Consider the following 142927-nt stretch of genomic DNA (forward strand, 5'->3'; position numbering starts at 1 on the left):
GAAAAGTTCCAAATGCTATACATAAAAGGCACTGTGGTGGCTACTTCTTGCAAATCTGTGTTTCTGGTGGGCTGCCGACAGTGGTGCTGGGCACTAATGCTGGGAAGGCTGACTTATAATAAAATCGGGGCAGGAGGGAAATGGGGAAAACCTGTAGAAGGGCCCCAGTCTGCTTTGGACATAAGCCGAATGTCCTGGTTGCTGAGTGTCATTTATTCGGACCTGCTTTCTGGGATCAGGAGAGGTGCAGCGCTGGCAAAGATGTGTTGCCAGACCCAGCCTGCTGAAAGCTCTCGAAAAGACTGGTCCAGGGAGGTGTAAGTAATTAAGTGATACAGGGCGCACAGCACTGAAGGAGTTAATGCAGCCCTGGTCGCAGACAGCATGGAATGTTCTGGGGCAGGCCCTGCCTAAAGAGCACGCAGTGTGGTTAGCCATGAAGTTGTCAGGCGCAGAAGTGCCTTGCTCAGCAGGGACAAAACCAGCACATGCCTGCAACAACAGAAACAATGAATAATACATGATATTGTTCAATCCCATGCCTTCAGGAGTCTCGGGGGGCCTATCTCATTACGGCTTCGAGGGGATTCATATGAACATCCCAGGAGACTCAAGGACGTCCCTTTTCAGAGGGTGGGCAGTGGAGCCTGGAGACCAGACAGGAGGTCTTATCTTCTGTGTCTCGCTCTTTATATGTCGGGGCTACAGGGCAACAAAGCTGGAATCCAAAGACGCATGATTAAATTCTGTTTTCCTTCCATCAGCCGAGCAGAGATTACTGCCACAGCAACGCTTTGGCGCCGTCTGAGGACTCAGCTGAGGGCAGGCATCTGTGCTGCTTATGTCCTGCTGTTATGGCGGCTGGAGTAGGGCGTGGGGAGCTCTGTGAGGCTGTGAAGTGGGCGAGAGACAGGAAGGGTCATTGGAACTCCTGCCTGCTGTCCTTAAAGCAGATGGACCCTTCTTAGCTAAACAGTAGCTTTTTCTCTCCCCTTCCATGTCGGTAAGCAAGCTAAAGCTTCGCTCCCTTGCTAATAAGTCGTTGCTCAAGAGATGACTATAGACAGACACACAAATTCAGTCAAAATGGTCCAAGAGCTTAAAAGTCGAAAGCGGTTACAGAGCGAAAATACTTGTTTTCCGTCTTCTTTGGGGATAGGGTTCGGTCACCATCGTACCAAATAATGACTCTGCCCCAGCTTGGTTCCTTACATCTTTTGTGACATCCTCCAGACCCCACCACGGGGACCCCCGGTCTTCCTGTGCTTGTGACTTGTCAGCAGTGTGTTTGGTCAAAGGATGAAATTTATAGCAACCCCCAGTGAATACACAAGACTCTATCTCTGACGGAGGCCCCAGTGCAGCCACTGGGCTCTGTGTGAGGTCAGGACACCTCCGGTAAGGCAGGAGGGTGACCAGCTGTCCCAGTTTGACAGGGATGGAGGGTCTTCCAGGGACAAAGGTCTTCTTTGCTAACCCCAGAACAGCCCCCAGGAGAGTCAGTCAGTCAACAGAAAGTCAAACTTTCTGTGAGATACCACTAACATCTCAGCCGATTCAAGACTGACAGAGAAGCCGCACACTTGAAGAAAGGCTCAGGTGTGCCGTCATTTTCATTTCTTACGCTGGGGCATGAAGGGGAGCTCGGGAGGTAGTGTTCCATGGAGCCGGAAGCCTGAATCTCATATAATTCTAGTCAGCCTCCAAAACGCTGAACACTCTCCTCCTGTCTCCTTATAATCAATTCATTGTCATCAGAAATGTGTGACACCTCGAAGGGTGGGGAGGACATGTCTTGAAAACTGATCAGAGAAATTGTCCTGAAAATGATGCTGTAAAATGGAAATGAGACCTTTAGAAAGAGAGATGCTGAACATGAGAAATCAGTAAGCCTCAGGAAGGAAACCAGAGGAAACGGAGAGAGAGAGAGGGAGTCAGGCCCTCGGGGGATACCGCAGGTCAGTGTCCCGGGACCAGACATGGAAATGTTCCTCTGGGAAGGAACAGCCCCACCGACGCAGGCCCCTGTAGGCGAGTCTCTTCTCCCCAGAGTTAAAGGGGAAGACGTCTGTGAGCCTCAGATCTCCCCCTGGGGTTTTTGTAAAGGCCTCCACTGCAGTGCTAATATGGGTTCCGGTGGCTCCGGAAAGCTGACATTTGGGAAAGGGACCATCTTGACTGTCCATCCAAGTAAGTGTAACAGCACACAGCAGCATGCTGGACATTCTGGAATTTCACCCCTGGTATCAGGTTTGAGAGACCTGTATGTTGCCTGGTAACCAGATCTTGCTTGAGGTCAACTAGCAGCCTCCAAGGTCCTGTCCCTTCTTTAATCTCAGTATTAGCAAATTCCCTTTTGGACCCTGAGCTATCACGTCTGTCTGATCCCTGCTGTTGAGTGAAGTTGACCTTGACCCAGAAGAGGTAGAAAAGAATCTTCACTGCTTTCAGAGGCTTCTCTGGAGATGATGCCCAAATTTGGGGGCATGGGGGGTGGTCACGATTTCCAGTCAACTCCCCCAGGTAACCCAGTCTACCATTTAGTACCATTTCCTGTCAGGAAGTTCTTCCTTGTATCAATCTTAAATTCTTCTTAGTGCAGCTGAAGCCATTCCCACTGGCATCTTCCACAGTGGAGAGGGATAATTGAGAGCAGAGTTTGAATAGGTATGTGGCATTCTGTTTAGAATGGATTTTAAATGAAAGCAGAGAGAGAAAAAATGAAAACTGAATGGGAATCTGAGGTGTTATTTCAAATCCCTCTATGTTCTTGGAATGTCTCCCACTGCTTCTGCAGATGCAAAACTACAAAAAGAGAGAGGGGGGGAACCACAGAATGCAAAGAATTGCACAGCCACTGTGTCCATTCCTATCGCTGAAACCACCAGGCAAAGGATTACAATTAATCCCAAAGAGTTTCAGATACAAGGCTTAATACCTTTTTCCTTGTGGTGACTTGTATCCTTGCTGATAATTAGAGCAGATATAGGAAGATTTGGCTTTGGTGTGTTGGCTGCCGCACCCCGCTGGGACGAGAGGAAAAACCCTGACTGGTTGGGGGGGTTTTTGTTGTTGGTGGTGGTGGTGGTTTGTTTTCTGGGGATTTTTTGTTTGTTTGCTTGTTTGTTTGGATTCATAAAGTTCCTTCTGTCAGTTGTTGTGAAACTCCCTGCTGCAGGGAGAAGCATGACAGCTCTGAGAAGCCGGTACGTAGGAGGGAGATGAGACGAACCGTGAAGCCAAGCAAGCTGGAAAGACCCACACTCGGTGTTCCCCGTGCATTTTTGCACTTTTGGGTCTTTCTTGCAGGGATTCTAATGGAGTCAAATAGAAACGGAGCTAGCAGAGTCTGGAGCCCCGTGGGTGCTCAGAAATGAGAAATGAAAGGCATGAGAGACAGGAAGGGGGGAAGGTAACCAGGTAAGAATGTATCTTTCATGGTGGCCTGATAAGACCAGGATGGGGAGGGGGGGTCCAATGGCAGGATGTCAGCACTCTCATTGCTGTTTTGGGAGGCTCTGTTTTCTCAGGCTCTCCATCCAGGGCAGGGTCCCCCACGCCAAAGGGATGAGAGTGGAGGCCGAGTTTTTCTGTGCAGGCGTTGTCTATGGGACAGAGAGACTCTGCTTTGTGTGTGCAGAGAAGGTCATCTGACATCCCCGAGGTTATCTGCTCCGCTGAATGGCAGCATCCGTTCGTGCCAGGTGGGTGTGGGGCTAGAACGTGCCGGTGCCGCTCTCAGGCAGATGGTCGGGCTGTTATGATCGTCTTCAGTGTGCAAGGTGCCTCCAAGAGAAGCCTGGCTCTAATGAGTAGGGAGCATGTTGGACCAGTTGCCCAGGGTTTGTTGAGTTTCTCCAAGTCCAAGCATATGGGAGCCAAAGCTGAGAGGTTGACATTTGAGTCTGGGATCCTTTTGGCTGAACTATGCCAACAGGGCCTGAAAAGCCCAAATTGCCTTCAGAGCTCTGCTTTGATTGTGAGCCTCCGGGCCCCTGTCATTTCAGCAAAACGCATGCACTTAGAAAGGTCAGCTCTTCATTAGCCAGACAAATGAGGACAACATATTGACCAGAGATAAGGAGCAAGGAGCCCACCTCTCAGCCTCTGAGAGCCTGGCATTTCCAGTCTTTTAATCACTGTGCACCAGGGAGCGTATGCCGTCTCCGAGAAGGCAGATCAATGGTGCCTGCGGACCTGATGTCCCCATGCTAGAGCTTGGAGATGGAAATGAGATGCAGATTGGGATGTTTTGTGGATGGGGGAATGACAGAGAGGGAGGAGGAGACCAGAGCTCACTGATGCTTTTTCAGACCTGCAGCGTGTCAGAAATTGGAATCCGAGGTAGAGAAGCGCACATTTGTAGCAAGTTTCCTATCGTTCCCTACAGAATATGGCCTAACTGCTGCCCCACACTCACAGATCCCATAGGTACCTGAGAGGCCTTTTGAAGTGGCGTAGCGAGATTGGGGTCTGAGATCTGTGAGTCACCTGCCAGTTATTGCAAAGGGTTGGGTGACTGTGTGACAGGCTCTTCCAACAGGTTGACGTTTGGGCAGGGGACAAGCTTATCAGTCATTCCAAGTAAGTCTCCCCGCGACTTTGCCTGTGGAGTTTGGTAGGGCTAATCATCTCGTGCCTCAAAGGGCTGTGTGGGTGGCATGACGGTTGAGGACCATATGGGCAGAATCGAGGTATATTAACTCTAGTCAGACCAAAAAAGGTCAAAGAGTGGCAGATGTAGCTTTAGTCCTTAAAAGTTAGCATACAGGGCTCAGGACTTGCAAATGGCAATTTGCGTGGGGAGGACACCAAGCCGTGCCCTCCCCACACAGCCTCAGTGCACGTGAGGGACAAGGTGGGGTGGAGGGATGGACAATGGACAGTGCATAACCGGGGAAACAAGCAGGGTTGGAAAGGAGCAAGGTGATCAGAGCCTCAGGCTGAGCTAATCTGGAGACAATGGATTGTTCCCGAAATCTCACAAAGAAATAAAATCCTTCCCAGACCCAAAAGATGTAATAAAGAGACCTAATTAAAATGCACTTCAAAATCATATGATCATCGGGGGAGAAATTAAATCTTAAAAGAAAAAGAATTTTTCAAATGCCCAGGCATAAAACAAAGGGGCCTACACCTTTAATTAGGCAGCCAGCAGCTCAAGATGCACATTAGCCCTTCCTCTAATCCCCTCTCCGGAGGGCTCAGTCCCTCCAGCGGTACATGGTCACAGCTGCTCTAAGCCCTGAAGCTCCTTTTCCAGGAACGCTTTGCTCCAGCGCCTGCCCAGGGAGAGAGATGGTCTGCCCGCCGCCAGCCCGCCTGCCGCCTGCCTGCCTGCCTGCTCGCGGGGTGGCCAGCGGGGCGGGGGCCCAGGTGTGCGCCCTGGCTCTCTCATCTGCCTGGTTTTTGTTGAGCTTCCTATCACAGTGGAACAGCGGTAACCAGAACTTCTATTTTGGGAGAGGGACAAGTTTGACTGTCATTCCAAGTAAGTCAAAGAAAATTTTCCATCACCATTGTGTTGAGCAAGGCCTTGAAACTCCAGCAAGGATCGTCAAAAGTCTGCTCCTCTCTTTCTCTGCTTCTGGGGATAACTTTCTCTGGAACATGGCAAAGAGCCCCTCCCCTCCACCCCAAGAATGATTTATGGCTTGACAGGTCTTTATTTCCCCAGCCCGAAATCGCTGGGGGGCAGGGAACAGGCTGCCCCCTCGCTCATGCCTCACTTCTGCACTGACCAGAGGCATTTGGCCCTTTGTGGCACAGGCCACAGGAGCTGCAAAAGGGGGGACAGCTGTCAACTGAGAGGAAATGGGTCAGAAGGCTAGAGAAGGAAAATGAGACAGTTTGGGAGAAAACTGAAATACGGGGTGTTGTAAAAGGATGAGCAAAACGGCAGGGGTGTCCAGACTCGTCACTGGGTCTGGACCCAAGGGATCATTGACAGTACCCAGAGAGAGACAGAGGATTTCTGTTCTCTCCAAAGGAAAATTTGGCAGAAAAATCAAGCCAGACCTCACATGTCAGGCCTCTCCTAATTACAGCCTTTTATGTCAGTTTCTCTCAGTTGCTCCAGCAGGAAACGGTACGAAAGAGTCCCTGGTGGCTTTGAGCCGTAGAAGCATTGCAAGAAGGGGGTGCACAAGAAATGGGTGGGGGGGTTACAGCACAGTACAAAGAGTTTGGAGCAATGGTTTTTGCAATGACTTAGAACACTGTGTGTCTAACTATGGAAGCAACAACTTAATCTTCGGGACAGGAACTAGAGTCACTATTACACCCAGTAAGTACATCGTCCTTGGTCAAGAAATCAGTTATTCTTTAATTTCCAGATCGCCTGTGTAAAATGGGGGGGGGGGGTGTCATACTAGGCCATGCAGGCTGAGGCACGAGAATTTCTATCTGTTCTTTCTCATAACTTGTAGAGATAGGTGCCAACCAAATATCTGAGCTTTCTGGGGGAACCTCAGTCTTGAATCTTTAATTCAAAACCAGAAAATATGATTCACAATTCTGTTTTTGCTGCTGCCATCATGTGCTAATGTGACATGTGAAGGGAATTCAGACAGAATGACTTCATCTTCACTTTTATCCTGCGTGATAATTTTCACTTTGAGTACTGCATTACGTTCGGAAGAAATGGTAGAAACATAGGCTGTCAAAGAGACAAGCAACCAGGAGACCCAGAGAGGCAGGCAGACAGAATGCCAAGTGGTGTAAGTTTACAAAATTAGTCCAGCGTGTGGCTCACTTCACAGATGGCAAAGGTGTTTGGAAAGGTGCTAAGAGCTGATGTTTGGCGGGGGCGGGGGAGGGGGGGCAGGCTTACTCAATGGCAAGACTAAGCACTGATTCCAAGGGGAAAGTTTAAACTTGGAAAACTCAAGGGTTTGGGTTTTTTTGTTTTGTTTTGTTTTCCCAGTAGTTTATCAGTATGGCAGCACATTTGCATTTAGTAAATTATAGTTTGGGCAAGGCACAGAATTAACTGTTAAAAACAACCATGTCTAGATAGATGGGGGGGGGATACTGGATATACACACACAGAGTAATGGGAAAAACACAGGACGCATACATTCCTTGCACCTGAAATTAAAAGCTGTGGAAAATTCGAATATGTTCACTTTGTAACCAAAGACAACTTCACAAAATGGAAAGAAAAGCATATTGCAGAAAGCAAAAACTGAAGGTATAGAACCTTTCCAAGTCTGCGTTTTCCAACTGTCTTAACTACTCAGTTACCTAGAGGAATTTTTTTTTTCTTTTTTGCTTTTTGCTGCATCAGATCTTACGGGCACGAGTATTGAGGATTTGGCTATTTCAGACCCTTCCAGTGCAAGTGATGTGATAAAGCGCCCCCAGCTAGGTCAGATAGACCTCCTTTAGACATCCAAAGTTTTTCTTCTCCCTTGTCCAGATAAGATAGGAAAGTGGTGCTCTCCTTTTTCTGTATCCAGGGACCGGGAGCTCAGAGAGTGTCCCAGAGTTACAAAGCGAGACCTGAGCAGTGGGATCTGGAGACCCAGTGATGGTCAGTCAACGCCCAGCCACAGACACCATACTAGCCAGAGGCGTTCAGGGTATCGTCCAGGGTCAAAACATAACACACCGGGGGAAATGTCACCCTCCCCTGCACCATTGAGAGCAACACAGTGTAACAATGCTTTACCCAGCAGGGGACAGTCAGAGTGGCTCTAAACCAACTCAGAGCCCCAGATAGTTGAAAACTGGGTGTGGAAGCCAGCTCTAATGAGTTTGTTTCCAAGCGGTGCTTCCAGAAATTGTTAGCGGTTGGTAGTTGCTATGGGTTTTGAAATTAGAGGACATCACAGCAGAGTAGAATGACTTGGAACAGGGGAGTATGATTAGGATTAATGAGATGAAAGAAAATTCTGGCTAGAGGGCCAGAAAGGCCCTGGAAGAAAAGATACACTACCCCTTTGGAGGGTTCCTTCAAGCGAAAAGTTGCAACATTTATCTAGGCCAAGAAGCAGAGAGCAAACACAAGCCAAATTCCATACACAATCGACCTTTCCACATTTAAAAGTTTCTGCAATTATTCCAACGTCCTTGGCTTCTTGGCCAGATTCCAGCCGTTCCTAAAAGCAAAGTGGAACAGTCCTCTGTTTCCAGGGCCAAGCCCCAGGCCCCCACCCCACCCCACGTGCACCCACGCCCACGTGGTTTTTGTAGGGGAGCCTCAGGCTGTGGAAACCAGGCTCATCTTTGGCTCGGGAACCATTTTGAGAGTCCAGCCCCGTGAGTATAAAACGCATTCTGGCCCACCCTAATCCCAACCCGAGTTTCATCCCGCATTGAGTCAACTTTCTGGTTTAGAAATATTCGATTTTAAAGAAAGACAAAGTGAGATTTCAGGTGCACTGTAAGCACCTCCCGAGTGTGATTCGTTTAAGAATTGCTGAGCCTTGCCTCTGACAGAGTCAATCACACCAGTTAGCTGGTGTGACCCCCAACTTTAAAATAGAATCTTTTTAAAAAGTTTTTTTTAAATGTCAGCGTCTCTATGGACCACACTGTCGGCTGTTGTGTGTCTAGACTCCAAAATGGAAACCTTAGTGTGTAGTCTCTAGCTTAGTGACTTCTCCCAAGCCTGTGACTGAGGGTGGTGTGAGAGCTCGGAGGGCATTTCTGGGTCGTGTCGGGGGAAGGCCGGGCAGATGGGCTGGCGAGGCGACACTCCTGACAGGTGTCTGCCCTGTTTCTGTAAAGCTGCTGACAACAGTGACAAGACTGGCAGCAGGGACAAGCTGACTTTTGGGACCGGGACTCAATTAACAGTCAGGCCCAGTAAGTCTGAGGGGATGTGAGGTATTTATGTCTTTTCCTATTACGTGTTCTAGCCTGATCTTTGAGTTGTCCTGTTTTCGATTCCAGATAGACAAACTATGTCGTCTTTTCAGGCCCCTTTAAATATCTGTGAGGAAGGCTCTCCATCGCGGCCATCCTCTCCTACGTGACAGGGGAGAGTTTTGTGGCCACGACCATTCCCATGATACGGTTGGTAGCTGCGTGATGGCTCTCCCGGTCCTCCTGCCCGGGCCCCTTCCCTTGGTCGTGTGTCTTTTGAGCTTCTATGACAGCAACGAGGGAGGGGAAGAAATGACCAACAGCACCAGCCGGGCCTCCAAGCTCTCCGCGGTGTCCGTGGGCTTCAGAGCAGCTGTGGAGGTTCTGAGGGCGTCAGGGCATGGTCTCCGGCAGAGAGATTTATGTAAAGGGTTGACTCGGTGCTAACACAGGAGGAGGTCTTAACAGACTCACCTTTAGGAAAGGGACCCAACTCATCCTCCAGCCCTGTAAGTGCCTCTGCCCGGGACATGGAGATCTAAATAGAGTCCCCATGGGGACATTTCCAAAGCCTGCTGATGAGCCTCTGGTATCACTGCCGTCAGGGCCACCATCCAGCACGCACGGGGAGGGGGTTGAGCCGTGTAGATGAGGGGGGGTGATACAGTCTGTGCTTTGGAGGACCCCTGGGTGCTTTTGTGACCGTATTTGATGACGAGGCCATTGGAAATTCTGGGCTCCTGCAGACAGAGGGTAGCACTCAGGACTGGGGCAGAACATCTGGGGGCCGCTTTCTTAGCGGCACCTTTGCAATGAGAATGACTTTCACAGGAATTGTGGAAACGGTGTGCATGTCGAGGTTCGATTGTTTCTCTTTTTCTGCCTTCGTGCCCTCTTCTCTGCCTGACTCCGCGACCTCATATTAGAACAGTGATTCATCATTCATCTTTCTGAGCCCCATCACTCCTCAAGTCTGACAAGAGGGATCCATTAACATAGGGGCGCCTGGGTGGCACAGTCGTTGGGCGTCTGCCTTCGGCTCAGGGCGTGATCCCGGCGTTATGGGATCGAGCCCCACATCAGGTTCCTCCACTGGGAGCCTGCTTGTTCCTCTCCCACTCCCCCTGCTTGTGTTCCCTCTCTCGCTGGCTGTCTCTATCTCTGTCAAATAAATAAACAAAATCTTTAAAAAAAAAAAAAAAAAAAGAGGGATCCATTAACATAAAACCCAGAGAGGAAAAGGACAAAGAGTTTAATCCCCAGAGTTTGCAGCGTTTAACTTGACAACTCTTTGGCCTTCATCAACCAGCCAGCACCCCATGATCAGTTGAGGCAGATAGGGGTAGCCAAGCAGGTGTCTGACCAGAGCCCTGTGGCCCTCATAGAGGCTACAACCGCAGTGTCTGGAAAATGGGAACGGGTCCCTGAGGGCCCACCCGGCTTCGCATCTGGGAGGAGGTCATGGAGAGCGCTCTGACTAAGCCAGTGGAGGGCGGAGACCAGATGGAAACTCTAGCGGCAGGTCTTTGCTACAGAGCATCTCGCAGTGTGACCACCGGCAGTGCCAGGAAATTCATCTTTGGAACTGGAACGCGGCTTTGGGTCACCCTGGGTAGGTGATGGGAGCCATGAGGTAACCTAACTGGGTGTTGCTTTAAACCAAGGGGGGCTACAGAGGGGCTGTCCTGGCTGGACGTAGTCCTTCCTCCCTTCCAGTGGAACTGATCTCTCTGCGGATACCTGTATTCAACCAGAATGTGTGTTCGTTTTATTTCCATTACTGAATCTTTCCTTCCACCTGTGAAAACAGACTTCTCCCTGCTCCAAGCTTCGTCAGTCTCACACTCTGTGTGTTTCCTTTGAAACAGTGGGCTTGGGAATTAATTCATCATCAGGACTTTAGGCAGCAGAATGAGAAGGGCTCTCAAATGGAGACTAGAGAGTCCTGCTTGCTCTGATGACATCTCAGGGGTGATATGTTGTAAATGAGAGGAAGTGGGTTAGATAACCTTCTAATGACTGTTTTCGAGAGACTCGAAGGAAACTTGCTGAACGTCCTGCACACTCCACTGTTGAGAGGAGTCATTTGGGCGGACCCTCGGTGCAGTAAAAGCAAAACCTTGACCCTCCGAACACGTAGTCAAATGCCAACCCTCTCCCCCCAAGCTCTGCTGTTTCATTATTTGCCAATTACGAGATGACTACATGATAATTAACATGAAATTACATAGATGACTAGTTTGAGTATTTTGAACCCATAATTAAGATGCAAATTATAGAAGTTCTGGAGCGTGCCACCAGGCAGAGCCTCATACATAGCGGTCCCTGAAGACAAACAGTGTGTTTGGGCATGATTTGTTTGTGGCATGGGTTTATACACAGCTCAGGAACTTGTTTGAAAGCTGATTAGATGTCTCGGAGTGCCAATTTGGGGTCGAGATTAGCTGTCCTCAGTGAGCTGAGACGTGCCCACTTTTACAGCCTAGAAGCATGACGAAGTGGCCAGGGTCCCCTCAGAAAAGAAAAATGGGACTGTCGTGTTGTATGGTGTTGGTCAGTGCCTCTCCCCATTGACACTGGGAGCCTGGCTGCAAGGCTGCCCCAGGAGGTTTTTGTTAAAGGGTGTATCGCTGTGGCAATAATAACAATGACCTTCGCTTCGGAGCGGGGACCAGGCTGACAGTAAAGCCAAGTGAGTGAGGGGAGCGGGTCAGTCTCAAAAGCTAGGATGAGTGGTGGTGTTGTTCCGTGCAGTTTTAGTGGGATTAAGACACGGCCACCCCCCACCCCCCAGATCGAGGCACTTTGTTTTTTTGGGCCTGAGCTGATGGGAAGTCTGCCAGTTAATGAATTCAGGCAATCCTAAGGACAGGTCATGAAGAAATAGATGTTTTCATGGGTTTGTTCATTGGCTCTGGATATAAAGAAATGCTAAGGATAATAGGCAACACCCATATTCTGTGATAAGACAAAGAAAAAGAACTAACAACTCAGAAAGCGGGTTTTCCTCGTTAAGAACCCCTTCAATCCAAAAGGAGTGCAAGCAGCTCTCTTAATGTATCTTTTGGGTTTTGTTGGTTTCGTTGTTGTTTTCATTAATATTCTTTATAAGAACTGTGGCTCTGAGAGTGGCATGGTGCTCCTGGTCTCTAAAATAATCACTCTCTGCTCCCAGAGAGTGCTAGGTGGCATGTCTCTGCCTGACCTTGCAATTGTCCCATGTGTCTCATGCATGAGCAGGATACCAAAACCCAGTGTTCTGGGAGCAAAACAGGTGGTTTAAGATCCAGCTCAGATCTCTCTGCACAGGCCAGCTATTACTTTTAGAGGAGTGTCCTAACCCTGCCAAGGAGCTGGGAGCTGAGGCTGCGGGGTGGTGAGACTCCCACAAGAGGGATAGTGGCCCCCCTTACCCAGAGTCCCCCTCAGTCCTTCCCTCCCACTGGTTATTGTAAGGCCCCATATGACTGTGAATTATGGAGGCAGCCAAGGAAGGCTCATCTTTGGAAAAGGCACTCAACTCTCTGTTAAACCAAGTAAGTGTTGGGGGTCTCAGAAACGAAATCAGTGAGTGCAACTCGAGAACAATCCAGAGTGAAGGAGGCAAAATTCACCAACCCCTTTCTCTGTGGTGTCTTTCCACCCTTCACCTGTGAGCCCTCAGAGCGGCTGCTGGTCCATGCCCCCCACTCTCCTCAGTCCAGATGGGCACTTCGCTCTGCTGGAAAACTCTGGGCTTCGTGATATGAAACAAGGTTGTTGGCCCCAGGAAGGCAGTTCTCAGGAGTGATTGCCCTCCTCACTGTGTTCAGTGGGTGACCTTCTCATGGACGAGCCACGGTCTGTGTGACTGCTGTGTGTTGGTTTTCAGACGTTAGAGTCAATGGAGAGTCACGTGAGGGGGACATCAGAGTGGTTACTACAAGGGGCTTTTTGTTTAGGGAAAACGCACTGTGGATCTCGGCAGTGGGTATAACCTCTACTTTGGCAAAGGCACCTCACTGCTGGTCACACCCGGTGAGTTCTTGTGGTTAACTAATTATCCTTTCTGGAAAGAAATCCAGTGGGACCTGTTGAAACACAGCTGAATTTAATTGCTTCGTTTAGCGTGCAGTTGTTAACTATGTCGGATGTGTGAGCCAGATATGAAGACACGTTTCCCCAGAGGCTGGATTTGGTTATCAGGTCTATGGGCAGTTTGATAAATTGTATTAATACCGCAGGTGGTGTTTCTCGAAGGTCCACATAGCACGTTGAGGCTTTGGGAAAGAGGCAGAGATAAGAGGAAGAAAAGCTTTGCGATAGAGGCAGAAACAAACCAATGGAAAGGGAGGCGACCCAAGCGGGAGTGTGGAGCCAAGGAAGCGTGTCCTTAACAGATAAGTGCTGGCGACCCAGTTGAGCTGAAGCCCGTGTCCCCCGGTAGAACTGAAAAATCCAGCAAGTGGACTGAGGACTCGGGTGAGGGCTGGGCAGCAGGATTACAAGCTTCTCGTGGCTTTCCTCTTCTGGGAGAATAGCAGAAGAAAACCTTCTCTGGAGACAGGACGGCCCCTGTTTGCCCCGAGGACAAACCTCACCCTTTACCAAGGCTGGCTGAGTTGACCGCATAGGAGGAGCAGAGAATCTGGGGACCTTAGAGAGCTCCCCACCTCCGAGGGGTTCTCTGTGATAAAGCAAGTTGTGAAGCTGTCAGGGAGGGCATAATAAAGATGGATTCCAGAAAGCAGTGTCGAAGAGGTTCGGGCTGTCCCCACACTGGCTAAGCTCAGTGTTGCGTGGTTTTTGTTGTTATTTTTCTCTTTCCTGTGAGAATTATTTGCAGCAGCGCCTGCCACTTTACATTTCATAGTATTTCTCGTCAACAGCCCTCTGTGCCTGAACCAGGGGTGACACTGAGGCGAGGGGGCTGATTCGTTGACAAAGGCAGGGGATACAATTAAAAGAGGGGCCCAGGCAAGGCCCTCAGCTGAAGGAGGCTCCCTTCCGTTGTTTGAATCTGCCCTTAAAGGTCAAGGCACATCCTTTTTCCTTTTTTTTTAAGGCACATTCTTTTTGTAGCATCCATGATGGCTTTATCTTTTGAAGGTGGGTTTCATTTCTGTGAATAATCAAAAGCCTCTCAGAGCTATGATTTATAAAGAAAGGAGGGACTCAAACTCATTACTGGTACTATTTTGGTTCGAAAATGAGGTAAGAATATAAAATCATGCCATTGCTGGCTATTTGTGGCTCTTAAACTGATTCTTTTTTTTTAATGTTTTTTTATTATATTATGTTAGTCACCATACAGTGCATCCCTGGTTTCCGATATAAAGTTCGATGACTCATTAGTTGCGTATAACACCCAGTGCACCATGCAATACGTGCCCTCCTTCCTACCCATCACCGGTCCATCCTGATTCTTACTGAGAGTCCTAAAGGGACTACTTCAAAGGGGTCAACAATCATGTAGATGTTTAAACCCTGACGTGTTTATTAAAACAGCCTCTTAATAAATACACTTAAGATAAACATAACGTGAAATTGAGGACGTTTCGCCAACTCTGACCTCATCAAAGCAGTGAAGATTTTCTGTATAAACGGAGATATTGCCCCACGTAAATTCCTTTTAGACAAACATGAGGACAGTACCTTCCAATGGAGAAGCACATACGATGTCCTACTAATTGACAGCAAAGCTGGTCCAAGAAATGGTAACCTTCTGTTGGTTTGCGTAGAGCCACATAACACTGTGACTACCTCAGGAGGCTACCAATACATCTTTGGAGAAGGCACGAGGCTGAAGGTTTTACCAAGTGAGTATTACCGACAAGACTTTATTTTTAAAGGTGTTTGTGTTAAAGGCTCCAGAAAAGGTAAAATAAGGGAAATAGTCATTATAAACTATAGAAGCAAGCATTACTGCGACCCGAAGTGGAAATTCTGGGTCTCTCTACCCCGGACAGGAGAGGTAAAGGAGAGTTCTGAGACTCGCCATGATGGACTTACCACCATTTTCATTAGAATTGTATTAATCATTAGAAAAATATTTATTAACTAAAGAGCTTGAGAGACTCCTCTAAACATAGTAGGACTTCTTTGCTCCTTGTTCTCTTCTTTTAAAACTATATTCTCATTTCCCCCTTTCAACTTGCTTTTCCTACCCTTCTTTTGGCCTTTCCCCTTGTAAGCATTCATATTTTGAGAAACCATTATATCCACTTCTTAGCCTGTCACTTAAGACTCTAAAACCTGGGCCATTTCCATTCTCTAAATTTATTCCCAGGCTTTCCCTTCCACAAATGCCCTGCTCTTAGTAAATGGGACACCTACTTCCTCTGAATGTTTACAGAAGCCCACACCTATACTTCGTGTCCATAAATCAGTCATCATGGACCCACCACTATAAACAGACTTGCACACATGAAACAAATTGAGTTTCACAATGTCTTAGCCAGGACACTGCATAGGTGACACCAGACTTAATTTCATAGGGAGAGTTTGAGAAATTATATCCCTTTTTAAAAATGAAAGAGGCTTGGGAAAGTGATCCAGCAGGCAAATAGCAAAGTAGGAGGAAAAGAGATCCTTTTGTAATGGACGTGGGAGGGACGGATCGGTCCACGGGAAGATACTCTCTGGAGGAGGAACAAGACTGGCTAAATCCAAGTAGGAAATTTATGGACTGCCATATGACCTGCGTGTTTCTTGCTTTCCCTTTGGAATGGCCCATTCCTGATCGTTGCTTGTTAAGCCCCTGGTCCTCCCAGCAGCCCAAGGGCAGCAAAGGCAAGGACACCGTGCTGTACCCTCAGCTGTGGTGCGCATGAAGCTTCCTTCTCAGATTTTCCTTCAAGTTACCCTCAAAATTAAGAGAGATACCAAAGGATCATCTAGACAGATTAGGAGAAGCTGCCGGTAAGAGAAAGATTTCCTGTTAACCCTTGAGATGTGTTACCTGGGGAAAGGGACAGAAAGAATAGAAAAATCTACCCCAAGACGAAGAGGGAAAGTGTCCTTTTGCTCATGACCATCTAAGCAGGGAGTGAAAAGGTCTGGAGTTGGAGTCAGTGAATTCAGGGCTGGCCAGTGCCTGCGGATGTCTCTGGTTCTTTGGAACGAGAAGAGGTGGGGATCTCCTTTGATGTTCCACAAGCTGGACCTCGGTCAGAGGTGTCAGGCTCCAACACCCTGAGGGGTGGACCAACATGCTGACCCCTCGTGCCAGGTGGGCTCTGGCAGCTGCCCTCAGTCTCTCCCCCCAGTGATGACAATATCTCTGACTGCTTGGGCTTGGAGACACAGGCATGAACCGTTCCTACTTTGTCCAAATAAGGAATATGATCTTCAGAACCCCTGGAGAATTATTATCTAAAACACCAGAGGATCGGCTAGGTTTCTGGCAGTCAGCATTCTGGGCTTGGGCAGGAAAACTCCCTCTTCAGACTATTTAGAAAGAATATCCTTCATTTATCCAATGTGGAAACAGTCCTGAAATCCAAGCTGGTGCTAGGATTCTGTGCCAGGTTATTACTGTGACAATTACTTAATACTCTCAGTGCTCACGGTATCGTTCCTTCCAGAAGATCTTTAGGGAAAACTTAGTACAGTTTCTAGGAGGTTTGTGCTGAGCTGAAGATCATTGTGTGAATAATAATGCAGGCAACAAGCTCACATTTGGAGGGGGAACAAGGTTAATGGTCAACCCCCGTGAGTATCTCTGCTGAATCCATAATGAACGCTCTAATTTCTAAAGGAAGCTGTGGCACTGAGCTTCACGTGGGGGGCTGTTCTCTCCACCCAATTTTATTTTTTATGTTAATTCCGAGTACGAATCCTGCTGATGATCCAGTGTGTACACACGCCGTATGCACGTGTGAACGCGGCCACGTGTGTGGTCGCCTGGCAGAGGAACAAATAGGCTGGAGAAGAGCAGATTCCTTGCCTTTCTGTCTTAAGCGTTGGGTCAGAAAGTTCTGACTGTGTTGAATGCAGGGTGAGCAAGATGGGGAGTGGGAGAAACCTTCTCCAGCAGCTTTGCCAGGATTGCACCAGTCCTTGCTGGTCAGGGGGCAGCTCGGTCTGAAGGTGGAGGGATGAACTATTTAATCTGAGAAGAGCCTTTCCATGCCGACCATGCTGTGAATTGACCACAATAATAAACAGTCTCCACGGCCACCTCTTTGGCCAGGGTCCCAGCTGGAGGAGCACGCTGGCTGGATCTGGGGATTGAAAGGGATTTCCTGATACGCATTGGCCTGGTCGGTTTCTGTAAAGCTTCCTAGGACTGTGTAATATTGGCAACAACCGTAAGCTGATTTGGGGATTGGGAACAAGTCTGGCAGTAAATCCAAGTGAGTCTTCAAATTAACTCTCTCAAAGCTGTCTATGCAGTTTGAAATATCTCAGATGCCGTCTCCCTGTTTAGCCCTAATGTTTAAAATGTGCACTCGTGGGTAGTGTTTTTCTCCTGTCCACCCAAGCCAAGCCCTTGCTTACCCTTCAATCAAAATAACTAGATAGAGGGATCCAGAAATGCATGGTAGGAAGGCAGTTGGAGTATTTGATTGTTTTCTTATAGAGCAAACAGGAGGGCCCATTCCAAAAAAAGGCCATTAGGGAGCATTGGAAGTTGAAGAAGATGGGACTACGCATTGTATGTTCCAGCCTCCTCTGTCCACACGGTGCCAACCTCACATGCGCCATTGTAAATACTGTTTCTCCCCAGCCAAAGAATAAGTCAAGCGCTGCTGGGAACTCCCAGGACTCAGGGCCATCCTTGTGGCCACCCTGGAAAGTGCTTCCCCACCATGGGCAATCCAGAATGACTCAGACTTGCCATAGAATTACTGCATCTCTCAGTCCTCTTTGGCTTATAGGCTTATAGTGGATTTGCTCGAAGTAACAGGAGAAGAGTTGGTTTCATCCTCATTCTGGCCTCCCCTGAGAAGTTATTCTCTCCGAGAATCTTCAGGAGGATCTTAAAGACCACCTAACCTGGTTGGAATTGTGCTTCACGCCACTAGACTATGTTCCCAGCAGTGTTTGCTGTGGCTTTGGCTGGGGCCAGCTCCCAGGGCGGTTCTAGGCTTAGCAAAGCTCAGGCAGAAGAAGAGGAGTTCACAGTGGAGCCTTCGGGGAAAGGCATCTTGGACATAGGTGTTAATGAACTTCTAAATGAGCTTGTGTGTGTTAACCTGATAAGACTCTCCAGGGAGAAGGTCACCTTACCTTTGCAGCTCTAAACGTAAGACCTGCGTTGCAAGAAAAAAAATGGGAAATGTCAATTGCGGTGCCAAAATGAAGAGACCGGGTGTAAATACTGAGTCAGTTTTAATGTTCAGTTTATGAAATGTAAGCCTTTCAGGGGGACTGGCTGGGGGTACATTTATTAGGGTCAGTGAGCCAACTGTTTTCTCAATGTTACTGGCATACACGCTTCAAAGGAGAACCCCAAATAGAAAAAATGGCTAACAGCATAGAGCTTAAGAACACGAATTTAGGGGCACATGGGTGGCACAGCAGTTAAGCGTCTGCCTTTGGCTCAGGGCATGATCCCGGCGTTATGGGATCGAGCCCCATATCAGGCTCCTCCGCTATGAGCCTGCTTCTTCCTCTCCCACTCCCCCTAATTGTGTTCTCTCTCTAGCTGGCTGTCTCTATCTCTGTCGAATAAATAAATTCTTTAAAAAAAAAAAAAAAAAAAGAACATGAATTTTAGAATCGAACTGCCCGGGCAAACTGAACTCTGCCGTTTACTGGGTGTGTGACCTGGGGCAGGTTACCTAATCTCTTTATGCCTTGTTTTTCTCATCTGTAAAATGGGGATAATAATACTACTTAACTCACTGAATTGTTATGAGATTAAAAGAGTTAACACTTATAAAGGGCTTTGCCTAGTGGCTGGCACAGCGTAAATCTTCAACAAACATCAGTTATCATTACTAGATCAGGTTGCTGGGGGGAAGGAAGAGGGAAAAATCACATCCTTTGAAAGTTGCCCACTGCATTCATGTTTTGGCAAATCTTCTCCACCTTCTCAACTTCTAACCGAGGACTTTAACTGTTTGGTTCTATTTTCCCTTTGTACTACTTAGTAGGACGTGTGTAAAACCTGGCCAATAGGGTCTTCCCTAACCCATTCGGTTTCAGCTAGAGGCAGAAAGGGGGGCAAGACTGGAGGTGAGCTGGGTCTGGAAATTCTAGGCTAAGACTGAGAGAATAGAAGTCTGGCTGACCTTGAAGAAATAAAAACTTTCAATGTGAGAGGTTCACAAAAACTAAAAGTGATTTTCCTAATATTTTACTCGGGAATAAACCACCCCTGTGGCCACTAGAATTCTCTAAGAACTGTCGTTCAGGGAGAAAACTGTCTTTCAAGCATGGAAATGGCAAGCTCTTATTTGGAAAAAGAAAAAAGAAAAGAAAAAAATGGGGGAGGACAGAAGAGAAACTGTTGGTGACTTGGATTTTTTTCTTTCTTTTTCTTTTTGTTTTTTGGTCAAGAAACACGGAAGACTGCATTTTCCATTAGGATGGTTTTTAAAAGGCTGTCACCAAGTAGGAGTCGAAATGTGTATAGTATACCCCGGTGAGCTTTATAGAGGAAGAAGAGGAAGGAAATTTAGCAGAGTGCAGGCTTTTTGTACTGGGCAGAAACACTGTGCCAATTTCTGGGACAAACAACCTCGTCTTTGGGACTGGAACAAGACTCACCGTTATTGCCCGTAAGTCCTTTACCACCTGAGAGAAAGCCCTTAATCTAGAATGACCAGCTCTCACATCCCAGACACCTAATGAATTTCTAAATGAGCTTCCGTGTGTTACCTGATAAGACTCTCCAGGGAGAAGGTCACCGTTATTTTCCAGGCTCTAACTGTAAGGCCTGTTTTGTAAGAAAAAAATGGAAAATGTCAATTGTGGTGCCAAAACGAAAACGGCGAGGTATAAATGCTGGACCAGTTTTAATGTTCAGCTTATAAAATGTAACCCTTTCAGAGGAACCATTTCAAGGCACATTTATTAGTTTGCGTCTACACAGCACAATTGTCCAGTTAATTTGATGAATGTCAGTAGCCGATCCAGATATTCAGGCACTTCCTTGAGAAACCTTCTTTGTGCTCAAAATTGCCCGAATTGACTGTCACATTACCTAAATAATTGCCAGATCTGTTTTACTTTGTGCTGTATAGACTCAGCCTAATAAAAACAAATGCTGTTGTGTTTTTTCCCCAGTCTGTCTCCTCTCCACACAGAAAGTTTCCTTCTAGTCGCACAAAGAAGAGATACCCAGCAAGCCATTTGACTTATTGCTGCTGCTATTTTGCATTTAAATGACTCCTTTCCTTGGAAGAGATTAAGACACTTCATACGACTTATTAGCTAAACAGATTGACAGCCTAATTAGAAAGAGAGAAGCAGATTCTGACTATCTTTTTGTGGCTGCTATTCCTGCCCCCTCGTGTAGAACATTTGGTCAGATGGCTCTGTGATACAGGAATAAGAAAGGGGAAGATCTTCGCGTGTAGTGCGGGCCTTCTCAGCTGTACGGGAGAGCTTGTTGCAGGAGGTAAGAACAGTACTAACTAGGTCAGGGCAACCGACAGAGCCAGGAGCATTTCTTTCCCCCAGAACTCGCATGTTCCCACACAACAGAGCGTGACAAATTTTGACATCAGCTGTTGGTGTGTGTCGACTCCCTCTTACTTGTCTCTTCTGACCCCTCCACTCCAGGTCTGTTCCTTCCACCTCTAACTCCTTCCTCTCTCCTTTGATTCCTGGCCGCCATGCCCACCCCAGCGCCATCCCCAGCACACGCTGCCGCCCGCCTCTTGAGCCTGTCGGCTGTATTCCTGAGGAGGTTAGCTCCTTGAGCGATCCTCGAACGGCTCGGGCACCTGAGGGAATGCTCCCCGAGGGCGGGCCCCAGCAGAGGCCCCAGCAGAGGCGGCAGCGGTCCGCCATGGGTTACAGGAAGGCTGGAGCTGGGGGCCCCGGATGAGGAAGTGCCTCTGGAGGAAGGTCTACACGGAGTAAGGAACACCATGGTTTTCACGACACAGGAGTCTGAATCCTCCCCGGTCTGGAAGCTGTAGCTTCCACCTCAGGATCCGAGACCGGATCTCTGAAGAGGTGGCGGGTTTCTGTAGTAGAGTCAGCCGCGGTGGACAGACAGGCTCGGGGAATGTGCTGCATTTTGGGTCCGGCACTCAAGTGATTGTCACACCACGTAAGTGTCTGTTTTCATCTCTCTGCGCTAGTGTGTCCGGGAAGCCTATCGAGGAGTTCTGTTTCGTTCCCCCATTTCTCAGGGGGTTACTGAACATGTGGTTTCTGGATCTAGCTACACTCCATTGACCATGAAGACGGTCAAATGTAGTTTTAAAAATAACTTTGATTTCATTGAATGCTGCCTTTGACCGCAAAGGGAAATTAGCGTGTCCTGGGAAGCTAATCGATGCTCATTCACTGCCGCGGGGGAGGGACTGGCGTTTCTTTCTTATCCCCCCACCCCCACCCCGGGCACTGAGGCCTCAGAATTCAGTTGACCTTTTCCATGCCTCTCCCTTCTGGCAGATTAAGTGGTCGTGTTTGCTGACTTTCTTGTGGAAAAACACATGAGACAGATATATTCTCCTTCGGTTTTCACTAAGAAAGCTTTTTGTTAGTGATCTTGACAATAGACTTCAGCTAACATAGTCCCTCCTGTTCGTGTTAGTAATATCTTGGCTCGAATAAGCTCATTCCCCCCAGATTATTCAAACTGCTTTTCTCTGGTGTAACCCACGGCACTCCCACCCGCCCTCCTATCTTCCCGACACTCTCTAATAAGATAAACAAGGTCACACGTCATCAGACATATTTCACAGACACAAAAGCCGAAGCACAGACAAGTTCAATAATTTAAGCCAAACCAAAAAAATCAGAACTGAGATTAGAGTTTGAGATTCCCTGTTTTCTTGGGGTGAATTATTTTGAGCTGTCATCTTTGTGAATTGCAAACAATAAGCAGAGGCCATAGGAATGTGCAGGGCATGAAATTTAACCAAAAGGAAAATGGGCGGTTTCACCGCACTGGTGTCTTAAATGTACCTCCAAATGTTTGCGGTGGGTAGTTCCTTGACTCCAGTTATTTGGTCCTTACTGGGCCCCAGGGGGGTTTTTGTACACCTCGGTATCACAGTGTCCACCAACAACGACAGACTCTTCTTTGGGGCTGGAACCAGATTACAAGTGTTTCCAAGTAAGTGCTGGAAACCAAGCAGCGATTTTGAAAAGATCTTTTCTGTGCATAGCCAGCTCGCTTTGATACGTCCTCACGGTACTGCCGGCCACTGGACAGGGCGCTTGGAAGGGCCATCCACGCCTCTGCCTGCCTGGGCCCCAGGTCTGGGGACTCCTGTCTCAAGGTAGAGCTCTCTGTAAACCAAATCAGCTTAATCTATATGTGAACACCACCGTTCTGACTAGAATCTTATCAGCCGTGAAAATAAGACACTAGAGAATCAGATGCATTATGACTCCAAACAAATGATCTGTTTCTCTCCTTAGCATTTTAGTTAAAATATCAGGGAAGGGGAAGCAAGTTCAACTTTGCCAATCTGAAAACTTTATGAATTATGCTCCTCTTATATGCAGAGAGACCTAGATTGACTTTGGATGTTTAGTCATTCAATTTCATCATCTGTGTGTGGAATCTGTAATGGGCAAGGGAATCAAATAAAATTAAATGAGCAAATAATCTTCAGTAGTCAATATTCCTACATTGCTTTAGGTGCTTTGCTCTGGACTTTTTATCTGGGATTTATCTCTAATAGGCTCCCTGGAAGGACAGTGAAGGTTTTTGTTAAGGTTTTTGTGTTTGTGTGGATAGCAACTATCAGTTGATCTGGGGTTCTGGGACCAAGCTAATTATAAAGCCAGGTAAGTCTCAGAGATGCGCCTGTAAGAGAGAGGAGACACGAGTTGAATAATACACGAAGCGTAGCATGCAAATTGTATTTTTAAGAACAATCCGGCTTACTGGAGACAATGCACTCAACCCAAATGGGGTTTTCACTCCCAGTGAGAGGCAATGTCAGCCACCAACTCTCTTGTTTGGTCTAGTTGCTTCCAGAATGAATAATATTTAACTAGTTCTCCAAGAGAGCAGAGCTGGGTTGTTAGGGAGTATCTGATTCCCTCTGATATGGTTGGAATGCTTTCCCAAGGATAGAACCAGCCTGATATCACTGTAAGGGCAAATTCAGAGAAAAGAGAATGGTCCACAGTCAGAGACCAGCAGGGAAAAGTAGTGTGTCTGCAGCCATGGCCAATCCTAGCCTCTGGCTGCTGTCTCGTGTGGGGAGCCGATGCCCTCAAAGCTTCCAGTCACTCGCTGGTGCATCACCTCGGGTTCTGGGCCTTAGTGCAAGTCCCACAAGGATATAACTTAAAAGGCAGTATCAGGGCAGGTCAAGGGAATATGGAGACCGAAGGGATGGCTGGCAAGTCGGCCTTTGCCGTAGTGGGACCGAGGTGTGCTGAGCCTGAGACTAAGCCCATCCTCACCCCATCCCACCATGTCCCTTCCTGCGGGTTCTTGTAAGGCTCTGAAAGGCTGTGGGAACTATGGGGGTACTACAAACAAGCTCATCTTTGGGGCCGGAACCGTGCTTTCTGTGAAGCCAAGTACGTGAGTAATGGGGTTCTGTGTCCAGGGCAAGCAAAGTTAACAGCCACTCTGATGAAAAGGAGAGCTGAATGGCTGACCTAGTACCCCCACGGTCACCCCTTTCCAATCATGATACAGTAGAGAGAGGGAAATGGAAGGAATGTTGAGATAAATCCCAGGAGGGAAAACTACTGTGGCGACGTTGGTCCCATGTGGAAGCTACAGGCTCTCTGCTCTGTGAACCCCATTTCCGGGCCACATGTCAGCTCAGGTCATACCTGTACGTGGGTAGATACAGCCTCTGCTAACCTGTGAGTACAATTGTGTGTCAGCTCTTCTACCGGCGACACTTTCTTTTTTCTTTTTCGTTTCTAAGAGATTCCAGAGCGACAGCTGGGGAGATTGCTGAGAAGTCAGGCAGAACTGACCCAAGGAGGAGGCTTAGGGTAGGCCCGTTCGATTTTAAAACAGGGACCCTTGTAACACCCTCCTCATATTTCAAACCACATTTGCCTCCCCTTTCATTTTCTCTAGAATAAGTCCTTTGGGTTTGTTCTGGACACCCACTGCTTCCAGGCTGAGAGGTCAAAACATCAGTTTTGAATTCTTTCTCTTTGAATCTGAAGTATTAGCAAGTCACAGTCATGTTGGAGATGAGATCAAGTCTCCTTCTCTCCCCAAGTTTACAATTCTGTCACTCAAGCTCACCTTTAACCAAGACCTGGTACCGCTGACTTGAACGCTCACCTTCTCTCTTTTCTTCAATATCTGATGTATATTACTATCCAGCCAACACTGAGCGTTGTGATAAAGGGGCTCCCGTGTGCTCTTATCCTTGCCTCTAAGATTATGACCTTCTTCATAACAAAAAGGTTTCGCTTCTTCCATTTATTGCAGAACTGGACTTTCTAAAAGTGTGGGAGATGGTGTGTCATAACTCCCTGCTCTTGTCTAAAACATCATGAGTCTATGGTGGAACTTCTTTGGGAAACGATAGGACTGTTTGCCTTTTGTCACTCTTCCCTGGTGAAATATTTTCTTTGGCTACCACATAGATGCTATTGCATGGCAAGAAAGCTTTGAAATAACTTGGCCAGTGAGTAGGGGACAGGACCTTGAAGTTTGGGGGGAGTCTGGATGTGACTTCAGACGGCTCTGTTGCTGGGAACCGTCCCTATGGAGTAAGACTGCATCATCCCTTCAGACCTGTGTGTCTAAGGCTGAGCTCACTCGTGTGAGAGCGAGAATTAACAAATTATTTGATTCAGCTTTGGCAGATTTAAGCCTAAAAATGCAAAAAGTTCTGAAAATCTCTTAAGTTTGGTCTTTTAAAATAAAAATGTATTGCTTTATGTAGCAGAACCAATTTTTTTTTTCTTCCAATCCTCAAAGACCAATTTCCAGAGACACAGAAAAAAGGAAAGCACGGAGAGTCCAACTGCCCCTTCACCACCGTGCCATGTTTGGTGGGGTTTTACTAGGGGTTTCAGTAAAGGCAGGAAATGCTGTGGCAATAATAATGCCAGAATCTTCTTTGGAACGGGAACCCAGCTGGTGGTAAAGCCCCGTAAGTGGCCATGTTCTATTTATATTTGACCAAACAAATAAATCCTGTGAAGTTAGTGAAGATTTAATTTAATATGTAGACAAATGTACCATTTGAAAAATGACTTTTGCAAATGCATGGAACATTCACGATTGTTGGGAATAGAGCAATAATGATAAATAGATGCAAAACAAGACCCCCCCCAAACTGCCTTTAATGTGGTAGCTTAGTTCTCCTTCTTCCGAAGAGATATTGGGGCCATGAGTTATTTACAGCCCCAGTACCTCTTAAACTACGTTCGTCAATGATTTGTGTGTTTACTGTGATTTTGCCCACCAAACTTGTCTTTCGTTCTATTCAAAATGAGAATCCATCTCATTGTATATGCCACTAATATGTATAAGGTGCCTTCTTTGTCTCTCATGCCTGCATATTATTTATTCTAATAGCTCCGATCCAAAACCCACACATTTTCCCATTTTGACAAATGTCCACATCTAGTCCCATACATGTCAGATTTCGCTAAAAACATAGCTTTACTATTCAAATGCAATGGGGGATAAAAACCATTCAGAGATGAACTGACGATCCCAGATGGCTTTATAAACACCTGAGAGGAAATTCAGAGTAAAATCAAATGGCAGGTGTGATGACAAGGTTTTTGTTTAATGATCAGCTCCTCCATAGGGAGTAAAAGCTTTAAAACATGCCCCACTGGGGAGGAGGGAAACAAGGAATTTGGGAGGCTGGCCTTCCTGGGGGTGCACCTGTGGTGTCAGTTCCTCCACAGTGCCATTTTGGGGACAACGCGGCCCATCCAAATGTCAGTGAAAAAGTGAATTTTAAGAGGCATGTGTTGTCCAGTTGGCTGACTGAGTTATTAAACCCTGCAACAGGTTATAACTGAGACTATGAAATGACCAACCCAAGGAGCTTTAAAGTAGGATAGCCTATTTCTGAATGGCTTAGCTGCAGGAAACGCCGAAAGACCAGGAAACAAGCTAGATCACTCCATAAGTTGGCTGAAATCCAGTAAACGTGACCAGCCCACGTTCATCTTTTTAAATGACTGCGATAAATAGCATCTGGGGGTCAGGTAGACAAGGAGGAGGAGACAGTAGGCCTTGGTTCTTTAGGAGTCGGACAAGGAGCCCATCATCAGGGCTGCTGGTAAGGGCATCAGGTGTCCATCTCTTAGTGGTGAGAGACTGCATCCGTGGACTACGAAAGGAGAACATTTCCTGAGAGACTAGGATCCCTCTGGGCCAAAAGATCCCCACTGCCCCGGCTGGCTCATGGCTATCGTGAGTGTAGCAACCTGTGTGCTTAACTTAGGATGAGGTATCTTCAGGGTGTGGTGATAGGGCCACTCTAACAGAGCCTAGGGTGAGGTGAGGGCTCTGTAATGCCGCTCTGTCACTGGTGTGTGGCTGACATGGCCCTTACCTGCCCCCATCTTTCTTTGGGCTCTGAAGGGTGAATTTCTAGCCCAATGTCGGTGGGCCAGCCAGTTTTTGACTTCCGTAATAGAATTGTGTTTGATATCACAAAGGAGTTTGCTGAATTGTTGCTTTTATAATTTGCCCTCTGTGTTAAATGAGGTCATCTAATTTCCTCTCTGCACATTTGCAATAAGCAGCATAAAATTCAAGCAAAATAACCAGGAGACACAGAGAAAGACGGCTGAAGAGATAATGAGGCCTGTTTATTATAGTAGGAGACAGCGAGGGGATCTTTTAAGTCCCAGAGAGATGAAATATCCATTAAGGGAGGTGTAACTTTCCTGAAAAGAGTCACCAAGAGTTTTTGTCGGGGCCCCAATCACAGTGTGAACAAAATTTGAAAAAAAACATCTTGGGAAAGGGGACTCAACTTCATGTTCTCCCCAGTAAGTGCTGTTCTTGTGATTTTCTGATATTAACTCCCACTGAGTTCAAAGGGGTTTTGGTATCGGGCGTGAGCAGTTTCTTAGGCTCGAAGACATGTGGGCAGCATCTAGGTCCTGGGCCCTTCTGCTCTCATGGAGGCTGAGTCCTTGGCCCTTCCGCAGCTTAGCCAAATACCAATTCTTTCCCCTCCAGAGCTGGGAAAGTTGTTGCTAGGGTTCTGGTGCTTACATATCAATTATCTTTTTCATTGTTTATATATTATCAAGAGCACAGAATTGTGAACCTTTGCCCAGAGTCTATCTTCAAGTCTCCCCCCGCAGGGCTTGTCCCCAGTGGACTTTGTTTGAACACATTGTTAAACCCAGTGTGATTTCTGGCTCCAATCAAAGTGGTTTTGGAAGTAACCGCAGCCTACCTATGACCCTCTCCTTCCACTCTTCATAAAAGACCCACTTTTTCCTGTTTAGCCTCTGCTAAGATTCCTGGCTCTGATGCTTCATGCCTTCTCATTTCCCTTGTTCCAGGGAGGGGTGGGAGATAGCTTTTTAAAGACCCACTTAAATGCCAGAGGCAACAAAGACGGTGTGTCAGCCAAAAGCAACAGCTGTGTTCAGCCTTCTCTCTCTGTGCCATTTTCCAAATCCCTTTCTTCGTGTAGGAAAAGTAGCCACTCCTTTTTATTTCTAGCACAGCAGAGTTCATCATGAGGCCAGAGACAGGGGTTTCCTTTGGAACATTTTGCATGGGCTAACAATAAGCTGGATGTTTGCAGATTTCAGAAATGCATTCTTGGGCCACAGCCCCATGTATGGAAACCCTAGGAGCCAGTCAAAGCCAGAGGCATCTTCATGATACCACATTTTGTAGAGGGTCAGGGAGAAGGAAGCAAAGACATGCTAAGGGAAAACAAAAACTATTGTTAAGTGGGAAGATTTTGATCTGGGGAAAAGATTAACAAGAGGAAACATCCAGAAAAACCTGGGCCAGGCATTCAGAGTTTTTGTTATGGAGGCAATCACTGTGGGAATTCAGGAAACAGCCCGCTTGTCTTTGGAAAGGGCACAAGACTTTCTGTGATTGCAAGTAAGTGTCCCTGGCCATCCCTAATTCTGATCAGCGTGGCTTCTTCCCTGAATGCTTTTTCAGTGTTCCTAGGAATGCTTTTGCCCCCCCAAAGAAGGTCTGTTAAGAGCTGGGAAGTGAGTTCTGAGCAGGAAGATAAACAGGTTGCCCTGGCTTGATTCAAAAGCCCGCCAGACAATCAGAGGCAAACCCCAGTACCTCAGTCCGGCCTCGGCGCCCCCAGCTTGCTCTGACCACACGGCTTGGCCCAGTCCCCTCCTCTGATCCCAGGAGACCAAAACCTTAGGACAGCAGGTTGGAGACTCTGGAGACTCCGTGGCCAGAGACGCACAGGAAGGCTCGTCTGAGATCCAGGAGCCATTTAAAATATTTAATGCTGTGATTAATTTTAATTTGTCTAAGTAATGCGCGAAAATTTCCTCTTGTAAAAACAATTCAAATTACAGATAAAGCCGATATTCACCTTGACCCACTTCGTTCGGTAGGAGTTTTCTCCCCCCAGAAACGACCACTGAGACTGGTGTGGCGTATTATGATGAGTTTCTATTTGGAGTTTGTCGACATGAAGTCTCAGGTCTTCCAGGAAGGAGGCTGGGGTCACAAAGTACTCTGCCTGCAGCTTGCAGATTTCAACGAGATAAGGCACAGTTGCTTGAACGCAAAGGCTGTTGGCAACCGAGAGCCACCTTCCCGGGAGCTCTCAAAGAGTGGATGGGTCTTTGGTCAGAGAACACCTCGGCTGGAGACAGGAGGATAGACAAGATGGCCTCTGACAGGTCTCTAGGAATGGTCCACCCCATGGCCAGCCTCTGTCACGGCTCTTCTGTCCGTCATCTGACTGTCGTTACGGTCTGAGCTTTTGTCAGCACTGCTCCTGTGCTGTGAGGGCTTTGACTTTTCTCAGCATCTACAGGGTTTTTGCAAAGAAAGGAAACTCTGTGCGTACTCTGCGGGTGGGAGTTACGGACTCACTTTCGGGAAGGGCACCAAACTCATGGTCACACCAAGTAAGTTCTCTTCTTTCCGGCTAATTATTCTTCCCAAGAAGCCTGTCCTCCATCGTACAGAGGCTGTCAAAACACAGGTGGTGTTTTCTTTGCTTGGTTTGTGTCGGGTGGTTCGTGGTACCAGTTGGAAAACAAGGTTATGGATGCATAGATCCCTAGGGCATTGCGCTTGGCTTCTACTACCCCTGGGGTCGCTCCCTGAGAAAATGTGTGAGCCTCCACGAGGAGGAAGGTCCAGGGAAAGTAAGGAGAAAAAAGGCAGGAATCGGGTGAAGATAGACAAAAGGCCTGCAGCAATAACAAACAAGATGGGGTCCCAGGAGAGCAGCAGTAGCCGCGTTGAGTGAATTTCCCAGGAGGTGCCCCTGCCGAGGCCCATTCTTTCAAGGAAAATTATGGCAAGTACCATCGGGCTGGGAAGTTGCTAGTTATTAGTATTCATCCCACGTTCTAACCTAATTACAAGGAGATTGTTTTGGCCATGGGCAGTCATTTCAGGTTCTGTTTTCCTGCTTGCCTCCTCCACCTCCACCTGTCTTCCTAGAGGCCCCAGTCAAGGTTATCGCAATAGCACTGAGCACTGTGTAACACCAATGCAGGCAAATTAACCTTCGGGGACGGGACCGCGCTCACGGTGAAGCCGAGTAAGTTGTGCTCTTCTTTGGCGGGGCCTTTAGGGGCAATCGATCAAATCATTAGTTTGAAAAATACTTTAATCTTGCGCATCTGCTTGGGCTCTTTATTAATGTTCTTTCCCCAGGCCAAAGAGAGCTGGTTCCCTTCTCTGCTTTAAAATGAGAGGTGCACGCGTGCGCGCGGTCTCTTACTGTGCTCGTGGTGAGGGGCTCTGAGGCGCGTATACAACATTTTCGAAGAAATAGAGGTAGAAGCAATCATCCAGCCAAGGACAATGTCAAGAAGGACCTCCGGGGAGGGAGGACCCAGTTAGTGTTGCACCACCCCTAACTAGACTTCCCTGCATGCACCCTGGCCATTTGGGGTAGGCTCTGGCTCCTTCTGATCCTCTAGGGCAGGAAATTCCTCAGTGCTTCTCTGTAATCAGTTCTGAAATTTAGCAAGCCTTGCTGCCAGAAAGTATTTTTTACATCTAACTTGGACCACCACCACCCGCCACTGCAATTTAAATCTCTCAAAAGAACCATTAGAACTTTGGGCATCTCGTTCGGGAGCAAAATTTCTAATGGAGGATGTGAGACTCAGCACTGAGTCTACTTCTGCACCATCCCTGAGGTGCCCTGTGTTCCCCAGGGACCTTTTGTACCCGAGTGTTTGTGGATTAGGCAATATAGCATGAGCTTTAGGGACAGAAAAACTGAAATTCAAGTCCTGGCTCCACTACTTTGCTTAGCTGTGTGACCTTGGGCAAATTACTTAACCTCTCTGAGCCTCAATTGCCCCCATCATAAGATGAGGATAAAAAAATACCTACCTTGTTGGGTTATTATAAAGATCAGATAAAATAGTACAGCCAAAGTATTTAGCACAGTGCCCAAAACATAAGAAGAGCTCATTAAACCCTAGCTATTAATAATAATGGTAAACCTCAGCTCCAACACACAGTAGAACTTTTGTTTCGCCCCTCGGGCTCTTCTGTCAAGACTCTGTCATGCATCAGGAGAAGAGCTGGCGTGGGGGGAGGGTGGAAAGTGTCAGCCTGTTCTATAAAATTCTTCACCTGGGATTTGAAAGTATCTAAGTGGAAATAGAAAGAATCCTGGCTCATTTAAATACAAAATCATCCAAGTGTCAGAGGCAGGGGAGAGGTTTCTGCAGAGAGCTGCGTGGCCGGAGCTCCTGAGGCTGCTCACGGGCCCTTGGAGAAGGGGTGCACTCACAGTAGCTGCAACCTTACACCCCCCGCCACACTGACCCGAGTGTCACTTCCTCTAGAGTGCCCCAAGACACGGGCTTCCCATGTGGGGGGACAGGGACAGAGAGAGAATGGAAGCTTCACAGGAAAGAGCAACCTGTCCCCAAACTGTCCTTCTGCTCCTCTGGGTAATGAAGCTCGTGATGAAATATGGCATCTGCAGATAGCCCCTCAATGACAGTCTCAGCCCCGGAGATGGGGGATCAGTGAAGTCCCTAGAGGCAAATCGGGGCAGTGACTATGGAAATAGGTGGAGGGGGAAATGGAGTCAAGTCACATAACGCAGTCTGGGACAGGAGGCACCAGACAGAAGCTAGAGGGGCTGTGTTCTCCCGCTCCACCAGGACTCAGCCCACAGGACGCAGCTAATACTGCAAGAAGAAGGGAGTGAGGTTAGTGGTAAACCTTCCTAATAGGTTTTTGAACAGTGAAAATGAGCTGTCAGGAGTAGTTGCCAGAGCACTTTCTCTAGAGGGTTTTGAAAGGAGATAGACACCCTCCTATCAGGGGTGATTGACGTGCAGCTCTGCCTCGAAGCAGAAGGAGAAATGAGAGAACCTCTTTAAGCCTCTTTCCAGACCCTGGAGTCTCTCTCCCTGGGGAAAAAAGAAAAAAAAAAAAACACCTCTGGCTCATTAATGCAGAGCGACAGCCTTCAGGACACCAGGGTCGCTGGGTTAAGTTTTGGAACCTTTGCTTGGTGTGTCCCAAACTCCCTTTGTTCTCAGGACTGGACAGGACAAGCAGGCTGGCTTTTTCATCCTAAAGCTAAAAACACAGGTTCTGGGTCCAGGGTCGTGGGTCACTTGTGGCATTGAGATGAAGTCAGGGGAGCCCCAGAGGGTTTTTGCTGAGCCCAGAGGCACTGTGGGACTAACTACGGCCAGGGTTTGACCTTCGGTCGGGGAACCAGCTTGTCTGTGCTGCCCTGTAAGTACAGTGACGTGGGAGTGAGCCAGAGGGTCCTGAGGCGTGGGCCCAGAGTGGCCTCAGGAGTGGGGATGGAGAGGGAGGTAGAAAGGGACAATAAGGAGGGGAGGGATCGCTCATTCAGGGAGGAAAATCACAGGTCTGTGTGAATCACACCAGAGGAAATGCATTGGAGGTTTCCCTTCTCAGGAGGCCTTGGTGTGCAGGAGAGCTGAGTCGGCAGGTTTTTGAAGCTGAGATAATCACTGCGCACAAGGACGAGGCTACTCTTTTATCTTTGGGAAGGGGACAAGGCTGCTTGTCAAGCCAAGTAAGTGGCATATAACTTGAATTGTGCACTGAATACTCTTACTTCCAAAAGGAAGACCTGCTCTCTTTCCCATGGGGGCCTCCTTGGGTCAGAAGAACATTAAAGGGGTTGAGCAGACCAAGGCCCAGTGCCTGGTCATCTTCCTTATCCTCGAAGGAGCTCTGGGAGCAGTAGAGGGGAAGGAACCCCCCAGGGCCCCACCAATAGCCCAGTCCTGGGATCTATCCACTCGCCAGTCTTCCAGTAAGTAAAACCATCTGATGGCGAGTCTTCCTCAGAAGCAGATTCCAGTAGAGTTCTCCCTATTTCGTGGACTTAAAAACCGAGGCAAGGAGAGGCCTGTGATGGATACAGTTCCAAGAGGCTCAGAGCTCAGAGATCCTAGAACAGTTTTTCCCGGAGACTCATGAATTCAAAGCACCAGGTGATTTAAAGGTGAGGGCAGCAGTGGTAATCAGCTGTAACGGGAACTCCAGCGGTGCTGAGGACTGGGCTTGGCCTGAGGTGAACTCCTAGACATGGTGGGTTTCTGTCACTAAAGAGTCTAGAGCAAGGGCCCGGGCTTTGTTAACCCCAGTGTTGCCATGCTCTGGCCCTACTGCCCGGGAAGTACAGCTCTTGGCAAGGATTATCCTGGGCGTCTTGAAAGAAGAGAAATTAGAGGAGAAGGGAGGGAAAAGTTTATATCTCATATCATGCAGTCACCTCATTTTGTAGCAAGATTGTTTCCCCACGAGCAGTTTGTCTTCATTTAGCAGCTGTCTTCTCTGGGGAAGCCATTTTGTAGAAGTGTTTGTCACCAGAGTGACAACTGATGGCTGGTGGAAATTGAATTTTGGAGCAGGGACCCAGGCCATGGTTCACTGCAGGTAGGCCCGATTCCCTGGGGTCTCACCTGCCCTTAATTTTACCCCCCCCCCGGGTGCCACGTATTTCTAGCCGAGACCACGAGAAAGAGATTTGAAAGGAAGCCATTTCCCTGAGCAGCAATACCCAGAGCCATTAAGCAAAAACGAGAAATCGGCTTGGATAGAAACATTTTTGGATAAATAGGAATTCTCATTATTCTCTATCAGTCCCCTGTGTAAGTACTTTATTCCCCTTATAAGAAAAAAAGTTACAATAAGTATAGCCACAATTCATGCTGTGGTGTGAGAGAGACCTGCTGTGGATTTTTGGGTAGAGGATTAGAAATGTGTTCAGGAAGATTGGATGTGTTTTTGACAGGATATGTAACACAGTGTGAATTATAACCAGGGAGGGAAGCTTATCTTCGGACAAGGAACCGAATTATCTGTGAAGCCCAGTAAGTAGAGAAGTGTATCCCTGGATTAAGCAATGTCTGTGGATTAGGGGCTGATTTAGACCCAATTATACAGTATATGAAAAATGTTTAGAAAGGGTGAGTGAGCATCAGACAGGACAAAAGTCTCCCTGGCTAGGATCTGCCGTCTTGGTGCAAAATGGGCACGTGGGCGAGGCCTGGGAATTGCTCCCAGAATAGATGTGGTGGGACTAACGAGGTGTGACTGATTGCTTGGGGTACTGGCTAGGTCCTGTAGCCCCAGATTTGTACACTCATCAGTGGACAAGACTTCTAATTCCTCAACAAGCCATTCTTTTTGGGTAAGAGTTCATTCATTATAGAATGAACCTTGTAAATAATGATCATTGACCCAAATAACAGGGAATAGCCTCTCCCAGAACCTGAAAATCACTTTTTAAAAAAATGTTTATTCCTAAGTACTGTGGGACACCTCCCGTTTCTGAAGCTTTGGGCCAAAAATTTGTATAACATGGCCTCATGGAGCAGAGAGAACCCTGTAAAATCATCCCTTCTGACCACCTCCATTCATGACGGAACTAAGGCCTGTGGAAGAGACCGATCATGGTCCTACAGCCTGTCCATGCCTGAGCTGGAACTAGATCTTGAATCTGCAGTTTGCTGAGCTTGTCTCGACCATTAAGTCTCCTGGCCTGAAGTTTGAGGAGCCCACAGAACTCATCTGACAGTATTTTATCCATCTATTCTAGGCGAGGCTTGGTGCTCAGGCGAGCGACCCACCAGGGAACAAACTCAACGTGATTCTGCCCTCAGGGAACAATATCCCCTGACCTTCTGGAGGCAGATCTCCTTTGTTCCCTCGAATATGACAATCCATATTCTGACCCTCCCGGGCATGACCCTTTGATGCCATCCTCACTACTCTAGGAAATATTAAAATTCGTTTTTCTTGCATTTTTTATTTGGTTAGCGGCTAAATCAACATAGGAACCACCTTAGTCAGGAGAAAAGAAATGACCCAAAAGTAAAGTGGAAAACTAGAAATTTCCCCAATATTTTAATCATTATAAAATTATTTTATCAGTATCAAACCAGCAGCCACATTAACGAGATAATGGCAGCTCTATACCTCGTGTCCGTCCTATAGACTCAGGCTGAGGAGGACTCAAGGATTTATCCCTGGTTGCGCAACTCGCCGATGTCCAGAGTAGAGGAGAGAGAGTCTCTGTGCTGGGCTTCGTGAGTCTTTTTTTTTTTTTTTTTAACAAATATGATCAGAATTTTATTTTTATTTTATTTTATTTTTTTTTGCTGTTATCAGATTTCTTTTTTTTTTTTTAATGATTTTTTATTATATTATGTTAGTCACCATACAGTACATCCCCGGTTTTCTATGTAAGGCTCGATGATTCATTAGTTGTGTATAACACCCAGTGCACCATGCAATACGTGCCCTCCTTACTACCTACCCATCACCGGTCTATCCCATTCCCCCACCCCCCTCCCCTCTGAAGTCCTCAGTTTGTTTCTCATAGTCCATAGTCTCTCATGTTTCATTCCCCCTTCTGATTACCCCCCCCTTTCTTTATCCCTTTCTTCCCCTACTGATCATCCTAGTTCTTATGTTCCATAGATGAGGGAAATCATATGATAGTTGTCTTTCTCTGCTTGACTTATTTCACTTAGCATTATCTCCTCCAGTGCCGTCCATGTTGTAGCAAATATTGAGAACTCGTTCTTTCTGATAGCTGAGTAATATTCCATTGTATATATGGACCACAGCTTCTTAATCCAGTCATCTGTTGAAGGGCATCTCGGCTCCTTCCACGATTTAGCTATTGTGGACATTGCTGCTATGAACATTGGGGTGCATATGGCCCTTCTCTTCACTACGTCTGTATCCGTGAGTCTTTTTTGAATAAATACTTCCCTTCTTACTTTACCTTTTTGAGCACCCACAAAAAGATGTGAACCCTGGTTTAACATCTAAAATCGGAGAGCACTTACTCTACGTATCTATTGCAAGCCTATGTTTGATGCGTAGAACTCTGTGGCAGAAAGTGGAAAGCAAAGGTTCCCTCGAAGACAGTGGGATTGTAAAGACAAGGATTTATCCATGGTCAGTAGATAGGCAGTGTGGTCACTCCAACAACAAACCCAGGCTGGCGATGCTGTAAAGCTTAACCCATAGAGGAATTGCCGACCCTTTACTCTGTGCTCTGCCAGCCTGGCCTGTTTGATCTGGTTTTTGTTGTTGGGCATATCACAGTGTTTCTTCTGGTTCAGGCTGGCAACTGACCTTTGGATCTGGGACCCAGCTGACTGTTGTACCTGGTAGGCTGCCACGAGCAAATACTCTTTGCAATGATATATTCATCTATAAATGTATACTGTCTGTGCATGGAACTTGATGGGCCTGGGGCTGAGGGTCCGGGAGAGACACCAAGAACACATGCTCAAAAGGGTATCGTAAGAAGAGAAGTATTTATTCACCAACGGCCAAAGAGAAAGGGAAGCCTTTTAGCTAAGTTTGGAGGGGAGTTGATGAAAGTGAGTAGAGAAGAAGCTATCTTAATCTAGAAGAATTACTGAATAATAGGAACAGACTCCATAAAGGGAGCCTCTGTGTCTCATAATATTTTCCTTCCAACCAGAGGAAATGCTGCAGGACGGTTTGACCAGGAACTATCTTAAACCAGGTCTAGCTGGCCAGCTGTATTTCTGGCCTCTCCTAGGGACTTCTGCGTGAGTTGGTAAACACAAAGGTGCCTATTTAAGATATTTCAGTGCAGCTCTATTGCCATAGCTCTCTGGTGCCCTTCCAGCAAAGTGTTCCCGTAACACACTGCTTATCGTTTCTACAAGTAAGAACAAGTAAGCCCCGTGCCCTCCAAAACTGCATAAGTATTATAATTACTTGGCTTAGACTGAAGTCACCTCTATTTTATTTCTCATAGCCGTGTTCATTTGTTGAAATTTGTTTAAATCCAAACTGTGTGGGCGTCTAACTGTTGGCACTGAGGTTTCCTTTCTGTTCTTATTGTCAGCAAAATATTTTGCTCATAAATAATGTTTCATCTAGACTTGCAAATGACAGCCAGCACTGTGGCCTCTTTTCTTTGCCTCTTGTGAAAGGGAACATGCAGGCAGAAAGGAAAGAAAAAAAAAAGCCAGATTGTACAGATTCATTGTGGGGGCTGGAAGGAGAATGTCAGTGTGGATGGTAAAGTACATTTAGTTATATAATGCAGGTACTTTGACAGATAGGATACTAGGATCTTGGTGGAGGATACATGCAGACAGACTGCAGCTAGCTAGCTGGTGTGGTTCAGGATACCATTAAAAGTAGCTCAGGTCAAGTTGTCAAGCACAACGCAGACCCAGGTACAAACTCAGGATGAGAAGCTTCCAGATAGCCCTGGAACTAAAGGCAGAGTAAGGATTTTTCTCACAATCCAGTCCACCTGAGGAGAATTTTCATTTATAATTAGGAAAAGAAAAAAGGTAAAAAGCACTTACTGGCAGTATCCTTGTTTCAGACAGTGTGTGTATGGAGCACAGAAGACATAAGAATGAACCCAAGCAGAAAACTAAAGAAAAGAAATCGATAAAACCACTGAAGAAAATCAGTTGCCCTTATCTTGCCTGTCTCTGATAATGAATGTGTCTTCTTGGCTCATTCTTCACTTTGGTTCTTGAATTTTCCAGGAAAATAGCAAGAAGCTGGTGGGGTTGGGTTAGTCTTGACCTCCCTTGGTTGGTTATCTCTGTTCAGCATGCCTCCGTTTTAGGAAGCCCCAGACTTTTTGTAATGATAGCAAACATGGTGTACAACTCGAACAGATTTTACTTTGGATCTGGGACCAAACTCAGGGTAAAGCCAAGTAAGTTATAATTGTCTACAAGTGAAAGTCGCCAGCATCTTATCCTAAATTCCTCTTACCAGTTTGTATTTGTTTTGAGTTCTTGTGTGTTTTGGGTTCCCACCCATAACAATTTATCGTTCCTTGTTCATCCATCTCTTGAACAGATATAAAACATCGTAAATAGATCCTGTGATTCAGTAAACATTCTGAAGCTGCCTACCGTAGCCACTTTTGGGATGGTATCCTGTATAAAGAACATTCCCGAATTTTAACTCTTGCTACTTTTACTAGCGGACGAAAGAGCATTTGGATATAATTTAAAGTACCTATGAATGTCCCGGGTTTCAGAGAGAAGATGTGACAAACTAAAAGTATATGTATTTTTTAAGATAAAAAGAATTAGATAATGTTTATTGAATGCTTTCTATAGGCAAAGAGCTGTGTGAATGCCTCTCAACCCATTTCACCTTCCTAACAATCCCCTAGGATAGATATTAGCATCCCCCTTTTCACAGACGACAACATTGTGGGAAAGTGAAAGCCGAAGCAAGAGATTAAGATAGTTACCAAGGGCGTACAGCACGGGGGGTAAAGCCAGACCGCGAGGCAGCCTTGATGAGGTTTGTGCAGAAACACCTAGCACTGTGACCATGATGGCTACAACTACGCTTTTGGAGCAGGAACCACAGTAACCGTAAGAGCAAGTAAGGAAGAAGGGAAAAGTCAGAACAATTTTAAAATAAAATGGTAGCTGTGATCATGGGCAATTTCACCTAAGCAACTCAATGGTCAGTAACTAAATTCCAAAAGGCTCTCCCCGTTTGCATTAGATTCATAAGCTGTCTGCTTCACTTGTCTTCCTCACCTCCTCTTCTACCCCAGAATGGCTCTCCCCATCAGGTGCGCCTTCTCAATAATAAATTTGTTGAGGGCACAGGCTTCACGGTCAGATAAAAGTCAAGCTAACCGTCTCAAACTATCTCAGGTCCCTAAAGAAAAAGTGAGAGAGGATGTCACTGGACTATATTAAGACGAGATAGAACTCTTCAAATATTTGAAGAACTGCCACGTAGACGAGGAAGGGGTTAGTACAGAATTCAAAATCAAAGCCAGTGGTTGAAAGGAGATGCGTCTCAACCTCTTACGGAATCTTTTTGAACAAGTAGAAGCTCCCTGCAGTGGAAAGGCTGCTTTGTGAAGTGCAGAGCTCCTCTTCCTTGGAGGTCTTCACGCTGGGTCCTTAAGGCCAAGCATTGGATGTTAGAGAAGGGATTTCTATACCATTTTAGCTATTGGAACAAATCACCTCTGTGCTCCCTTTCAACTCTTAAGTGCTAAATTCCCAGGATTCAAGCCTAGAGGATGAAAAGGCGAGCCGGGCCTGTTCCTTCTATTTTTATTATTTTGATAGCCAAAGAAATAGGCCATCAAATTATTCATGAGCTAAAAGCTATTTGGGATTTTTTAAGCCTAGAAGATGGTGGGGTATGATTTCCCAGTGCAGTAAATGGGAAAGTAAAAGTGGGATATCAGGAAGGAAAAAAAAAAAAGAGGAGAAAAAAGAAATGCCTGGAGGGAGGACCAGAGGTTGAATGAGGGAAATGAGGTGATTTTGCAGAGGGCCAATCTGGTCTATCGAAGTTTTCGTGAGTTCAGCTTTGGAAAGGGATCCAAACATCACATCAACCCGAGTAAGTGAGCAGTCTTTTATATTAGGAAATAGGGCCAGGGAAGCAAAGTTCCTTCCAATTTAAACACTCTCAAAAGGACAGGTAATTGCTTTTTGATGGGAGGGGCCTCTGTGGGTGGGAAGGCTATTGTTACCACAGACCATCTGTCCCCCGAGAGAGAGCCTCTGAGGACTGACCGTCCAGCTCAGACTGCCGGCTGCATGAGAAAAAGACTTAAAGCCACTTAAAGAGGATAGAGGTGGATTTTCAACCCCACCCCCAGGGCAGGGCAGAGAGTGGTTGGGGCATATTAGGAGCAGGTTCATGTAAAGGGGGCCAGCACTGTGTCGATAGAGGCTCAACCTTGGGGAAGCTGTACTTTGGAAAAGGAACTCAGCTAACTGTATGGCCTGGTGAGTGGGTTGTTTTCTAGTCCAGGGAACCACTACTGTGAAGAAATTGAAAAGGGAAATGAATGAATTCCTTTAGTCTTAAAACTAAGGGAACACATGTATTGCCCCTCCTGGAGGACCCTCCTTCCTGGGTAGACTGGGATGGGGAGGCAGAAGGAAGGTCAAGATGACCTAGGGTCCCTTTTAGGAACTTGAGAATCTAAAAGCAGACTGTGTTCATCCCCACCAAAGGCAAAAAAGAGGGCAATCCCACTAGAGTGTGTGATGCTTCTCGAAACACACTCTGTTCATACCCAATGACTGGGGAAGAATTTGGCCCTTGACCCAGAACGGCATGTCAAATTGGAAGATGGATTTTCAAGGTTTATTTTCGTTGAGTCCTGTGATTCTTGGTCATCTCCCTGTTAGAAGCTCCGTAGACTATTATACTCCTTTTTTATCAAGAATGACTTCTCCATCATACTCTGTAGACTTTCCCCAAAAAGCCTCCTCATCCCCTTCCTTAATACTAGCCTCACCAGCGGAGGCTCTGGAATAGCTAGAGGGAGTCTGGGTTTGAAACTTGGACCAAGGAAAATAGAGCTGATCCACGGTGCAGAACAGCTCACAGAGCCGAGGTGGACCCACTAATGTGTCCTTCCTCTCTTTGGAATCTTCTTTGGGCGCTAAATTGAGTATAGAGACCCTGACGTGCATGCCTGTGTGTGATTGTATTTATCAGCATTTCCGCTCTGGAAACAGGAACAGCCTGATCCAAGAGGTTTCCATGGCTCATAGGGCTTCCTGTTCTCAGGTTCCTTTGTGGGTTAAAATGGTCAAATGACCCCTGAACAAGGCAATGGTTGAGAGCTACTGTCTTCACTCATAGATCTAGGTCCAAACAGCCACAGCAGAGAAGTAAGTAAATATATGAGCAGGTTAGACCCAAATACGTGCCCACTTACAGGCATTCCGGCTCTAGAAAGCAGGTACGGCACTAGCAGGCAGGAATACCCTAAACACCACAACCCCTCCACTTTGTCAAGGCTTTAAGAAATGTCCTTTGTCAAGTATCTATAGCGTGTGGTTTCCTTGGTCCCTGTGGGTTTCGATGGCCTCAAGTCACTAGGTGAACCAAACCGCTGGAAAGAAGCTAATTTCTGGAGGAGAAACCAGGGTGTTAGTCAAACCCAGTGAGTACTGGGGCTTGAGCCACACTTCTGCTTCTAACATTGAAGCAAGAGCCTAGCCATTAATGTGCTGTGTTGGCCCAGATGAATGTGTCTCAAACTTGCCTTAAAAATGTTTAGTCTTACTCTTATGCATATGCACATATGTATGCACAAATCCAATGTGGATAGAAGATATTGCTACCCTGATATTTTCTAGCGTCCATTTCCTTAAGAGAAGGAAAACGATTAAGGTACTTTTCTTATTTCTTCACTGAAGACCTTATCTGATCGTCTCAAGAGGCAGAGGACAGTGGAAAGGTGGGATTCTCTCTATTCAGAGTGGTTAAGTGATTTGAACATGGACACAATAGCAGGGCAAGGACCCATGTCTTCTGAGGTTCAATATATTGCTGTCTGTACCAGGCTGCAACCTCTATAACCAGCATTCTGATTTATCTCCTCAGGCCCTCATTTTTCCCAATTAATGCAACTGAACTATTGGTAGCTCTTATCTCCTGGCTCACAGAAAGCATATGAGGATTGAAAAAACATTGCTCTGGGGAAGAGTTGAGCTGGAGCTCTGCTTGGGTTTTTTGCAGGGGACAAGGGGTGGTAGGGAGAGAAGTATTTTTGTTGCTGATGGTATTGTCTTTTTCAATGGGGAAGGGAATAAGAAAAGAAAGGGTATTTGAAAGGCAAGGTGATGTGATCAATACATGAATGTGAACAAAATACATCATGAAGGCATTCACCTAGGAGCCAAAAGACAATGTGGACCCGGCTCAGCCACTCGCCAGTGGAAGACCTTTCAAACTCTCTAAGCCTTAGTTGATCTGTAATATGGAGATCAGAGTTCCAGCTCTGCCTAGCTCAAAGGATTTTGTGAGATTCAAATGAGATAATATATGTGAAATCCTTTGAAAAGTGTGGGTGGTTGGATGCCTCATAATTTTTTAAAAGTCAGATTTTATGAAAAAGCCCATCGGAGGGTAAATCTGAGGGTAAGCCAGTTGAACAGACTTCAGCTAGGGCAAAGAAAGGGTTGAACTGGCCTAGTAGGCGAACCCTTCCAATCATGAGAAAATAAAACTTGGGAATTCGTGAGCAGGATTGTCCCCGGAGAGCATCAAAAACCTGAGATCACTGAAGAGACAAATGTGTGAGTTTGGGAGCTTGTAGTCGATGGTTTCTGAGGTTTCCTACCATTCCAAGAAGTATGTGAGTTTCAGACCTTTCTTGAGTTCGCCTAAATATGGGCTTGTGTTGAGTTGGGTTTCAACCAAGTGAGAGAAGATTGCCGGGCTTGAAAGTGAGGTACCCTTTGGTTTTTGTGGTGACATAGATCACGGTGGTGTTTCAAGCGCCCAGAAGTTGGTGTTCGGAAGGGGGGCCACGGTAAAGGTGGATCTTAGTGAGTATCGCCATGTATTCTGAATTTGATTAGTTAATGAGACATGGCATGAACGTCTCTGGAAATCTCAGTGGACTTCCTCATGTCCTCAGTTTATTCAGATTTCCTAGGGAGCAGAACGCTCCCTGCACCCTTTCCATCTTAACTGTAACAGCTCATTGTGCTGGGTAACGGTTTCCAGTCTTTGCCAATTTAATAGGAATGCAGAATGGAGAGAGCCTCCCTCTCTCTCTCTCTCTCTCTTTAGTTGAAATGAAGGAAATCTCTTCATGTTAGTGGCCAACCCCATCAGAAAAACCTGCTCTGAAATGCCAACACCTTCTCTTCGGGTTGGCACCCTCTCACAGCCTCGGTGCCCTCAATGGCCAGCGCCTGCTTCAGCAGTTACCCACATAGCATCCCAGAGCCACTTTGGAAGAAGCCCTGTCTTGCTTTAGCTTTTCTAACCAGGGATTCACATGGTAGAACTAGGTCTAGCGTTCCAGCAGGGAGCAGGCGTGCTCTAAGCGTCCGTGTGCGTGGTTGACGCCGTGTGATTTGGACCCAGGCTTTGACCTTTCAAGCCCTGGGTTTGCTCATCTGTCAACAGAAGTGATGATTAATTCCTCCATGCCTGGATCTCACTTCAGAGGTCACCTCCTCAGAGAGACCTTTCCTGCCAGGCCAGTCTGACAAGCCACCAAACACAGCCGCTGCCTGGTTGTCCCCTCTCCCAGTGCCCGGCCTGATTTTATTCATACACTTCCATCATTTGATGTGATATTATCTATGGATTTGTTTATGTGTGTCACTCCCTGGACTGTGAGCACCTACAGGTGGTGGACGGGAATAGTGCCCAAGTGGCCTTCCCACTGTGTCCCCTGTGCCTGACCCACAGAGGTATTCAGTGACTAGTTACTGAGCAAGTGGAGGACCTACTACCGTCTCGCCTCCTTCTCACAAAGTAAGGGAGCTTTGTTATTGCGTATCCAAACCCCGAAAGCCCACTGAGTTCCTCGCAGAGGGTAAGGACAGAATACAAGATTCCATTGTTGATGGTGATAAACAAGGTAGGGTGAGTGGGAACCTGAGGTATTTGCAGGGCCTCATTTCACTGTGCCTACCAGGCAGGACGTGCTTTGACTTTTGGTAAGGGAACCACGATATCAGTGAGCCCCAGTAAGTACCCGGTTATTACTGATTATAACGCCTGTGCTTATCCTGCAGTCTTCTATCACACAGGGAACTAAATGTCTGCTTATTCTTTAATTCAATGAGTGTTGGTGTTTAGTGACGAAAGCCATTAAAACAAAATGAAAAAATGGATGCTGTCCCCTTCTCCAATACTCCAGCCACATCCCATGTTCCACTCGTGCTCGCAAAACTTTTTAAATGCATTAAAATGATAAAAGAAAGAAAGATAATCTACAGGGATAGGTAACCTGTTAACCACTGGTAAAATGAGATTGTGTCCGAAGCAAAATGGGGATCAAAGCTGATAAAGTTTGGCTGGTGAAAAACAAGATGACTTGGTGAAACTTTGCAGATATTTTTAAAGGAAATGAGTGTCAGAATTGGCCAGAGAGTATCGCTTGGACTCTTCTCAGGCTTTCCCCTACATCACTACTATTGTGCCCTGAAAAGAGGCTTTCACGGACTTAATTCCATAGCTTAGTCTTTATTCCAGTGATAAAAAAGGGGGAATCCCAGCCAGAGCTCTCATGAGGGAGGGTAGATGCATGCTAATCACATTAATCTATTATCAAGGTAGCTCGGGCGTCGTCGGGCAGCGTAGTGCTGTGGTTTAGCACACATTCATCTTTGGGAGTGGGACACGGTTATCAGTAAAACCCAGTAAGTAGACAATATGTCACTAAAGTCGGAAGCTTAATGTGGCTACTGAGGCCCATTGAACTTATTGCAGGATTTGTAGGGCCCGGGTGTCAAGAAATTAATGGTTTATGCAGACTTAAGTGCATTCTGATGTAGAAAGAAATGTTGGAGTAATGGCAGACGATAGGAAGATCGAGCTGTGCAGAAAAATAGTCATGTAGACGAACCAAAAATAACAGACTGAAACAGCCCAGTCAGAGAGCTGATCTTAAAGAAAAAGGAAAGTTTGGCCAAGCCAGTTCTTCTAGACCTGGTCTGATTAGAGCCTCTGGGCCACGATGTCTCCATCTGTACAATAAAAATATTTAATATTAGCTCGTAAGTAATTTTAAAACTAAAATAAGATATGTATTTGAAAGTTTTCTATACATTATTAAATGCTATATACGTATAAAATAATATTTGTTTTCAGAACAAAAAGAAAAGGCTAGATCAGCTAGTATAATTCTTTCAAGGAATCAAATACGTAGGTTCTTAGTACAAGCGCTGTTTTCGTGTGATCTATAGCGATAGGCATTGGTAAAAACAGCTCTGTCTTCTACTGAAATACAGTGACTCGCATGTTACCCAAATGTAAATGGCAGGAGAAAGGAAGTGATTTTGTAAAGGCCTGAATTACAGTGACTTCTGGGAGTAACCAAAAGCTCACCTTTGGAACAGGAACAAAACTCCAAGTCACCCCAAGTAAGTCTACATTCCCAAGCATTTCTCTTTCCTTATGTCCTTTCCTTTCTGATTGTAACATTCGGAGCACATCATGGGCTAGAATAGGCCTTTTCTGGCTGTTTTCAGAATAGTTAAATACAGAGATGGGAGAAGGGTAACCATGGCTGTCCTCTAACATTCTGATAGTATTGTTCCGTCCGAGTTGGGTTCTTTCTCAACAGAAGAGAAAGCCAAGATATTACTCACGAGGCCAGTGGAAAACAGTAGATACACAAAGGATAAGAAATAAAGAGAATACAGGTGGTGTTTTTAACCAGAGCTGAAGCAGACAGGGTGTCCTTTAATCAGAGGGACGCCCGGCTTTGTGGGCAGAACAGGACTTGAGTGAGTAACAAGGCTTTCATTGAACCCGCAAAGCAAGTTGACTGGAGGGAACAGGAAGTTGTCACTCCTCATGATCTGGATGCTGGTCCGTGAAGTTTCAGATTGATTGAAGTTAAAATGAGGAGAGGCACTCTGGCAGGAATCTAAAAATTGATAACTGTAATGGAGACGATAGAAGGACTAGATTTATCTGTTGGATAAATAGAGTTGAAAATCATGAGTTTGACAGTGATAGACCCAGAGATGTGGTAGATGGAGACTTCATTTTAAGTGTTGTAAAATAAATGCCCAAATTTTAGTCAAACGGCCTATGTGTTACGTGGAATATTGAAAGTAAGTGAAGATGGAGCCGTCTTTGTAGATGGAAGGGCCCTAGCTCTCGGTCTGGGATATGAGAAGAGTGTGTGGACTTGTGGGTGTTTTGGGCTGACGAAGAAACAGTGTGGGAAGGACGGAGGCTATAGATGGATCTTTGGGAGTGGGACTGGACTGCTGGTCAGGCCTGGTGAGTAGCGTAGCAGAAGGATAGGGGAAAGATTGAGGACAAAATGTCTTCATGTCTCAAGAAATGATTGTGTCATGGAGGGTGAGCTGGGGTTTTTGGGATCACTGTTACTAAAGTCCTGACGTCTCATTCTAAAAGGGACAAGGAGGAGGATTCTTCTCCTGTAGCTTGTCTGAGTTGTAACTGTCCTGTGCTAAAACGTCTCATCCATCTGGGCCACTTCTGTCTTCTGTAGCAGTGTGGGTTCAACCCGCTCAGCCTCAGATCACTGGTTCTTTATTTGTAAAATAAGAATAATAATAGCTGAGCCCATGGCAGAGTTGTGGCCTGAATGAGGTAATGTGATATATGTAGGTTGTTAACCTGCTTGGCATGTAATAGGTTCTCCATAAATGACGGTTTTCTTTCCCCTTCCCTACGTTGACCAGAGGTTGGAAAGCACAACACGGTAGGCCATTTTTGTATGGGTGTTTGCTACAGTGTGGAGGTGGGATTCAGCAGATTGACCTTTGCAAAGGGGACCACGCTTCTAGTCTCTCCAGGTAAATGTTGGCCCCATCCTGCCCTTATTTTCCCCTTCTCTGGTTTAAGTCTTCTACGGGGACTTATGTGTGTTTTACTCTTAGGGACGCATCTTCCTTGTTTTATCAGTCAACCTATGAATTTAAGATTGAGTCTTCATGGGGGGCATTTAAAAATGAAAATGGGCCAAAAAAAAAAAAAAAAGAAGAAGAAGAAAAGAAATAGGCAGCAACAGAGTTGGAAATAACAGTAGAACCAATTCACTAGATCAGAATGGAACAGAGATGAACAACCTAGACGATTAGGACAAATCTGGTATCTTCAGAAATAGCCCGGCTTCCTGTTTGAAGCCTGGCTGTAGTTTCTCCCCAGGCATGCCTCCCATTCCTCTTAGCCCCCATACCCCAAATTGAGCTGTGAAATCTTGGACAATCTGTGACACATGCAGCTATGGGAATCTTTCATTACTGAGAAGATCTTCCCATTAAAACTGAAAGATCCTTGAGAGCAGAGACTCTTGTTATATCCCAGGAAGCATCTAATATGGTCCTTTTACAAAGTAGTGCTTCATAAATGCTTGTTTAATGGAAATCAAGTCTCCAGGCCAAAGGGAAGAAGAAATGAAGTAAATGCTACATCCAGGATGTGGTGGAGGGGGGAAAACTCTAGATTGGGACTCAAGTAGACCAGTGTTTGGGCTCTGCTACCAACTAACAGTGGAACTTAACACAGATCTCTGGCCTCTGGGCCTCCATTTTCTCTCCTGGAAATGGGGAAGCAGGTCTGCATGACCTCTCCGCCCTCCTAGCACAAGGCCTATGAATTTATTCCATGGGGGGGGGTGTTTTTCTCCCCTACGAATAAGTCAAATAGCTATATGAAATCTTGAGTGCTTTCTAACTCATTAGGGTAAATCAGGAAAAGAGGTGAAGTGACAGAATTTATTATGAGGCATCAGACACTGTGGGACTGACTGGGAGAAATGACAGACTTGCCTTTGGGACAGGCGCCTGGCTGAAGGTGGGGCTGAGTAAGCGGTAACTACAAAATGTCTTCTGGTGACAGTGATCGGGGGAAAAGGAGATGTCATTTGCATCATTTGTGTCTTATTTATAATGAGCTGTAATCTAGTGCCGATGTGTTAAGAATTGTGGCACCCAGAGAAATTAGTGAAAGTATTCCAAGACTATACAAGCATACTTTCTCTGGGGTGGAATTGAGCCAACCATTAAGACTTTTCCCGAGATAGGAGGCTGGCAGAAGCTCCGTCTAGTATCAGAGTTTTTAGCACCAGAAGGGAGCTAACTGGAGCCTGATCGAGGGGAAAAGCTAGAAGTGCAGAAAATTGCATGGCCATGATCTAATGGACCCTTTCTACTTCCACTGCCATTGATTCAAAGACAAAGTAGGGCGGGAAGATATTCAAGGTCATTTTATCCATGCTCCAAAGAAGCCATACCAAATTCACTCCAGAGACTGTGTCCCTTTACACCACACGTTGTTCAGGAAGAGTCAGTGAAGTGCAGAGAAAGGAGCCCAGGGCTTCTGGTTTCAGTCTAGAGTTCTTAACTTGGCCCCAGCTGGTGGCGTGACATTGAGCAAGCCATTGCCCCTCCATGTGCCTTAGACTCCTCCAATGTGAGTTGAGAAGGACAAAGCACTCAAAATCTGTGGTTCTGGGACCTCACTCCTATACCACCCGAGAGTTTATATGACTCAAGTGTGCAGACTCTAATGGTTATTTCATAAACAAATTCTATAATCCTGAGAAAATAATCTAGTTAATCAATCATCTAACAGCATAGAAAGGGTTAACCACCTTCTCAGTGCCTAGGATGTGTGGATGCAACGCTAGGTACGTGACATATGGTATTGTTTATCCTCAGACAATTCTATGGGGCAGGGGGCAGTATCCCTATTTTACAGAAGAGGAAACTGAGGCCCAGAAAAGTAATCGCCCAAGATCCCAGTGTTAGTGAGTAGAAAAGTCTAGATTCACAGCAGGGTCCGTCTGCCTGATCTCAAAGCCTTGCTCTTTCTACCACACTCTGTCATAGACCCAGTGCCAGGGCTTACTTAGAAATGAGAGACAATGCCAATCACAGTAAGGAAAAACGTGGAATTTATCTTTTCTATTCTTAAATATTGCCATGACTTTGACATGGAGCTTTGGGAGATCTTGATTTGAATGCTCTAAATGTCCAAAGGATTCTCTTCCCCTTTTCATAAAGAGACAAAAAGTACAAGGGCTACTGGGAGCATTTACCCCCATGAAGACAGAGGAGCTGGCAGCAACCACTCCCTCGTCCAGACTCTTCCTTTGTCTCGCTATATGTTGTATTTTCCCCGGGTAGACCAGTCACCTGTGTGGCTGATCTGCAAGTGCCTGACATAGGTGTGAGTTATAGAAAATGCAACATTAAGGGCACTTTGGATGTTGCTGGACCACAGAACTTCAGCTCTGAAAGGGAGCTTAGATATCATCTAATTCAGAGCTCTTTATTTTTCTAATAAGGACATTAAGACTCAGGGAGGTTGGTTAAATTGTCCAACATCATAAAGTCAGTGAAAAATAGGGCTGGGACTAAAGCCTGGGGATTCTGGTCCCTGGATTTCATAGAATAATGACTAGTATTTGGTGAAACTGGTAGGAGGTGTGAGATATGTTCAACACAGGAAAAAAAAACAAATGGGTTTTACTGGGGAAGTATAAAAAACAGTGTTCCTTATTATTAGCACCTTCCCATAGGCGTCCTGGGCCTGCTCCCCAAGCTGTGGTATAAACATGGAAGGAGAAGGAAATGGCCCATTTTGTCATAGCACAAATCACTGTGGGGAAACACTGCGGGCTTCAAAATTGGGACAGGAACAAGACTATTTGTTAAAGCAAGTAAGTTCTATGAAATATCTTGATTTGGATTACAGTTGAGGAACCTCTGTTTTCATTGCTTTATTTGAGGGGGCGGGCGTGGTTTTGTCTATTTAAATAAGAAGATAAGTTAGCAACGATAGCGTTGCATTATTATCCATAAGCATCCTTAATGCAAGAAGCATGTCCTGAACACTCAGTAAGTGTGGGTGGATAAAACTACCGTAGGTCCTGGCTAGAACTGGAAGTCTGTAATTATATGAATGACTTTTTCAACCTGAATTTTCATGACTTTTTTTTATGACATTTTTATATAATCTACTGCATATGAAGCAGGATCTCCTATTGGGTTCTGCCTTATTTCTTGTTATCTTCCACTGGTCTTAGGAAAACGAAGGTTAAATAGTAAAATTATACGCCTCCTCCCACTTTGGTGCATGCACACAGATGCAGGAACACGCTTGGTACCTGATCTCTGTGTGACATAGGAATCCCAGACTAGGGTTCAGTTACAGGTACCATTTTGTATGGCGTTATGTCAGAGTGTGAACACAGGCTATCAGAAGCTCGTATTTGGAACTGGCACCCAACTTTTGATCAGCCCAAGTAAGTCAGATCTCCAGAAATGTGTAAACCCACCTCCAGTATTGGGTTTACACTTTTACATGTAGCATTTAGCATGGTCTGTAATGGAACATCAATATTACCACTACTGTTTTGTTATTATTGGTCATAACAATGCTGCTAGCTCAGAATATATATTTTCCGCCATGTTATTTTTTTTACCCTTTAAGGAGAATCAGTGTCGAGATATCAAGAGAAAAATGTTGGAATTTCCTAGGGAATCAAGTAACTTGCTTGTTCATTCAGTTGTCCCTTGTCTGCTGAGAGTCAGTACGAACCTCACAATGTCTGGGGTTTTATACTGCCTCCTATTATCCGTCTTAGAAATGCTTGCTTGATTTTTTCCGGCCTAAGCACTTAGATTTTGAAGCTCACATTTACCCAGAGTATACTTTGCTTTTAACCTCTCCCAAAATTGGCCTCCTTGTCCCAACAATCATCCCCAGTAAAAATCAGTTCAACTCACTGAATGATTACTGGGTGTCATCAATAAGCCGGGGACCATAGTTGGTTTTAAAAAAGGAAAGAAACAAAAAAAGAAGCATAAGCATGGCCCCTGCTCTCAAGAACTTCCGGTCTCATCAGAGAAACAACACTTACATATTAAAAGTCCAATAACGATGCAGACGTGAGTGTGCCAAGATGGCTGCTGCAACTGGTCATGTACACAGCCTGGGGCCTGGCAGGGACCCCGCTGGCTGGGGACAGGACAGCAGTGACAAGGGTCCATCCACATTCCCTGATAGAGACCGAGCATGATTCCACCTGTGTGTTTCTGGAAAAGGATTTATGTCTGTTATCTGCTGAGATGTTTGACTTTCTTGAGGACAGAAGGCCCCCCCTTGGCAGAATCCTTGAGTGAGGTGAGGACAGAAACGGCAATGAGTCAGGCGTGAGTCACCAGAACTCTCGCTCAGCCCCGGAGAGGAAGAGGTGACTGAGTCCCGCCTAGGCATGGTTTCAGCTGTGCCCCAGCACGGCGTGCTGGAAATGCCCTTGCTCCTACTCTTTCTGGCAAAGTGAAAAGTACATTTTTGCCTATGTCCCCCCAAAAACTGGTACCTTCTTCTCAGTCGTGGCAGCTGAGGTGAGAAAATGCCCCCTCTCCCCCCAGCCCTGGCCTGGTATCTTTAGAAGTACACCCACCGGCCTGGTAGGAGGCAGGTTTTTCACAAACTTTTGTGAAGGCTTTGTTTTTCCCAGAGAAGAAATAGCTAGAGGCTGTGTTTCTCAACAGCTGCTGCGAAACCCGTTAGGTATGCTCAGAGCTGGCATCGCAGGGAAAACCTTTCCCGGGGCCCAGCCTGTAGCGCTCCAGAGAAGGCTGTATGTCCTCCATGCACAACCCCAGGACCTTTTTGTAATGCACTTACCCAGAGTGCGACTATGGGAACAACAGACTCACTTTTGGGAAGGGGACCCAAGTGATGGTCACACCAAGTAAGTGAGCTGGGGCCCTCCTGTACGAATGACCCTCTTCGAGCCACCCCCAATCACTGTGCCTACCCCAGGGCTGGACAACTTCTTCTGGCGAGCGGGGGGCGGGGGCGGGAAGACACATGATGTCATTCATCAATGCCACACCTAAGATTCTTAGACAGTCACTGTCCCAAAGCTTTGCCTGTCCCTTGTTTCTTTGGCCCTCCGCTTCTCTCAGCATCTCCACTGACCATGCTCCCAGCCTCAGAGAAAGTCTGCCCTGCTCTTGCCTGAGGCTGTATTTCAAATTGAACAAAGACCCACTGACAATGAGAGCTGGAAGTGCCCTTGGGGACATCTTGCCCTTGTTGTAGGGGAATCCAGAGGCCCAGGGTCCAAGCGTCTGTCCCGGGCCATGCTGGGCAGGCAGTGCAGGGCAGGGGCAAGGCCCCAGCCCCTCACTCCTACCCCTGAGCTCAGCAGAGCCGCACAGCTCTTTGCTAACACAGCCCTCAAGCCCAGAGTGCGGGAAGCCGAGGGCGGGCAGCACACGCCAGCCAGGAGCTGAGGGCTGAGCTCCCGCCTCAGTTCAGGACCTTGGCCCAAGCCATGCCTTCTGGGAGCTTAGTTTTCACATCTCTGAAGTAGGGAGCATGGTCCCTGGTTCTCCCATCTTTCAAAGATTGTATGGAAATTCTAATGTGTGTTTTTTTTTCTCTGTCCTCTGTTTTCATAAAAGCCAGGCCCCGCTGAATCAAGGTCGTTAGAAATAAAGGAATCAGGGGCTCCTGGCTGGCTCAGTCTGTAGAGCATGCAAGTCTTACTCCGAGGGTCATGAGTTCAAACCCCACATTGCACATAGAGAAGAGAAAGAAAGAAAGAAAGAAAGAAAGAAAGAAAGAAAGAAAGAAAGAAAGAAAGAAAGAAAGAAGGAAGGAAGGAGAGAAAAAAAAAGAAAAGAAAAGGGAATCGAGCCTTGGATGCTTTGGCTTACTTCCAGGTGGTGAAGAGGGAAGGAGAAAAGCCCCAGTCCCTGGAAGGGCCTGGATCCTGCTTGGAGTCTGTCCTAGAACCAGGCAAATGCAGGGACCAAACCCCTGGGCATCGCACAGGAAGAAGCCTAGGAACGGGTAGCTCTGAAGAGCTAAGGAAGGGGGAAGACAGAACAGGAGCATTTCAGGAAAAGGAGGTAGACAGGCTTCAGCGCGACAAAGCATCAAACCCCCTGGCCCTCCAGCCTCGGAGCCTTTCCGAAGCCCCTTGTATCTGACAAAAGAGGGATGGGGTCAGACCGTTCGTGCTGGCAAAGCAGCCAGGGTGGTGGTGGTCCTGAGAAGTCGCTCCCCCCTTCTCTGCTGACAGGAGTGGGGGTGTTCTCCTGGATAAAGGCGGGTGAGGCATTCTCCAGCCCCCACCACCGACTCCCGTCCCCCACCCCTCTCCTTGGCTCCAACACTGGGGGGGGGGCGCCCATGGGAGATTTCCTGCAACTCTCAGAGCTTCCACCAGTGGGTTTTCCCCGGACTGTTGCCCCAACACCACTGGGGCAGTCGGTAGAGGGTGGTCCCATAAAACAGGTTTTATCAAAGGGTTTCCTCACTGTGTGTATCAGGAGGAAACTACAGACCTACATTTGGAAGAGGGACCAGGCTTGTTGTTCACCCCCGTGAGTATTATAGAAATTATCATTCCGATAAGGGAAGTTTTGTAGACAGGAATAGATTATGGAAGGACACGGTAATAATGAGAGCTTGTGATGCTGTCTGCTCCGTCGTTAAGAATCCTTGGTTGTCCGGGAGTAAGTGATCAGGGTGTTGGGTCTAATGAAATGGTTGAGGCTCTGCTGAATAAGGGTTTTGCCCGGTGCTTTCAGAAGACAGATCCTCAAGTTTTGAGAAAAAAAAACAATTCACTCTTGGTTCAGTTTTGGAAGCTGAACTTTCTCCTTGGCAGCGAAGGGGTCTACCCTGCCCCTCACCCCAATGGCTGAGACTCTCTCTCACACCTCCCCCTGGATCCATGAAATACCTATGCCCCCAGCCAGGGTGGGGGCACCCAGGGGTGCTGGAGGGGGGTATGGGGGAGGGATGGGTCTCCTCAAGCTGCAAGAAGCCTCATGTCTTGCCCTTAGTGTAAAGCGTTGTTGAATCATTACGTCATTAGCTACTATTGACTGAAGCCTGACATGTACCAGTGACTACTCTCTTTCCCTCGCGAAGTTCTCGTTCAACGTTCACTTCCATCCTGCTGTTAGGTAGCTGGCATCAGGCCCACTTTACAGAGAAGGAAACAGAGGCTTCCCGTAAGTAATGTGCCCAAGATCGCACAGCTAGGAATGAGAGAGTTAGAGTGGAGCTTGACTCTTCTATTTGACTACTGTCTTCTTGTTATCCACGCCACTCTCTGCCAGCGCCACCCCTCCCACTCTGAGAAGGAAGACCCCAGACCTCGGAGGCCACTATTTGGTCTTCAGTGTGTCCATCCTGAGCCTTCTTGCCGTGGTGATCATGGCAGCCCTGATGCCAGGGCTCGGCACTTCTGAAGAGATCAGTAAAGTCATTGAATTGGGTTGGCAGGATGCAGGGATGGCGGGGAGGGAAGTAGAAACCTAGCGCTGTTTTTTGGGAATGAAGTGACACGGAAAGAGAAATTGATCCTCAAAACGATGGAACAGACTGTTTAATCTTTTCGAGGTTTTATGTATTTATTTATTTAGAGAAAGAGAGGGGAGAGAGAGAGAGTGAGTGGGCATGGGGGGAGGGGCAGAGGGAGAAGGAGAACCCCAAGCAGACTCCACGCTCAGCGGGGCTCGATCCCACCACCCTGAGATCCTGACCTGAGCTAAAATCAAGAGGTGGACTCTCAGCCGAGTGAGCCACCCAGGCACCCCTGAAACAGGCTGTTTAAAAGCTCCGATTCCAAGAGGGAATGCTGGAAGCCTGTGAGGGGAGCGGACAGCCACCCGGTGGCAGAGGGCACGTATTTGTACCGGACCCTACCACGGCGTGGACCGGTGGCAGAGCGCTCACTTTGGGGAGTGGAACAAGACTCCAAGCGCATCCACGTAAGTGCCCGCCCCGAGACTCTAGCCAAGACGGAAAGTCCCTACTCTGCTTTCTTGGATGACGGGTCTGCACTTCCTGAGCCCGTTTCTCATGTTTCTTCATGAGGCTTGAATGTTTTGAAATTTTAATTTTCAGCCACTGGCTCAATAGCGGTTTCTTTTCTAATGCTAGAAATTGCCCATGGGGATTGGCTTTTCATCATTACTGAGACAGACTCTTTTGCTGTTTCTAGATTCTTTTGAGACAAAAGATCTTTATCAGAAAACAAACTATGACTGATTATGCCAAAAATATATTTTTGTTATCATCAAGTTTTCATGAAAGGTGGGAAATTAAATTTCCCAAAGACGCTGGCCATTGGACACACTCTCACAAAACTCCGTCTCTAACTGCGAGGTAGAGGAGGGGCTTAAAGCCTAAATCATGCAATAAAAACAATAAAAACCTTAGAAAAGAGAACCATACAGAATTCAAGAGAGAAATGAACTAGTCCTGGTCAAAGGGAGCAGGACTGCATCAAACATGAATTAAAATATTTAGAAGTCTTTTCTATTCAACAAATATTTACTAAGCAACTATTACACTCTAAGCACTATGCTAGATGGGAGAGAAGGAGGAAAGATGGCGGAGTCTCTGCCGTCCAGAATCTCCCAGCCGGTAAACACGCGTGTAAGCAGACAATTCGGACGGGGTCACCAGCATGTCGTAGAGGAGATCCATACAGGTTGCAGTGCGAACAGAGAGGAAGGCATGGCCAGCCTCCTGTCTTAGCTGCCTGGTACTTCCAAGCATCCTGCACTGCACCGTAAGCTCGGTGAGGCCAGGACCCTCTCTCCTTCATCCTTACACCTCCACAGCCCAGCCCCAGGCCGGGCACAGAAGTGTCACCAAACAGGATTGTTGAAAACATGCCTTCTGGCTAGGGGAGTCAGGAAGGCCTGAGTGCAGGGGAAGTAACTGTTCAAAACATGTTCCTTTAGACAGTGGCCAGTATTCCCCAATAGAAAGCGTTGTCAAAGACTTGGAAACGGGAGATTAGAGAATCCATCCAACTGCACGTGGTGAGAGAAAGCCCTTCTCTCTGGGGAAAACTTCCTCCGTCTTTACTTGTTCATTTGGGCGCGTTAGCAAAGCCTCTTCCCTCCCATGCGTCTGTTCAGGCTGCATTTGGAAAGCCTGGAACCCACCATATTTCTCAGGAACCAGATTTCAGACGCATGTAAAAACTATAATGCCTGTGATACGGAAGAAGCACAAATGGGTTTTAACAGGAAAAAGGAAAACATCTGCTGATAAATATAGGAAGTCTATGTCTCCACTTGAGAGACCACCCAGGAAACTTTTCTCGTTAGGACCAGAATCTTCTTTGAAGTACAGAGCTCCAAGGAGTGGAGGAAGGTGGGTGGAAGGAAGACTGAGAAATTCACATTTGGAAAAGGTTTTAAAGTTGCTATTGTTTGTAGAAGGTAAACCTTGCAAAGTGTTGAAGCCTTGTGGTTCCTGCATGTTGATTTCATCTGTACCCAGCCTCGAGCTATTTCTGGTAGTGGCAGGAGAATTCACTCTACAGCTGACTACATGTTCAGCAATTCCCCGAATAGAATGAAGCTGTTTTGTGATAATTAGAAAGAAATAATCAGAATCAATGCGACCCCTAATCGTGTCCACAGGAGTAGGCAAGAGAACAGATTCGGAACCCAGAAAACCGAAGGATTAAAATTAGGCTAAAATTTGGATGGAGTTTTAAATTCTTGGAACTAGAAAAGGGACTTCTAAGGAATATGTTTACATTTATATATAAACCCACACACATTCCACAGATCTTAATAGTGTTTTAAGAAAAAAAGATTACTAGATCAAATAAGTTTGAGAAGCTCTGGATTTCTTTACTGCGGGACTTCTCAGAGCCTTTAAAATTAGCTAATATGCCTTGTCAGTATACAGTATAACAGCACTTTCCAAACTAATTTGAGCTTAGATTCCTTTTTGTAGAAAAATTTAGGACTAGAGTTCTGTGAAACTCTCACCAAGAAGTACTGGTCTAAACCACTCTCAAACTTCGGAGATTTTTTTTTCCCCGTATGGATGTCAACCCTAAAATCTTGGAGACCTCTGGAGAAAAAGATTCTGGGACCCTGTATATAACTCACTCCTGATTCTCACAACCATCAGAGTGAAGCAGTCCTCACTGTGCCTTTTATGTGACTATCTCATGGCAATGTTAGCCTCTCTCTTTCTCTGCCCTCAAGGAATAGCAGAACCACTTTCTAAAAGAGCCTTGTATGGGCCTGCATTCCAGCATTTCGTCCTCCCCTAGACCTGCCATCTGTTGCCAGGGCTCTGAATTCCCCCATCGAGATTCATTTCCCAATCAATTCCTGGCTCTTCTTCAGACTCTTCCAATTTTCCTCCTTCACTTTCAGTCTGGAACCCAGAAAGGGTATCTGCTCTCCAGGAAGGCCAGACCAGCCCAAGGCTGGCTGTGAAGGAAAGGTCTGTGGGCTTATTCCACTGAAAGCTGAGGAACTGGGACTCGGTGGGCCAGATCTTTCTCCTGTGTGAGAGAAACAGTGATTTGGAGGAGTCTAGCACAGGGACAGGAGACGTTGCTGCCCCCGGAAGGCTCACCCCGCCCGAGTTAGAGTTCTTGTAAAGCACCTCGCTGTGGTGTGTTGTCTGCTAGCTACGGTCAGCTGACCTTTGGAGCTGGGACCAGGCTGGCTGTGCACCCGCGTGAGTATGAGCACGAACGTGTGCAGGGCAAAAGTACCTGTCGGCTTGTCTATGAGAAAACAGGCGGTGATGTATGGCAAACCCGAGGGAATATTAAACACTTGTTTTCCATTTCCTACAAGCTCTCTCGGTGACTTAAAATGTTCCCATTTCTCGTATTAAAGACAGAAGTGCCAAGGGCCAATTGAGTAAATGAAAGCCTGAGCAGAATAATTTACGGAAACATAAAAAGAGTTCCAGGTACTCAGTGCTCTCAAGCGAAGCCGATAATATCAGCACCAGATAATCTGAACATTCAGGAAATTAGCGACGTGCCCTTGGGGGAAAGGAATGACTTAATGGCAAACCCAAATTCTCTCTTATTGCCTGTTGCCTCAGGTAGCAGCGGCACTCCTTGTTTCGGCTAATGACACAGTATGGGGACACCTGCTCCCAGAATCTTCCTTTCTGGAGTTTAGTAGAGTTTTGAACCTCTCCCAGGGTAAAAATGACCCCGACCCCTATCTGAATGGCAATTATATGATGTGACGTATCAAGGCACAGAGGCAGGAGGGTATGGGGTTCATAGCAAACTTGAGAGGCTGGCAGATCTGGGGAAAATTCTGGCTCTACTGTCTCTAACTAAGAAAGTCTCTACTTCCTCAATAGCAAAATGCCAAGAACCACATCATAACAATATAAGACAATGCCCAGCAGATAGGCAAGTCATTAATAAATGGTAGCCTTTCTAATAATAATTTCATTATCATTATTATTGTCCCCATCTTCATCAAGGCCTTGCTATAAAAGGTTTACATTATCATAAAGGGGAGGGGGAAGAGCTTCCCTGGGAAATAGAACATCTAAGAAACGAAGACCCCGGGAGACTTTTAGGATGGTGCTTTCAGAGCCTGGTGGGTTCCGGTAGATTAAGGTCAAGAAGGATATTACAAAGGCCTTAGCTGCGGTGGGGATACAGCAGAGTACTGTGCTAATCTTTGGAGCAGGGACCAGACTGAGTGTCCAGGCAAGTAAGTAAAGTGGGGCGAGGGTCGACATTGGCAATTAAGTCTACTCCATCCAGGATGCTAAATTGAGCCCAGGTATTTTCTTCTGTAGGATCCCAAATGGTTCTTTCCACCCATCCCCAGAAAATTCTCCGTCCAGCACTCAGTGCTCGGGAAACATCTTTAGACTGAGACTTTAGGAATCATGCAGCAAGGGATAAGCACGTCGTCCTGGCACCTCCACGAGAAGATCCAAGCTCCTGTTGCCCTGAACAGGGGTTGTGCTCTACGGAATTCTTGGTTTATTGAAATCACAGCCTCTAACCCAGGCTACTACCGCAGGCTAGGGCAGGAGGGAAATGGATGAACAACCATATTCTCAACACAAAAGAGCAGAAGACCTAACTCTAGAAAGCGTGATTCTCTGGTCCCCTAGAGGGGACCAGTACTTCTCCTACTGGAGCAGGAGGGAGATTTAGTGAGTTTAGTGAGTTTCTGCAATGGTGTCACCTGCAGTGTGAATACTGGAGGAACTGTGGGCAAACTCACATTTGGGAAAGGAACCCAAGTGTCTGTAATAGCTGGTGAGTCATCCCAGGTGGCACCATTTGCAATCCCATGGGCCAGGGAGTGTCTCTATTCCTTACCTTGGGGATATCAGTCTTCGTATGGTGAGGCTAACTGTGGGTGTTACAATGAACTGTCTTACAGAGGCCTCTGTGAAAGGAAAACGCATCACTATCAATTTTGAAAATCTGTGTTTCTCTAGGTCAGACACATTAAAATTTGACTTTAATTGTTCAATGGATATTTTCTAATGCCTTCTATGTGGCCATCACTCTAAAAAATGTTAGGCTGCAAAGAAGTCTAAGATAGATGACTGACCTATTCCCAAATTGGATAAAAACTAGCTAAAGGGACATAACTATTGCAAATTTAGCAAGCTGGAAACTATTTTAGTATTATAAATTGATGACATCAATAGGCACAATAGAGATTCAGAGGAATAAGTTTGCGGCCTAGACAGATATGGTTTTATGCAGTAGAAAGGGTACATTGGGCCTGAAGGATAGGTAAGATCTCTATGGGCAAAGATTGGAGAGAAGGGGACTTTCAGGCATAAGGAACAATAAGAAAGAAGGAATGATCTTGGGTGTGAACAAGGCATGTGCATTTTGGCGTAAGTAAACACATCTGATAATAAATTGGATGCAGGGAAAAGCAAATAAAATGTTTTTTTAGACACTAGAGAAAAGGAATTCTAGAGCCTTCAAGAGAATACAATTAGGGCCAAGGCCAGCCACTGGGAAACCAGGGATCCAATTTAGAAATGTAGACCCGATGTGAACGTGAGAGGGGGCCAGCTCCTTCCGTGGACGCCCCATGTCCTAGGGACCTCCCCTCTCCTTCTTCGGTGGGCTCTACGAGGTAGGTTGCCCCATCTCTCAGAGGGGGAGAAAACTAAGGGTTTCTGTAGTGGAGATTTCAGGGGTGGCATGAAGGTGTTGCCTCTCAGTTGAAATTTGGCAAGGGAACCAGAGTTTCCGTAACTCCTGGTAAGTCCGCCCAGGCTCACTGCTTCCGATGTTCACCAGAGGCTCAGTGGGACCCAGAGTCACGGTTGCTAAGTGGGAGCACTTCTGGGTTCTTAGTACCTAACTACGAAGCACAGATTTCCTGGGAAGGAAGCCTTCAATCACCGTTGTGCCCCGATGCACGCGGAGCACTAGAGCATTCGGACATGTGCCTCTGTGGTCAGCTTTGAATTAAAATGAGGGGTTAGGATCTAGCACAGCTGAACTTCCGCATTGAAAATTTGATCCAGTCTTGCTGAGGCCAACTTCTGAGATGTCATCCGGGGTGGGATGTGTGCTGCTAGCGTGGAATAGAATGCCTCTCCTCCCAGGGTCTGGCAGACGGACCCCTCAAGGCCTCCAAATTCAAAGTGGCTCGTTTCTTGTTGTCAGACAAAAAGAGAAGGTTATGCTAGAGGTACATGGGAGTGGAAGTAAAAGGGGCTACAAAAAAAAAATCAAGTTTAAGGATAAGTACCCAGCTTGTTTTACCAAGAAGTTCTGATAAGCAGGAATTCTGCAAATCTGATGGTTATTAGGCCATTTGTTTATCCAGCAGTTGTTTCTTGAGTGCCTCCTATATGCAGACACTAGAGATACGGCAGTAAACCAGAGAGGGCCTCTGCTGTCATGGAACTTACGCTCCAGCATGCCAACACGAAGACTTTTCAGGGCCAGGTCTCCTCGTCTAGGGCACATAAAGGACTTGAGAGAAAAAATTCAAGCTCTCCAGATCATGGCAGCCCCTGAATGTCATGCCAGGAAATTTGAGTGTTATTCTAGGGGCACTAAGGGAGTCCCCGAATTATTCCGAATGAAAACTGATGCAATCAGCTCTAGGTTTTAGACTTTGGAGGATGAGCTCGAAAAAGAGAATGGGGGGATGGAGGGGGCGGGGAGAGGAGGGGAGCAAGAGAGAAAATCAGAGGTAAGGAGGCTGGACAGGAGAAACAACAGCAAAAATGCAGCTAGGGAAGCCCCAAATGAATGAAGTCTTGATAAAAACAAGACTTGAGAGCAGCGAGAATCACCTCGAGTCTTCTGACTTCATTGATCTCTATTTCATGTTGATCTCTCGCTAGTGAAGTTGAAGCAAAAATTGGCCTGTCCCCGATGGGATCGCCCTCCCCACACACAGACTTAAAGATGGTTTTTAAGGCCCACAATCAGCCCTCAGTACATTTCCTCAAAAATCTCATGTTCTGTGGCATAGCTCTCTCCAGACCGATGCTGTCCAAGAGAACTTTCCGGGACAATGGAAGTGTGTTATCAAGTGTGTTATCTCCAGTGGAGATACCAATATCTCCATTGGACCTGCACTGTCCAATATGGCAGGTACGACGCTCTTAAAATGAAGTTTTAATTTTTAATTGAATTTTAATTTGCTTTCCTTGGGGTTCGTTTTAACTTAAATAGCCACATGTAGCTGAAGACTATCACATTGGACAGTGTGGTCTAGATCTTCTCCAGCCTGACACTAACTGGCTCGAGGACTTGAGTGAGTGTTTAACCAGGACTCAGAGTTGGCCATCGGGCCCCCACCGCAACCCCTTCTCCCCCCCAAGCCCAAACTGCGCTGGTGGCACCTTACCCTCTGCCTTCTCCTCAAGGCCGCATTCTCTCAGCACCTCCATACCCTTCCACATCCCCCTTCCCAGTCCCACTGGTGACTCCCACTGAGGACTAACAAACCCATTGGAGTATGTTGATGGCACATAATGGCTTCCCGCCTCTCCCCTCCCTATAAAAGATGTATGCCCTAGGGTCTTAACCCACAGTGATGTCAGACCCTCCCCTCCCCCAGAAATGGGGACACTGAAGAGGAACAGGCAGAATCCCGCAGGGCCAGAGCTTTGGATGTCCCTCACATGGGACCATGGACCCACCCCTGTTCTGCTGCTCCAGGGACAGCCCCACACCCTTGACTTGACACCCTTGGCATGCCTTGACTCAGCAACCCAAGGCCATGCCAAAGGCGGATGTCCCTAGTTTCAGGTCCAGCTGGAAGTCCACATTGCCGAGGCCACCCTGGCTGCCCTCACAAGTGGGGTGTACCCCTGGTCTGAAAAACCTTGCATGCAGGGTGGGGAGCTGTGGGAGCAGAGAACCACAGGGGCAGGAAACTCTAGTCCCAACCCTGCTGTAAACTCTCCGGGTGGCCCCAATGTGTTAACCCTCCCAGCAACCCTCTGTTTCCTCTTCTAAAGGCAGGAGGTCTGAAAGAATAAACAATGAGAGTTACATTAAAAACGCAAAATCCTACAGAAATACTGAAAAATGATTCTCACCACTAAGCAGCCCCTGCTTCCTGGGGCTGAAGAGTAGAAACGGACTGTGTAACACTCGGTAGCACATTATCATGGTAATATCCTGGTATCCTCAAGAGCTCTCCCTTATTCCGTACTTTATAGTTTGTTACACATCATTTTATAGAGAGAAACTCCCCCTTTGATTTTCAGAATAGCCTGGTTACGAAGGCGGAGGCGGCAATATCTCCATCTTACAGATGAAACTCCCGACCCTTCGGGGGCTGAGGTGACTTGCTCAAGGCCTTGTATCTAATGAGTGGTAAAACCAGGACCGGGATACAGGTGTTCTGACTTATCATCTAGAACTTTTATCAATGAGAAATCTCCTGGTGATATGACTGGTCTTCCAACTTAGTGCCAGCCGATAAGAAACCTCCAATTCCTGTCAATACCCAGCCTAATTGGGGGGGGCACCCCTGATTCCAAGACGGATGGTCTGCTTTGCTGGGTTTCTATTCTAGGCTTGCCTTGCCCCGCCAGAGCGATGTTATTGCACAGCAGTCCCGCTGTGCTTTTGCAGAAGTTGCTATAAAGTAAGAGAATGGACAGGATCATTACGGGGCCTGCGTTTCTGGCTTCCTTGAATGGCAGGCAGGGTCAGGCAGAGAGCCTTCACTGAGAGCTGGCCTCTTGGCCAGGACTCGTGGCTTATGCCTGGCCCTGACTTCCAGTCCACTTAGAGCAACAGGTTTCTAGAATGTTCTTTCCCACCTAAAGCCTGCGAATGTGACTTGCCAGCCCCACAGAGCCCTGCTCTTGCCCATCACTGGCATCTGGACTCAGACCTGGGTTGGGGCAAGGAGGGAAATGAGCATCCCCTAACCTGGGTTCTTTGGGCCCACAGATATCACGGACCCTGATCCCGCCGTGTACCAGCTGAAAAGCCCTAAATCCAGTAAGACGTCTGTCTGCCTGTTCACCGATTTTGATTCTCCATTCAACGAGCCACAATCCCAGGAGGGCACAGTGATCAGGTCGAACACAACTGTGCTGGACATGAGGGTGATGGATTCCAAGAGCAACGGGGTCCTGGCCTGGAGCAACAGCACGGAGTTTAAATGCAACAGTACCTTCAACGAGGAATTCTACTCCAGCTCAGGTGAGTGCAGCCTCGGTGCCTGTGCCAGCTGAGTCTCCCCACCCTGGGACACCTGGTTCTTCCCGGAGCTCGGGGGGATGGCACCTAAAAGCTGTTCGGGTGGGTGGTCTCCGCCTCATCCATTGTCAGCAAAGCCCCTCCGCTCTTGTTACCGAGCACCAGTGAGCTCCATCCTGGCGGGTCGCAGCATGTCCTAGGCAAAGAGAGGATGGGGAGAAGGTGGCGGGAAGGCCACTGGCTTCTCAGCCGGCCTGAGGTCCTGCCTCCCTGCCTCTGCTCAGGCTCTTTGCCCCTCACTGCTCTGCAAGGCCCCCGTCTGATGCCTTTCTCCGAGAAACCTCCCCTTGGTTCTGTGTCTCTGCCAAAGATCCAACCTCACCCAGTCGTTCATTCACTCAACAAACATGGACTGTGCATCTACAAGGTGCCAGGTGCTGGACTGCAGGAGTAAATAAGTCCAGTGAGGGTCTGCCCTGAGGAAGCCATCCATCAGCAAGCGGAAATCTAGAGAACTTCAGATTGGAACACGTGCTGTAACGTGGGGGTGGAGGAAACAGCCAACTTGGGGACAGAGAGTCCGGGAAGGGCTCTCCGGGGAAATTCTAGGTGAGATGAGCGTTAAAGGCTAAGAAGGGAGTGGCCGTGCCGAGGGTAGAGGGGGAGGCTGTGGAGGCCTGACACGGGGGCACGGCGAGGAAGGGGAACAGCAGCAGCACGGGAGATGGACCAAGTGGGGAAGGGCCACGTCACAGGCCCCCTAGGTCAGGAGAGCGCAGCCACTCTCCTAAGTACAATGAGAAGCTATCGATTGGTTTAAGTAGGAGAATGACATCCAATTTACTTCTGTAAAAGAGCACTCCAAGTGCTGCGTGGAAAATGGACTGTAGGAGCCAAGAGTAGAAGCAGAAAGGAAGCTGTTGCCGCAGACAGATGATGGAGGCCTGGACGGGGGGCAGGGGAGTTGAGTGGCCAACGCGATTTCAGATTCAAAGGAAGAACGATGCAGGGGTGCGAAGGAAAAAGGAGATCAAGGAAGGCGGCTGGATTTTCTGCCCAAGCCGCTGAGTCCACGACAGCGCCATTGCCTGGGTTGGTGACAGCAAAGGAACAAATTTGGAGTGCAGGGATGGAGACTCTGTGGGACAAAGGAAAGCATCTATACCCCTTATGGCACTTGTCGCTGTGTGGTGTCTTACCGCCTCTTTCAGCCTCCAGACCCAAGCGCAGGGTCTGTGTCTGATGGTTCCTTGTGGCCTTGTGTCGGGTGACAGGTACTTGGCACGACCAGTGTTTGTGAAGTGAAGGGAGTGGTACCCAGAAGCCAGGGCCAGTGGCTCTCCCAGCAGGTGTCCACAGGCGACAAGTTGCCTCCAGATCTCTCCAGGAGAGAGCGCAGAAAGCCTGTAGACAGAGGTTCATCCGCCCAAATCCTCGGAGGTCTGATGTGGGAGAGTCAGCACATGCAACTCTAAGAACATGTCTTTGTTTCTCCTTTTAGACTTTTCCTGTAATGCCACTTTGATCAAGAAAAACTTTGAAACAGGTAAGAGAGGGGTCTATCCCCGCTTCGAGATGTATCCACAATCACCCTGACTAGATAGGAGAGGTGGGAAGGGATATGTGGATCTGGAATGAAGTTAGGAAGAACGGGAACATTCTCGAATTCCCAGGCTCCTCTCACCATCTCTAATGTTCTTTCCCCCTCCAAGGACTTTCAGGCTGAGTCTCTAGTTTCCCTAGACCCCATGACTCACTCCTAGGGCTCTGGAGGACCAAGTTTCTCAGTGGCCCAGCTGCGATATTTCCGACTGGCTTATGTGGAGCCCCGAGCTCCCCAGCTCCTGCCAAGGGCCTGTTCCCTCTGTAGCGGTAGCTGGGCTTCTGCCTTCTTTCAAGAAAAGCAGCAGAATTCACGTAGGCAGGGGTCTTGGCTCTCAGGATCCCCACCACTCCCGGCCGCCTGCCCTGGGCCCGTCCATTTCCATCAGAGCCGTTTTCATTGAATGGTCCCTCTTGGGGTCCAGGCACCACCTTCTCACTCAGGGACCCGGACCCAAGGGATTACAATGAGTTCTGAGCCCCAGCCCATCCCCGCTCCTGAGGGATGCAGACATAAAATAAGGACCGAGTGCAGTGGGTGTTTTCCTTTGACACGGAATACCGGTGGCCCTGGAGGAATACATAAATATGCTTACGAAGGGATGTGCACCCAAGCTCAAAGGGAGAGGTGGGCCAGGAGCTAACCCCCCCCAGTCCCCTTTTGGGGAAACCACGGGCGGGTCACGGGGGCTGTGCGGACCTCCAGGGTACATGCCAGTAACCTCTCGGCTTTGCAGATATGAACCTAAACACCCGCAACCTGCTGGTGATCGGGCTGCGCGTCCTCCTCCTGAAAATGGCCGGGTTTGACCTGTTCATGACACTGCGCCTGTGGTCCCGCTGAGGTGAGCGGGCATCTCGGGGGGAGTGCGGCTGTGACGGTCCCAGGGCAGGTCCCCAGGCTCAGAAAGCAAACCTCCCCCGCCAAGGTCTTGCTTTTAGGTCCTTAAGTGGGGCCCACCAAACTCCTCCCCTTTTCCCAGTGAGGGGTTCCTATTGCTAATAACAGTGGCCTAGAACATTGGTAGGACTCCTCAGGTGACAAGAGGCACCTCGGTTGAGCCATGTCTCCCCTACAAAGTATGAAGAACAGCTGTTATTCTCCTCCTTTTGGAAAGAAAGACGTTGAGGCCAAGTCCCAGCAAGGGCCCCCACTAACGAGTGGAAAAAGAAGAAAACCTCAGGACCCAGAGTCATTTATGCCCACGCCTTCTATTGTATTCCTTTCACTGCAAAACCTAGAGGGGCCCCCAGGTCCTTTCCTCATGTCCTCTGCGCCCAGTACGGTGCGAAGATATTAGTCTCCTATTATCCCCTAATCCCAGCCCGCATCGACATATCCTTCTGTCCCGGTGTCCCTGGTCACCCTACTGACAAGGGCACCCTGTTCCATCACCATCAGCAAGAACTCCAGTGTCCTTGTGCTCCTAGAACTCTACAGATAGAGGCATCTCCACCCACACCCCTAACTGTCCTGAGTCTGTCTCCTCGGTAGCCGGCCTAACCGCTGTTCTTCCTCATCCCAGGTCACCAGGACCGTGAGCGGGCCTGGCACTCCCTCGCTCCCGCCGCCCCACCGTGCCTCCTCCCCCCTTCAAGCAGAGGCAGACTCTCAGCCCCCGTGGAGGAGAAGGCTCTCTGGGCCTCTCGGCCTCTCGGGCCCCACTGGCAACGGACACCAACCGGATGCCGCCAGATATTCGTGATCAAGATCTGAAGAGCCGCCGAACACTGCCTCCACCGCCTCGGTCCCTCACTGTGACCCGTCAGGCACTCCCAGCAAAGGCAGGGGGCTGCTGGACGCCCTGCCCCTCCCCTGAGATTGCCTCTTGCACCCCCCCCCATGAGGGATCCCCAGTGGGTCTTCTTGGGCTCTGGCTCCTGGAGAACGTTGTGAAGAGTTTGTATTTTTTAAGTAGTGTTCATACAGGCATATGTACCACCCTTCCCCGCAAGATGTGGGCAAATGATTACGGAGGCCCCGCTATGCTGTGTATCTGAGCCCCGTTGTGTATTCTGCTACCCGTGGCTTCATTAAAGGCAATTTGGAAGAGCCGGGACGGTGCTCCTGTTTGACTGGGTTTGGTCCGGGTCACGTTCGACTTGCTGTTGATCCCTGCCCGGGCAGAAACCAAGGCGTTTGTCCCGATGTCGTCCGGGGAGCCTAACTCAGCAAGCTGCTGAAGTCAACCTCTTCCTGGAACAACCTCTAAAGAAAATTCCACTTAGAAGGCTGTGCTGGGGGCCAGGCAAACCCACTTAAAAGTTGAGGTCCCTGCTCTTCCATGTTCCCACCACACCACTGGGCCACCCGTAGCGGGAGGCCCATGTCCATGACCGATCAGGACTGGCAGTTGAAATCTGGAAGACAGGGACCACACAGCAAGTATCCCCAAAATGCCACCCACTGTCTCCTGCCCTCTGGGACCGTTTCCCTTGCCTTTCCTTTCAGACTGGATTCCCACTGAAACCGTGCATTGCCCTCACAGATTCGTGGCTGGGGACCACCCACCACTCCACTGCCTGGTTGGGGTGCCCAGTCTAAGAGCAGGGGAAGGGGGTGAAGATTAGCCAGACTTTCTACTCTCCCCACCCCCGCCTGGATATAAGAAACGAATCCTCTCCCCTCAAGCTCAGGGACTCTGCCAAGGACAGTGGATGTCTTATGCTCTTACCTAGAGGACAGGAGGTGGGGCTCCCTGGGGCCCCTGGTATTCTTCTGAGCCTGAGTGCCTTTCCTGGGGTCATGGACACTGATGGGAACACCCTTCGGAGATGCAGCCATGCTCCTCACAATTACTGCTATCAAGCCCAGGGCTTACGAGTCCCAGTGGGAGGAGAGGGTCCTATCCCCAGACACCTCTATGGTTCACGTGTGTGCCTCTGACCACATCAGCCAGAAACATGCAAATCCCTCCAGCTACAATTCAGGCCTGTTCTTTTCACGGGGATAGAGCCACCAGCTCAACAAGGGACCTGAGCATGTCCCTCCCTTCCATGAGCTCCAGGGTCACTGCCTGTAAAATGTCATCTAAGACTAGGGGGCTGCCTCCAGCTCCACACACCTCTGATTCTGTGGCCTCTGTGGAGGAGGGCAGCCACGGAATCCTCAGTTCTCACTGAGCCCCCTCATCCGTAGCCTATATGCAAGTCCTTTTAAAGATCACTAGAGGGGACAGCCACAGAGGACACCCTGTCAGAGCGGGTCCCTCTCACACACAGAGGACAGGTACCGCCTTCCCAAAGGTGAGGTTCTGCCACCTGCGGAGAACCGAAAACCGCCTCCTCATGGATCTGACACAGCGCCAGAGAGCCCACCACTGGGAATTCCTTTTAATTAAAGCATTCTCCTCCCCCTTTAAATGAAAATGCCCCTGGGAGGGTTAATAGAGCAAGCCTTTATCAACCGCTAAAAACCTAAGGCAAATTAGTTTATCTTTTTTTCCTCCTAAAATAGTCATTCACTTTGGTCTGTATACAAAAGATCCAAGCAAGGGGTGTGTGGGTGGCGGGGAGGCAGCCCTGCTTCTGAGAGTTGGTGGCAAAGGTGCTGAGGGGGACGTGGGGGCTTACAGCAGGGGACAGGAGCAAGAACCCTGGGAGGCAGTGAAGGGGCTAAAGACAGACCCCTCCAAGAACCTGGGAGGAGGCCAGGGCAGCCTATGGAGTCGCGCCAGCCCAGGGTCCTCAGTTGTCAGGACCCTGAAGTCACCCCTAAGGCCACCCAAGGGCCTATGAGGTGATGGGCAGTGGCTGGGGATCCACCCAGACCCACGGAGGGAGCAAGGGTTCCTCCTTCCGGGCCCGGCCTGAGCCAAGGGTGACAAGGCTTCAGGCACGTAGGGGCCATCTGGAAAGCAGGGTCGGCACACCCCCTGAGACATTTCCACCTCAAAGCAGGGCTCCTCGATCCCAGCAAGAACATTCCGTCAAGTCTAAGGCGGTTAAGCCTAAAGCCAATTAGAGCCGAGTCAGAGGGCAGACCAGGAGCAAGTGGGTGTGCTGAGGGGGTGATACAGAGACCCCACTCATCTTCATCCACTCTGTTCTCACGTCTGGCCCCAGGCCCCGCCTAGGGTGTCAGAGGGGATTAAAATACGCTTACGAGGAGGCCCAGACAAAGGGTTCCTGTACCCCCTTGGAGGTCAGCACTGGGCCTGGGGTCACTACAGCAGAGCCCCTCAGGGCAGTAAGGGCCCAGGCACTTCTCAGCCTGGAAGGAAGAGGCTGCTGAGGAAACCCGGAGACACAGCCATCACATCCACACAAAGGCCCAGCCCTGGAGAGCCCCAGGCCCCAAGAACAGAGACAGCCTCAAGGAGACAAGGCCTCTGTCCCACTAAGGAATGTGTCACCAAGGCCAGTTGGAGAATGGATTTGTCTGGACAGATACCCTCCTGTCCCAAAGAGCTTAAGCACAGGCCAGCCCTGGAGGCAAAAGAATGAACCGAATGACTTCTCAAGACCCCGGTTCTAAGATTCTAGAGGATTCTCTGACACTTCACCCAGAGACCTGCCCCCTTAATGTAACTGGAATCACTGTCCCCTCAAGAGAAGGGGGCTAAGCCAGTATGTGCTTCAGGAACACCCTGAAGTGGGGTGGGGTCTTCAGCTCCAACCGAGTGACCCCCCTCTGCTATGAGCCACCATTGGAGAGGCAACCATCTGAGTCTTGAAGGACTATTTGTCTTCTCGGTTTGCCCATTAAAATCCCGTTCCCCTGGGTCACATGGAAAGCCTTAAGATATCACCTTAGTTACCAGATAATATCTTGGCAGGAAATTCCACTCGACTCTGCACTCCTCGGGATGGGCGGCGTATCTTGTTCATCCGTGGGTCTGCAACACCCAGCGCGTGACTGGCACACCACAGATGCTTAATATACACTTAACTAGCAAAGGAACAAATAAGTACTCAGTGCCATTAGGCACCGGGAAGGAAGCCAAGTTGGTGGGGGCCGTGGGGAGAGCCTAAGAGAAAGGAAAATGGAGATGAAGAGAGGAGTCGGCTGGGTGAGCCACTATTTCACCGTTTTGCCAAGAGCTAAGAGTGACCTGTCAAGAACCATCAGGAAAAGCAAAACCTGAGTGATGGCCCATTGGCCAGTGAAGCCCCCAGGCGGGCAATCATCCAAGAGAGTCTGGAGGATGGTACTCCAGGCGCCAGGGAGTCAGAACTCGGGTCACTGCACCACCATTCCAAGGTCAGGGGCCAAAGGTCACATTACTGACCGCCTCACTTTCCCCACATTAAGACCCAGCCTACTTCCTGGACGGAGGGCGGGCCTGGGGAGCAGCCAGGTGGGGCCGGGTGTGGTCACTCTGTTAAGCGCCCTGACCCGGGAGCACTTTGTGGAAGGCCACCTGGTTTCCAGACCTCATTTCACCCAGACACACACATGCGTAAGCTTTCCTCCGAGTATCACACGGAGAGCTGTATTTTGAAATTAATAAACAGGTCAGACACTGAGTCAGTAGCCAGAAGTAGGACAGGAAGTGGAAAAAGGCTCCCACTTCCCGCCAGGTGTTTGGGGGCTTAGGGCCTCCCCTCCCCATTTCCATGACGTCATGGTTGCCCCGAGGGCAAGTGGGGCACCCTTTGAAGCTCTCCCGCAGAAGCCACATCCTCTGCAAAGGGGAGTTAAAAATACTGAGTTAGAGATAGCATCGCCCCAGGCCACGTGCCTGGGCCAGGCTGGCTGGGCCGTTACACCGCCACCGACCGCAGGTGCGACCGGAAGACGGGGAGCTGGGGGGGGGGGGCGCTGGCAGGCACCCAGCAGCAGGCGGGGGAGGTGCTGCGAACCCCCTGCAGAGAAGCCTCCGCCGCCCCGCCTCCGCCCCGCCTCCGAACTGAGCCCTCGGATCAAACCTTGACCACACCTGTTTAAACATTCGCTAAATACTGGCCCTCAAAGCTTCCGTCCAGCCCAGCCTCCCCCAGGTGTGGGGCCCCAAGTGCCCCCCAACACACACACACACACACACACACACACACACACACACACACACACACACACAGCTGGGGCTGGCTGGTTCTCCGAGGAAGACCCTCACTCCAGGCCGAGGCCGAAGCGCCGGGAGACGGCCCTGAGAGACCTCTGCTTCTCGGAGACCAGTAGCCCGGGAGGCAGGAGGCCAAGCGCCAAGGAAGGAGCCACAGAACCGAGACCAGAACCCGAAACGCGCAAAACGCGCCGGGTTGGCGCGTCCCGCTCGGTGGAAGTGTCCCGCGCCGCCCAGCTGGGGGCAGCAGCGCTCCACCAAAAAGGCCTCTTCCCCTTAGTCCGTTTATTCTGGGGGAAGGAAAGCCCCCCAAAGTTGGAAAAATCTCCATCAGAGGAAAATAAAAGGGCAAGTGACTTTCCTTCCGCGAACGGAGCCCCTGCCCTTTGCCAGGCTCTGCACGGGGCTCCAGAGCTTGGGTGATCCTAGCACCTCCCTTACAGGGAAGTGGGTCCCCGGGTCAGGCCCTGCAAGCAGCAGGGGGCACTACCTGCCCGGTGTCATCAGGCTCGCTCACAGAGCGCTGGGGTGGGGTGGGGAGCTAGGGGGAGCCTTAGAGAGAGCTGTGCATTCAGAATGGGGAGCCTGGGTCTACCCCTGCCCTGGCCTTGTTGCCCTGGGCAGGTCACTAACTGCCCACAGCCTCAGTTTCCCAATGAGATCAATGCTGTCTCTTGTAGGGTAGTTTAAGAACCAGGACTTTCTTTCACGTTGCATTCCTGCCACATGCCAGACCCCGTGCCAGGCTCTGGGGACTGTCTCTGTCCAACTGTATGACTCCACATCGATGAAGTTCAAGATGAGGCAAAACGAACCACCAGTGATAGAAATGACAACAGTGGATGCCTCTGGGGTAAAAGGATCGACTGGAAAAGGGCATGAGGGGAGTTTCAGGGTGGTGGAAATTATCTGTATCTTGTTCTGAGTGATGGTTACATGGGCGTATACTCAGGTCAAAATGTGTTAAAATGGACACCTAAGACGTGTGCATTTTAGCGTATGTAAATTTGATCTCAAGAAAGTACTGTTCCTATTAAATACAGTTTCTGTCCTCAAGGAGCTAACAGTCCAGTGCGTATGTAGGCATGAAAGAGACGTGTCAATTACTGTATTTGCATGATGGCGTTTCCGTTACCAGATTTGGGGGACGAGTCCTCGGGAGGAGTCAGGAGAACCGCCCCCCACTAGTGTTCAACATTGGAGTCCTAATTTTTCATCCATCATGTGGATACAATACAACGTAGCCCGCCAGCTTCTCGATGCCATCGGAGGGATAAGCGTGTCCAAGCTCAGTAAGCACACATGTTCAAGGAAACACCTGGGAAAGGGACCGTGAGCCCACACGCTGACCGTCAGGCTGGCCCACCACGCTGCCGGAGGCCAGCCCCTGGCCAGCTCCAGGCTCCCAGGCCCCACTAGTGTGTGCTGTTTCCCACAGCAGATGACCCCTTTCCCTTCAGCATGGCCCCAGGAGCTTCTCACCGCACCAGCAGGCACGCTTGCTTCCTCCCTCCGTGGCTCCCAGCTTCCAGGAGAGCTCGACCGAGAGCCTGCCAGAGACAATGGCAAGGCTACGGCCCAATTTCTGACAGTAGCCACCACTCCCAGCCCCAGAGCACCCCCACCCCGAGCACTTTTGGTTCTTATCTCCCCTCTCAGCCTCTGGGGCCTCTCTGTCCTCAGAAAGGTTCCCAGGAGACCCCGCAGAACACAAGGTCTGAAAGCGCCCTCCAGTGGGCCACCTTCTCGGGTGGCCATCTTCTCACAAGCCAGAACACCTAAGTGGCTCCAGGGGGCTTTCACCACCTCAGGGAAGAGCCCAGTCTTCCTGTTTGCTCTGGAAATGGGAGCATGTTTCCATCCCAGAGACAGTAGGCAGAGATCCCCCCTTTCAAAAATCCCACTGAGGGAGAGCAGAGTGCCTGTCTTCCCTTTCCCTGAACCACCCAAACACAATTCGGTCAAGGAGGAGAAAAGAAAATATTAGGGGGAGAGCCTATAAATGTAAGACAAGGCTGGCAGGACTTAAGAGAGTTTAAGTAGATGAAGGAATGTGGTTTAGAAAGTGGTGAGCAACTGGTCTCCATTTCATGCTTCCAGCCTTGATCAGGGGAAACTGGGTTAACCTTAAAAAGGACGTCTCTCCAGCGGAGACCTCAAGACACTATTTTTAGCAAACTCTAGGGTGTCCTCACTTCTCCTTGCTCACCCGTTACTCCGGTGATTTACCAAGCAACAGGGTGGCCAGCATCCCTATCTAGAATCTGTTCCGAACAACGGCCTGTTCACCAAAGCAAGCATTATCTCCATGGAAAACCTAAGCAGGAGCCGAGTAGGATCGCCCCCTCCCACACAGGAGGAAGCAGGTGAAGCGGCTTGCTTGGGATCACGGGGCACTAGGGCCGCAACAGCACTAAATTCAAAGCCCCCGGTTTTGCACGAAGCGCGGTGGACACCCAGTACCACCCAGTTCCAGATGCTGCCATCAGAGAGGAACGAGCGGGAAAGGCCTGCGGTCTCTGGACTCAGCCAAGACCAGCGTCTCATATTCTGCCTGGCTGTCCCTTCCCTCTTCCCCTCTTCTGTGACTGTTTGCACCTCCTTGGTCCCCCTTGAGGATCAGACTAGAAGGCAAGGCAGAGGCCTGCCCCTTTAGCTGTCGTCAGTCCCCTGAGGCAACACTTCTCCGCACGTGCGGACTCCACTCCTCACTCACGTGGCAACTCGTTAGCAAAGTGGTGACCAGGCCGGCGGGCCTCGGCTCTCTCAGTGGTCCGATCTCAGCCTAAAGGCCACGGTCTCAGAAAGCGCTTTCCTGACCGCAGCTTCTGAGAAGCTCCCTCCCCAGCTCCACTTAACAACCCCGTCAGACTGTGGATTTCCTCCGCTCCCCATAGAACACCGCCGTTCTCTGTCCGTGCTAACCTGGCTCTCTTCCCAGCTGGGATGTAAGACTCAGGCCAAGGCGCCTGGGCTGTTCTGATCACCTCCGCATCTCTAGTACCTGGCACAGAGTAGGCACTCAGATATTTTCCCACTAAGTAATGGAGTCCTAGAAAGAAGGTGTTCTCCCTCCGGATGGGTCTTACTAAGTAATAGCCTGAAACTAGACTGGGGGGAAATGTTGCTAATTGTTGAAGCTGAGTGTTGGGCATCTGGGAGTTTATTTGACTAGTCTGGCGTGTCTGTGTGTGTGTGTGTGTGTGTGTGTGTGTGAGAGAGAGAGAGAGAGAGAGAGAGAGAGAGAAAATTCCAATAATAAAAAGTTAAAACCAAAGTTGTTCACCCGTTATTTAAAAAAGCAGAGCAAGCCTGAACAGCTGACCCGAAAGAGGACTCCTAGCAAAGTCTCTCTCCCCTGGGGAAAGAGAAAGGCCTGCCACTGGCTGCCATAGTCCTGTAGCCCAAAGCTGGACGTGCTGCTGAGGGAGAAAATCAGTATGTGCGAGATGGTTCTCAGCGCTTCTGATCACCGCCGTGAGAGTACTGACAATTTGTGGAGCGATTACATCAACAAGGTGCTCTCACATTTTGTTGCGACAACGTGTGAAGTATTATTATCCCCATGCTTATTAGTTTACTGTTTGTTGCATTCAATGCCTAATCCAAATGCTTTGGGATAAGACAGAAATAAGATTCAGACCCTAATACTTGCAAACTGAATTTCCACTTCCTCCTCTGGAAAGGAATACCACTTTCCGACCACAGGGGATTTATAGGGAAACAGAAATAGCAGGCGGGCACTTCCTGCCATTCTGGACACATGGTAGACACTCAATGCTAGCTCACGCGCTCCTGGACAGCCAGGGCCGTGCCGGATCTTTTATAACCCCATGCACTATGGACTGCAGTACCTTGGTGCCTAATTATTTGAATTTTTTTTTTAAGACTTATTTATTTGAGAGAGAGCTCGCATATGCGGTGGGGAGGGACAGAGGGAAAAGGTGAAGCAGTCTCCCCACTGAGCAGGGAGCCCCAGGCAGGGCTTGATCCCAGGACCCCAGGCTCAAAGACAGACGCTTAACCCACTGAGCCACCCAGGCGCCCCTATTTGCTAAATTTTAGAGGCAGCACAAAAGGTCAATACAAACAATAAATGGCAGAACGGATTCTTAAACCAACACTTTCCATCAAGCAAAATGCTTTGCAAAATGCTTTCTGCAACACCAGGCTGCCTGGGGGGGGGCGGGGCTGGAAAATATACCTCTTTTTCATCCCACTGACAGAAGTTTTGCAATAAGCTGGGGCCCTCTTATTAAGTCAGTGTAAGCAAATAAAATGTGTTTTAATTTTGCTCTTCAGAAGCTTCCTCCCACTCTTTTCTCATTTCCTCATCTAAGAGCCCTTGTTCTGGGAAGTGCTGCCTGCCCCCACAGGAGACATCCACTTTTGATATTTGGTAAATGTGTAAAAATTAAATGTAGTTCCAAGGTCATACAGCACTCAAACGTCAGTCTCGCCACTCCGAGCCTCTGGTAACCGGCCGTGCTAGCTCTCTGGGCCTCCACAACCAGGGAACGGGCCTCCGTGACCCTCCACCGCGGATTTTCCAACTATCATAACAAAAGTATCTTGAAGCCCGAGATGAAAGGGTATGATCAAAGAGGCCAAAGGTATCGGCTGCGAAGAGAAGAAAACACAAGAGATGGTTTCCACGTGATAGGGGACAGGAAACGTGTGGGCAGGAGGCGCTCAGGCCGGGCTTCCCACCGCTGCAGAGAATGGCAGGGCACAGACTATGTACAGTGGTGGTGGCCGATGGCTTCCGGCCCCACAAAAGGGCACAGAAAATAAAAATACACCCAGCTCATAAAAGGTGTTGAGCCAGAGGCAGCAGGAAATGCTGCTACTCTGTGTATGTACCGTGGTACTCAAAATCCACTCGTTCGACATGCTGTATGGAGCACCCATGGGGAAGGCCCGTGAGAGGCATCACCACCACACAGCTGGTCGGTATTAAGAAAGGTCCAGAAATAGGAAGAGGCATCTAATGAGCAGATTACCTATTCTGCTTCAGTGCCTCTCATCTACCATGTCTTCAGCTACTTCAGCTAAAAAAAACAAAACAAAACAAAAACAAAAAACACCAAAGAACCAGAAACTCAATTATGGGAGTGGAATGGGGGTAATAACATTCTTTTAAGCTTCAAGGAATAGTCCCACAGCTAATTCTTCTGTATATACAGAGTTGAGAACCACTGAGCAAGTCAACAGCAGCCTAAAAACAAATGAGTCGCTTGTAAAATGAGCTTTTAACTAAATTTAAAGTCAAAACTCCAAAAGCATTCTAGAGGCTTTTTGTCCTGTGGCAAATGGTGAAAAGACACTGCAAAGATGAATGTTTCCCGTTGATGGTCACTGGCTTGAGTAAATTATCTCTGAGACAATAGATAATCTGATAAATGGGAACTTGCTATCTGCCCCACGTTATCTCAAGATCATTAAAAGACATGAACAAAACCTGTATATTAAAGGCTCTGAAAATTGTAATGTTTTCCTTGATAAAATTCTTTTTTCAGATTGATTGATTGATTTGAGAGCAGGGGGAGGGGCAGAGGGCGAGGGACAGGGAGAGAGAATGCCAAGTAGACCCTCCCACCCCTCCCCCCCAGCACGGAGCCCGAATGCAGGGACTGATCCCACAACGCTGAGATCACGACCTGAGCGGAAACCCAGACTCAGATGCTTAAATGTTAACTGAGCCACCCAGGTGCCCCTTCCTTGGACAAAATTCTTGTTCCCAGTTTACAACCGATTTGCCTCAAAGTTCACTTTTTTTTATTCAAAATACCTGTTTATCGATCTTAACTAAAAATAATCTAGAAGAACCCGGAGCAGGGCTCCTCGGCCTGGCGGCACATGAGATCAGCTGGCTGGCTTTACAAAGTACAGATGCCTCCCTCGAAGATTTTTATTTAATTGGTCTGGGATGTGACCTGGGCATTGAGCTCTCGCTTTTAAGTTCCCCGAGCGATTTGAACGTGCAGCCAGGTTGGGAGAACCTCGAGAGCACGACTCATCATCTCGGTAGTCAGCTGAATTTAAATAGTGGGATTCTCCGCGTAACTTAGGTCCTATATATAGCACCCGAGATGGAAACAGGGCTGCTAGCATGATACATGTAAATACGCCCAGACTTCGGCCAGCAGATCCATTGCTCTACACAAGCTGCGTCGGGACTTGTGCTCTTAAGCAGGTGACAAATCCGATCTTCAGTGTCTTTGCATATCTAATGAGTATTAGAACCCCCAAGACAGTTGCAAGAACAAATCAGAGAATATTTGTGCAAGTGGTTTGGAGAGGACCATTTTCTATCAACAGACATATACACGACCCTCACTTTTTGCACTCGGCTGACACTGCGTATTACATATTTCACTTTTCACCACTAAAGCAAGCTGAAACAGATGAGGATGGCAGCACCCGCTCGGTGCAATTTCTAACAAAGTGCTTAATGATGCAGTTCCTGGAATGCACTGTGTCATAAGCACAGAACCACCTGTAACGAGTGAAGGATTAGGAAAGGATTACCAGCCTCAGGGAAAGACAAAGGACTGTCATTTCCCAGGGTTGTCAGCACTGCCTTTTGTCGTTAACTTCAGATACACGTAATGAAAACATGGAAGTAGATTCATAGTTGCAAGTTATCAACTCCTAAAGAGCTCTGCAGAGGACTGAAGGGAAAGAAGGATTTTAATACCAATAAAGAATTAAAAAGAGAGAGAGAGAGCGAGCCAGAGGCACAGGAAGGAGTGGCATGGGGTCTTTTAATTTGGAAGGCAAAAAGGCTACACTTAATGGGAAGCAGAGGTCATGCTGACAAATGCTCACGACAGAGCCGCTCTAACACGGAAGCACGGGGGCTTCTCTGGGCTCTCCACCTCCATCCCAAATCAGAGTCGGGAGGGAAGTGTAAATCCGAAGAAAATCCACGTGTCCGAGTTGCCATCTCTAAAGCTCTCATCCAGGGGAAATCAAAAAGTGAACCTGAAAGAAAGAAGCAGAAAGGTAAGAGAGACATTCAAGGTTTTTAAAAATGTCTTACAATACTATAAGACAGGGCCCCAAATCCTTCAATCTAAATTCTGAACCCACGAAGACAAAGCCAATTATGCGGTTCCCAAATTCCAGACGGTATTGAAGCCAGACTAGAACATTTTATAAAGGTATCCATAAAAATGAATGTTCCCATCTGAATCCCAAGCACGCCAAGGCAAAGCGGACCAGGAGTTGCAGGCGTGGGTCCTAACTCCAGCTCTGCGATTAAAAAGGTGCGCGACTTTATACAAGTCACTGACCTCTCGGCTCACGAACTCTTGGAGGTGGGGCGGCTGCAACTTAGCCTAAAGGGCTTTTCTGGACAGAGAAAGCATACAAAGCACTAAATTTCAGTTGGAGACTAGTGGGTAAAAGGAAGAATTCAAGAGAGAAAAATTCCCAATCTTGGATTTAACAAAGGACCAAAATAGAAGACCAAAATTTTCATTTTCATTGAAAAATAAGGTTATTTTTGGCAGGAAGGTGGAGCATAACTCCGAGAGAAGCAGCCACATCGGTGCAGGCCACTGGAGACTGCTGCAGGCTGTGAGACGGAGGCCTGCCCAGCAAACCCAGGCTTCCTTTCTCGTCCCTCCGGGAGAGCTGCCTAGTGCCTGCAACATGGGTGCGGCCAGAAAGTGACCCTGAGCCTTGGCGGTGCCAGTATTTCCAGCCATCAGCAGCCAATTTTCCTGCAGTGCGCCCTTAAAGAACTGCAATCTTCTCTGGGTGTCATGACTTGAAAAAGACTGGAAAACACTACCTTGCAGAAGAGCTGGGCTGCCCTGGCAGGTACGAGGGCACCACCTTATTTTGCGTACTGGTTCTGATGACCCGGAGATTCTAGCATCAGAGCTTAAAGGAAAGATCTTATTGGACTCCTAGCCAGAGTGCTTTTATTTCACTAACAATGGTACTAAGAGAAATGATAACAGAACTACAGAACATTCCTACATCCGAATAGTGAGAAAAAGAACGAACAAAAAACAGGGAACAAAAAGCATTCACAGTGCCAACTAAGAACAGACCTATTAAAACTCACCTGTTCACTCCATCCAATTTCTTAAAGCAAACTCTCTGGCTACAGACTATGAACTATTAATGCATCAGTTCAAATGGCCACGGTGAGAGCAGACTAGAGCATAGGGCCAATTCAGGGAGAAGCCCTGACGCAGAATAATAAAAGAAATCCTAGGTTAGTACAAAAGTCAAGTTCTGAGCTTCTCTGGTATTAAAACAGTTAAACAAATCTAAGACACTGGGGCTGGTCCATTTAGAAGGCAAAAATGACGCATGAGATTAAGTCTCTTTGATAGTGGTTTTCAGAAAATTCTACTTAACAAAGATGTGCTCCCTTCTTTTAAGACAAAACTACATTTACCAGACAGAATTCTAAAAGCAGAGGATTTAGGATTCTTTGAAATGTTAACTCAACAAAATTGGACTATGCAACAGCTCAGAAGAATGCTTCAACTGCTAACCAGGGGATAAAGGTTTCGGGAAACTAATAAAACTGCTTCCCATGAGCTCGAGACAAGCAAAATGGAAGACGCCTACTGAGAACGTTCACATGACTTCTTCAGTCTATTTCACCCACGCAGAAAAGACCACGCCATCTGATCAGTCTGTCCTACTCATCTTAAAAGCAAGCCAGGTACAACACAAGGTTAAAAATCATTATTCTCTGTATAGATACAAAAGATAAAGCCAGACAGGGTCACTTCTATTTGGAATCTGTATTCTTCTCCGGCAATGTCTCTATCCAGACACCAGGACTGAGCAGACACACTCAAATACTGATTTTCCTTCCAATCCATTTCATCCTGGATATCCTGGTCACCCAATTAACAATGAAATTAGAGAAAATGTGAATCAAGACCATTCTGCAGAAATTCGAGGTGCCAAGCTCTAACTGAATCACAATTTCAGAAGGCACAAATCATGTGTTTCTAAAGACGGCAGGAGCTCTGCAGATCAACTGGTCTGATGCTCTCATTTTATAGATGAGGAAGCGATAACCTGGTAGTTTAACGGATCTGTCCAGAGCTGTGCTAACACTGAAGCCCCCAGCTTTACGTGGCTATTTAAACTTAGTTAAAATTAAATAAAATTAAAAATTCAGTGCAACTGGTAGATTATGAGGTTTTTTTTTTTTTTTTTTGAGCATGCAACTTTTTTTTTTTAAGATTTTATTTATTTGACAGAGAGAGAGACAGCCAGCGAGAGAGGGAACACAAGCAGGGGGAGTGGGAGAGGAAGAAGCAGGCTTCCAGTGGAGCAGGGAGCCCAATGCAGGGCTTGATCTCAGGACCCTGGGATCACCCCCTGGGCCAAAGACAGACACTTAACGATTGAGCCACCTAGAAGCCCCAAGCATGAAACTCTTGATCTCAGGGTTGTTAAGTTCGAGCCCCAGGCTGAATGTAGAGATTACCTAAAAATAAAAATCTTTAAAAAAATAAAACAAGCAAACAAAACCACGTGACTCGTGGCTACCACAGTGGATGGCGCAGACTCAGAACACTTCCACACTGCAGAGCTCCAGCTGAGAGCACTGAGCCTGCGTCATCCTCTCTGGAGAAAGTCAGGTCTCCTGCTCTGCATTCTCCTGCATGTCTTGTGAACCCAAGATGACCAACTTTGCAGACACATTTTTTAAAAAATGTATGTATGTATGTATGTAATCTCTACACCCAATGTGGGGCTCAATCTCAAGACCCTGAGATCAAGAGCTGCACGCTCTTCCGACTGAGCCAGCCAGGCGCCCCACAGAAATGTTTTAGATAGCCTACCTTCATCTTTTCTTGTCATCTCTCCTAAGTTTTCCCCATTGAAAAAAAGATAAGTTTAATATTTTTAATGAAAACCTTTTAACAAGATGTAGATAGATATTCATCATCCAAAAATCTCTGAACATAACAGAGAAGGAATATAAAAGTTTGGAGTCAAAATGTCTGTTATCAAGTTCCCACTCAGTCACTTATCAGCTCCAGGGCCTGGACAAGTTAATCTAAATTTCACCAGGGCTGGGGAGCCTGGCTGGCTCAGTCGGTAGAGCATGGGACTCTTGACCTTGGGGTCATGAGTTCGAGCCTCACATTGGATATAGAGATTACTTTTTAAAAATGTAAATTTCGCCAAGGTTTGGGGTTTTTTTAAAAAGATTTCTTCATTTATTTTAGAGAGAGAGCACGCGAGCGAGGCAGGGAGGGGCAGAAGGAGAGGGAGAGAGAAACTTCAACCTTCTCCACACTGGAGCGTGGAACCCAATGTGGGGCTCAATTCCCACAACCCTGAGATCAGGACCTGAGCCGAAACCAAGAGTTGACACTTAACCCAGGCACCCCTTCACCAAGGTTTAGTTACCTCACGTGTAAAATGGGACTACTACTAGTCAACTGCCTCCATCACAGGGCGGGCCATGAGGATCACATGGGTTCATGTTTCTAGGAGTGTATGTGAGTCCCACGAGCCTGGTAATGTGGTAACTAGAAAACATTTTCTAAATGTTACCTAATTTTGTGAAAGGTCTTACACAAACATTGTGCGTTTTGTTATATACGGCCACACGAACTTTCCACGCCTGTGAATGGATGATGGAAATCTGGTAATATGGATAAAAAGCAACAACTGAAGGGGGGAAAAAAAAAAAAAAAGCAAAGCCCAACTGAGGAGCCACACAAAAGGCACGAATCGCCTGGAATACAATGAGAACGATCGTGAATTGTATAATCAGAGGCTGTAGCAGCTGGGAGAGACTGCTGAGTATCTAGGCCGATTCCCTCATTGTGCAGACAGGGAAACTGGGCCTCCGAAACAAGCTTCTGGGTCCAGTCAACTAGGTAACAGAGCAAAATCTACGATGCAGGCCTTCCAACTTCCAGTCTCAGGCGTGTGCTCCCCCCTACGGCCCTTCCTCATACGACTTTTTTCCCTGGCTTCTTTCTTCCACAGCATTTTCCATGTCTTAGCATCCATTACCTAATGATTTAGCTATTTCTATAGCATTTTCTTAGAGCTGAAATTATTTATTCACACACTCATTCAACAAACATGCACAGTGACCGTTAGCCCCGCGCTAAGACTTCAGGGAATTTCAGAGTTCAGCAGGAGAGACAGGAAAGCAAATGGAGAGTCTCCTAACTGCTGGTAAGTGCAGCGTTAGAGGTGTCCACAGTGGGCCCCAGGAGACAATCCCACACAACTCTGGGGCGGGGTGACATGGAGAAGGAATCCTCCAAGCTGCAAGGACGGAGAAATTAGGCTAGGAATTGGGGCAGCAATGTTCATAAACACAATAATACCTGATATATATTTTTTATGGGTAGCTTTAAACAGACCAAATACAACATGGAGCTCAATCACCACTTAGTCATTGATTAGTGGCTTTTTTAGTAAATAAAAGAAGCAGATTCAGGGTTTTAAGAATAATGGTTAAAGAACACATCTCCCTCTCCAACTGGAGAAAAAAGGGGGTTGGGGGAAAGAAAAAGATGATACTGTATGCTTACCTCAAAATAGGGTCCTCGAATTTAAAACAGTTCCCGTTTTGGGAACTTACTTGGTGGCTAGATCTAATTCAATATGAGACGAAATGTCAAAGAGAAAGTGGAATAACAACTAAACAGCTCCCCCCCCAAAACAAAAAATTAGAAGATTATTACCAGTGGAGGTCATGTTGGGAGCAAAAACGGGTCTAGAATGAACCAAAAAGGGAGGTCTTGAACTGACAAGATAAGAAAAGGAAGTAAAGGGAAAATCTGCGGGTCTCCATGCACTTGAGGTCTTTCCTGGGTAACAAAACCCCTAAGCCATTTTAAGGTTGCATGACCTTTTGTGCCTAACTCCACACTGCCCACCTCTGGTCAGAATGTAAAGCAACCCCCACCCAGCACTAAGCCCACTTGGACCTCTGCTGCCCTCATGTGACTAGGAAGAAACTAGATTTTATCACAAAGGTATCGGTGGTTTCCCCCCACAACGCTTCTTTTGCTTTGTAGCACTTCCTCAGCATATGAAATGCACGGCCCCACTAGGTGGCAGTAAAGCCTCAAGAATAACATTTAGATGCCCTTCCAGAGGTAATTTTCTAGGACATTACACACTAGTACCCCATATTCCTAGTTACAGTTACTGCAGTCGAGCACAGGAGAAGCAGCTGACCCACCTTCTGACACACTGTCAGGTCAACAGTGGCCTAACGCAAGGTCACAATGCCTACAGCGTTCCCCTCGCCACATCGGCATTTTATCATTATTGCACCTCATCCCTAGACGGGTGAATACAAGACAGTAAGGTATTCTGAGAACGCATTCACAAAACTTTAATTCCGGTACCTATTACAATTGTTCTATTTTGTTAGTAGTCACCGTTGTTAACCTCTTACTGCGCCTGACGAACTGAACTTATCACAGGTAGATGTACAGGAAAACACGAGTGTGTGTTGGCTTCAGTACTAGTGGTGGTTTCAGCATCCACTGGGGGTCTCGGGATGTATCCCCCACAGGTAAGAGGGGACTACTGTACTTTACTGATAAATTCAAAAAGTCAACAGCTTGTAAATAGCACTGCCTGTCAGAGTTCTGTTCTGCCCGGCCCTGTCAGTCCCCTTGTTCCAGCCAGGATTAAACACTATGACTTTTTAAAGATCTGTGGAAGAATGGCCTTCATGACAAAAACAAAGCAACACTAACAAGATTTTAACATGAGCATTTGAGCATTTGGCAAACCACCTCCCTCCGGGCTGAGCCAATTTCCAAGCTTAGGCTTGTCCCTTTGTGCCTGGTTCACGTTCCCTCAAGAGCCAAGGACCATGTATGTCATCAGGAACTTTCCTTCCCAAACTGTGACCCAATGCAGCTATGTCCCTCCTCTCTTTACTTCCCTTCAGAACCCCTTAGATAAGCTGACAACTTTGAAAAGAGCTTCACAAAGAGACATGAAGAAACAACACAGGAAATATTTAGATACTATATAAATTTTAATATATTCAAATCTACTGAACTTCTGTGCCATACATTCATTCAAGACAGATTTACAGCCACCTAAGTGCCAGACACTGATCAGCAACTCCGAAGCTCACGAGGAACATTTTTAACTTTTGCATTTTCATTTTTATGATAACCTAAAAAATATGAGTGGGGTGCCTGGCTGGCTCAGTCGGTAGAACATACAACTCTGGATCCCAGGGTCATGAGTTCGAGCTCCACGTTGGGAGTAGAGAGTGCTTAATAAAAAATAAATAAAGTGATCTCAAAGTAAGTATCACTTAAAAAAAATTTTAAAAAATAAAAATAAAAATAAATAAATATCATGCGTTTATGCTTGGCCCCTGCAATAGCCACCTATATAAACCAGTGCTGCCAACTGCGTGGCTCTTTTACCATAGGTTGTGTTTTCAGGAGACCACAAAGGCTGAAGGTCGGAAAAGGCTATGTTAATAGACCTAGGTTTTGCATTAGTCCTGGCTGAAAGGAACTGTCATAAAGCAGAACTGCGTTACAGCAGAAGGAAGGAACAGGGACCACAGAGGGTTTCAAAGGGAACTTTAGCTGAATCTACAATGTCTAATCTGTTCAAAACCTTTTTTGGGGGGGGGGGGGTTTATTTACTTATTTGAGAGAGAGAGAGAGAAAAAGAGCGCAGGCAGGAGCAGGAAGGAGCGGCCAAAGGGACAGGAAGAAGCAGACTTCCCGCTGAGCAGGGAGCCAGACCCAGGGCTTGATGCCAGGACCCTGAGCTTAACCGACTGAGCCACCCAGGCACCTCAATGTGTTCAAAATCTTAATTCCTCTTAGTGGTTGGTTACGTTATTCTCTGTACTTTTCTATATTTTTTAAACTATCATAATAAAAGCAAAGAAGGAAAATAATAAGGGGAGAACAGGGATTAATAACTAACTTTTTAAACACATTTCTTTAACACTGCAATTGCCAAATACTTTACAGTTAAACAAACTTAGAGCAAAAATAGAGTATAAAATTTTTTTTTGAAGTCAGACTGGATTTTCAGACTTTCTTATCTATAAATGGAATTAGCAAACCTATCCTCATGAGGTTATTTTGAAAATAAAGACCCAGAACAGGAAGCATTTAAAGCCTGACCCAAGCATGGTGAGCTCTCACTGTTAATTTATTTACCCCTCCTTGAATAAATTCATTTTTTTAACTCAATGCCATTTTCTTTTGATCTGCCTTTCTCAGAGTAGCGGCTGGTTTTAAATGTCATCCCCCAATTCACACAGGAGCAGTACATTATAGATGTTTATTCTTTTTACGCCCAACCTCAATGTACTTGGCAGGTATGGAGAATGTTCGATCTGTTTTGTTCTACCTCCAGAGTTGGTATAAATATTGAGAACTCACTTGGAAACTATTTTAAACGTGTTTTAACACTCTACACACAGAGCTGAGTCAGAAGCACATAAGAAGGGCAAATAGATGTATGTTTAAAAATTAAAGGCAGGATAGGGGCGCCTGGGTGGCGCAGTTGTTAAGTGTCTGCATTCGGCTCAGGGCATGATCCCAGCGCTCCGGGATCGAGTCCCACATTGGGCTCCTCCACTGGGAGCCTGCTTCTTCCTCTCCCACTCCCCCTGCTTGTGTTCCCTCTCTCGCTGGCTGTCTCTGTCTCTGTCAAATAAATAAATAAAATCTTAAAAAAAAAAAAAAAAATTAAAGGCAGGACAGTATAACCTATGTCAAATGAAAGATCTCTGTGAAAAACCTTCTGGGCAGTGTCCAGAGAGGAGGATTTTTCAATGAGCACCCGTGCTATAGAATGATTTAGCACTGTAATCTGGCATTGGATGATTTTGCTGTACCTTGGGCCCATAATTCCCAGCTGAACAGGTGGCCCTAAGTTGTTAATATGGTCTGCAGTATGCAGTTCCTGCTGAGCCTTTTTTGCCTCTGTTTTTGTCATAATTTTGAAATACTAAGCTCTCTGCAGCAGAGTCCTCCTCCAATCACGACAGCCCTAGAAAATCATTTTCTATGATTTGGTATCTTCCTGGGCCTAGAGAACATCCTTGAATTGTTTGCTCTGTTCCCTAAACATACACATGACTCATCTAGAAAAAATAATTTTAGTAATCTAAAGTAAAGCAGTCAGAAGACTTAGGACCTGCCCAGCAAGGTTACTATCAGAGAACCCAAGAGTGACTCATGAGGTTTGCCAAGTGTAAGGTCAATGTTGGTGGTTTGGTTTTCTAGCTTTGCTCAAGGAGTTATCATTCTCAGACACCTTGTCTGCTGCCTCTGCTCGCAAATGGCACATAGCTCCCTTCTCTGGACTCCCACCACACTGTGTTTGGATCTTTGATGTGGCTTTAACTGTGCTAATTTTGAACTGCTGTGTTTATAGGCCTTCTCTCCTAACACCCCAGAAACAAGGCACTGACTGGCACATAGGTGTGGTAAGGGGAGCGCCAGGGGACAACTCAAGTCCTGACCAGGTGTCCAAAGAGCTAAATTGTATGAGGATAGGAGAAAGAGGGACGCCTGGGTGGCTCAATCGGTTAAGCATCTGCCTTTGGCTCAGGCCATGATCCCGGGGTCCTGGGATTGAGCCCCACATCAGGTTCCCTGCTCAGTGGGGAGCCTGCTTCTCCCTCTCCCTCTGCCACGCCCCCTGCTTGTGCTCTCCCTTCTCAGTCAAAGAAATAAACTTTTTAAAAAATTAAAGAATGCAGAAAGAAGTACTTCTCAAACTTTTTCACTGAAATAAACCATTTCTGTCAACTTACCACTACCAAAAATGAAACCTTACCTGATTTAACAGAACTGTTTTTGAGGCAATTATCAATAACGAAAAGAATCCATATAACACTGTCAGTTAACGGATTCATTCATGCCAAGACTGATGTGTAGTCCTTGTCATATTATCGCATACACTTTGTACATGGTGGCTACTTCGTGCGTTATATTGCTGATTAGTACAAAACTGACAGACTTCTAACTAGTGATAGAAAGTGACCCATTCTGGGAAATTCTTCCCCCAAAAAAGATAACATTTCCTAAGGTTCTTTTTTTCTCTGCCACCCAAAAGCAGCAACACTAGATTTTGTAGTGGAAAGGCCCAGAAAAGAGCACGATCATTCATCAGTGAGCTAGGTGGGCTACTGGAAGAGCACCAGGCCAAAAGCACCACTGGCTAAGCCACTACTTTGCAACCACTTAGCTGTGTGGCCACGGGAGGCCTGTTTTCTCATACACAAAACAACAGTGTCGACAGACAGTTTGGAAAACATTCACGTACTTCTTAGAGACTTAGGATTCTGCTTGGAAGGGAGGGATAGAAGCAATGCCATATCCCCCTGAAAGAGAAGCAAAGCAGAGAGGGCTTCTCAACTCTGTCAATCAGAACAACTCCGGCTCCACTGCTGTTTTATATACAGAGATTCTATGTGAGAGTTTATTTAGAAAAAAAGGAGCTCTACTGTGAACAAAGGGAAAATGGCAGATGGACAAAATGACATTTCACCCTAGATTTTAAAATCTTCTCCCAAGCTAATCCAATTTCCCCATTTATATCCACTCTAGCACACATATTATTAGTAAATGGCCACAGTCATTCATTCAGCAGGTCCTGGATGCCTACCAGGTGTAAGCACTAGAGTAGGTACTCGGGGGGACAATGGCCCGGCATTTAAAGTTATCTGAAATCAAAATCAGAAAACAAAATTACAGAGGAAATCTACAGGCAGAACCTACAATTTATGTCTCTTCCAAGATCTTAGTTGTTTTCATGGAGTCACTGATGTAGAAATGAATGTATTAGCTAGAGGCAAACTTATTTTCTGTTATCTTAATGATTTGCAAAACAGTGAGAAGGGAAGGCAATGACCAAGACAGGCAGCACTGATGAATTATGATGATATTAATGCGTACTTTGCATTCTGATAGAAAATTCTCCAAGTGTCTTATCAGCAATATGGGACCTTGGTAACCATAATCAAAACCAGCCAAACTCAAATCTAACATTATGGGAAAAGGGCTATGATCACTACTTACATTCTTCTAGTCTCCTGCTCCCCGATTAAGAAAATGGGAATAATTCAGCCAACGAAGTTCATTACAACAAGGTGTAGGATGGTGCTGGCAAAGAGAAAATCAGCAAAGGCTCGCTCTGGGGAGATGCCTTGGAAATCCGCTTTGTTCTGTGGGTTGATCTGTATCCTGAGGCAAACTGCACAAGAAACAAAACATGAAAATGATTATCCGGAAATATAAAACAAATATGACTGCCAGTGAACACACCCATACCCTATATCCCAATAATTCTAACAGAAATGATACATAAGTGCATCCAAAGGAATGATAACCCATGATAGCCCCAAACTAGGAACACTCTAAATGTCTCTCAACAGTAAGATGGGTCAACTGTAGCATATGCACACAATAAAATACTATATAGCAGTAAAAAAAAGAACTTCACAATACGGATGCGTTCCACAAATATAATGTTAAGCAAGACAGTTCAGACACAAAAAACGACATGCTGTATGACTCCATTTATATAAAGCTTAACCCAAGGCCAACCAATCTGGTAATACTGGCCAGGATAGTGGTTTTTATCTTTTATCAGGAGGAATGGCTGGGAAACTGCAAGGAGGTGGCCTCTACGGGGCTGGGAAGGTTATGTAGCTTCCTCTGGGTGGCTGGCTAGACGGGTGAATTTAGGAACTCAGGACTGTACAATTATGTTTTATGGTCTTATTAAAAAGAAAAAAGTATGACTCCTCAGGCTAATAACCAAAAGCTTACTCCGAAAAAGATAACATATAACCAAAATACCTTCAGAACTCTCTATCTCCTGATTTAAGTTTCTAATTATACCTCGATTGGGATGCAGTGAGGCAGTAACAAAGGGGCTGGGCTGAATGACACAACGTTGTAAAACTGTGAATTATTTTCTAATAAAATGTGTGTAATATTGGATGGCACAGAGTATAAATGTTAAGATGCTTATCTACGGGGGTGCCTGGGTGGCACAGCAGTTAAGCGTCTGCCTTCGGCTCAGGGCGTGATCCCGGCGTTACGGGATCGAGCCCCACGTCAGGCTCCTCCACTGGGAGCCTGCTTCTTCCTCTCCCACTCCCCCTGCTTGTGTTCCCTCTCTCGCTGGCTGTCTCTATCTCTGTTAAATAAATAAATAAAATCTTTAAAAAAAAAAAAAAGATGCTTATCTATGAGGACCTCATAATTATAAGCTTTGATCTTAAAAGTTCCAGCGGCTGCTCTTCTCAAAAAATGGAAGAGACCCAAACTATATAACCTTGACAGAGAACTCTCTCCTGCCACATTCTACATCTCTGAAGATGCCAAGCTGATACATTAGCCACGGTCACCATTTGACACGAAAAGGAAGCTCCAGGAGTACACTTTCCCAAAAGACCTTTATGTCTGTGTTAAATAATTACGCTACTTAAGAAAACCCAAATCTGCTCCAGGCTAGCATCCATTCCATCACTAACCAAGGAAGAAAATGAACTGAGATCTAACCCAAAGATCAGAAAACTACCAGACTAGTTCTCCAGGGCCCATCACCACGGCAACAGTTTTCATTAGCTTAAGCATGTAAATACTGTGGAAACACCACTGATCTTTTCAAGCACCTGGACCCTTCAAAATATGAAGGACATTGCCTGAAGCAAGGGCAACCAATTAAAATCCTGCTGTGGAGAGTACAGACTGGTTCACCCATTTGGGAGAGCTGGCAATAGCCATTAATATTTAAAACGTTTTTACGTTTTGAATAAGGAATTTATCTTACAGACCAAAGTATTTCTAACAGCATGTTCATAAAGTTGAAAAAAAAAGTGGAAACAGTCCAAACGTCATCAAGGGGATTATTTCAAAACATTACACTAGACATGCAATGACATCCCACGCAGTTATTCGGAAAAAAAAGAGATAAATTCTCTACATGCTTGACAGTAAAGATATCCAAGATATACTTAGTGAAAAAAAAAAGGCAAAAAATTATTCCATTCCATATTTCTCTTAAGAAAAATAGAGGTATCATTAAATTTTCTCATTTCTTTTAGTTGAAAACTAGGAAAAATTTGGAAAAATAGATACCAACTATTAATAGTGGCTATTGACATGGAGGGTAGGGATAGAGTAGTGTTTCAGGAAATATGAGGGAACAAAAGAGAAGCTCCCCGTGAGGGTGAATAAGGTAATGAACTGATGTATTTGGTTACTGTGGTCACAGTCAGCAAGCTTATTTTAATGACAACATAAGAATAAGAGTCCTATGGAAATGGAAAGAACCTTGGAGTTATAAAGACCAACACCCATTGTGATACATAATGCCCAAGAGGAGGTGGGGGTGGGCATACTGCGGGAGGCTGCGTGATCACCTGGGAAGTCTTCCGAAGTATACTCACCACGTCCAGAATCTGACAAGCCATCGCCAGGTGGAGAATTACAAACCTTCCAGAGCCTGTGTTACTGACAGGGGTGTCCTATCCCTCAGATGCATTGCGATACAAAAATGGCAAAGAACGTCTGTTCAAAGAGCTCCTCCACAAATGATCCTTCATTCTCTCCCTAAACACTTCCAAAGAGGGGAATTTACTACTTGCTAAGGCAGCTTGCTTCGTTTAAGCAGTTCTAATTTAATCTATCTCCTTAAATGTTCATTCATCCAGCAAAATACTTACTGAGCATCTATTATGTGTCATGCATTGTCCCAGGTGCTGGGAACATGGCACAGAACAAGAGTCTGGCTCCCAAGAAACTTACCCTTTAGTAGAGAGAAACATGTTAAGTAAGCAAACAAACAAGGAATATCACGCAGTGAAATGTGCTATGAAGAAAATAAAAGAAGGTAATAAGACAGTGACTGGAAGCTATTTTTATTTGGCAGTCACAGAAGATCTCTCAAGAGGTGCTACTGAAGACCAAAATTTGAAAGACAGGAGCCAACCATGCAAAGATCTGGGGGCAGAGCATTCCAGGTCCCAAGACCTTGACACGTTCTAGGTATAACAGGTCAGACTGACTAGATTACGGTGATCAAGGGCAAGAGGGAGACAAGGGCCAAATCCCGCGGGATTTTGTAAGCTTCAGTAAAGAGTCTGAATGTAGTTCTAACTGCAACAGAGCATTTCAGATATTTGAGCGGATGAGTAAAATAATCTGGTTTGTAATTGTTAAGCTTGCTAGAACTGAAGCAGAGAATGGTTTATGGAGTTAAAGGAACAGAGGAACTGCATAGAAGCTGGAGTCAGGTAATGGTAGTAAAAATGAACAGAAGTGAAGAGATACAGGCTCTATTTTGGAGAAGACGGGGACTGCTGATGAAACGGATGTGGGGAAATAACAGAAATAAGGGATCAAGGAACACTCCGCAAGTTTTGGCTTCCACCAACGTACTGGCTGGTAAAGAGGCAGATGGCTGAGAGGAAGGGTTCAATTTGGAGTGTCATATCAGACATCAAGTGAAGATGTCAAGGATTTACTAATTTGGAATGCAGAGAATGGGTGAGAACTAAAAACGTAAATGTGGTAAATTGTAGTTATATAGACATTATTTAAATTCATCTATGGAAAAGAAATTAGAAGGGGTCTAGCACCACGTCCTCAGACAGAGAAGCACCTAGCACAAAGGGTAGGAGGAAAAACCAATGAGGTGAGAAGAACAACCAGGAGAGTGTAGTGCTATAAAAGCTTCAAGAAATCCTTCACACCTAAGACAGCAGCCAACTATATTAAATGCTAAATGCTGCTGTGCATTCAGGCAAGGTGAGGGAGATGGCCATTAGATCTGGCAGGATGGCAAGAGCAGTTTCACCGTAGTGGTAAAGACAGACCACCACACGAGTCAGTAAGGAATGAATGAAAAGTGAGAAAGCAGAAACAACAACTACACTGCTCTTTCATGGCATTCTCTGATGACTGGGAAGAAAGAAATAGAATGGCAGCTGGAGGGGCATCTGGGGCTAAATATTTTTTATTCGGACAATATTACAGCATGCTTATATAATGGGAATGATCCAGCAGAGAGATATTAATAATGCAGAATGGAAAGATGATTGCAGAGGTTGAGTCCCTGAGGGAGCAAGAGAACATCGGCTCTTCTGCTCAAGTGAAAGAGTTGGCATTGGACAGGAAAGGGACACATCAACCATTATCTTGGGAAGTAAGTCAAAGAGAAGGGGTACAGGTGCAGATGAGCTGCTATGATCCCTCGCTGGGAAGATGAAAGGATTCCTGTCTACCATTTTAGTAAAAAAAATAAAACAAGATCATCAACTGAGAACAAAAGAAAAGAGGAAATATGGAAGAGTTAAGAGGGAAGTTATGGTGCATATTTTGGAAAAGCACACATATTAGGGAAGTGTTATAGGACCACTGGGCAAAGCTGAGTGCCCATTTGTGTTCCTATTTTCGCCAATACTTCTCCATCACAGCACGATATCCAATTACCCGTCCGTATCTCCCATTAGATTATAAACTTTGGGACAGCAGAGACCATGTCTGTGTGTCTCACAGCTCATCCTCACTACCTTGGCAGAGAATCCGGCACAAAATTGCTTAGTACCATTTACTTATTATAGGGGCACTCACGATTTAACATACGCGGTGTTAAGCAGTAACAATGCAGAGATGAAAAGATAGCCCCTATCCTCAAGGGGCTCACCTTCCAGAGGAAAAACAGACACGCAAACAAATACAGCACGATATCAAAGTGCCAGGCCTCCCTCTCTTCCACCCTTCCTCCCTTTCCCCTTCTCCCCCACCGACAGGTGAAACAGAAATACAGAAAAACAAAGACCCAAATCTGCTGGAAGAGTCAGGGAAGGGTTCCAAAGGGAAGCAGCACTTGAGCTGAGCTGTCTAAGAAGTGAAGGAATTTCCCAGGCAGTCAAGCCAAGGTAAAAGCGCTTGAGACATCACAGCACCTTCAGAGAATACCAAGTAACTCAATAATGCTGGGGTACAAAGTACAGAGGAAGCGGAGGTAAGAGATGAAGCTGGAGATATGGATGGGACCAGACCATGAAAGAGCCTGGTGCCACAAAAAAGATTCTTAATTTTTCACTAAGAACCACAAGACAATATTTCCACGGGGAGTGGCATGATTAGATTTGCAAGTCAAATCAAGACTGGGAGACTAGTGAAGACTACAGTGGTCTAGATAAGAAGTATAGAGAGCCTGAGTCACTGAGGATGGAGAGCTAGCAACAGCTATGAAAGATTTAGAAATGAAAGATTTAGAAACAGGACTCTCAAGCACAATGTTAGCAAACTTCCAATCTCTTGGATAGCATTTATGGTAAATAATATTAGGACCCATAAATCTGACAGATCATGCTGGACCCCAGTCCACATGGCCCAAGAGCTCCCTTAAGATAGAAAATAATCCGGATTAGGCATCCTGGCCTTTCAAATTCAAACTGCTTTTGGATTTGTAAACTGGAAGAAACAAAACAATTTTTTTTAATCCAAAAAGCCTGAGTGGCTCAGTCAGTTAAGCATCCAACTCTTGATTTCAGCTCAGGTCACATTTCAGGGTGGTTAAGATCCAAGCCCACATCTGGCTCCCTGCTCAACAGGGAGTCTGCTCAAGATTCTCTCCCCGCCCCCCCGCCTCCTCTCAGGCACACATGCTCTCTCTCTCGCTCTCAAATAAATGAATCTTTTTAAAAAATCCTAAATTGTTTCATATAGAGAATAAAGTAGACCAAAGTTGTAAAAATGACTTAACTGATTTCAAGATCAAAGACTTATTTTAAAAACAGTCTTCATGTTTTCCACTTATCTCTCCTAAATAGCACTCTGAATGAGCAGAAAGGAGGATTCCACTTAGGTAAAAAAGGAAACTAGAAGGGCTGCCAACACGGGAATGTTACTCTAACAAAGGGACAGATGTCCTCAGCTAGAGATAGCTAACCGTAAGATAAACAGTCAGCTGCTAAGGAAATTTGAAATTTGGCTTTTAAAGCTTACTATACTTTACACTGTTGATCCAAAAAAAAAAAAAAAAAAAGATTTCTCAATGGCAATTTTCTATCTCTGGCTCCTTAAAACTATGGGTAAGTCTCCCAGACATAAGGGAATAGAAGAAAACAGATCATTTCCACTGAGATCAAATAACACCGGGCTTTTTAAAAGTGTGATAGCATTCTATACTGGTTAAAAATATACTGATCAATTTTCAAAGAGCATATGCTTAATTAACACATGCAGAAGGAATGGAAGAAAACAGACTGCCAAAAAGAAATTAGGAAACCAAACTAAGCAACTTTTCCCTCCAATTCATCTAGTGTAGGCTAACACCAATTCTAAGTCTCTCCCTTACTCAAATTTTTAAAAAGGTGGGGGGGCCTGGCTGGCTCAGTCAAAAGAGCATGCAACTCTTGGTCTCAGGATTGTGAGTTCGAGCCCCACGTTGGGTGTGGAGATTACTCAACAAAATAAATAAACTTTTAAAAATAAATTAAATTTAAAAAAATTTTTTTTAAATCCTTACACGCTTTCCTATTACCTACAGAATAAAATCCTTGCCCTGGCCCTGTCACAGCTCTAGCATCCAGCACTACCTAAATTTTTAACATTATCTCCTACAATTCCCATTCTCCGGCTAAACAGGCCTCCTCCCTTCTCCTCCAACAGGAAACAAGCCACCGGAAAATGAGAAACCAAGCACCGTAAATAGGTACAAGGCATCTCTTCCCAATGATCACAACAAAGGATAAACTCCATATTTCAAATTTCCCTTTAAAACATCTCCTGTTGAGGATATGGGCTAACAAATGACAGAAGAGTTAGGATCTAGTCCGGGCAATGCTGTCAAAAGAAATGCAAACGATACCCTTTGATGGTAACTATGAATTGAGATGAATCCTTCCTTTACCTAAAGCGACTTGCATTTCTCTGGCCCAATTACCTGTTATCTAACAGCTTTGGAAATCCCAATCCCCCCTACTAACTCCACTATTACTGCGCCCCTTCACTAGACACTCTCTTCAAAGACAAGCTAGGACTTCTCGCTGGGGAGGAGGGATGGGAGTCTGCCACCTCATTTTTAGCTACAACAGCCTCAAAAACAGGACTTGGCATAAGAAAAAAATTACCTGTTAAAAAAAATCTGGTTTTATCACAGTAATAATCTACAACTGTAGTCCATACCCACTCTTCAGTAAATCACACTCTTTCACGTAGCCCTGAGGAGGCACTCTTAACCTTACAAGGTTTTATGAAGCCAGGGTGACTTCAGCAAGAAACTTTCTTTTCAAACAACATAGGCCCCACCCCATTCCTACACTTGCAGACCTGGAAGACAAAGTCATCAAACAAAAATCACTAGAGGTTCTCAAAATTCCTTCTCCAGTCTGGATACTAAAATTCTTAGTAACAAACAGTCCAGATTTGGGGGGGGGGGGACAGGTGGAATCACAGGAGATGCAGGGGGTGGGGTACGCGGTCAGTAATCTGGAGCAAAAAGGGTAGCATATCTGGTGTATATGACCATGGTAACATCTGAACTCCTAATAGACAGGATGCTGCCACAGGGAACCAGGTCTTGGTCATCTAGGACAAAACTCTAAGACCATAATGAAATACCCAATTAACAGGCTATTAACTCTACAACTCCAGACCAGGCTAGTGCACAAATCATTAAGTCCTTAGGCTTATTTTAAGTTCTGAGAAAGAAGGTAGAGCATCTCTAGTATGAGTTTGAACCAGCATTTGTGTAAAAAGCGTTCTATAGATCTATAAGCAGAGAACCACTATAAATGGACAATTCTAATGCTGCATTTTGTCTGTGCCCCAAATAGACTGTAAACTCACTGCGGACGAGAAACATAAACCTGATGCACCCCCAAAGCTAGGACCTTGTATTAGACTCAAAATACAATTGATGGTCTGACTGATCATAATCACACTGCAGAAAAAAAAAATGAATTCTGGCATGTTCTCAAAGTCAGAGAGAAGGCAATACCAGTGACTAGAAAGGCCCATCTAGTGGCATGGACTAGCTAACTCTCCTGGGCCAAGCCTGAACTTAGCATTTATTTGAGTTCCTACTGGGCCAGAAGGTCAGATTTTGGCAAAAATTTATGGGACAGTCAGCTCTTGTTAAATATGGCAGTCTACAAGGTATCAAATGCCGGGAATCCAAATAATATTGCTAAAATAGAGCTATGTGAATAAAAATTGAGTTCGGGATAATGAAATAACAGCTTCAGCCACAAGAAATAAGTAGGAGGGATGCCTGGGTGGCTCAGTGGGTTAAGCGTCAGCCTTCCGCTAGATCATGATACCAGGATCCTGCGATGGTGCCCCACATCCTGGTGCCCCACATCCGGCTCCCTGCTCAGCAGCGAGTCTGTTCTCCCGCTACCCTCCCTCTGCCCTCTGCCCTCTGCCTGCCCCTCCCCCAGCACTCTCTCTCTGTCAAATAAATGAATAAAATCTTAAAAAAAAAAAAAAAAAAGGAAAGAAAGAAGTAGGAGCAGCTAAAAGCCAAAGTCAAATAAAGGCTGATACAAGGAGCAAACCACCTATATTCATATTTCTTACACTGTTCACCGAAACTTTTCACTACCAGTTAGCAGTGATTAGGCCGAAGTGAGGGAGATGCTTCAGACTCGGGTATTCCATTTTAAAGGTCTACCAACTTTCAAGGTATGTTAAAGCGAAGTGAAAGCTGAAACAGGGTTTTCCTGGACCGATATGAAGTGAAGTGGATCACCAGGTTAAGCAGCAGCATGAAGAGGATTTCTCCAGAATTCCAGCTCCTAGGAGGCTGTTTGGTATTAGGCTTGGGGCAACCTTTCTGAGCCTCAATTTCCCCACTCACAAGAGGGGGCAATGCAGGCTCCTCTCATAACTTCCCGAGGCGGTGATCTGTTGTAAGGGAGTGCTGTGGAAATAAAAGCAGCGCACCAAAGTAAACACATTGTTACTGCGACTACGTATAGAATCATTACCCGCTAGGATGAAGCTCCCCACACAAGAGATGAAGCCCGAGAGGAAAGAGTTGAAGGGGAAGGTCCCCACGAGGAGACAATAACCGAACTGCAGCGCCCCGGTCAGCAGTATGTACAGGAGGTACGCGTCAAGCAACTTCAGACGCTGAGGAGTGGAGCTCAAGTACTCTTCTAAGAACCGCGAGATGACCGACACTACCGACGCCGACATGACTACACACTCGATTCTCCGGCCGGCGCTCCCCAAACTCCTGGCGAACCAACGACCACAACGGATGTAGCCTTGGCGCCTGCGCACCGCTGTAGCCCAGCTCCGTCCTCCCCCTCGAGTTGCAGCTTTGCGCAGGCGTGTACGCAGGCTAGGGCGCGAAACAACTAATGCGCAGACGCAGAGTACATCTACTGAAGCGCGCTACGGCCAGAGAAAACTAGAGCGCCTGCGCAATGGATCTTTCCCTGGGCTGAAGACGTGTACACTTTTTGTCCTACTTCCGCGGTCAGGTTGGTGACGCCCACAGTTGCTCTAGCAACGAGATACTGTGGGAGGAAGACGGGGACAGGTTTTACAAAGGACAGACTAGCTACCCGAGGGTTCCGGCTTTCTTTGGTCCACCCGCGTCTTCAATGATTTAGTGTTTGGATGCAATGCCTGGTGCTCTTGGGGTTCAGTACCGACGCATCCCTAGCTCTGTTAAGGACAGATGCCTGTCCCAGATCATTAGAGCAATTTAAGTTCGGCCGCAAGGAGAACCACCGCTGCTAATCACTGCGCAGGCACTGCTTTAGACTTGGTTTTGGGGGGAGGGAAGTGCGGAACGGACGGAGGGAGGGAGCTTGACCTCTACCTGGCCCTGAACTGGACTCGGGACCTGGCCCTGGGAGCGCTAACGAGTAAGCGCAGTAGAACTTAAGTCCACAGGTATTCATTAATTCAGCAAACATTTATTGGGCGCCTCCTCGGGACGTTGAGCTAAATTGTAGGTACCGTGTAGGGAATCGGATACGGTCTTAAAAGGGCCAGTGTTGGAGGCGGGGACTGAGAGAAAACAGTCGATTTACGTGCATACAGTATATAATCAAGTTTAGCAACCTTCTGCTCAACAAGCTGGCATCTTGAACCCGGTGTAATATCCCAGGATATCAGCGCCAGAAGGCCCATAAGAGCATTGCCTGGTTCAGACCCTACCCCAGCCAACTCATTATGCAGAGGAAACTGAAGGTTTATGGTTTTGTGTTTTAACACATGGAATTACCTATTTATATTCAGCGTTTTAACTCTTTTTAAAAAATAAGATCCACTTTAATTTCTGGCTTTCACTGCCCTTTAAATTTCACATTAATCTGACCTTCCAGCCCTACTTCTCTCAGCTTTCAGTTGCAGGTCCCACGTAACTAGGTGCTTTTTAAGCTTATCAAAACTTTGAGCAATCAAAATTCCTAAAGCAGCATGAGAGGACAAGAGTCCTTCATTTTCACTTTTTGTTTTTTTGTTTTGTTTTGTTAAAGGTTTTATTTATTTATTTGACAGAGACAGCCAGTGAGAGAGGGAACACAGCAGGGGGAGTGGGAGAGGAAGAAGCAGGCTCCCAGCGGAGGAGCCTGATGTGGGGCTCGATCCCATAACGCCAGGATCAGGCCCTGAGCTGAAGGCAGACGCTTAACTGCTGTGCCACCCAGGCGCCCCTCACTTTTTATTTGTTAAACTGGAAACTACATTAGCATCAACAAATGTACTGATGAGCAGTGGTGAGCAAAACCTTGCTTAGGTTCTAGAAAGGAGAGAAATAATTCACGTCCTCAAAAAGCCTTGCAATCTGTTTGAAAAGATAGATTCATATTCACACCCACAGAGATTTGCACTGCTATATAAACTTAAATTCAGCCTAAACTCTCTTATGTTGCTGAGAAGGAAAGGGGGAAAACAGTGAATAACCAAGCTGGTTCCTATTTCAATATAATAAGACAGGAAGCTGCAGTTTTTCTGACAAGTTGAACCTTTCTGTCTGCTTCATCATCAAGTAGAAGGTAGCTTCCTCGCCAGTATTCAACTTCAAACTTTAAAGTCTAGGCTGGTGCTTTTTAATCATTCAGGAGTGGATTCCTCAGGGGGTTTCTATTCCATCAGCCAGGCTCCTTCCAGCAGTTTCTCCCTTATGTTTTGTTTGCCTTTGATCCATGTCAACTATCATCATTAGCATCTCCACAGGAACTCCCGAAGGGGGGAAAGCAGAAAAGATGAAAAATATCAAATTCACTTACCGAGTGCATCCTTTTCTGAGACCTGTAAAGTCAAACACCAATATAATAAACTAGAGCTTTTCTGGACTACTTAAAACAGCAAGAGAAGGTCTCATTCTGTGTTCAGTTTATGATTCTATAATCACTGAAATATTTTTGACTGATCTGCCAATAGGTAATTGCTAATACTAGTATTGATTTCAATAGTTTAAATCTGAATATGTGTAAAAATTCATGTCCAGAATAGTGAATAAGAGTGCAGGCTCTAGAGTCAGAGAGTCCTGGGTTTGAACCTTGATTCTGCTGTTTACTACTTGCCTAATCCATGACGAGTTAGTCATGCAGCCTCATTTTCCTTTTCTATGAAATGGAAATAGCAATACCAGGATGGCTGGAATGTTGTGTTAAAAAGAAAAGCACAGGCCCAAAATGGTGCCTTAGGCTGAGTCCCCAAACCAGGGCTTAATACATAATCCAATTGCAGTTTCAACTTCTCCCAGAAATGTAGTCTTAACCAGTCAGGAATTTTTCAGTCAGCACCAATGAGTCTTCCACATGGGCCCTCTCCATGCCCCTAAGGAAGATAAGACCCCTTGCTTTCCCCACTGTGGAAAAGTGGTCTAAACAATCCTTTCCTTTGGCTAATAACTTTCTTGCACCACCCTCTTTCTATAAAAACCCTCCATTTTGTAAAACTCCTCAGAGGTCTCTATTTGCTAGATGAAATGTTGCCCAATTCATGAATCATTAAAAAAAAAAAAAACAATTAGGTTTTCAAAATTTACTTGGTTGAATTTTTTTAACAGTTGTGAGGATTAAATGAGATGTTAACATTAAGCACTTAACATAGTATTTGACACACAGTAAATGTTCCGTAAACATTTGCTCTTAACAATCATTAATACTGGTAATTAACTATGCTTCCTCTATATTTCTGACTAAAAGTTGGGCAAGCCACAGAGCCCCAATATTTTGGGCATGCAAGAGATGGCACTGAAAGACTGTGACTCAGATGGCTCTCAAAGGGCAAAACAAATTTATAATTGAAGCTGAAGTCAGAATAGACCTTAGGAGTTTTATTACAAAAATACTGTTGGAGAGGAAGAATTTCCCTCTAACCATCTTAGTTTTATTGACCCTGTAAATTAGACTGAAAAAAGACAGATTAGCAAGAGAAAACTAACAACTTTATTAACATATGCATCACATAGACACATGGAAGTACTCAGTTATGAGTAACTCAAAGGGTTGGTTAGAACTTGGGCTTATATCATGGTAAGAAACAAAAGTCAACTGAGTACATTTTAAAGATCTTACTGGTTTTATTTAATAATTCATAAATCAGGCATATTCAGTCTAACAGAAAGGAGCTCCAAGAAGCTATACAAAATGAAAGACTTTTATAGGCAGATGAGAGCAGGAACTAGGAAATTATTCTAGACAAAAAGCAGACTGGTGATGTCAAGGTCATTTTCCTTTAGAGGATGGCAGGAAACTATCAGGTACATTACCTGACTAATGCTAATTAGGCAATTCCTGATTGAGTCCATTTCTGGGAAAGCCAAAACTGTAACGTTTGATGATGTGGGGCCTAATATTGGTGACTCTATTTGGGTCCTGTTGTCTTGTTTGTAACAAAAGAGTTTTACCAAAAGTGGAATACACTTTTGGAGAAATGACAAGACAAAGAAAAGGGACTTTGAGTTTCTAGGGCAGCAAATTGTGAGAAGGTAAAAATGTATGAGGGAATTAATAAAAATAAGGTTTAGTTAATAAAGTTTGTTAGGTAGATTCCTCTGGTGCACTCTCTGGGTTGGTAAGAATCTACAGTTCTTCTGTTCTTCCCTTGTAAAGGCGGGGGGGGGGGGGGGGGGGCGGGGAGCACATTTACAAAGTTACGTCCTGCTTTTAGGCAAATGGAGGAAGGCAGAGAGCTTTTCTTGTATCTGCTTCTTCTCAGTTGCCTTCAGCTCAAAATAATGCTTATGCTCCAGTGGCATATTTTGGGGTGGCATGTTCTGCCATTCAACACTCAACATCATAAAATAATAGGAAAGTGAAGGGACAGCAGGAGGGTCAACTTTACAGTGTCTCACTACAGTAAGAAATGAAACCCCCTTTCCTTGTATATTTTAATGTAAGAAATGTGTATTATAGTCTTCACCCCTTTTCCTGGCATAGGGCTCCTAAAAACCCTAGTAAGTGATGATAAGAGCACTAGTATTACAGGATTTCTTTTCCTTCGGTGTCCGCCGTTCTCGGTCAGGCCACTTCAAAGAATGAAGAGATAGACCAGACAAAGAGTGGTGGGCAGCAAAGCAAAGTTTATCGAGCATAGTAAAGTTTATCGGGTGATAGTACGAAGCTCCCGAAGAGGGAGGGGACCTGAGAGGGTTGCCCCAAGTTTCTAAGTCTAAAGCGTTTTTTGGGGGGCACCTGGGTGGCTCAGCCGTCAAGCGTCTGCCTTCGGCTCAGGTCCTGATGTGCTGGGATCGAGTCCTGGGATCGGCCCCACATCGGGAAGTCTGCTTCTCCCTCTCACACTTCCCCTTGCTCGTTGTTCCCTCTCTCGCTGTCTCTCTCTGTCAAATAAATAAATAAAATCTTTAAAAAAATAAAAATAAAGCATTTTGGGGGTTTGGGGTTTTTTTTTTAAAGGTTTTATTTATTTATTCATGAGAGATAGAGAGGCAGAGGGAGAAGGCAGGATCCCTGGGCAGAGAGCCTGATGAGGGACTCCATCCCAGGACTCCAGGATCATGACCTGAGCCAAAAGCAGACACTTAATGACTGAGCCACCCAGGCACCCTAAGTCTAAAGGTTTTTATGGTCTTGTTGGCGGGTTATTTTAATCTGATCAACCCTTGGTGCACCCATCACCCAACAAGGTTTTTGTCATGTATCTATCAGGTGGGAAAGGGTAGAGGGCTCCTTCCAGGGTGATGTAAAATCCTTTTAAGGGTGGTCTTCTCTTAGGGGGGGTGCCACTTGTCACTGCCTGCCTTTCTTCCAACTATCCTTCATTACAAGAAGCAGCTTTTATTATAATATTTGGTTTTGTTCCCAGTTCCTGAAATAGCTCCAGAGCAGTAAGGGCGAAAGGAGTGTCTTTTGTTATTCATAACAAGCCCTTTTCAACCACATTTGAATTAAGTTAATAAAGTGACTTTCGGAAAGCCTTTAAGGGTAGGGACTGGTTGCCTGCGGAACCAGCTCTGATTCCAGGGTAGGAACTTTAAGTCCCATCCCAAGAGGAGAGAGGCTCTGGAGATTAAGTTCAATCACCAATGGGCAATTACCTAATAAATCATACCTACGTAATGAAGCTTCCATTAAAAAAAAAAAAAAATCCTAACCAGAGGAGTTTGGAGAATTTATGGGTTGCTGAGCACATCCAGGTGCTGGGAGGGTGGTGCAACTGGGGAGGAAATGGAGGCTCTGGGCCCCTTCCCCCCATACCTGGCCCTGTGCATGTCTTCCATATCACTGTGCCTAAGCTGTATCCTTTTATAACAAATCAGTGTTAACAAATTCAACTCAGTAAATCTAATTTTTTTTAATTAAGTAAACTCTATGCCCAACGTGGGGCTTAAATTCACAACTCTGAAATCAAGAGTTACAGACTCCACGACTCCACTGACTGAGCCAGCCGGGCACCAGTCAAGTAAATTTAAAGATCTAGTTGGCTTTATACAATAATTGTTGAATCAGAGAGCATCCCATCTAGCAAATAGAAGTTAGCTCCAAGGAGTTGTACAAAAATGGAAGGTTTTTTTAGGCAGGAGGAGAGTGGGACAGGAAGCTAAAAGAGGATTATTTCAGATAAGGTTACCTTCCTGTGGCTGAAGGCCCAGGGTGTCAAGCAGATCCCCTCACTAGTGCTGACCCAGAAGTTCCAAAGGCAGCAACTGCAGTTAGGTTAGGTATTAAGTCTTGGTGGGGTTTTAGCAAAAGTGACTCCATTTTCGATCTTGTCTTTCTTTTTTTTTTTTTTTTTTAAGATTTTATTTATTTATTCAACAGAGATAGAGACAGCCAGCGAGAAAGGGAACACAAGCAGGGGGAGTGGGAGAGGAAGAAGCAGGCTCATAGTGGAGGAGCCTGATGTGGGGCTCGATCCCATAACGCTGGGATCACGCCCTGAGCCGAAGGCAGACACTTAACCGCTGTGCCACCCAGGCGCCCCTTGTCTTTCTTTTTAACACCAGTAATACAGTAAACTGTTTTCCTGGGTTCTAGGAGCCATTCTAGCAAATTACTGAACCTGAGGAGGGGGTCATGGGAACCTTCAATTTGTAGCCAGTTGGCAGAAGCACAGGTGACGACCTGGACTTGATTTTCTCCTGTGAATTTGTCCTGTCAGTTTGATTCTTTGTCCAACTACAAGGCCAGAGGAAATTCTTCCTCGGGGACATAATCTTTGGGAGTCCCATGAAGAGAACCTTTCAGTGTTCCTCCCTAGCACCCAAGAATCTACCATATTGTCCTTCGCAAGCACAGAACGCTCTCCACAACACGAGACTGAACTCATCCCTGCTTGAGCAACGTCATCCAATAGAATTTTCTGTGATGATGTAAATGTCTCTGTGCTGTGCAGCACGGCAGCCACTAGACACATGTGGCTCTTGAGCACTTCAAATATAGCCAGTTGTAACTAAGAAACTTTTCCATTTTTACTAATTTAAATCTGTTTAAAACACACACACACACACACACACAGGCCCAAAATGGCTTCACTTAGACCAAATTCCCAAGTCCAAGCCTTCATACCTATTCTAATTGCAGTTTCAGCCTCGGCCAGAAATGTAGTCTTAATGGGTTAAGCAAGAATTTTTCCATCAGTACCAATGAGTCTGCCACATGGGCCCTCTCCCTCCCCCAAAAGAAGATAAGACCCCTTGCTTTCCCCTCTAAGGCAAAGTGGCCTGAACAATTCTTTTGCTACTAGCTTTCTTGCTCACCCTCTTTCTATAAAAGCCTTCCATTTTGTAACTCGCCTGGCATGCCCCTCTATTTGCCAGACGAGATGCTACCTGATTCATGAATTGTTTAATAAAGGCAATTAGATCTTCAACATTTACTTGGTTAAATTTTGTTTTCTAACGAACCTAAGTAGCCACATGTAATTCCTGGCTATCATGAGGGACAGAACTACTTTAGAACTATTCCACTCAGTTCCTATGTTTATTTTTTTACTTTTTTTTTTTTTTAAGATTTTATTTATCTATGTGACAGAGAGACAGGCAGCGAGAGAGGGAACACAAGCAGGGGGAGTGCGAGAGGAAGAAGCAGGCTCCCAGCGGAGGAGCCCAATGAGGGGCTCAATCCCAGGACTGTGGGATCACGCCCCAAGCCGAAGGCAGATGCTTAACGACTGAGCCACCCAGGCGCCCCTAGTTCCTGTGTTTAATCTAAGGGTCACATCTTGTTCATAGTTCATTCAAAAGGCAGTGACACCCATTTGAAACCAAAGAATGATCTATCCCTGCCAGGCCTAAGTATTAGGTTATCAGCTCCACCTACTCCTGGAATATTTAAAGCGACTTACAGGTACAGGAAAGAGGGTTTGTCAAAATTAGTTTCCATCAATAAAGACCATATTAATACTTTAATCATCCATAAAATCACACATGATGGCAGTAGAAGGAAAATATATATTTTTTGTACTTACACGTAGTGTGTCTTGTCTGAAAGATAAGGAGAAAAAGTACCTTACATTTCTCCCCCGAGGCCTGCCTAGGGCAGCCACTGAGAGCCTTCTCCACCCCATAATTCTAGCAGATCCAGCCCAATCCTAAATTATCCCCGCTCTGGGGACACCTTAAGGGATCTGTTGACTTTGGTTGTAAAACGATTTTCCATACGTACATGTTTCCTACTTCCAAGAAACCGCTCTTGTAAAGATGGTTCAGCACCTAGAAACAAAATAAACCACCTCCTGAGATGAGGTCTAGAGAGATATAACCAGTTCCAGCCAGGTCAACCTTGCCTCAAAAAATTCTACATCTTACAGGTTCTCAGTCAAGGGAGAGATTTTATTGCCCTATCCTGGAATGATGTAGCCCAGAATTTCCTATGTGGTACAACTCAGAATACAGCTCCCGAAACCCTTGACACTTGGCATATTAGTTTATAGGTCACTGTTTACACAGTCCTGCCTCCTAGCTAGACTTTGTATCCATGTTTTCATCCAATAAGACTCATGTATTACTCGGAGCCACACCTCCAACTCTGAGTCCCACCCTGTTGTCGGTGCTGGCGTCAGAGCAGAGAACAAAACCGACAAGGCCCCTGCGAACCTTAAGTTCTAGTGGAGGGAAACTGCTAATAAATGAGTAAACAAAAAGGCACAATAATTTCAGATGGTGATATGTGTTATGAAGAAAATACAATAGAGTGGTATGATCCAGTGACTGGAGGTCTCTTTTAGACCCTGTGGTCAGGAGAGGCCTCCGAAGAGGGGAGGTTTGAGCTGAGCTCGGAATCTGAAGTTGCCAGCTCTGCAAAGGCGCAGAACAGCCTAGGGTGGCAGCGGATAGAAAGTCTGTGCTTACCGCTACAGCAGGCTGATCTCTTTCCTTTCGATAATGGTATTCTTAGAGCCTAACGTAATGCTTGGCTTTGAATAGGTATACAATAATAATAATAATAACAATAAATTTTAGCTTAAATGTACGGTTTCTTGGAATTATCTTGGTTAATCCTCACAACAAGACACAAACAAGTCAGGGGAAGAACATTAAGAGACGCTAAGTAACTTACCCAGGGGCATGTAGTGGGTAGGTGGCAAAATCAAGATTACCCTTAAGTTAGACTTCTGACCCCAGAAACTATGCTTCTGATTAACCAATAACTCTCACTGAGCTCCAGCATCTGAAGGGCTTCCTAAAAATGCAGTTTTTAGCATCAAGCCAAACCAACTAAATTAGAATCTCAGAGGTTAGGGATTAGAAACCTGAATTTTTAACAACCCCTCCAGATGATTTTTATGCACACTGAAGTTTAGACTCACTGTGCTCTGTGGAAAGAAATGAGACAGGTCCTCTATTTTTACTGCTTTGCCCCACATCTTGCAAATTCCTCGGCCCCTAAACTCTATAAATTCCCATTCTCTTAAACTTTGAGCCCTTACAGTGATAATCAGATCAATTTAACACTGTGTTACAAAACAGAAGAAATCTCAGAATCTAACACCTGCAAGAGGGCTAACGAAAAACACTGACAAACCCCTCCCCACCAGCATTTTCCCACCCACCCTCCACCACGGTTTGGTTTTAACCTAACCAAGGGGATGACCTGAACCCAGACAGCTCCAGGGACATGAGGACTTGTTTACCAGTTCAGGTAAGTTCTGGAGCCAGCCTCAAGATTTGACTCCTCTGCTGAGCAAACCTGAAGTATGCTCAGGACCTAAGAGATAAGCCAGCCACCCCACACCCCATTCCAGCAACCTAAAGCAGACCAGGCCTTACAGGTTAGTCCTTCAATTGCTCCTGCTGAGGGGAGGAGAGGCAGGGATCCTCCAAACAGGGAGACCTGGGATTGAGCACATATTTCCTGGGAACTAATTTGGGAAATCTCCAGAGCAGAGGAACTGCATCTTGACGTGTCGCTAAGGTTTAGGGTTGTCAGATAAGATGTTGGCTGCCCACTTATGTCCCAAATATTGCACCTGAGGTGCTCATTCTAAAAAAAGTATTTGTTGTTTATCTGAAGTTCAACTTAAGGCATCGTGTTTTTTATTTGCAAAACCTGGCAATCTACTTGGGGTACAGGCCCCCGGCCCCTTTGTAAGAAACACTCAACCAGTAGTATTGTCTCCACAAGCATCATAAGCCCCACATTACGAGAAAACACCAGGAGGAGGCTACCAGAGTGGAGGGAGCTCGACGCGGAAGCCCAAGGAGTGTGTGTGTGCGCGTGCTGGGGTCGTCCGGTCACTTTTGAACTAAGACAGACTGGAGGGCTGAAGGAGGTGAGACACCCTGTTCTTTCAGAACTGCCCGTCTCCCTCACTGTCCCCCAAATGTGTGAGCAGGATGACCGTCCTATTCCGTGAGCCCCCAGGGCCCCCTCGGTCGGCACGCTGAGCCGGGGGGCACCACCAGCCGGGTTCAGGGCCCGCCTGCGCCCCGCGGCCTGGCCACGCCCCCTTTGTTATCCGACCCTGTTCTGGGTCAGCTGGTGCTGGCGTCAGGCGGAGGGATGGGCTGGCTCAGCTCGACCCGGCAGGGCTTGTTTACTATGGCTGATGATCTGGAGCAACCGTGAGTTAATCCTGTGTCTTTCTCTTCTTCTCTTTCTCTCTGGGCCATGATCCCGGGACTGTCGGTGACTGAGGAACAGTTGTAGACACCTTCCCGCCTTTCCTTTTTCAGGTCGGCTTCATGGGAGGGCCGGGGGGTGCGTTTGCTTGCTTTGCTTTTGCCCAGAAGAGGCGGCAGCAGAGCTCGGGAAGCGATGGTAGATAAGCTTGCCTACAGCTTGAGTGACTCTGACTTGCCACCGCAGTCTTCGCGATCGCTCCTCGCTCCTCTGGTCGCGGTACGAAGAGGTTAGACTTCGTGGTGATGGCCCAGAGCCCCCGAGGCAGCTCGTGGGATGCGGGCGCGCGGATAGCAGTCCGCAGTCAGGTCTGCTCGTCGAGATTTGCCCCAGGACCATGGTCGCGGGGGCGGGAAGGGCCTCTCCTAGCCAGGCAGGGAGAGGGCATGGGAAGAAGAGAGAGAGGGCTCCCGCGCTGGGGTTGTCTGGAGTAATGGGCTCGCAAGTTTCTTTAGCTCTCGGCCACTGAGACACTTAGCCGCCTGCGAGCCTAGTTGATAACGTTTTTAATCATCCCAAGATCCTTGATGCTGTGGTTTCAGAATTACAGTTTCCGGGATTTGTTACCACTGTCACAAGGGCATCAGGATTGGGATGCCACCTGTAGGTGGTGTGACTAGCCATTCGCAGTCTGATGAAAGCAAGGAAAAGTTGCTTCCAGAAGAATGACTCAGCTCCCAGCCAAGCCTTGGTTTCAGCAGAACAGGCCCTTTCCTGGATCCCGTGTTCCTGCTCTTCAGAGCTGCAGAACTGGCAACTTGCAACACTAATTAACTTTATGGCCATAATAGCTTTCTGGGCTTGAAGGAACTGCTCAGGAAGAGTTTTACTTTCTAAAGATGACCTTCCCCAAAGGAAATTTACAGTGGCCACAATGACTTAGGGAAACAGATTAGCAGGGATACGGGTAGTTCAGCTCCTTTTCACAGATGAAGAAGCCAGTGCTCATGAAAGTTAGAGGAGATTGCCCAAATCACAGAGGTCCAGAACAGGCTTCTGACCCAACGCACAGAACCCTCTTCTGCCTCACCCGCCCCCAAGATGAAAGCTCTCTAGAGGGAAGAGACCACTCTGGTCAAGCTAAGTTCATGGCTGAGTGGCTTCTTTGCCTCTTGCCTCAATTTCCCACCCTAGCCCTCACCTCCCCAATAGTACTGAGTAGATGCACTGTGCCAGGGACTATTTCCAGTGCTTTCGCTGTAACATTTTTGGTGAAGAGAGGCAAAGTAAAGCTCCTCCCTGAAGAATATCTGCTGAGCAGCCCATGGTGCTGTTGACGTCGGGCATATCTCCCCAGTGCTGCTTTGGGCAGGTACAAGGCAAGGTGGGGTCCACCTGTCGTGGTCTGACTTGGCACAGTCTCTGATATAGAGAGAAAGTGTGTCTCTTAAGACTGGCGAAATTCTGCGGTCTTGGTGCCCTTGCTTCAAGCCTACAGTAAGGAGTTCCAGTAGAGTATTAAAAGGGTTGAGAGTCTCCATACAATTGGATTGATTGCGAATGGCAGCTCTCATCTGTATGAAGTCACTGATACACCCCTCTCAGCTGCAACCTCAGGATTTCTTGCAGTCATCGAAGAGTTGAATGAATGTAGGCAGCTTATGACTAAGCTGGGGGAAAAGAACATTTGCTGGGAGTTTATCTTATGCTAGGCGTTAGGGGCATGAACTCATTTAATCTTTATATAAACCCTATGAAGTAGTTATTGTTATTATCTTTCTCTTAAAGATGAGGAAATTGACACAGAGAGGCTAAGTAATGTGCCCAGAGTCACACTGCTGGTAAGTGGCAGTGTCAGGATTAGAACTCTGGCCTTCTGGTTTATTTTGCACTTCCTTTGAGAAAAAAAGAGTGTGAAAGTGTGGTTATATACTGCGAGTTTGAAAAGCCGAGGCTGGGGGCACCTGGCTAGCTTAGTCGGTAGAGCACGTGACTTTTTTTTTTCCCCCAAGATTTTATTTATTTATTAGAGAGAGATAGTGTGAGCAGAGGGATGGGCAGAGGGAAGGAGAGAAGCCAACTCCCTGATGAGCAGGGAGCCCGACGGGGACTCAGTCCCAGGACCCTGGGATCATGACCTGAGCCCATGGCAGACGCTTAACCAACTGAGCCACCCAGGCGCCCCGGGCATGTGACTTTTGATCACAAGGTTGTGAGTTTGAGCCCCATGCTGGGTGTCGATACTACCTAAAAATAAGTAAATCAATAAATAAATTTTTTAAATAATTCTCCTTGGAAAAAGAAAAAGCTGAGGCTGGAACTTCCACAGAAAGGGTACAGAAACCCGGATTTGAGATGTGGGCTCTAGTTCTGCTGCTTTTTCTAACTGGCCAGTTGGCCTCCTTGGGCATCAGTTTCCTCATCTGTGAAATAAAGAGGCTGGACCAGATGAATCCTAAGGTACCATCCTAATCTAAAATCCTGTGCTTCAAATGACGTATCGGGATGTCCAGTGTGTGGCAAGAGGGATCAGTAATGGTTTCCCTCATTCCCCCACAGAGCGCCCCTGCCTTACTATGCCGATGTTCTCAGACCCTCCCAGTAGCCGGTGGTATCCATCCTGTAATCCCCTTCATCCAGGCAGAGTTCAAGAAAGGAAAAATATCATATACGATGGAAAAAGAATAATAAACTCACTCAGCATCTGATTTGTCCCAGGCACCTTTTGAGGTCCCTTACATATCTAGATGCTTGAAGATCAGTTATTTACCAGGCCAAGCCATTCTGCTTGTAAATGATGATAGTGTGATGCAGAACCAGCCCCCCCCTCTGCCCCCACTGCCACAAAACTGGTGCTTTCAACCTCTACCCTGCACCCTTACATTTTCTTGGGAATAAAGGAGAGAGCAGGATGGCTTATCATCATTTTACTTCGCGCCATTGGAGGTGAGGATATACGTGAGCTTTGTACACATTGTGTCATCTGGAAAACGAGGCCAGAGGCAACCTGGCAAGGCAATCCCAACAGGACTTGAACCCAGGTCTCCTGCCTCCTGCTCCCTTCCTGTCGCATCTTGTTGTTCCAGACTAGACTGATTGATTGCCTGACAGCCCAGCTGGGCACTGACCCCACTCTGTACTTCCAGGAGCATGGAAGAGGACACAAACAAACCCCAAGGCCCTGCCAGGAGGGCAGGTGGCATGGGAATGTGTCCTACCCTAAAGGAACATACAGTCCTGGGCATGGCACAAGATAAAGATAACTGAAATATTAGTTAATAGTTGGCTTTTTTCCCCTTGTGATCTTGAACCATTATGATAACCAGTAACAAAGGGAAAGTTATAAAGCCCAAATGAGATGATACATGTGAAAGAGCTTTGCAAACTGTAAAGTGGAATTCACATGGTGCCCCGAGTATCTGTTGAAACAAAGAGCATGTTGTTAATAGCCATTTGCTGGGGAAGAGTAACAGTCTCTCGGGCAGCAGGGAATTGCTGACTGCCATCATGGGTCTCCTGAGCCTGGGAAACACCCTGATAACTTTGTAACTGTCAGCAAGGCTGGGAGCATCAATGTTGCCAATGGGTGTCACTGTGTTTCTTTGTCCCAGGCCTCAAGGCTGGCTGAGTAGCTGGCTGCCTGCTTGGCGCCCCACTTCCATGTCCCACCTGAAGAATGTGGAAGCCAGGATCCTCCAGTGTAAGTAGGAGGGATAGCTGATCCCACCTCTATCGGGAGGCCCAAGGAGGATACAGGATCTCCCCAGAGGCTGCTACACAGAGCCCACTGATTCCTGACTCACAGTGCTTGGGGGGAAGGAAAGGATGTCAGTGATTTGAGAGAAGAGATTTGCACAGGGGACACCATATTTTACGATAGTGGTTTCTCGACATCTCCCTCCCTATCCGCCATGCTAGTTCCTGACACATCCCACAACTTCATTTCAAACCCTATACCAACTATCAACACACAACACACACACACACACACACACACACACACACACACACACACACCCTACACATTCTCTTTCTCTCCTTCCTTCTCCCCCATTCCTCCCTCTTCCTTCTCTCCCTCCCTCTTCTTCCAAACACATAAGCACTTCTCAGATTTACCACCCTTCCACCTGAGGCCCAGCAGCGGTCCTGTATTCTCTAATATTGCTATGCTGCATTCCATCCAGTTAGGCCCACCACTTACGTAGTCACTACAGTAGTTTGGGATTCCCACAGACCAGCTCTCTTGGGCAGTATCATGTTGGGGCAGGGCATCCCATCATCGGCAGCAGCCACAGGCTCAAACAAGACCCTTCAGCTGCGTCTGCCCATATCTCCCTTAGATCCTCCCCGCCCTGCACCCACAGCCCCAGCCGTGGGTACCCTATTTTCCTGGGAGCCTGAATAAGCACAGCTGCAGAACAGCCTCCTCCCGGGATCCAGGCAACTTCCCCCAAGCCGCTCTGTCACGTGACCATTAGGCCCCAGAGCAAGCACTGCCCACTGCCTGTCTCTAAGAGGAATAAGCTTGTGGCTCAGTCCATACCCATCACCCCCTCCACCTGCCTCAGCTCCAGTCAGAAGCTGCCCCCGCCAGACACCCCCAGGGAGGCTGCATCCGTCCCTCTGTCCAGCCCCAAGCTCACACAGGTACAAGAGCATTGGATGCAGGAGCTCTGTGAGGCCAGTGTAGTCACTGCCACGCTGGGCCCAAAGGGAGGCAGACACACAATCTGGAGGAGTAAGATGGCCCCTCTAGTTACCTAGAGACTAGATGGCCCACAAAGTGTGCTTGGAGTTGATCTCTTAGGGCATGTGGTCAGAGGGTTGTGAAAGGAAGGCGGTGAGGACAGTTGGGACGGGTTTGGCAATGGAGAGAGGAAGCTGAAGGACGCATGACAGTGCTGTCAGAAAACAGTCTTCTTGCTCTGCCCTGCGTTCCCCTCTCCCCAGGCCTCCAGAACAAGTTCCTGGCCCGATATGTGTCCCTCCCAAACCAGAACAAGATCTGGACGGTCACCGTGAGCCCGGAGCTGAGGGATCGCACCCCCCTGGTGATGGTGCACGGCTTCGGGGGCGGCGTGGGCCTGTGGATCCTCAACATGGATTCCCTGAGCGCCCGCCGCACCTTGCACACCTTCGATCTGCTTGGCTTTGGGCGGAGCTCGAGGCCAACGTTCCCCAGGGACCCCGAGGGGGCCGAGGACGAGTTTGTGACATCCATAGAGACATGGCGGGAGACCATGGGCATCCCCAGTATGATCCTCCTGGGGCATAGTTTGGGAGGATTCCTGGCCACCTCTTACTCTATCAAGTACCCTGAAAGGTAAGGAGGAGTCGCTTCTCTGGCTCGTGACCTAATTCCTTGTCCCACCGGGAACCTTACAATATTAGTGCCCAATGGTTTTCTTCTTCCTGGGCAAGTTAAGGGCTATGGTTCTTCCAAGCACATACAACTTGTCTTTTCCTTTTTCTTCCTTTAGAGTTAAACACCTCATCCTGGTGGACCCATGGGGCTTTCCTCTTCGACCGACTGACCCCAGTGAGATCCGTGCACCCCCAACCTGGTTCAAGGCTGTGGTGTCAGTCCTAGGGCGTTCCAATCCACTGGCTGTTCTCCGAGTAGCTGGGCCCTGGGGTGAGTAGCCTGCAGATAAAGAAACCATCTCCTTAAACCAAGGCCATCCCATTCTAGAAGCCCCGCTGTATCTAGACTCCCACTATGCCCGCTTGTCCACGAGAAGTGGAAATAGGCCTAGCGTTGTTATTTAAAGCTCTTAATCTGGACCAGATCTCTTTGTCTGCAGTTTCAGAAGCTTCTTTTTTTTCCTTCATCCACATGCAAAGAGCTTTCCTATGCCGGGACAAATGGAGCAGAACTACTCCTCTCTGCCTTGGCTAGACCCCCGGAGAGAGAGAGAAAGGGGCCACGAAGTGAGCTCTGCTGAGTTCTTAGGCTACGTGTGTGAGTTTATGGCAACCTGTTGGTGATTAAGCATGCCCCCCCATCAGATCCCGTCTCTGCAGCTCACTGAGCACCTGCGGGAGCCACAGCCTCCAACAGAACCCAGAGTGGCAGGCAGGCCCCTCTAAACCGTGCCCTACTCCAATGAGCTATTGTATCTTGGCCACGTAGGAGCTGTCAGCAAATTCTGGAAGGGAGGGGAGGAAAGGAAGGTGGCGGAGCCAGCCAGAATAAGTAAAACGAGTAGGTCTCGGCCTTCTGACCCCGTGCTGCCAGCACTCTTCCTTTCTGGGAAGGGGTGCTTTTTAATCTGCTGAAGTAAAAGGCAGATGCCCTCTGTAGAAAAGACTGGTGACCTCGTAGCCTGTAATGACGGCTTATGTAGACGTAGTGATATTCAGCCGCCAGTTGTTACAAGTTAATTACCGATGGCTGAATAAGAGTTGTCTCTCAAGGCCCTTCAAGAGACACAGAATGACTCTGGAGGAAAACTGAGGATTTGAGTAGAAGGTAGAGGTTTGGGAAGAAAGGGAGGTTATCAAGGCACGAAGGTACGAAAGAAGAGTAAAAGATCAGAGAGCTGACCTTCTTAGAGTTCCCAGCGCTGCGGACTCCAGCCGCCCTCTCTAGTCCTTTTCCAGGGAGAAGCCCTGCTCTGACTGCTCTCCCCTTCTCCGGACTTGTATCTGGCCCGATCCGTGCGTGGGCCTCAGAGCCAGCATGGTGGAGCAGCTGGCTGGCAGCCGTGGGGGGAGGCCAGGGCCCAGGGGATCCCGGCTGTGCCTCCCTCTCACAGCTTGATCCTCGCACACACAGAGAAGACCAGGAGAGAGATCAGAAGTTGACCATTAGGCCCAGTTTCTAGGCTGTTTCGGGTGCCCCCCTGCTTGGGTGCGTGCTGTAAAGGAAGGTGAGGGGAACAGATTGCTCAAGACAGCGGCCCAAGTCTGAGATGCCAGAGTTAAGTTCACCTCTCCACTCGGATTCTGTTACAGGCCTGGACATGAGAGGACTCTTGGCATGTAGTCTGGCTTCATCTGTTACCTTCAGAAGAGTAAAAGGCCCTAAGGGTCTCAGGGTGCCTGGCTGATTCAGTCGGTAGAGCATGCAAATCTTGATCTCGGGGTTGTGAGTTCAAACCCCACATCAGGTGCAGAGATTACTTAAAAAAAAAAAAAAAAAAAAAAAGCCCTAAGGGTCCTAAGGGTCTCAGGGAGAAAGAACATAGCTCAGACCGTAAAAGAAAAGCATGTCAGCCATGAACCTTTTTTTTTTTTTTAAAGATTTTATTTATTTATTTGAGAGAGAGAGTATGAGCAAGCAGGGGGTTGGGAGCCACAAGCACTCCCACTAAGCACAGAGCCTGACGCAGGGCCAGTCCCACAACCCTGAGATCAGGACCCAAGCCGAAATCTAGAGTTAAAAGTCAGACGCCCAGCTGACTGAGCCACCCAGGCACCCCTCAGCCAGGGACTCTTACAGGGCTTGAGATCCTTGGAAGGACAGAACTTGGGACTCGATTGAGCTGAAGCTAAGCTGGTTCCATGGGACTGGCTACATTCTTTGGTAACCAGCTGACTCGGACTTGCAGTCATCTGGGGCTTCCCTGACAGCTCACACACTCTGTCTGCCACTATAAAGTTAAATGTACAGAGTGCACAAACCCCTAGAGAAATAACGTTTGGTTTAAGTTGTTCAAACATGCACGTGCAGGAGGGGTCTTCCTGCACACCACACCCCTGCCCCCCAGACTGGCCACTCCCATGTTTTTCTCTCCCCTCCCAGGGCCTGGCCTGGTTCAGCGATTCCGGCCGGACTTCAAGCGCAAGTTTGCAGACTTCTTTGAAGACGATACTATATCTGAGTATATCTACCACTGCAATGCGCAGAATCCCAGGTGAGGGCAGCTCCCAGAGCCAGCTCGCGGTGCACGCGTTTGGAGACAAAACTCCAGCTGCTGGAAACACTCCAGAGCTGTCCCAGGACCGTTCTCTGCTGTATTTCTTCTTGCACAAAGCTCTCATTCAGTTAGGGAAACACGGGCACTAGCAGGCTCGATTATTTCCAGAGACCTCCCCAGGGAGAGGCACGAAGGAATGGAGAAGATAATAGGTTGCTTAAACATGCTGCCCATCTCTAGAGGAAGACTCTTAACTCTTCCCTGGAGATAGGCAGTTAGCCTGACAGGCAAGAGTCTAGAAAACCTTTTAAAAGTTCTGTTGTTTTTTTTAACTGAAAAAGTGATAGGAATATGGTATTTTTTTAAAAGTCAGGAAAAAAAGTCTTCTCCATCCCATCCTGAAGTTCCCCAAATTTCCTTGCTATTTCCATTCTGAGATGTTATGTGACATTGCTTCAGAGAACCTCTTTGCACATCTTCCTTCACACACGCACACACACGTCCACACACACACACGACTATATCTAGAATACCTTCCCACAAGTAGAACTGCAGATGGAAAGCGTATGCATTTTAAAATTTAATTCTGTGCACCTTGAAATACGTACTGTTGGGACAGGAATTCCTTCCACACCCTTTTGGACATTTTGGGGTGTCCCCCAAATCTTGAGATGTTTCTATCTATGACCGTTCACACAGCAGGCCCCCCACACCTGATGATCTGCAGTCTTGGTGGCTGAGAGGGTGGTAATCTTCCCTAATCTTCCCAGCAGGCAGTGCCCTGGGTGCGGCTGATACGGGAGGCCAGGTTGGTGACACGCCTCCGTGGAAGCCTCACCCAGCCTGCTGTGAGGCATCTGGGGGAAGTCAAGGTCACTGGAGCAGCCGCACGGCCCCACCTCAGTCCAGGCCTGTCCAGGTCACCCGTGGTGAGCCCAAAGCTGTGAAGACGGCGGGGGGCTGCATTCCCGCAGTGCCGTCTGGGCACTAGCCTCACACGCAGCCCAGCCAGCTTCGGGGCAGCGTGGGAACTGTCTCTCCAGCATTCTGCACGAGCTCTGCTAATTGAAGGGCCCCGCTTAAGCGGCGGTATTGAGACCCAGCTCAGCAGTCAAATCAGGTAGCCCCCTGTTTCCTGCTCTCGACCCCTCTCTCAGGCCCCACTGGGCTCGGTGCCAGTCTCATACCCACTTGAGACCCAACCCCAGCTCCCTGCTCAGAACTTTCCCCGGTCCCAGACCTAGTTGTGTGGAATGAATGGCCTCCTGACCTCAGCCTCAGAATGTATAATCGTGCAACTCGTTCCTGTGCTGGGGGAAGCAGAGATGATATCAGTGATCATCGGCCCTCTCCTCGCAATGCCATCACTCAGTTTTATAACCGTGTGAGTGTTTCTGAGTTGTAACCCTGACACGCTCATGGTAACTCTTACCCATCCCTTAGAAAACATGAAACGTGGCCAGGGGAGAATATCTGGGCATTACCTACTTTGCTTCACCTCATCTTAGGGGCCTTATACATATTTTCATTTTACTCAGTGAAAGAATAAAGAGGATATAATTCTGCAGTTTGTAGGTAAAAAAAAATTAGAGTGTATTCTGGTTACATGCTTGCTAAGAAAACAGGCAGGATTTGAATTCACATCTCTCTGACTCCGGAGGCCATAATTATCCACCATGCTGCTGTGTCTTAAGGAAGAACTCTGTGTCTGGTGGCCTGTGCAGAACTCAGGCTTGTCTTCATCCCAGAGATACAATACAGGAGGCTGGGGTACAATATCCGAACAGGCTGGGCCCGATAGGCTGTGGTCTCCCGAACCTCGCCACCTCCTGCCTCCCGCAAGAGCTGCAGACAGCCCAGAAGGCTGGCTTTCGTCCCAGCCTTGCAGACCCTCATGCTGCTTTCTCAGTCAGTCCTGCCTAAGGAAATGGCCAGGGAGCAAAGTAGGTTCGATGGGCCTGGCTTCTCATGCAGTACAGCTCCCCCGGGGTCCTCACAAGACCCGTGTGTCATTCCAGAGTCTCTTGAGGAAGCCCTTGGCACTGCTCTCACGTTTGCTCTTCACAGCGCCCCTCACGTGAGCCGCTGGCCCCTCTCCTCCACCCTCAGCCAGCTAAGCCCCCTCGTCTGTTCACCACCCTTTCATAATTCCTGAGAAGTCTGAAGTTATATAATCATATGATTAGCTATTTATTTCTTGAAAAATTTATTTATTTTAGAGAAAGGGCACAAGTGGGAAGGGAAGAGGGGGAGAATCTCAAGCAGACTCCCCGCTGAGCACGGAGCCCAGCACTGGGCTTGATCCTAGGACCCCGAGATCACGACCTGATCTGAAACCAAAAGTTGGACGCCCAACCGACAGAGCCGCCCAGGCGCTTCCTTCCTTCCTTCCTTCCTTCCTTCCTTCCTTCCTTCCTTCCTTTTTCTTTCTTTCCTTCTTTCTTCCTTTCTTTCTTTCCTTCTTTCTTCCTTTCTTCTTCCTTTCTTCTTTCTTTCTTTCTTTCTTTCTTTCTTTCTTTCTTTCTTTCTTTCTTTCAATCAGCTACTTAATCCCTGCCTCCCCAAAGTGTGAGATAGTTGTGAGCACCAGGACAGCCGGCACCACCTCCGTGTGACTCAGATGTCCCCACACTTGGCCCAGGGCATGATCTGTGAACACCTGTTGAATAAACCCATTGCTTCTTTGGGCAACAGCTTCTTTGGGTCAGCATCAGGAGGCTTCCCAAGTGGGCCCCAATTGTCTCCTATGCTGGGAGGCCTCCACAGCTTCGGACCTGTCTCCTCCTCCGAGTATTTCCCGAGCCGGGTGCAGGGTCCTGAGAGGAATACACATGTGACAGGGGTGCCGCCCCAGCCTCTGAAGAGCCCAGCACGCTGACACCAGATGGCGGCGTTTATTCTGTGCGCGGCCTCACCGTGTTTTGCTCCTGCAGTGGGGAGACGGCATTCAAAGCCATGATGGAGTCCTTCGGCTGGGCACGGCGCCCCATGTTGGAGCGGATTCACTTGATTCGCAAGGATGTGCCCATCACCATGATCTACGGGGCCAACACCTGGATAGATACGAGCACGGGGAAGAAAGTAAAGATGCAGCGGCCCGATTCCTACGTCCGAGACATGGTATGTTGGCCAGCCAAGGAGCAGGACTGAGGTGGAAGCGTGTGCTGAATGCCAGCCCACGGCAAGGAACTCTGGGTACAGAGGAGCCTCGGGGTGGAGACGGGTGAGCGAGGAGTCGGGGGGAAGGAGGAGCGGGCGGATTCAAATCGTGCAGTGGATTTGAAAGGGTTGACTCCATGATCCTGTAAGTAGGGGGGGGTCTCCTTTCTGTAGAGTCCAGTTCAGCTGAATGACAGGTTCTTCTTCGGTAGTCAGACAGGGACGGCGTGCCTCCACGCCGGACCCCCTGTGTCACCCCAAACCAGAGCCGTGAACAGTAGAGCAAGTGGTAGAGGCTGCCATGAAGCCTTTCTACCATCCTCCTCTCCCCTCCCATTTTCTTAGCCCTTTCCCCCCTCATTTGCTAATGAGTATGCTTAATTAGGCTGGGGGCCACCTATGGGCCCTGGCTTAGCAGACCCGTGGATGAAATGAGCAGATGGCAGTGGGGCCAGGACTTAAGGGAGTACAGTGAACAGCCAGAGGAGAACAAGAGTGGGGCATCGGGATTCATTGACCCCCACAGGAAAGTGCTGAAATTCTAGGAGAAAGGTGGACCGTTGTTTCTGATAAGTGCTCTTGGTGATGGGCCAGCAGGTTTATGGGCGGGGGGGGGGGCGGGGAGAATGGTGTGCCAGCTTCCCAGTGCTCAGAATAAAGGGCCTTCCCACCTCCGGCGGGTTCCTCCTCTGTCTGCAGGAGATTGAGGGTGCTTCACACCACGTCTATGCAGACCAGCCACACATCTTCAATTCTGTGGTGGAAGAGATCTGTGACTCAGTTGACTGAGCTGCCGTCCCAGAGGAAGAGGAGAAAGCCAGAGAGTCGCTCTCGCCTCCCTGTCAGCTTACTCGCCCCTGTGTCCTTTCCTCACCGACTAACATGTGCCAGCCAGGCAGTCTTGGGCTGTCCCCAGGGCAGGACGACAGTGAAAAAGAGCACTCCTGAGCCCAGGAGAAGGGTTGGAGCCCGCAGCCGCACGAGGCCTTGAGCACCCCAGCCCGGAGAAGAACATAAAGGGTTGCCTAGTGCCACCCATTCTCTCCATGCCAAGTGTTACCCAGGTGGTCGTTGTGAAGGGATCGCACCGAGCCACGTCCCCTCCCTGTGCCAGAGGGAGGGCGGCCTCTTCCCCTGGGCAGAGGAGAGGCTCCCGGCAGCCTTTCCCAGCTCTGGAGTATTTGTGGGGGTAGGTTCCAAGCAAAAGCATCCCCTTCCGTCACCCCCCCAGCCTCCATTTCCATGCCAGTTTTGTCCAGAGTCTGGTTGGGAGCTAACTACCAACTAACTACTAACTCCTTAACTACCAACAGCAGGCCGTGGAGCGCCCTTGACCTGGGGAGTCCCTCCCCCGACCTAGAAGTCCTATCCAAAGCCCTCATTAATGGATAAGGAACAGGCCAGGGCAGGACATGGCTGGCCCATGGTGTCATAGCTCTGCTCCAGGAGAGCTAAGGCTAGAACCCAGGTCTGCTGACACCCAGTACGCATTGCAGACTCCATTTTGCTAAAGTTCAAGGCAGGCACTACTGCCATGGGGCTGGTCCTGGTCACTGGCCAAGGGTAAGCCCTTCCCTGTCCCGCATTCCAGCCCCAGTGCGCAGGGGTGCTGTTGTCGGCCCTGTGTCTCAGCCCTGGCTGTCTAAGGGGGGGACACTCAAGTGCTTCCTTCCCTGCCCCCTCATCCTCCCAATTGGGAGGCCTCTTGGCCTCCCTCTGTGCCTTGGGCCCTGAAGCCCCACCTGTAGGATAGAGCAAAAGTGGCCCCTGGTGGAGAGAGAAGGGAAAGGCCCTTCAACCCCAGGGCTGTGTCTGGATTCCCTGTTCCCACTAGTATCCGCGGGGTTTTTCTGCCCTGCCCATGGTCCGATGACAGCCTCAAGCCAGCAGTTCCCTGTCCTCATCAGCCACAGGATGGTTCTCACTGCCTGGCCCTCTGTCCCTGCCATCTGTCCCGTGGTCTTCAGCTCATCCCGCCCCCGACCTACCTGTCACTGTCTCCCGGGGCTGGTTCCAGGTGCTGCTCTGAGGTTCTGGGCGGTGGGCTGGGCCTGGCCCCAGAACCAGGGCAGCTTCTGTCTGTCCCTTGAGTTTTGTAAAACCAACCCTTTCACCAGAATAGTATTAACTCCTGGTGCTTTGTACTACTGGTCCAGCTGCCTTGGGCTCCTTTTCTATATTAATAAAGAAATAGTAAAAACTGGTGGCCGTGATGTTTGATGTCACTCTGACAAGAGTGCTGGGTGGTGCCTGAGTCAGAGAAGGGGGCCAGACAGGTACCTGCTTCCACGCCAGCCCTCTCCTGTTCAGCGTAACATTTGCCCAGGTCAGCACAGGCTGTGTCAGCCAAGCCCCAGGGCACAGGAAGAGAATTAGGGAGAAGTGGGTGCTCCCCACTGCCCATTAAATAGCCCCATCCTCCAAAGTTCACTCCACAGGGGTCTGCATCTGGACTGTTCCTACCGCCCGTTCTTTTTTTTTTTTTAAGATTTTATTTATTTGACAGAGATAGAGACAGCCACTGAGAGAGGGAACACAAGCAGGGGGAGTGGGAGAGGAAGAAGCAGGCTCATAGCGGAGGAGCCTGACGCGGGGCTCGATCCCGGAGCGCCGGGATCACGCCCTGAGCCGAAGGCAGACGCTTACCCGCTGCGCCACCCAAGTGCCCCCCTACCGCCTGTTCTGCCTCTTTCTCCTCCTCTAGATCTCAGCTCAGATGTTCCTTACTCAGGCAAGCTTCCCGCTGACCTCCCACACTAGACCTGGACTCCCTCTGCTGTGTTTCCAGGGGGTACCCAGCTCCCTCCTTGTAAGACTGATGCACTTGTCACTTGTTCGATGTCTGCCTTTCCTCCCCAGACCAGAAGCTACTTAAGGACAAGAAGCACCTCTGGGCATCTCGGTAATGGGCAATAAATGTTTGTTGTGATTGAGCACAGAGAAGCGAGGTGCACCAAGTGCTCAGAAGCGTGCTCAGATCACGAGCAGCAGTGCCTGCTGGGTGCTGGCTGACTCTGGCCGGGCGCAGAATTCCTCAGCTCCAGACAGCACGTCACCCTACTCTTGTCATGAGGAATGAATGAATGAATGAGGACATGAATGAATGAATGGAACTCCTGGGTAGAATTACACGCACGTCCCAAGACGGGGTGTCTTTGAGACTGACGATTGCTTGATGACCAGCCCTGCTGTGTGGAGGCGAGGGCAGGTGTTTAGAGCTTACCCAATGCCAAGCACGAGGGCTACGATAGTGAAGAAGCCTGGAAACTGCCTTCATGGGACATCACACTGGTCTTGGAGAGACACACCCTTAATTACGTGAATCAATATAAAATTGCAACTGAAAAGGGCCACCCTGGCGTGGTGGGTAGGGACCTGGGTCATCCTGCCTCCAGAAGAATGTTGTGCTCACCCTAAAAGCAATGGAAAGAAAGACCTGGAGTGAGGGTCAGGGTGGAGTGGGGAGGGTGGCAGAATCAAATTTGTGACTAGGACCGGCTACCCTGGCTGCTCTGTGGAGTACAGATTGGAGGGGGACGGTCCCTGCAGGGGAACTTCAGGCTACTGCAGCGGTCCAAGCCGGAGAGGCCGGTAGCTTGCGCTTGGCCAGTGGCTAGCGGACACACGGAGAAAGCTGCAAGAAACACTCAGGAGAGAAAATCAAAAGGACTTGAGGTGAACACGGATGCTACTACCCCCTCGGAGAACTGAGCGAGTGAGGCGGTCGTCACCAAACCTGCTCACATAGCAACACAGCCTGCCCTACTTTTCTTTTTTTGGGTATAGATTCCTGGGCTGTATCCCCCAGAGTCTGATCCGGTGTATCTGGATGGAGTCTAACCGTGACATCTGCATTTAAACATATTCGCTCGGAGACGCCGATGCCTGCTGTCTGCAGGCGCTGATCCGTCTCTGACACTTGGCCCAGAGGCCCCGTGCGGAGAAGGATGGCCCACAGCCCTGGAAGTTCCATTTTCTGCTCAGTCCAGAGCCACTTCTCTTTGAGAACCTGCAAAACACTCCGATCTGATTTTCCCAAACCCGACACAACGCAGACCCACTCCTCAGGAGCACACGCACCGAGAGTCTGAGGAAGGGCCCCCAGAGGACCCTGTTTACACACCCAGGCCCACACACATGGATGCACGTGTGCACACACCGTGCACACACACATTCCATCCGACTGGGTCATTCCTGACATTGTCAGGACTGGGACTAAAAAAATACTGAATATACCACTCGTCTACACCTTTCCCAGTGGGTTCTAAGGATTTGGGGGACCAGTGCACCCTATACACTTGGGCTCCTCAAAGGCCTAGCAGTTTGCAAGGAGTGATTCTGCAGATAGACACAGAGGACTGTGAGTAATCCAAGACTGGGGAGTCCTACGCTATTCAGCGGCCGTCAGGAAATGGGCTAAATTTAACTTGGTTCTTGGGATCGACACCAAAATATGCGTGCTAAAAATGCCATCTGGTTCCACTGCCAGAAAGATGGTGAAATCTTGATGAATACCTCTCCGTTCTATCACGTGATCAGCCCGTGACTGCAGGTACAGGTCATGACCCGATAGAAAATAATCCTACCCGCTGGTAACAAGCACAAGGTCTAATGAACAGTGAAAAACATCACTCCTCTCATCGTGTGACCTTTCAATTCATACAGAGTCCTTCTTGGATAGGCTCTAGAAGGTCCTTTATCTCTGGTATCCCTCCCTCCTCTGCCTTCCTCCTCCCCCCCCCCCCAAAGTCCTAGTCTGTCTTGCAGAAACAAGCCAAACATGAGATTTTGAGGGTCAGAACTGAACCCCATCCGGATGAAATAGCTCAAAACAAACCATCTTTTCTCCTGTGAATGTCGACTGTTTTTCATAGCATCAGTTCAGCATTATTATGCTAGAAAAGTCTTCGTGTCAAGCCTACTAAATATCACTCTTCAGAACGGTCGAGGAGAAAAGACAATCCCACCCTGACACTTTCACAGGAATAATGCATCCTTAGGTCGAGTACCAAGGAGGATTCATTGAAGCCCACAGAGGCACCCAGCCCTCCCCCCACCCCAGGAGGAGGAGACCCCATTCTCTTAGTTGGTAACTCTGTAAGGGGATAGGAGCCCAGACCTGGCCTTGGTAATGATGAAGTTCCTTCCTCAAGTGGGTTCTGAGGCCTGAGACAGAGCTTGTTGCAATTTGGCGACCTCGTATTTTAGCGGATCCATATGAGAACAAATTATGCAAGCAAAAGAAACCTGGGACATGCTAGTTACGGCGGAGGACTCTGAAGGACTTGTGGTTGCGGTGCTGTGTTCATCTCCCCAGTTCGAAGAGTGACTTTGGAAAAGAAAGAGCACGAGGCAGGACAACCGGACAACGAAGGCTGTGTCCCAGACCAGGACTGGGGGGACCGCTTGCGACTTGTGACGGAAGTTTTATGGGCTTCTGATAAATGGCAAAGTAACTAAGACAAAACCTGGGCATCATGGACCTCCTGAACTTTTGGAGGAAAGGGGAAAAGTGTCCAAATAGAACTGCAAAAGCGTATATTCTAGCTGTGGTTTCCCACATGGGTCTGTGGACCGGAGATGGTCCCTGACAGAGGATTTCAGGTCTATAATGAAATAAGACTTTTTCAGTATTATTAAATTCTGAAATTAAGTCCTTTCTGACCTTTTCAGGATTAAATTTTTGTCTTCTATGAAAAGATGATGATAGTCTAAGATCGTTTGGGGGATGGGAGGAAATGTCGTTTCTTGTTGCCAAACACATCAATTTGGGGGATTTTTTTCCCAAAAAATTTTCATTAATCCTAATAAAATCCTAGTTTGGGAAGTGCTATATTATAGAAGACCAGAATGGGAACATGAATTTTATCACAAGAAAATAAATAGATTATACGGAGTTCACGACTGATGGGTGACCCTGGAAGGATGCCACTGCTCAGAGGAAGCAGATCTAATGACAGTTTTCAGCAGGAGTGTATATGTCAAAAAGGAAATCAGAACCCTTCGGAAAAGAAGCATTTGGATGCAGATAAAAGAAGCGACCAGGAAATAAAACCCAGTAGGAGCACAGAATAGATGTTAAAATAAACAGAGGACGTGGGTGATGCTTTTTTAATTCAGATGGTGAAAGTAATCTAAGGCCGGATACAGCTGTGCCAGAGGTCGCAAGCATCAGGACGTCAGCTCCTTCTGCTGGAAGCAGAGCACCTAGCAAATGTTTGCCCCACTAACAAGTTCACTTGCCAGAATGTTGAAGGAAGATGACCAGACGTAATTTTTACAGATTTCCAGAAGTCAGATCGTAAAATGTTCCAAGGAGAATTACCTGAGGGGCTCCAAAGGGACAGCAAGTTCTCAGATGTGAAGTTCTAGCAGTTTTCTCCCAAAGGATCCTGCCGAGGAAGGAAGGAGGGCTTCACCAATCCGGAAGCAGCTGCACTCTCTGACTTCTGATTCGATCGAACTGTGGCCGGAGATGAGGGTCACATCTCCTGCGTTAAAGAATGAACCAAACAAGTAAAGCAAGGACAGTTCATATGAAAACATTCAACCAAAATGAAGGTTTTAGTGGACTGGGCGCTCAGTTTGAAGCAGTAAAGTTGAAGCCAAAAACCCTAACGTAACGGGAGGTAAATGAGACCTGCATGGGGGGGGCGGGGAGACTCAATTAGGAAGTTTCATTACTCCCCGATCTGAGTGGAGGTTCAAATTCTGAGAACATTTTGCCTTTTTTATGTGAACAAAACATTTTTATTGCAGGAAAAAAAAAAAGACTTTTAAAAAACTATCCAGTGCTTGCTTTGGCAGCACACAGACCAAAATTGGAACAATACGGAGATTAGCATGGCCCCTGGGCAAGAATGATTACGCAAATTTGTGAAGCATTCCATATTTTAAAAATAATAATAATTAATTAATTGATTAAAAACCATCCGTAATTATACTACCCAGAAATAACCATGTTAAACATTTTGGAATACATGTATATAAGTATATATATATATATATGTTTATATATAAATGTGTGAATATATATTCCAGGTACATAGACATATATATGCACACACACATTATTATATATAAATATATATTTACCAGGATAAAAGCATACTGACAAAGTGGTTTATGAGATGTTTTCTTTTTTTTTTTTTTTTTTTAAAGATTTTATTTATTTATTTGACAGAGATAGAGACAGCCAGCGAGAGAGGGAACACAAGCAGGGGGAGTGGGAGAGGAAGAAGCAGGCTCATAGCGGAGGAGCCTGATGTGGGGCTCGATCCCACAACGCCAGGATCACGCCCTGAGCCGAAGGCAGACGCTTAACCGCTGCGCCACCCAGGCGCCCCTATGAGATGTTTTCTTTACTTCATTGTTAGAAATCTCTTTCTACATCAATGAATATAGCGTATAAGAAATATATCATTTTTTTTAAGATTTTATTTATTTATTTGACACCTAGAGAAGTGGGGGAGAGAGCAAGCACAGCAGGGGGAGTGCCAGGCAAAGGGAGAAGCAAGCTCCCCGTGGAGCAAGGAACCCGATGTGGGTCTTGGTCCCAGGACCCCAGGATCACGACCCGAGCCAAAGGTAGCTGCCTAACCGACTGAGCCACCCAGGTGCCCAGAAATATATCATTATTTTAATTGTATTCCTTTGTGTAGATTTGCCGTAATGCATTGATCCAATTCTCTATTGTTGGATTTTCGAGATCCTTCTGAATGTTTTTGTATTATGAACGATGTGTTAAGCACCTTGTACATTCATTTTTGCCTGTTTGACCAATGATCTCCTTCCCTAGATGGAGAATTGCAAAACTGAACAGTATGCAACTATTAAGATGTTTGATAAGCCCACAAATAGCTTATACGACGCAATTAGAAAAGAGAAAGCAACCCAGTGATGAAGGATAGTTGAAAGAAAGGCAGGCAGGCATGGTCAATCCCCCCCACCCCTGCCCTAACCTAAGAGGAAACAACCCTTAAAAGGATTTTGCACCACCCTGGAAGGAGCCCTCCACCCTTTCCCATAGGATAGATGACAAATACCTAAATGGATGCCAGGCTCATGGAGCGTTAATAGATGCAAACAGCCCACCAACAAACCAGCAAAAACCCATAGACTTAGGAACTCTAGTGGCAACCCTCTCTGGTCCCCTCCGTTTAAGGAGTTTGTACTGTCACTCAATACACTTTGCTTTGCTGCCCACCACTCTTGGGTCTGCCTCTTCATTCTTTGAAGTGGTCTGACCAAGAAGTTGGGCACCAAAGGAAAAAATCCTTTAACGCCAGCAGAAAAATAAATGTTTTATCTTTTTTTTAAAGATTTTATTTCTTGATTTGACAGGGAGAGAGAGAGAGAACACAAGCAGGGGGAGAGGGAGAAGCAGACTCCCCACTGAGCGGGGAGCCCAATGCTGCGCTCGATCCCAGCATCCCAGGATCACGACCTGAGCCGAAGGCAGACGCTTAACCAACTGAGCCACCCAGGTGCCCCTAAATGTTTTATCTTTGTGCACAGTACAAAAAATATGAATAAGCAACTCACAAAAGATACACAGATAGCCAATGAATATATGAAAAGATATTCAACCGCTCTAGTAATACAGTAAATATGAAATAATAACGAGATACTATTTTTTACATGAATATTGTCAGAAGAATTTTAAGACTGACAGGATCTGGCGCCTGGGGGCTCAGTCGGTTAAACGTCTACCTTCGGCTCAGGTCATGATCCCAGGGATCGAGTCCCACATCGGGCTCCCTGCTCAGCAGACAGCCTGCTTATCCCTCCCCCTCTGCCACTCCCCCTGCTTTTGCTCCCTCTCTTGTTGTGTCTCTCTGTCAAATGAATAAATAAATAATATCTTTAAAAGAAAAAAAAGAAGAAGGACAGGGAGTCACTACCAAAGCCTCTTGAGGTGCTAATGCCACCAGCATTTGCACAGCCCAGACTGGCCTTTGCCAGCCAAGTGCAGGTTTGCTTCTGCTCCTTTCCACTCAACAAATATTTACTGACACCACTTGTATCTCAGGCACTTGTAACAACTGCTGAACACACGTCAGAGAACAAGCCCAGTCCTCGCCCTCCAAGAGTTAATAGTCTAGAGCAGAAAGCCCACAGATAACTTCCGGGAGTTCTGTCTGGGAAATCCCTTCCATGCAAACTAGCATGTCTAAGTAGATTAGCAGGGAAGTGGGAAGAGTCAAATTCTCAGATGGCTCTGTGCCTCAAAAAAGGTTAAAAACTAGTGATTTGGGACCATCCATTTCCTTCATTTCTAAGCTGTTGGCAAGTACCCAAGCACTTACAGCACCCCTTAGGTGTCTAACCTTTTCCTCTGTTCCTGACTCACCTTCCTCCCCAGCTCATGGCAGACTCCTGGCGGTAGAGGAGGGAAGTACAACTCATGATTGCCATTGTCTTGTGGTGACCAGGGACTCAGCCCCAGAAAGGATCGTTTTACCCAGGGGTGCCTGCCCCTGAAATATTGGATGACTTTGGGCTCATCCAGTAGGATGTCTACTCCCTGACAGGCAGCATGACCAGGGAGGAATTTTTATCTCTTTCTGAAGTACTGCCTGCTTCCCTAGACTTCTCCAGTCTAAGCATACACTGACTGGAGATGGAAGAACACGGTTCTCCATTACGAAGGGTCAAGGAGATCTCAGCGAGTGGTTCAGAAGAGGAAGAGGGCAAGGGGAGTGAATGCACTGCGTAGAACGTTTCTAGTCTCGCAGTCTTATTTCTCACAGAGATTAATAAAATGTCTTTCTGAAACATTCATCATTCAAATACATTTTTGTTAGTGTGACTCCCTCTTAAACACGACCCTCCCACACCAGACACACCTCGGGCCTTCAAAAGGGAGGGACAGATGACACTTGGATGACACCACCATTCTCTTCCTGGATGCTTTACGATTCTGCTGATTTCTGTAAGATATAAAACACATTTAAAGCCAAAAAAAAAAAAAAGTACCAGAGTGTTCTAATAAGCTTGAACCACACTATTTTTTAAAATATCTAACGTCTAGAAGCCAAGGTAAGTTATTTTAAAATTACCAACAGTTTTCTGATTCAATTTGGGGACTGGACTGTGTTTGTTTGTTTGTTTGTTTGTTTGGGGAAAACACTTCAATGGCTTTGCAGGAGTAAAGCCAAAATGATGTCCTCAATGGTTTAAGACCATGCTGAGCTATACTGCTCGTCATGACACAGAGGTGGCTTACACTGGGGAAAGAAACCCATCTCTGCGGAAGAGAACATGTCCTTGGGCCCAAATGGGGTTTTCACTTCTCCCTGGCCCTCAGAGACCAGGATCCTGCCCCCGGGGGTGAATGGAGCAGGTGAGGTATGGGGAGAGCGCCGCCACGTGGCTGAAGGCAGGCCTTGTAGCAATGAGGGAGGAGGCTGCAGAATGAGGGATGAGGAAATGTAAAAGAAAAAAATTAAAAAAGAAAACACCTGTGTAGATTTATGGTTAGGGGACTCTAAGAATAATAATTTCCTCTTGTTCTTTCTCTCTTGTTCTATGGGATCCTCCCCCCGTGCCTTTTCTACACTAGAATTTCCTCCTATTATCCCAAAGCTTTCTTTGAAGTTTTGGTAGTTGCTACAGCTGGTCTTTCATGTAGGTGGACAGATAACAGAAGGGCCTTTGTTTGCACGTGGATGGGGGCGGGGAGGGTCTGGGAAAAGAGTAGCAGTTGCAGAAGGTGGTCACGAGACGTCCAGAAGACCAGCTGAACTGCGCAACCAGCAGGATTGGCAGAAAACGTAAGCACCCTCTGGGAATTATGGGAATTCCATGGGACGGCGTCCAGTAGGCTACTGAACTTTCAGGTTGTTCATCAGGATCCAGGCTTGGGCGCTTGTGACTTTAAGTGCCTAAGGGAAGGATGACATTTGAAGACTGGAGAAGCCAGAGAAAAAGACTTCCTAGTTAGTTAGTTAGTTAGTTAGTTAGTTAGTTAGTTAGTTGAGTCGCCCCATTTGTTCATAGCTAAATGTCATGAATATATGAGCAGTAAGACTTAAAGGAGTTCGGAGGAAGGAAAAGGTGTTCTTGCCCATGATGGCTGGGAAAGCTTCATGAAAGAATTTGAACTAGATCTTGAAGAGGGGATAGTAGCTGGAATGTGGGAGGAGGGGGAGAGACCTCTGTTAGGAGGAATGGCAGGAGCCAAAGCATGGAGGTGTAAGCTATGCTATAAACAAGGAACGGTCCCATCTGGCTGGAAGCAAGTCTATATTCTTGAGTATCCATCCTCACATTTCTTATCACTGTAGGTCCCATTCTTGAGGCCCAGAGATGAGGACATAGTAAAGTGGTCTCAGGGGAGCAGTCAAAGGTGCTGAAGACATCCTGAGTTCACTGGTGCTGGTGTTAAGAGAGACCAGTCATCCCAAGAGGACATGAATTAGCCTAAGTGATTCACCTTTGGTTTTCTCATGCCTCACATCCCCTTCTCAAAAGGCATCTTATGCCCCAAACCCTGCAAAATGCTGCAAAGAGAGCTCACGCCTCCCCTTTGCCCGTACCCCACAGCTCTTCTGTTCCATGCAGAAACTCCTCTGGGCAAGAGGTGTGTTGCTTTCTCAGCTTCACAAAAAAAATATTTATTCAACCCCTCCTCTATGTCAAGCACTGTTCTAAGCATAGCAGATACAGCAATGAACAGGGCAGTCCTTAGCCTCATACTTTTCCTTCTAGTAGGAGAAACAGACACGGGGCGCCTGGGTGGCTCAGTCCATTAAGTGTCTGCCTTCGGCCAAGGTCATGATCCCAGGGTCCTGGCAGCAAGCCCTGCGTCAGGCTCCCTGCTCAGTGGGGAGCCTGTTTCTTCCTCTTCCTCTGCCACTGCTTGTGCTCCCAATCTCTCTCCCTCTCTCTCTCTGTCAAATAAATAAATAAAATCTTTTTAAAAAAGAAAAAGAAAACACAAAAATAAATATGCAAATAAAATATCAGACAGTGTTACAAATAAAAGTAAATAAACAGGGTAAGGGGACGGGAGGGACAAGAAGGGATCTGTTTTACATTAGACAGACAAGAAAAGGCCATCTAAAGAGGTGACACAGAGCAGATGCCACAAGGGGTGGGGCCCCAAGCCCTGAGACACATGTGAGTGTGGTTGAAGGACAAGAAGGCCACCGTGGCTAGAGCAAGCTCACGGAGCCTGGAGGATGACGAGGTCAAGGGCAGCCAGAGACCCCTAAGAAAGGACAGAGGAGGAATTACCCTGCAGCTCCCGGAGCATGGCCCACACCCACGCACCACAGCCATGCAACGCCCGTGGCCAGAACTCCCCGGTCCAGCCCTTGGAAAGGGTTTACCTGCCATTTTCCCCCTCACTCCCTCAACCAGACTCATTAAACTTTTCCAAAGTTCCTATGCTCTGTGAATGGAGAGAAAAAGGGCAAACCTTCAGAGTTTTTTTTTTTTCCAAGTTTTTATTTAAATTCCAGCTAGTTAGCACCCAGTGCAGTATCAGTTGTAGGTGTGGAACTGAGTGATTCATCACCTATACACCACACCCAGCGCCCATCACAAGAAGTGCCCTCCTTAATCCCCAGCACCCATTGCACCCATCCCCCCCACCTCCTCTCTTGTAAATCTCAGTGTGTTCTCTATAGTTAAGAATCTATTTCTTGGGGGGCGCCTGGGTGGCACAGCGGTTAAGCGTCTGCCTTCGGCTCAGGGCGTGATCCCGGCGTTATGGGATCGAGCCCCACATCAGGCTCCTCTGCTGGAAGCCTGCTTCTTCCTCTCCCACTCCCCCTGCTTGTGTTCCCTCTCTCGCTGGCTGTCTCTATCTCTGTCGAATAAATAAATAAAATCTTTAAAAAAAAAAAGGATCCATTTCTTGGTTTGGCTCTCTTTTCCCCCCCATGTTCATTTGTTTTGTTTCTTAAATTCCACACAGAAGTGAAATCGTTTGGTATTTGTCTTTCTCTGACTGACTGACTTTGCTCCAGCTTTTTAATTTTTTTAATTTTCTATTTTTACTTATTTATTATTTTTTAAATTTTTATTTATTTACTTATTTGAGAGAGAGAGAGTGAGAGAACGAGCACAAGCAGGGTGGAGGAGCAGGGGGTGAGAGAGAAGCAGGCTCCCCGCTGAGCAGGGAGCCTGATGCGGGGCTCGATCCCAGGACCCTGGGATCACGACCTGAGCCAAAGGCAGATGCTTGACTGACTGAGCCACCCAGGCACCTACTCCAATTTTGTTTTGTTTTGTTTTAAGTAATTTCTGAGCCCAATGCAGGGGCTCGAACCACAACCCTGAGATCAAGAGTCATGTGTTCCACAGACGGAGCCAGCCAGGCGCCCCTAAACTTCTGTTTTTAAAGTTAGAGCAGTCCACAGCCAAGGGATTTGAAGTGGCTGGGGCCTTGTTATCACAGTGTTGTAATGAGTCTCTGGAGAAGCCCCACAGCTTCTCTCCAGAGAGGGGAAAGCTTCTCTCAGTGGATCCATAGCTGGGACTCCAAGTTTCAAGATTCCATAGAAACTGGGAAACAAGCCACCTACACCAGGCCTGTACTAGATGCACAGAGTTACAGAGTCTCCCCGGAATGGCTTGTACCAAGTCCTGGGGCTACCTAGGGACGTTACTCCGAATGTAGAGGAAGGGTAACCCAGCAGGCTCCCGGGATTGCCTGTGGTTGAGCTAAACGAATCGCATTACCCACAGATACACCTTTAGCTCAAGAGGAGAGACACCAAGGCTGTCTCCATGAGATGATTCTCTTGCTCCATCACCCACAGAACCCAACACCCAGGGCCAGAGTCCTCTCACCTAAGAACTTAATGTTTTCATGAGGCTAGAAAGGCAAGAAGCTCCTGAGAACCTGGGCACCCCCTCCAGTTGGGTGACCAGGAAAATCAAAGAATAGCTGCTTCTCAACCCTGAGGTAACTTGGGGTCCATTTAAGGCAGCTGAGTTGTTGGAAAATGAGGAGCATGGGGCCCGTCAAAGAGGATACAACATGGCCGTGCTAAATAATAATAGTCACACTTACTGAGCACTTACTGTGGGACATTCCAAGCACTTTACACAGGTCATCTCTAATCCCACGAACTAGGTGCTGTTATGGTAGCCAATCCGCCCAGGGGTCTGACGCACAGACACTAATAAGGCACTTACTTCCCAAGTTCCACAGCGAGTTAACCGAAGAGTCAGGATTTAAATCCAGCTCAGAATCCAGAACCCGTGCTCCTAGGTGTTATGTGCATGGAGCTCTGGAAACTGTCCAGTAGCCTGAATATAATCAGCATGGCTCTGAGTACAGTGGGCACCAACTACTAGTTGACATGAATGACTTTTTGCTGTCAGGGCATTCTGCCCGGCCAATGTCATGAAGATCATTTCCCTTGGAAAATCCCGTGCTTTTGTGGGGGCCAGTTTGGTATGAATTCTTCATTCCCAGAAGACTAAAGAGAGGGGCTCCCTGAACTCCAGGGCGCCTCCCTGCCTTGTGCTCAGTGTTCTCATGGAACTGTTCTGGGTGAGAGGCAAGGCAAAGGCTGAGCCACAGAGGGAACCTGTGGACCCCGGCGGGTCTACTGAGGCAGGACCTGATCTGCATCCCTGCCTGGTGCCTTCCCACTCTTTTCAGGGCAGCTGGACACCATCCTGCTAACTCCATTCAGTCCTATGCGTGGCAGGTGCCCCCAAGTCTGTTTGAAGAACCATTCCATTGCCTCCTCTCTCCAATCAAAGGAAGAGCTGTCTCACCCCCATACATGGCCTCCGCCTTGCTGGACAGAGGGCATCTCTGGAGCTCTTAAAGACAGTCAAGGAGGAACAGCTGCGTGGTCTCCTACAGAAGGACGTCCCTTGTTATATCTAACCTATATTTCCTGACACATCCCTGAGCATTTCCGCTCTCCATGAGGAAAAACACCAGAGGATATCAACTGTCTGCTTATAATCCACATAGTCACTAGCCCCTTCCCATGGCTGACTCCCTCTTTCTTCTTCTATCGTTTCCGTAGTATTCCTAGATGTCTCCTGTAATTATATAAATAGACCTGATTTTTCCAACTTTTTATTACGAAAATGTTCAAACATAGAGGAAAGCATAAAGAATAGTACAATGAGCACCAAAACCTCACCACCTGATCCCATTTTTTAATCTCTTAGTAAACATCTATGCTTCCATGAATAGATGAAATGTTTAAGCATAGGAAAGAATTTCAAATATTCACAAAAAACCTGACTAATGATTATACTCCAAGGTGAAATATTAAAATAATTCGAACTTGGAAATCAGAAAAATATAAGCTCCATATTCATTAATTTGATCTTGGTTAGAAATTATAACTAAAGAAAAGCCTTAGTTAACAGTTTAATGAGGTGACTTGAAAGAAAGGGAGACCATTGACTTAGATGCTTTAGGAAAACAAAGCCCCACACCTTATGAAATAGATAAGAAAATAGATACCAGGGGCGCCCGGGTGGCACAGCAGTTAAAGCGTCTGCCTTCGGCTCAGGGCGTGATCCCGGCGTTATGGGATCGAGCCCCACGTCAGGCTCCTCCACTATGAGCCTGCTTCTTCCTCTCCCACTCCCCCTGCTTGTGTTCCCTCTCTGGCTGACTGTCTCTATCTCTTTCAAATAAATAAATAAAATCTTTAAAAAAAAAAAGAAAATAGATACCAGTTACTCAAAAATTTAGTTAAATCTGTATCTTTTCTGTATCTTGTGCTTACAGAGCTGAGCATTCATCTAAATCAGCCAACTAAAAAGACCAAAGCACTTTCCTACATTATTAAAAGATTTTTAAAAATAGTTCCAAGGATAATTATCTTATAACAATGAAATGAAGTATATTTGTTATAGGGAATCACATGCATTTAAAATGTTTGTTTTCAGAAGACTCTGTGCTCACCTAAAGTTGTAAACTCTATTTTCATGAAAGGCTGATTTATTCACCACTATCCTTGTTATTGCCTCATGTATGGAAAATAGAGTTAGATGAATGCCCAGGGAAAATCTCACACCCTAAGATGATTATAATAATAAACAAGAAATGACAAAAAATATATATGAGTTAGGATGCGAAGCAGTAAATTTGGGAGAAAAATAAGATAAATCTAGGGAAATTAGGAGGAAGGAATTAATAAAGAGGAAACAGAAAGTAAGGAATTGTTGTAACTAGAAAGAGCAAATACAGGGGTACCTGGGTGGCACACTTGGTTAGGCATCTGACTCTTGGTTTCAGCTCGGGTCATGATCTCAGGATCGTAAGATCAAGCCCCACCTCGGGCTCCCAGCTAGCGCTGAATCTGCTTGAGTTTCTCTCGCTCCCTCTCCCTCTGCTTCCCCTACCCCCCTCTTTCTAAAATAAATAAATAAATCTTTTTAAAAAGAGCAAATACAAGAATGGATTTTTGAAAACCAACTAAACAGATTAAGTAGCAAGTCTAGCTGTTTTTTTTTTTAAGAGAAAGCAAAAACACACCAAATAGGAAAGGAAAAAATGACCAGATATAGCAGAAATTATTTATATATGCATGTATGTTGTTGTTCTTTTGTTCACATCTATCCAAAAATATATTTGAAAACTTGTAAGAAATAGATCAAAACTGACCCTAGAAAAGATGGAAAACTTAAATATACCAAGTAGCACAGAAGTAGCATAGAAGAAAGTTGTCAAAGTGTGTACCCTCTGTGCAACCCTCCCCAAATCACCAGACACAGATAATTTCATGGAACTGACAACAGCAACATAATAATAATGAAAATTTTCTAATTCTTTTCATAAAGCAAGCATTATATTAAGAAGAAATGTAGTACAAAATAGCAAAAATAGTACAAAAAGGGAAAACTACCCATTTATGAATATCATTGCAAAAATCATAAAATAATAATGAGAATCCAGTAAAGCTCTAAAAAAATAATATACCATGACCAAGTGGGGTTTTTCAAGGGATGCAAGATGATTTGATATTAGAAAATCTGTTTCAAAAAAGAAGAAAATCGGGGTGCCTGTGTGGCCCAGTCAGTTAAGCGTCTGCCTTTGGCTCAGGTCATGATCCGAGGGTCCTGGGATCGAGTCCCACATCAGGCTCCCTGATCAGTCAGAGTCTGCTTCTCCCTTTTCCTCTGCCCTCCCCCACAACTCGTGCTCTCTCTCTCTCACTCTCACCTCTCAAATAAATAAAATCTTTTAAAAAAGAAAAAAGAGGGGCGCCTGGGTGGCTCAGTCGTTAAGCGTGTGCCTTCGGCTCAGAGCGTGATCCGGTGTTATGGGATCGAGCCCCACATCAGGCTCCTCTGCTATGAGCCTGCTTCTTCCTCTCCCACTCCCCCTGCTTGTGCTCCCTCTCTCGCTGGCTGTCTCTATCTCTGCGAATAAATAAAAATAAAATCTTTAAAAAAAAAAAGAAAAGAAAAAAGAGGGGGCACCTGGGTGGCTCAGTCGTTAAGCGTCTGCCTTCGGCTCAGGGCGTGATCCTGGCGTTATGGGATCGAGTCCCACATCAGGCTCCTCCGCTGGGAGCCTGCTTCTTCCTCTCCCACTCCCCCTGCTTGTGTTCCCTCTCTCGCTGGCTGACTCCTTCTCTGTCAAAAAAATAAACACAAATCTTTAAAAAAAAATAATAAAAAGGAAAAAGAAGAAAATCTAATATTATTTATCATATGAATAGATTCTAAAAAATCTATGGTCATTCCCATGGATGTTTAAATAAACTTTTTGACAACAACCAAATTCCATTCTTAATTTTTTTAAAAAGAAAGCTATTAATAAAATGGGAAAAGATGAATACCTTCTTTAAAAAAAAAAAGATTTTATTTATTTATTTGAGAGAGAAAGCACAAGCAGGAGGAGGGGCAAAGGGAGAGACACAGGCAGACTCCCCGTTGAGCTGGGAGCCTGACCCCAGTACACTGAGATCATGACCTGAGCCAAAGTCTGATGCTTCACCGACTGAGCCACCCAGGCACCCCAAAGATGAATACCTTCTTAATATTATGTATCTCTAATCTCCAAAGCTAGAATTATTCTCAATGGGGAAAGACTAGAAGCTTTCCCATTGAAGTCAGAAAAACACAAAAGTGCTATCACCTGCACTACAAGGTGCAACTATTCAAGAGAAAAGATGAAGAAGTTAGCAAAGAAGAGATGAAAATTATACAATTTTTAATAGAAGCTTTCCAAAATTATCTGGAAAACTGTAATAGCCAATAAGTAAATTGAGTGTGATGGCTGAGTACAAAAATAATATACAGAAATCAGTCATCTTATTAGTAAGAAATGGAAATCACTCAGATTGGTGTAAGAAGGTGGTTTTTCATGGTTCACAAAGACAATGGAAGGGCTGAAAGGATGCGGTCTAAGCAGAACTTCCAGGAACCCAGAGTACCCCTGCTGGGCTAGGACATAATGCCATTTCTGCTGCGGGCAGCTGCTGAGTCAGGAAGAGGCTGCCCCAGAATCCCATCGCCTGACATGAACTATGTTGGAACAGACGCTGCGTGCTCTCTCATGCACTCCTGCTCTCCCCACAGAACACAATCTCGGCTCCTGTTGCCTGCATGTACAAAATCTAAATTTCACCCAGAATGCTAGTTATAATGCAGTCTTAGAAATGAAGTTTTCAGCCATAGAAAGTCAGCTTTAATGAGAAGACACTGTAAAAGTAATCTCCTCAGACCTAACACTTTTAAAATCAGATGCTGTGTTACAAGATGCCTTGTTCTGTGCTGATAAGAAATTAAATTTTAGGGGCGCCTGGGTGGCACAGCGGTTAAGCGTCTGCCTTCGGCTCAGGGCGTGATCCCAGCGTTCTGGAATCGAGTCCCACATTGGGCTCCTCTGCTTTGAGGCTGCTTCTTCCTCTCCCACTCCCCCTGCTTGTGTTCCCTCTCTCGCTGGCTGTCTCTCTCTCTGTCAAATGAATAAATAAAATCTTTAAAAAAAAAAGAAATTAAATTTTATAAGTTTTCAAATGAAACACAGTTGATTAATCAACCAGGGTAAAAGACTCAGATGAGAATATGTCTAACTGTGTTCTCAAACGAAAGGGACAGATTTCTGTTTTCTTGCTATTCAATGTAAAAATAAATGAATAAGTTCATGTGATTTTTCTCATGGTTAAATTATTTCATTAGACATTTTAAATGAATACCTTCAAGTTTGTCAGGTATCGTGAGCTGGATTTAAATACGAGAAAGTATGAAGCACAACTAAGTGAAAGAGATAATTATAGCTCATGAATGATATTTCTGAATCATTTCCAATAAATACGATCGTCCAATGAACTCCCTAAAGATTTCTGCTTGGAGTTCAGCTGTGGTTCTTCACAACCTGTAAAAGGCTTGAATGGCTTTTAATTGTTGAGCTGGGTACCAGAGCTCATTGACTCCTTTCTGCAAAAATTGAAAACAGTCTTGACAGGATAACTGAAGAGCTGGTAAATATTTTCCTTATACAGTATTCCACCTGCTAAAGAAAGAAGGTATGAGGGCCGCCTGGGTGGCACAGCGGTTAAGCGTCTGCCTTTGGCTCAGGGCGTGATCCCGGCGTTACGGGATCGAGCCCCGCATCAGGCTCCTCTGCTATGAGCCTGCTTCTTCCTCTCCCACTCCCCCTGCTTGTGTTCCCTCTCTCGCTGGCTGTCTCTATCTCTGTCAAATGAATAAATAAAATCTTAAAAAAAAAAAAAAGAAAGAAAGAAGGTATGAAAGAATTTAATGAACAATTCTAAAATATTATTTTTTTAAGATTTTATTTATTTATTTGACAGAGAGAGAGAGAGAGACAGCAAGACAGGGAACACAAGCAGGGGGAGGGGAGAGAGAGAATCAGGCTTCCCGCTGAGCAGGGAGCCCGACAAGGGGTTTTATCCTAGAAACCTGGGATCATGACCTGAGCCGAAGGCAGATGCCCAACAACTGAGTCACCCAGGCTCCCCTTATGAAATATTCTTGCCAAGAAAATCAAACCTGAATCTGATAAAGCCTCTACAGTCTTCAGGGAATACAGAAGGGCAGAGGAACACATTGCACAGCACCATGAGGATGCCGTGGGCAGGCTAAAGGGTAAATGTCCGAGTTCACTCAACCAATAAATTGTAAGGAAAAGAGAGAGAGACGGACAGAGTGAGGATCTAGATTTTAGAAAAGTCTTAGGGGAACATCAACAAGTTACAAAGCATGGTTCATGTTTGGATTTTCATCCAAACTGTTAAAAAATTTTTTTAGGGGCGCCTGGGTAGCACAGTCGTTAAGCATCTGCCTTCAGCTCAGGGCGTGATCCCGGCGTTCCGGGATCGAGTCCCACATCGGGCTCCTCTGCTGGGAGTCTGCTTCTTCCTCTCCCACTCCCTTGCTGTGTTCCCTCTCTCACTGGCTGTCTCTGTCACATAAATAAATAAAATCTTTAAAAAAAATTTTTTTTTAAATAATCAGGGAAATATGGATATGAAATATGAAAGTCTATTTAATATATTAAGCTTATTATGCCATATTATATGTATTATCATATATTAATATACAAGATTATTAATATAAACATTAAATTGTTAAATTTCAGAAGTCATAAATGTGATTTTTGAAAAATTGTTCTTCGCTTCTAGAGACACATGTTGAATATATATAGATGGAATTATATGGTGTCCAGTATATGCATCAAAATAATCCAGTAGGGGAGAAAATCTAGATGAAACAAGTTTAATCAAAAACTTACCATTTTTAGGTACATGGACATTCATCATACTATTTTTTTTTAAAAGATTTTATTTATTTATGTGACAGAGAGACAACCAGTGAGAGAAGGAACACAGCAGGGGAGTGGGAGAGGAAGAAGCAGGCCTCCAGCGGAGGAGCCCAATGTGGGACTCGATCCCGGAACGCCGGGATCACGCCCTGAGCCGAAGGCAGACGCTTAAGGACTGCGCTACCCAGGCGCCCCTCATCATACTATTTTTTTTAAGTTTTCATTTAAATTCCGGTTAGTTAACATACAGTGTAGTATTAGTTTCAGGTATATAATATAGTGATTCAACACTTCCATACAACACACAGTAATCATCACAAGTGCCCTCCTTCATCCCCATCACCTATTTCACCCAGCCCCCACCCGCCTCCCCTCTGGTAACTATTAGTTTATTCTCTACAGTTAAGAGTCTGTTTCTTGGTTTGCCCCCCTCTCTCTTTTTCTTTCCCCTTTTGCTCATTTGTTTTGTTTCTTAAATTCCACATATGAGTGAAATTGTATGGTATTTGTCTTTCTCTGATGGACTTATTTCACTCAGCATAATACTCTCTAGCTCCATGCATGTCATTGCAAATGGCAAGACTTCATTCTTTTTTATGGCTGAGTAATATTCCAGCGTGTGTGTGTGTGTTTGTGTGTGTGTGTATTGTAATTTGGCTACTGCTAATAATGCTGCTGCTATAAACATTGGGGTGCATGTATCCCTTTGAATTAGTATTTTTGTACTAAATACCTAGTACCGCGATTGCTGGATCATAGAAGAGTTCTATTTTTTAACTTTTTGAGGAACCGCCATACTGTTTAATAGAGTGGCTGCACCAGTTTGCATTCCCACCAACAGTGCAAAAGGGTGCCCCTTTCTCCACATCCTCGCCAACACCTGTTGTTCTTGTGTTGCTGATTTTACCACTGTGACAGGTGATAGCTCATGGTAGCTTTGATTTGTATTTCCCTAATGATCAGTGTTGCTGAGCATCTTTTCATTATCCTATTTTCTCTACTTCTGTGCATGATGAAATGTTTCTCTTATAAAAGATCTTACAATAAAAAGAAACTTAAGTTAAATATAAAAGCATTGCTAATAATTTCTAAACCCAAACACAACATACGATTTTGTTTATACTCCAAGGATATATATGTTTGAAAGTTTCAGGATTTACACTATCTGATTTTAAGACTTATTATAAAGCAGCAGTAACCAACACAGTTTATCATTGGCAGAAAGATAGACATATAATTCAAAGGAACAGGATAGAGCCTAGAAATACACTCACTTTTATAGGGCCCGTTGATTTTCCACAAAGATGCAAAGGTAATTCAATACAGGAAGAATAGTTTTTTTAACAGTATTGGAACAAGTGGGTGTAAGTATTTTTTAAGTGATCCTCAATCGTTACCTTATACCAAACAAAAGTATTAACTTAAAATAGATTATACAGAAGGGGGAATGAAGCATGAGAGACTATGGGCTCTGAGAAACAAACTGAGGGCTTCAGAGGGGAGGGGGGTGGGGGAATGGGATAGGCTGGTGATAGGTAGTAAGGAGGGCATGTATTGCATGGTGCACTGGGTATTATACGCAAGTAATGAATCATGGAACTTTATATCAAAAACTAGGGATGTACTGTATGGTGACTAACATATATAATAAAAAAATATTATTATTTAAAAATGGACGGCACTGGAGGAGATAATGCTAAGTGAAATAAGTCAAGCAGAGAAAGACAATTATCATACGGTTTCACTCATTTATGGAACATAAGAAGTAGGAAGATCGGTAGGAGAAAAAAGGGAAGAAGAAAGGTGGGTAATCAGAAGGGGGAATGAACCACGAGAGACTATGGACTCTGGGAAACAAACTGAGGGCTTCAGAGGGGAAGGGGGTGGGGGAATGGGATAGACCGGTGATGGGTAGTAAGGAGGGCACGTATTGCATGGTGCACTGGGTGTTATATGCAACTAATGAATCATTGAACTTTGCATCAGAAACCAGGGATGTACTGTATGGTGACTAACATAATATAATAAAAAATATTATTATAAAAAAAATAAAAAATAAAATAGATTATAGACCTAAACATAAAAGCTTAAACCATAACATTTCCAAAAGAAAATGTAGGAGAAAATCTTTGTGATCTTCAGTTAGGGAAAGATTTCTCAGATAGAACCTGAAAAGTATGAACCATAATAGAAAAAATTATAAGTCAGTCTTCATCAAAATTTAAAAATTCTGCTTTTTTCAGAATATATAAAGAGCTCTTAAAGCTCAATAATAAAAAGACATCTCAAGATGTAAAACGGGCAAAGAATAAAGACAGACATTTCACGTACAAAATTCACATACATTACAGATGGCCAATAAATCACCAAGGACATACATATTAAAGCCACAGTGAGGGGCACCTGGGTGGCTCAGTCAGTTAAGCGCCTGCCTTCAGCTCAGGTCATGATCTTGGAGTCCCAGGATCCAGCCCCGCATCGGGCTCCCTGCTCAGTAGGGAGTCTGCTTCTCCGCCTGACCATCCCCCCTCTCGTGCTCTCTTTTTCTCGCTCTCTCTCAAATAAATCAATAAAATCTTCTATTTTATTTTTATTTTTTTAATAAAATCTTTTTAAAAAAATAAAAAACAGAACCACAATGAGATATCACCACAACTCACTAGAACAGCTAAAATGAAAAAGACATATAATAGCAAGAGTTGATGAAGATATGAAAAACTGGAAATATCATACATTACTGGTATACAACCAGTACAACCACTTGGCAACACAACTCGTCAGTATCTTATAAAGTTAAACATACACTTACCATACCATCCAGCAATTCCAACCCTAGGTATTAACCGAGAGAAACAAACAAACAAACAAAATTGTCTACCAACAGATTTGTACATGAATGTTCATAGCCATTTCATTCATGGTAGCCAAAAATTAGAAAAAAACTAAATTTCCATCCGCAGGTAAATAGGTGCACAAATTGTGGTGTATACATGCAATGGAATACTATTCAGCAACGAAACAGAATGAACTGCTGATACAACACAGATGCAAGCTCGAAAGCATTACAGTAAACAAAAGATGTAGACAGAGGAGAATATGTGTGCTATGATTCTATTTATATGATATTCTAGAGTAGGCAAAAGTAATCCACAGGGAAGAGAAGCAAATCATTGGTTGCCTGGGCCCAGGGATGGACAGATGTGGGGTGGGGGGCGGGGAGAGGGAAAGGGAGAAGCCATGGGGTTGATGAAAAAGGGGCCTGAGACAACTTTCCAGAGTAATGGAAATATCCTATGTATTGATTATCATGGTGGTTACACAGGTGTATACATTTGTCAAAACTTATCAAACTGTATGCTTAAAGTAGTTGGGCTTTATTGAATGTAAATCATACCTCAGTAAAGTTCACTAAATAAAAAAGAATACGTATGTTTATACAAGCATTGACTATCTCTAGAGTACACACCCAAAAATGCTAACTGCAGAAGCCTCTGGAGAGTCGAACTGGGTCTCTGGGGGGAAACGTGGTAGGAAGATTTATTTTTCATGCTAATCACTTTGGTAGGGAAAAAATGGGAATAGGCAATTGGAAGAAAAAGAAAAACAAAGTAGCGATTAATTTATGAAAATATCGCAAACTTACTAGGAATCCAAGAAGTATATATTAAAATAGCAGATACAGAGGCTCCTGGGTGGCTCAGTTGGTTAAGCATCCAAGTCCTGGTTGTGGCTGAGGTCATGATCTCAAGGTCGTGAGACTGAGTCCCGAGTGGACTCCATGCTCAGCAGAGTCTGCTTGTCCCTCTCCCTCTGTCCCTCCCCCTACTCACACACTCTCTCTCTCAAATAAATAAATAAATAAAATCTAAAAAAAAAAAAAAGGTCTTTCAGAGTCTGGGAGTGAAGGTGGTAGTCAAGTAAATCTTCAGCTTTATCAGCAACACAAGGGTTTTACCAGCCAGAAGAGATTCATACATCATTTTATAGAATAACCGTTTAATTTAAAAAGATATACATTTATGATGTTAAATATATATATGTGTATATGCATATATGTGTAAACTGTTGATTGAAAATATCAGTTGCCAAATACGTGGATAGCATGATCCCACTTATGTTTAAAGAAACTGTATTTTGGAGTTAAAAACGTGAAAGTCACCTATGTTAAGAGAAATACGCCAAGAGAGAAAAAGACAAGGTAAATGTGGTTACAATGTTAACATAGGGCGAATCTGGGTGAAAGATACATGGGAATCCTTTGAACTATCTTTACAAGTTGTCTGTAAACTGGAAGTTAAGTCAAAATAAAAAGCTACAAGAAAGTAAAACTATGTCTCATTTCTACCAGTCTCAACTAAAAACCAATTAACCAATCCAGAAGGAAACTGTCGTTTGTTTTTTTAAGATTTATTTATTTATTTAAGTCATCTCTACACCCAACGCGGGGCTCAAACTCAGGACCCAAGATCAAGAAGAGTCAGATGTGTCACCGACTGACCAGCCAGGCACCTAAGAAACTTACTGCAGCGACAAAGCCCTTCTTAACACAAAGGAAA

General features: G+C 46.7%; 2 protein-coding genes, 1 long non-coding RNA gene, 1 other non-coding gene and 1 gene segment (V, D, J or C); 3 read left to right on the top strand and 2 right to left on the bottom strand.

The window, feature by feature from the left end:
* Nucleotides 1-10257: 10257 nt before the first annotated feature.
* LOC123795807 (T-cell receptor alpha chain constant-like) lies at nt 10258-66182 on the top strand. The segment is given in 5 exon segments: nt 10258-10423; nt 62271-62525; nt 64024-64068; nt 64862-64969; nt 65651-66182. Coding segments are annotated over 4 exon segments (558 nt in total).
* A 10697-nt stretch (nt 66183-76879) lies between these two features.
* On the bottom strand, nt 76880-96436 carry DAD1 (defender against cell death 1). Its single transcript, XM_045802818.2, has 3 exons — nt 96117-96436; nt 87181-87355; nt 76880-77116 (listed from the first exon to the last, which is right to left on the bottom strand). The coding sequence occupies exons 1-2, from the start codon at nt 96325-96327 to the stop codon at nt 87225-87227; spliced, it is 342 nt and encodes a 113-aa protein (XP_045658774.1). The 5' UTR covers nt 96328-96436; the 3' UTR covers nt 76880-77116; nt 87181-87224.
* A 1939-nt stretch (nt 96437-98375) lies between these two features.
* On the bottom strand, nt 98376-105234 carry LOC148107092 (uncharacterized). Its single transcript, XR_015723038.1, has 3 exons — nt 105117-105234; nt 104223-104269; nt 98376-98397 (listed from the first exon to the last, which is right to left on the bottom strand). It is a non-coding gene; the product is annotated as an uncharacterized LOC148107092 (long non-coding RNA).
* Nucleotides 105235-105674: 440 nt separating this feature from the next.
* On the top strand, nt 105675-119844 carry ABHD4 (abhydrolase domain containing 4, N-acyl phospholipase B). 6 transcript variants are annotated; one of them, XM_045802814.2, is made up of 7 exons: nt 105675-105698; nt 110231-110319; nt 111570-111942; nt 112100-112254; nt 114367-114478; nt 117415-117601; nt 118340-119844. In XM_045802814.2, the coding sequence occupies exons 2-7, from the start codon at nt 110280-110282 to the stop codon at nt 118427-118429; spliced, it is 957 nt and encodes a 318-aa protein (XP_045658770.1). In that variant the 5' UTR covers nt 105675-105698; nt 110231-110279; the 3' UTR covers nt 118430-119844. The 6 variants fall into 6 exon arrangements, with proteins under 6 accessions (XP_045658770.1, XP_045658769.1, XP_045658766.1 ...); XM_045802813.2 differs by lacking the exon at nt 105675-105698 and adding an exon at nt 105711-105828; XM_045802810.2 differs by lacking the exon at nt 105675-105698 and adding an exon at nt 106407-106621.
* Nucleotides 119845-124431: 4587 nt separating this feature from the next.
* Nucleotides 124432-124536, top strand: LOC123795812 (U6 spliceosomal RNA). The gene has a single exon (XR_006780599.2). It is a non-coding gene; the product is annotated as a U6 spliceosomal RNA (small nuclear RNA).
* The last annotated feature ends 18391 nt before the right edge of the window (nt 124537-142927 follow it).

This window comes from Ursus americanus, chromosome 35 (genome assembly GCF_024610735.1).
Source record: "Ursus americanus isolate L20-20 chromosome 35, mUrsAme1.1.p, whole genome shotgun sequence".
Lineage (NCBI taxonomy): Eukaryota > Metazoa > Chordata > Mammalia > Carnivora > Ursidae > Ursus > Ursus americanus.

Coding starts and splice junctions, on each gene's coding strand:
- DAD1 (XM_045802818.2), bottom strand. CDS start 96,327: ATGTCGGCGTCGGTAGTGTCGGTCATCTCGCGGTTCTTAGAAGAGTAC. Junction 87,356..96,116: donor GGGGAGCTTCATCCTAGCGG/GTAATGATTCTA, acceptor TTTCTTGTGCAG/TTTGCCTCAGGATACAGATC.
- ABHD4 (XM_045802810.2), top strand. CDS start 106,560: ATGGGCTGGCTCAGCTCGACCCGGCAGGGCTTGTTTACTATGGCTGAT. Junction 106,622..110,230: donor GCTGATGATCTGGAGCAACC/GTGAGTTAATCC, acceptor TCTTTGTCCCAG/GCCTCAAGGCTGGCTGAGTA. Junction 112,255..114,366: donor CCGAGTAGCTGGGCCCTGGG/GTGAGTAGCCTG, acceptor CTCCCCTCCCAG/GGCCTGGCCTGGTTCAGCGA.